This window comes from Pelobates fuscus, chromosome 6 (genome assembly GCF_036172605.1).
Source record: "Pelobates fuscus isolate aPelFus1 chromosome 6, aPelFus1.pri, whole genome shotgun sequence".
Taxonomy (NCBI): Eukaryota; Metazoa; Chordata; class Amphibia; order Anura; family Pelobatidae; genus Pelobates; species Pelobates fuscus.
Genome location: NC_086322.1, coordinates 49,830,033 through 49,974,211, shown reverse-complemented (window position 1 = coordinate 49,974,211; position 144,179 = coordinate 49,830,033). Strand labels below are relative to the sequence as shown.

The following is a 144,179-nucleotide window of genomic DNA, read 5'->3' as shown; positions in this document are numbered from 1 at the left end:
GATCCATATTATTGGATTATGAGTATATACAATACGGAAGGAATTCTGTGATTTGTTGAGATGGTGTAAAGTAAATAAATGTATATATTATAGGGGAATACATCTATTTATTACAAAGTGGATTTGTGGTTAAGTTGTAGGACTATTTATATGTATTCTTGTGGCTAGATATTGCAGAATACAGGTGGAATGCAGAAAAACGAAGGTGGAACGCATGCCATTTCCGGATATACAGAACTTCCGGGTTTGCGAGTACAGTTGGAACGCACAGCACTTCCGGTTTCCGGAACGCATGAAAACGCCGAAAATAACCGGAGAATCACAGAAATAATGAAGATCAACTGTGAATACTTGGGAATGTGATTTCCAACAGATGATAATCATCTACACAGGACCAATGAGGAAGGACAGAGAGGCACATGTGATCAATTACTCTTAGGGATTAGCCCTATTTAAAGGACTTGGGGGGAGGGATGTTTGGCTGCTTTTTTGATTGTATTGCACTGATTGTTATTTTAATATTGTGGTCCCTGAGGAAGTCCCATACTTCACAGAAGGGACGAAACGCGTAGGACCTCTATTTGTATTTATTTTATATACTTTTATCCAATTAAAGTCGCTTTTTTCATACCTTCACCCGGAGTCCTGCATTTTGAGTGGAAGTGTCCAGGGGATTCCCCAAACACCCCCATATCATCAGGGGTGGCACCATATCTGCCTGAACTGTCCAAGATCCTGTGAGTGCATTTCATATTGCGCAGTGTTAACATTGTAAAACTGTATTACACTATATTTCGTTTTATTTATCTTTATTTAGACTACCAGCCGGTTCCCTCGTTGTGTTTTTGTGTATAGTACTAACCTAATGTAAACATATCATCCCTGAAATTCTGGTGTGGTTGGCCCTTTAAATCCCACTTCTGCTAGTGCAATAGTGGTATGTAACACTGCACTAGTGGTATGTAACACTGCAATAGTGGTATGTAATACCTCAATAGTGATATGTACCACTGCAATAGTGGTATGTAACATCGCAATAGTAGTATGTAACACAACAGATACGTAATACTGCAGGAGTGGTGTGTAACATTGCACTAGTGGTATGTAACACCGCAATAGTAGTATGTAACACAACAGATATGTAACACTGCAGGAGTGGAATGTAACACTGAACTAGTGGTATGTAACCCTGCAGAGGTTTTATTTAGTAGATCCTCCATCCTTTTAGGAATTTTTAAAATTCCAGCTGCATTTATTTACCAGGTTGCTGACTACTCATGTTCAGTTTTTACTTTGTTGATGATCAGTTCAAGTTCACAAAACAAACCAACAAACAATTCTTCTGGCCTTCTTCTCACATTGAGGGACTCAGAGCCTCTTTAATGTTTTGTTTGGATGAAGAATTGTCTGCAGGTGACCAGAGTAACCTTCAAAGACCAGATAACTAAGTTATTCCTGTTCAATCACAGTCGGATAATTTAGAGATGCTCTGTTTTCCCTTAAACCATGTACCTCAAATTTCTTCCATCCACTTCACTTGTCATCAACCGTTAGTCAACCTGCTGAAACACCTCACTGCTCCCTTACTCTCTGTTTAGTTATGCCTGGGCCGGAGTGACGTCATATGCAGGCTCCCGGCATCACCGCTGGGTGCATGAGTGAACAGTGAGAAAGAGCAGGAAGATTAAAGCAGCCACATTGGACCCCAGGGACAGGACCCACACTAGCTCTCCAAAGGCAAGGGGCTGGGTGGACCTCAACTTTCCTTTTAAAAATACAATAAATGAAATTAATTTGTGAGTGTGTGTGAAATAATGTGCATGTGTCCGGGTAAGCAGGTGCCTCCTCTGCCTCCTGGGCCCCCCGTGAAAAGCAAAATGCAGAGTGCCCTATTGCACTTGTGCCCCTGTAGTTCTTTTCCCTTGCACAGTAAGGCATCCCTCTTACTCAAGGCCGGTCCATCCTTTGGCCCCATTGTGGCAATGGCTCCAGGCGGCACTGTGACAGGGGCGACCCGTGGTAACCCATGGTAACGCTCTCACGGCTCACGAGAGAATAATACCTGCTGCTGCTGGGGATTGTAAGAGTACTCTCAGGGCTCCCTTTTCACTGTCCTCCAGCTCCACTGGACCACAATGGAATCATGTATCACACCTCCCTGCCCACTGGTAAGAGGCAGGGAGGGAGGAATACGTGCAGGGAGGGGGGAATAAGTAAGTGCAGGGAGGGGGCAGGAGTGCAGGGAGGGGGGAATAAGTAAGTGCAGGAAGGTAGGAATAAGTAAGTGCAGGGGAGGGGGGAAAGTGCAAGGAGGGGGGGGAATAAGTGCAGGAAGGGGGGGAATAAATGCAGGGAGGGGGAATAAGTAAGTGCAGGGAGGGCGGAATAAGTAAGTGCAGGGAGGGGGGGGAAGTGCAGGGAGGGGGGAATAAGTAAGTGCAGGAAGGTAGGAATAAGTAAGTGCAGGGAGGGGGGAATAAGTGCAGGAAGGGGGGAATAAATGCAGGGAGGGGGGAATAAGTAAGTGCAGGGAAAATAAGTGCAGGGAGGGTGGAATAAGTAAGTGCAGGAAGGGGGGAATAAGTAAGTGCAGGGAGGAGGAATAAGTAAGCGCAGGGAGGGGGGGAATAAGTAAGTGCAGGGAGGGGGGAATAAGTAAGTGCGGGGAGGGGGGAATAAGTAAGTGCAGGGAGGGGGAATAAGTAATTGCTGAGAGGGGGAAATAAGTGCAGGGAGGGGACAATAATTTAAAAAATAAAATAAAATATAAAAAAACTGCTCACCCCCACAAATTTACTTATCACCATAAACACACACTGCATGCACTTCACTAACACAGTCACTGCATCCACTATGCACACACTGCATGCAGTACAAACACCCACACACTGCATTCACTACAAACACCCACACACTGCATTCACTATACACACACACACTACATCCACTACAAACACACACTACATCCACTATACACACTGCATCCACTATACACACACACACACTGCATCCACTATGCACACTGCATCCACTACACACACACACACTGCATCCACTATGCACACTGCATCCACTACACACACACACACTGCATCCACTATGCACACTGCATCCACTACACACACACACACACACACTGCATCCACTATACACACACTGCATCCACTATACACACACACTACATCCACTACAAACACACACTGCATCAATTACAAACACACACTGCATCCACTACACACACACACTGCATCCACTACACACACACACTGCATCCACTATACACACACACACACACTGCATCCACTATCCACACACGGCATCCATACACACTCTGTATTTACTATACACACAAACACCGTGCATCTATTATATACACATACACAATGCAATACACACACTTCCACTACACAAATACACACACTGTACACAATGCACACACTGAATCCACTACACACACTGCATAACATAATGGACGTGGGCGCGTTTGGGTTATTATTATTTATATAGCGCCAGCAAATTCCGTAGCACTGTACAATGGATGGACTAACAGAAACGTACTTGTAACCAGACAAATGGACGCACAGGAACAGAGGGGTTGAGGGCCCTGCTCAATGAGCTTACATACTAGAGGGAGTGGGGTATAATGAGACAAAGGGTATAAGTAGGGGTAATGAAATCGGTTGCTAGAAAAGCAATGCAATACACAGACACTGCATCCACTGCTTCCACTACACAAATACACACACACTGCACACAATACAAACACAGCATCCACTACAAACACTGCATAACATAATGGACGTGGGCGTGTTTTGGTTATTATTATTATTTTATTATTTATATAGCGCCAGCAAATTCCACAGCGCTGTACAATGGGTGGACTAACAGGCATGTTTTTGTTGGAGGGGGGCAGCATTTCATGCTTGGGCCCAGGCAGCACAATGCTTTGGGCCGGCCATGCTCTCACAATTCCTGAAGTTGGGGTATAAATAACACATTGCCTCAGGAGTGTGTAGGTTTAGCTTAGCTTTGCTGCTGCCTTGGAGTGCTTGGTGCTATCTGCATACCGGGTGATCAAGGAGTCATCATGGATGCTACATCATCTCCCGGACCCAACCCATCAACAATATCAGACAGCGAGCGTTGTATAGGAATATGCTGCCTGACACATTGCATCCAGTGCTTGGGATACATACTGTATATACTCGAGTATAAGCCGGCCCGAATATAAGCCGAGGTGCAGTGTGCAGTGTGTGTGTATGAATGCAGTGTGTGTATGAGTGCAGTGTGTGTGTGTATGAGTGCAGTGTGTATGAGTGAAGTGTGTGTGTGTGTATGAGTGCAGTGTGTATGGGTGCAGTGTGTGTATGAGTGCAGTGTGTGTATGAGTGCAGTGTGTGTATGAGTGCAGTGTGTGTGTATGAGTGCAGTGTGTGTATATGAGTGCAGTGTGGTTATGAATGCAGTGTGTGTGTATGAGTGCAGTGTATGAGTGCAGTGTGTGTGTATAAATGCAGTGTAAGTGTGTGTGATGCAGTGTGTGTTTGTGTATGTTTTGCAGAGCCTTGGTGGGGGGTGGGCATTTTTATTATTTTTTTTTAATTATTATTTTAAATTTTTTTGTTATATTATTTATTTATTTTATTATTATTTATTTTTTTCGTCCCCCCTCCCTGCTTGATACATGGCAGGGAGGGGGGCTCTCACTCCCTGGTGGTCCAGTGGCATTGGCAGTTCAGTGGAGGGGGGCTGGCAGAGCTGTTACTTACCTCTCCTGCAGCTCCTGTCAGCTCCCTCCTCCTCCGCGCCGGTCCGGTCAGCACCTCTGCAAGTCCCAGTGTAAGTCTCGCGGCCACACTATGACCCCGCGGCTCTCGCGAGACTTACACTGGGAGCTGACAGAGGTGCTTACCGGACCGGCGTGGAGGAGAAGGGAGCTGACAGGAGCTGCAGGAAAGGTAAGAGCTCTCTGCCAGCCCCCAGTCTGTATTATGGCAATGCAAATTGCCATAATACAGACATTGACTCGAGTATAAGCCGAGTTGGGGTTTTTCAGCACAAAAAATGTGCTGAAAAACTCGACTTATACTCGAGTATATACGGTAGTTTATATCAGATAAATTACTAAATACTATCAATCACTGATATATATTATATTCTTAGCTGATCTAATAGTGTTCATTGGATACATTTATACTTTTTGCTAATCTGTATTAGATTCAATTTCCAGTGATGCACAGTCAGCCTTTCGCCTGGCTGAGTATCATGTTAAATACAGTCTATGATGTCTATGGCAGCTTCGACATTGCATATACTAAGCTGCACTTGATCTGTCCTTTGAATAATAACCAGAGACTTCTCGTTGTGCCCCATACCCATTACACATCCCTGCCACAAGCATGGTACCATGATCCATAGGATATTGTGTCCCATGACCGATAGGATTGATTTTCTATGTCACGTGACCGATACGATGGACTCTTTATGTCACGACAGTGACCCCTTCACGCAGAGAGTAGTCCAGAAAGAGACGTATACCGGACCTTAGGGTGGCCGGGCTCCACGTCAAAGAGTAGTCAAAGAAATAGCCAAAGGTCAAGGGAGTACAGAAACAGAATACACGAGAATAAACAAGCCAATAATCGAGAATCCAGAGAGCAGAGGAGTCAGTAAGGAAAGCCAAGAGTCAAATACCAGAAAACAGTCAAGAATCGCAAGAGCACTAGAGGGAACACACAAGAATCACACTAGGGCGCTGAATAAATGACAGAGGCGCCCTTTTATAGTGAGTGTCTTTTACTTTAAAGCCACGCCCCCAAAAGGTCCGGGAGCGTGGCCACGTTTGAATTTCCGGGGCAATATTCTAATGGCGTCATAAGAAGAGGCGTGTTGCGAGCGGCCGGCGTCAGATAGACTGTGCCACCTTCCGGAAGCAGCAAGAGAGAACGCCGCGCTGCACGGGTCCGGTGGGAAAAGGTAAGGTATTGTTACACTTTAAACCTTTGCCCCTCTAATTTAAGACTATGTCCTCTTTTTGTGGTAGTTTTTCTTCTTTTAAATATAGTCTCCTCCTTTACTGTGTTGATTCCCTTTATGTATTTAAATGTTTCTATCATATTACCCGTCTCATCTTTCCTCTAAACTATACATGAACCATCAGATGGTACCTTGTGTCTTATAAACAGGGCTATACATAGGACACGAGGTCACACATTTAGGCTGGAAGAAAGGAGATTTCATCTAAGGCAAAGAAAATTTTTTTTTACAGTAAGAGCAATAAGGATATGGAATTCTCTGCCTGAAGAGGTGGGTTTGTCAGTCACCACAGAGGTTTAAACTGCAATTGGATAAATACTTACAAAAACATAACATACAGGGATATAATTTCTAATTAGTGGGGTAATAGCTGCTTGACCAAGGAGACATCTGACTGCTATTTTGGGGTCAAGAAGGAATTTTTTCCTAGTTTGTGGCAAAATTGGAAGTGCTTCAGACTAGTTTTTTTGCCTTCTTTTGGATCAACAGCAACAACATATGTGAAGAAGGCTGAACTTGATGGACGCAAGTCTCTTTTCAGCTATGTAACTATGTAACAGAAATGCAAATTCATAATTGGGCTCTGATTTTCACTGCCAAGCCCATGGAGGCTTTAATCCAGTGCTGTCAGCTTATAGAAGATTTGCTACGTTACCATTACACCCTATATTGATGGAAACACATTGTTCGGGACTACCTCTATTTGACCTTTCAATAGATAGCACACCTTTAGATTCCAAGAATATGCTTTAACAATAACGAACAGATACTATGAACATATTCCAGCCACTGATTTTCACAATGAAATCTCCACTGTCGACTCTCTGGTTAATAGCAGACCGGATATCGACCACATGAAGAATGAAATATGACGCTCTTTTACCTTACATTAGCCCTGGGTGAAGGTTAAGCGTCTAAGCTGAGAATTCACTGCATAATGGCAACTCTACAAGCAATGTGAAATATTGCCATTTCCATCCGGTTTATAATTAAAAATAACAGATGTTCTCTCTGCACATACAAAGCGTGCTTCATTATTTCAGCTAGGCAGTCGTTCATAAACCAGTCAATCTTCCCGCAGTCATTTCATGTAGCTATAGCAAATCTACTTAAGTGAATTCCAATGTACTATTCATCCAGACCCTTGTGAGTCATAATAAGAAAATAGAACAACATAGATCTGCACTCATAAAATCAGGAGGCAAACGTACAACCAATTCTTCAAGTGATAACATTCCATCGACTAAATGCCTATGAGAACATCGAAGGTAATACTTTAACTAAATATGTTAACTTAACTATAAAACTGTATATTATATTAATATTTTTTTTTGTTTTACTTTTTAATTTTGATGTATAATTTTGTAAAGGAGTAAGAAAAAGGAACTAAAACTATTTAATATATAAATTAAATTATATAATGTATATATGTGTTTGCTTAATGATTTGTTATAACTTTACTTGCTATTTATTGTTCCAGTGCCTTCATTCTCAGACGTCCGTATGTGTTGCACTACTGTAACACCAACCCACCAGTCCCATTTTCATCACACTCAGTACAGTATTTGGGCATGCTTGGGGACACATCCCTTGCCAGCATATTGGCATTTGATACAGTTGCTCTATTTGCATATTTCCTAGCAAGAACAAGAAGTGGTTTGCTAGTGGAATAGCTCTGTGACAGAGAGCAAGAGCCTGTAGGAGGTTCTCCGGCTTTTCTCGGTCACAAAATACGTGACATAAACTTGTATGCCTTTTAGCATGGAGACCTATGCCGAGGATTGTTTGACAGGTGGGTGTGAGGCCAAATTGTTAAAGAGGATTAAATTAAAATGTATACTTTTTAATATTATGCCTTTTACCAGAGTTGTGTGTACAAAGACAGGTATACTTAAAATGAACATTGTAGTTTGGAGGAGTTCCTCCCCCTATTTTTTATAATTAATTTGAAAGAAAATAAATATGCATACCTGGATTCCATGAATCTGGAAACGCCCGTGATACCCAAGCTTTATATTTCTCAGAATTGAGAAGTGGCTAAGAGTTTGGGCCAATCTCTTGACTAAGTGATCCATCAATGATAAACTGAACTACCGATATCAAATACATGTATTGGGTGTTTTCTCAAATTCAAACTCCTCCCTGGACTGTAGGGTAAGCCTTAGAGGATTATATGAGCATTCATAATAAAAAAAAAAAAAACCTGATGTGCACCAGACTGAAGACTTTGGGAATTAACAATTCATTAATGGATTAACCCCTGCAGGTAGGTTGATGCCTGGGACCTCCTGACACCATAACGATTTCATTCCGATGAAGCTATTATGGTGCCCAGAATGTTCCTTTTTAATGAGTGGCCTCCTTGCACAACCAGTCTGGATCACGCTGGTAGAGCATGTTTGGAGCCGTGAGCTTCTGCCTGTCCACCTGCACAGTGGCAAGATTTGGAGTTGATCCAACATGCATAGTATAGGTCATGATAGAAATGAATATAGCAGTGTAATCTCGTAAAATGGTGGCTATAGTGTGAGCCTTAGAATGGTCAGGCTTAACACAATTAAACACTTTAGAGAAATAAACGGCAACATAATGGTGAGACACACAGTAACAAAATTCTAGTCAGGGATCACCAAAAACCATGAGCAATGAGAAACAAGCTGGGTCTGATTCTACAAAACACAATTGGGATCAATATAATGCTCTAGAATAGGGGTGGGCAAATTGTAGACCCCCTGATGTTGTAGATCTGTAACTTACCATAATGCTTTGCTAGTCTACAGGCTGGGATAATGCATAATGACAGTTGTAGTTCTACAACATTTGGGGATCTACCACTTTCCCAGCCAGGCTCTAGTGTAGACAGTGATAAACCGTGCTGGGAAAACGAACAGCAGCAGGATTGAGCCTTTATCGTGCTCCATTCGACTGGGATTTTGTCATTATCTGGCTGTGCTGAGAATAAAGCCCATGGAGCAGCAAAGCTAGGTGGAATGGGCCCTGAAAGAGCTAGGAGGCAGGCATATAGAGAGGGGGGATTGTGAGTAGAGGATTTAAAAGAGGGGGCGGGACTTATGGGGGTTTAGCTGTAAATAATGGACATTTTAGGGGGGAATCCGTTTTAAATTTAAATTCTTACCTTCTTGTGGCTGTCCACCGTCCCTCCCTATTGGATTGGGGTTTAAGTGGAGTGTTTAGACTTGATCTCTCATTTTGGTCACGTGGCAGGGGATGGATAGGATAATTGGGGGGTAGATCAGCTTTGGTAGGTGGGATAGTTCAGGAGGAATACTTATTTTTGGATTTGGTGGTAGGTTCGAGCTCGTCGGTAGCTTCGAACCTGGGGGTGTAGGGGTGTCTTGGTATGCCCCTACAGTTGGACATGGATGCCCTTGGTGGCTGTGATAATGGTTTATGTTATTTATATCAATGTTATATTGTTGTATGGATGTATTACTGTTAATTATGATTGGGGGTATAGTCATGTTAAATGGTGGCTGGTGGTGATGTCATACTAAGTGTTTGTTGACAATGACCTTATTTAAGTTAATTTTATCTCAATAAAGCTGTGGAATCATTTTGCTAAAATTATTGTGTCTGTAGTTCTTTATATGGGTAATATCAAGCAATATGCCATGATTGACGACTATGTGCATGTCAAGCCTATTGGGCATTGCACTACATACAAACACACCCCTGCATTCAATTGCCAACACAATATACAAATACACTACTGCAATCAAATAGGTAACAAGGTAATAAGGCGAATGTTTCCAGGTGGGCTGCCCTGCTGCTGTCTAGGCTTGGTGTCAAGGGGGAGCGTGTGTGTGTGTGTGTGTGTGTTAAATTGCTGTATTTCTGTGTGTAAATAAAGTGTGACTTTATATAAAGTTGTGTGAGTTTGTGTTTAACCCCTTAAGGACACATGACATGTCTGACATGTCATGATTCCCTTTTATTCCAGAAGTTTGGTCCTTAAGGGGTTAAGTAACGGTGTGTGTTAGTGAGAGTGTGCAAGTGACACTGTGTTAGTGAGAGTGTGCAAGTGACACTGTGTGTGTTAAGGAGAGTGTGTAAGTGACACTGTGTGTGTTAGGGAGAGTGTGTAAGTGACACTGTGTTAATGAGAGTGTGTAAGTGACACTGTGTATATCAGTGAGTGTATGTGTGTTAGTGAGAGTTCGTATCTTTCTTTCCCTAAATGTGTGCTCACTATGTCTCTCTCGTCTCTGTTTCCTAAATATCTCAACAGTCTCTCTATCTTTTCCCTAAATGTCTCCCCAGGCGGTTTCCGTTCTTTCTCACTGTGCATCTGCTTACACTTAAAGGGAAACTATAGGCACCCAGACCACTTCAGCTGATTTAAGTGATCTGGATGCACTGTCTGTCAGGGTACCTGTGGTCTCTACCTCCGAAAGAGGTAGAGACTTAGCTGTTCCTCCATGCAGACGGTCTGATGGCTCCCTTCCCCGCGGTCTATCCGGTCATGCTAGGCCGGCCGCGAGGGAGTGACTGCCTTTTACAGCATCTAGGCAGGAAGTAGTCATCAGGACACTCCCCCGGAACGACCTGTCAGTCAATTGCTGCAGGACCAATCAGGACGCCTCGGAGGCGTGGTTACTGCTCTGAACAGGGTATTTAACAGAGCTTCTTTCATTAGCTCATTGCCCTGTCGTGGTTCTAGCTTGTTCTAGTCACTCAGTGCTTGTGTATTCTATTATCCCTTTTGGTTTTGACCCGGCTTGTTTACCTTACTCTGCTTATCTCTGTTACCCTTGATTCGGCTTGTCTCTTGCTTACCTGTCTTCTGTTACCCTCGACCTCGGCTTGTCTTTGACCATTCTATACTGTACTACTTACGTTAGTCCGGCCATTCTAAGGTCCGGTATACGTATCTGGCTACTGTTTGTACTCTGCGTGTTGGATCCCTGTCCCGATCCTGACATTACGACAGGGCCAATGGATCCTGCAAGTACAAACAGTCAGCTGGCTGCTCCTGATCCTAGGTTTGAAGCCATGGATCACAGAATGGATCAGATGGCGCTTGCGCTACAGGCTCTATTAGCTGGTGCCAATAACCCACCAGAGGAGATACGTAATACCCCTGTTTCTCCTGTCGGTTCAGGTCTAGAGGTAGCCACAGTGGGTGCTTCTTCTCACATTACCCCCCCAGTACGCTATGGTGGGGCTCCTGAGAAGTGTCGTGGTTTTTTAAACCAAATTAGTATCCACTTTGAATTGCAACCTCGCTCTTATCCTACAGATAGGGCAAAAGTAGGATTTATTATCACCCTACTCATTGAGAAAGCTCTGAGATGAGCCAACCCACTATGGGAGAACGATAATCCATTAGTTTATAACTATAACGCATTTGTAGCTGCTTTTAGAAGAACATTTGACCCTCCAGGTAGAAAGGTTAATGCAGCCAGATTACTGTTGCGCCTGAGACAGGAGAACCAAACACTGGTGGATTATGCACTAGAGTTCAGGTCTCTGGCGGCAGAAATCAAGTGGAATGAGCAGGCGTATATGGATGTATTTTTGAATGGCCTATCTGATGTAATCCTTGATGAGGTTGCTACCAGAGAACTCCCTGAGAATTTAGAGGATTTAATTTCGTTCATCTCTCGTATAGATGAACGTCTAAGAGAGAGACAGAACACTCGAGAGAAGAACCAGAGACCTTCTTTTAGGTTAGCTCCCGCTGTTCCAAGTCCTGACTCCACGATATCTTTGCTTACTGAACCTATGCAGATAGGGTATACCCGCCTCTCTGAGGAGGAAATACAGCACAGGAGAAGAGAGGGTTTGTGTATGTATTGTGGAGCCAAGGGTCATTTACTCTCGAACTGTTCTAACCGCCCGGGAAACGCTCGCACCTAAGTCTCTCTAGAGGACAGGCCTTGGATGTTTCTATTTTGTCCTCTACTCCTGATTATAAAGATCACAGGCTTCTGCTACCAGTTTCCTTAACTTGGGGGAAGGAAGTAGTAAGGGCTATGGCATTGATAGATTCCGGTGCTGCTGAGAATTTTATCGACCAAGCCTTTGCTAGTAAGAACAATTTCCCATCCCAGCTAAGGGAGACACCTTTGGCCGTTGAGGCCATAGATGGTAGACCACTACTAGACCCTGTTATCTTTCGTGAGACCATACCCATTAATTTAAATGTTGGTATCCTACACGTGGAGAATTTATCTCTTCTGCTCATTTCGTCTCCTTCCGTTCCCATAGTTCTGGGGTACCCATGGTTGAAAAAACATAACCCTATTATCGATTGGGAGTTAGGAGAGATACTCTCGTGGGGCCAGAGCTGCCAGGATCGGTGTTTGTGCAAGGTTTCTCCATTAGCTAATATTAACATACCGGAGAATCCTACTCAGTCCACAGAAAGACAAATACCAGACCTTTACCTAGACTTAAGGGCAGTGTTTGACAAGAAGAATGCCGATTCTTTGCCTCCACACAGGTCATTTGACTGTAAGATTAAGCTTCTACCCGGCACTATGCCTCCGAGGGGCCATGTATATCCTTTGTCTGTTCAGGAAAACTCGGTTCTAGAGGAGTATATTCGGGAGAATTTAGAAAAGGGATTCATCAGGAGGTCTTCTTCTCCGGCCGGGGCTGGGTTCTTTTTCATTAAGAAGAAGGATGGCACGCTGAGACCTTGTATCGATTACCGAGGCTTGAATAAAATAACTGTCAGAAATGCCTATCCTATCCCACTGATTACCGAGTTATTTGATCGTCTTAAGGGCTCCAAAATCTTCACCAAGTTAGATCTCAGAGGGGCTTACAATTTGGTGAGAATCCAGCAAGGTCACGAGTGGATGACGGCATTCAATACCCGGTATGGCCATTACGAATACACTGTGATGCCATTTGGACTATGCAATGCTCCTGCAGTATTTCAAGATTTGATTAATGAGGTACTTAGGGAGTTTCAGCATGATTGTGTTATCGTTTACCTGGACGACATACTAATACACTCTAAGGAGATTGAGACTCACCATAGACAGGTCAGAAAGGTATTACACAAGCTGCTGCAACATGGTCTATATTGCAAATTGGAGAAGTGCAGTTTTGATCAGTCTCAGGTAGACTTTCTTGGATACGTGATTTCTGGGGAAGGTTTTAAAATGGATCCTGTAAAACTTCAATCTATTTTAGACTGGCCCTTGCCCAAAGGACTCAAGGCTATCCAAAGGTTTATTGGTTTTTCCAACTACTATAGGCGCTTCATTAAAGGATACTCCTCTATCATTGCGCCTATTACCAATATGACCAAACAAGGGGCTGATACTAAGTTCTGGTCTAAGGAGGCTCTGGGTGCTTTCAAGACTCTCAAGGAACTTTTTGCCTCGGCTCCCATTCTAGTCCATCCTGATACGACTCTGCCTTTCTTGCTCGAGGTCGATGCCTCTGAGACAGCAGTTGGGGCTGTTCTGTCTCAAAGGTTAGGGGTGGATAAACCGTTACACCCTTGTGGTTTCTTCTCTAAGAAATTTTCTGGGCCTGAGAGCAGATATGACATCGGGGAAAGGGAACTGTTAGCAGTCATTAAAGCCTTAAAGGAGTGGAGACATTTGTTGGAGGGGACCCTACACCCTATTACGATTTTGACGGACCACAAAAACTTGTCCTATATTGGGGAGGCTAAGCGCTTATCCTCTAGACAAGCTCGTTGGTCCTTATTCCTGACTCACTTCAATTATGTACTGACTTACAGACCTGGTTCTAAAAACTCTAAAGCCGATGCATTATCTCGCCAATATGAACCTTCTACTGTACCTGAACCAGTTCTTTCTTCTATAGTTCCGAAATGCAATATCATTGCTAATACGAATCTCAGGATTCATTCTCCATTATTGGCCGAGATCATTAAGTTGTAACATCTAGCACCTAAACAGACTCCTGCGGGCCGTCATTTCGTTCCTCCTGCTCTTCAACTGGAACTTTTACAGTGTTTACATAATAGCAAGATGGCGGGACATCCTGGTATTCGCAAGACTTACGCGTTGATCTCTAAGGACTTCTGGTGGCCTGCTTTACGGAGGGATATTGAGGAGTTCATCGCTGCATGTGAAGTTTGTACTAAAACCAAACAACCCCATACGCTTCCATGTGGATTCCTGCAACCCTTGGAGGTTCCAGAAAGACCATGGTCCTGTTTGGCCATGGACTTTATTGTCGATCTACCTATCTCTAAAAGACAGACTGTTATCCTCACCGTGGTTGACAGGTTTACTAAGATGGCACACTTCATTCCCCTGCCTAAACTCCCGTCTTCTCCCGAATTGGCAGAGATATTCGCTAAGGAGATTTTTCGCCTACATGGGATACCCTCTCAAATTGTATCGGACAGAGGCTCCCAATTTGTTTCCCGCTTTTGGAGGTCCTTCTGCTCTCAACTTGGTATTAAATTAAACTTTTCTTCTGCCTATCATCCTCAGTCTAACGGAGCTGCTGAACGTACCAACCAGAAAATTGAACAATATTTACGATGCTTTGTTTCTGAACACCAGGATGATTGGGTCGGTTTGATTCCTTGGGCGGAGTTTGCACACAACAATCTCGTTTGCGATTCTACTCATTCAAGCCCCTTCTTCATGAATTATGGTTTTCATCCGTCTATTCTTCCTTCGGATTCTCCTTCCCAGGGGGTACCGTCGGTTGATGTTCATGTTGCCAATTTGAGGAAGTTGTGGGATCAAACTCGACAAATCCTTGTGCACAACTCTATGTTGGTCAAGAAACACGCTGATAAACGTAGAAGGGCGGCTCCGGTCTTTGTTCCTGGTGATAGGGTATGGCTGAGCACGAGGAACATCCGTTTAAAAGTGCCCTCCATGAAGTTCGCTCCTCGTTATATTGGACCCTACAGGGTGCTGACCCGTATCAATCCAGTTGCGTATCGTTTAGCTCTTCCTAATACCTTACGCATCCCGAACTCGTTTCACGTTTCATTGCTGAAACCACTCATATGTAACAGATTTTCCTCCACAATAGCCCCTCCTCGCTCCGTTCAGGTGGAGGGTCAGGAGGAGTATGAGGTTAACTCTATTATTGATTCTCGAATCTCCCGGGGGAGAGTACAATATCTGGTTGATTGGAAGGGATATGGTCCTGAGGAGAGGAGTTGGGTACCTCAGGAGGATGTTCATGCTCCCCGTCTCCGCAGGGCGTATCACTCTCGCTTCCCATCTCGTCCCGGTTCATTCCGCCCGGTGGGCGTATCTGAGAGGGGGGGTACTGTCAGGGTACCTGTGGTCTCTACCTCCGAAAGAGGTAGAGACTTAGCTGTTCCTCCATGCAGACGGTCTGATGGCTCCCTTCCCCGCGGTCTATCCGGTCATGCTAGGCCGGCCGCGAGGGAGTGACTGCCTTTTACAGCATCTAGGCAGGAAGTAGTCATCAGGACACTCCCCCGGAACGACCTGTCAGTCAATTGCTGCAGGACCAATCAGGACGCCTCGGAGGCGTGGTTACTGCTCTGAACAGGGTATTTAACAGAGCTTCTTTCATTAGCTCATTGCCCTGTCGTGGTTCTAGCTTGTTCTAGTCACTCAGTGCTTGTGTATTCTATTATCCCTTTTGGTTTTGACCCGGCTTGTTTACCTTACTCTGCTTATCTCTGTTACCCTTGATTCGGCTTGTCTCTCGCTTACCTGTCTTCTGTTACCCTCGACCTCGGCTTGTCTTTGACCATTCTATACTGTACTACTTACGTTAGTCCGGCCATTCTAAGGTCCGGTATACGTATCTGGCTACTGTTTGTACTCTGCGTGTTGGATCCCTGTCCCGATCCTGACATTACGACAGGGCCAATGGATCCTGCAAGTACAAACAGTCAGCTGGCTGCTCCTGATCCTAGGTTTGAAGCCATGGATCACAGAATGGATCAGATGGCGCTTGCGCTACAGGCTCTATTAGCTGGTGCCAATAACCCACCAGAGGAGATACGTAATACCCCTGTTTCTCCTGTCGGTTCAGGTCTAGAGGTAGCCACAGTGGGTGCTTCTTCTCACATTACCCCCCCAGTACGCTATGGTGGGGCTCCTGAGAAGTGTCGTGGTTTTTTAAACCAAATTAGTATCCACTTTGAATTGCAACCTCGCTCTTATCCTACAGATAGGGCAAAAGTAGGATTTATTATCACCCTACTCATTGAGAAAGCTCTGAGATGGGCCAACCCACTATGGGAGAACGATAATCCATTAGTTTATAACTATAACGCATTTGTAGCTGCTTTTAGAAGAACATTTGACCCTCCAGGTAGAAAGGTTAATGCAGCCAGATTACTGTTGCGCCTGAGACAGGAGAACCAAACACTGGTGGATTATGCACTAGAGTTCAGGTCTCTGGCGGCAGAAATCAAGTGGAATGAGCAGGCGTATATGGATGTATTTTTGAATGGCCTATCTGATGTAATCCTTGATGAGGTTGCTACCAGAGAACTCCCTGAGAATTTAGAGGATTTAATTTCGTTCATCTCTCGTATAGATGAACGTCTAAGAGAGAGACAGAACACTCGAGAGAAGAACCAGAGACCTTCTTTTAGGTTAGCTCCCGCTGTTCCAAGTCCTGACTCCACGATATCTTTGCTTACTGAACCTATGCAGATAGGGTATACCCGCCTCTCTGAGGAGGAAAGACAGCACAGGAGAAGAGAGGGTTTGTGTATGTATTGTGGAGCCAAGGGTCATTTACTCTCGAACTGTTCTAACCGCCCGGGAAACGCTCGCACCTAAGTCTCTCTAGAGGACAGGCCTTGGATGTTTCTATTTTGTCCTCTACTCCTGATTATAAAGATCACAGGCTTCTGCTACCAGTTTCCTTAACTTGGGGGAAGGAAGTAGTAAGGGCTATGGCATTGATAGATTCCGGTGCTGCTGAGAATTTTATCGACCAAGCCTTTGCTAGTAAGAACAATTTCCCATCCCAGCTAAGGGAGACACCTTTGGCCGTTGAGGCCATAGATGGTAGACCACTACTAGACCCTGTTATCTTTCGTGAGACCATACCCATTAATTTAAATGTTGGTATCCTACACGTGGAGAATTTATCTCTTCTGCTCATTTCGTCTCCTTCCGTTCCCATAGTTCTGGGGTACCCATGGTTGAAAAAACATAACCCTATTATCGATTGGGAGTTAGGAGAGATACTCTCGTGGGGCCAGAGCTGCCAGGATCGGTGTTTGTGCAAGGTTTCTCCATTAGCTAATATTAACATACCGGAGAATCCTACTCAGTCCACAGAAAGACAAATACCAGACCTTTACCTAGACTTAAGGGCAGTGTTTGACAAGAAGAATGCCGATTCTTTGCCTCCACACAGGTCATTTGACTGTAAGATTAAGCTTCTACCCGGCACTATGCCTCCGAGGGGCCATGTATATCCTTTGTCTGTTCAGGAAAACTCGGTTCTAGAGGAGTATATTCGGGAGAATTTAGAAAAGGGATTCATCAGGAGGTCTTCTTCTCCGGCCGGGGCTGGGTTCTTTTTCATTAAGAAGAAGGATGGCACGCTGAGACCTTGTATCGATTACCGAGGCTTGAATAAAATAACTGTCAGAAATGCCTATCCTATCCCACTGATTACCGAGTTATTTGATCGTCTTAAGGGCTCCAAAATCTTCACCAAGTTAGATCTCAGAGGGGCTTACAATTTGGTGAGAATCCAGCAAGGTCACGAGTGGATGACGGCATTCAATACCCGGTATGGCCATTACGAATACACTGTGATGCCATTTGGACTATGCAATGCTCCTGCAGTATTTCAAGATTTGATTAATGAGGTACTTAGGGAGTTTCAGCATGATTGTGTTATCGTTTACCTGGACGACATACTAATACACTCTAAGGAGATTGAGACTCACCATAGACAGGTCAGAAAGGTATTACACAAGCTGCTGCAACATGGTCTATATTGCAAATTGGAGAAGTGCAGTTTTGATCAGTCTCAGGTAGACTTTCTTGGATACGTGATTTCTGGGGAAGGTTTTAAAATGGATCCTGTAAAACTTCAATCTATTTTAGACTGGCCCTTGCCCAAAGGACTCAAGGCTATCCAAAGGTTTATTGGTTTTTCCAACTACTATAGGCGCTTCATTAAAGGATACTCCTCTATCATTGCGCCTATTACCAATATGACCAAACAAGGGGCTGATACTAAGTTCTGGTCTAAGGAGGCTCTGGGTGCTTTCAAGACTCTCAAGGAACTTTTTGCCTCGGCTCCCATTCTAGTCCATCCTGATACGACTCTGCCTTTCTTGCTCGAGGTCGATGCCTCTGAGACAGCAGTTGGGGCTGTTCTGTCTCAAAGGTTAGGGGTGGATAAACCGTTACACCCTTGTGGTTTCTTCTCTAAGAAATTTTCTGGGCCTGAGAGCAGATATGACATCGGGGAAAGGGAACTGTTAGCAGTCATTAAAGCCTTAAAGGAGTGGAGACATTTGTTGGAGGGGACCCTACACCCTATTACGATTTTGACGGACCACAAAAACTTGTCCTATATTGGGGAGGCTAAGCGCTTATCCTCTAGACAAGCTCGTTGGTCCTTATTCCTGACTCACTTCAATTATGTACTGACTTACAGACCTGGTTCTAAAAACTCTAAAGCCGATGCATTATCTCGCCAATATGAACCTTCTACTGTACCTGAACCAGTTCTTTCTTCTATAGTTCCGAAATGCAATATCATTGCTAATACGAATCTCAGGATTCATTCTCCATTATTGGCCGAGATCATTAAGTTGCAACATCTAGCACCTAAACAGACTCCTGCGGGCCGTCATTTCGTTCCTCCTGCTCTTCAACTGGAACTTTTACAGTGTTTACATAATAGCAAGATGGCGGGACATCCTGGTATTCGCAAGACTTACGCGTTGATCTCTAAGGACTTCTGGTGGCCTGCTTTACGGAGGGATATTGAGGAGTTCATCGCTGCATGTGAAGTTTGTACTAAAACCAAACAACCCCATACGCTTCCATGTGGATTCCTGCAACCCTTGGAGGTTCCAGAAAGACCATGGTCCTGTTTGGCCATGGACTTTATTGTCGATCTACCTATCTCTAAAAGACAGACTGTTATCCTCACCGTGGTTGACAGGTTTACTAAGATGGCACACTTCATTCCCCTGCCTAAACTCCCGTCTTCTCCCGAATTGGCAGAGATATTCGCTAAGGAGATTTTTCGCCTACATGGGATACCCTCTCAAATTGTATCGGACAGAGGCTCCCAATTTGTTTCCCGCTTTTGGAGGTCCTTCTGCTCTCAACTTGGTATTAAATTAAACTTTTCTTCTGCCTATCATCCTCAGTCTAACGGAGCTGCTGAACGTACCAACCAGAAAATTGAACAATATTTACGATGCTTTGTTTCTGAACACCAGGATGATTGGGTCGGTTTGATTCCTTGGGCGGAGTTTGCACACAACAATCTCGTTTGCGATTCTACTCATTCAAGCCCCTTCTTCATGAATTATGGTTTTCATCCGTCTATTCTTCCTTCGGATTCTCCTTCCCAGGGGGTACCGTCGGTTGATGTTCATGTTGCCAATTTGAGGAAGTTGTGGGATCAAACTCGACAAATCCTTGTGCACAACTCTATGTTGGTCAAGAAACACGCTGATAAACGTAGAAGGGCGGCTCCGGTCTTTGTTCCTGGTGATAGGGTATGGCTGAGCACGAGGAACATCCGTTTAAAAGTGCCCTCCATGAAGTTCGCTCCTCGTTATATTGGACCCTACAGGGTGCTGACCCGTATCAATCCAGTTGCGTATCGTTTAGCTCTTCCTAATACCTTACGCATCCCGAACTCGTTTCACGTTTCATTGCTGAAACCACTCATATGTAACAGATTTTCCTCCACAATAGCCCCTCCTCGCTCCGTTCAGGTGGAGGGTCAGGAGGAGTATGAGGTTAACTCTATTATTGATTCTCGAATCTCCCGGGGGAGAGTACAATATCTGGTTGATTGGAAGGGATATGGTCCTGAGGAGAGGAGTTGGGTACCTCAGGAGGATGTTCATGCTCCCCGTCTCCGCAGGGCGTATCACTCTCGCTTCCCATCTCGTCCCGGTTCATTCCGCCCGGTGGGCGTATCTGAGAGGGGGGGTACTGTCAGGGTACCTGTGGTCTCTACCTCCGAAAGAGGTAGAGACTTAGCTGTTCCTCCATGCAGACGGTCTGATGGCTCCCTTCCCCGCGGTCTATCCGGTCATGCTAGGCCGGCCGCGAGGGAGTGACTGCCTTTTACAGCATCTAGGCAGGAAGTAGTCATCAGGACACTCCCCCGGAACGACCTGTCAGTCAATTGCTGCAGGACCAATCAGGACGCCTCGGAGGCGTGGTTACTGCTCTGAACAGGGTATTTAACAGAGCTTCTTTCATTAGCTCATTGCCCTGTCGTGGTTCTAGCTTGTTCTAGTCACTCAGTGCTTGTGTATTCTATTATCCCTTTTGGTTTTGACCCGGCTTGTTTACCTTACTCTGCTTATCTCTGTTACCCTTGATTCGGCTTGTCTCTCGCTTACCTGTCTTCTGTTACCCTCGACCTCGGCTTGTCTTTGACCATTCTATACTGTACTACTTACGTTAGTCCGGCCATTCTAAGGTCCGGTATACGTATCTGGCTACTGTTTGTACTCTGCGTGTTGGATCCCTGTCCCGATCCTGACATTACGACAGGGCCAATGGATCCTGCAAGTACAAACAGTCAGCTGGCTGCTCCTGATCCTAGGTTTGAAGCCATGGATCACAGAATGGATCAGATGGCGCTTGCGCTACAGGCTCTATTAGCTGGTGCCAATAACCCACCAGAGGAGATACGTAATACCCCTGTTTCTCCTGTCGGTTCAGGTCTAGAGGTAGCCACAGTGGGTGCTTCTTCTCACATTACCCCCCCAGTACGCTATGGTGGGGCTCCTGAGAAGTGTCGTGGTTTTTTAAACCAAATTAGTATCCACTTTGAATTGCAACCTCGCTCTTATCCTACAGATAGGGCAAAAGTAGGATTTATTATCACCCTACTCATTGAGAAAGCTCTGAGATGGGCCAACCCACTATGGGAGAACGATAATCCATTAGTTTATAACTATAACGCATTTGTAGCTGCTTTTAGAAGAACATTTGACCCTCCAGGTAGAAAGGTTAATGCAGCCAGATTACTGTTGCGCCTGAGACAGGAGAACCAAACACTGGTGGATTATGCACTAGAGTTCAGGTCTCTGGCGGCAGAAATCAAGTGGAATGAGCAGGCGTATATGGATGTATTTTTGAATGGCCTATCTGATGTAATCCTTGATGAGGTTGCTACCAGAGAACTCCCTGAGAATTTAGAGGATTTAATTTCGTTCATCTCTCGTATAGATGAACGTCTAAGAGAGAGACAGAACACTCGAGAGAGGAACCAGAGACCTTCTTTTAGGTTAGCTCCCGCTGTTCCAAGTCCTGACTCCACGATATCTTTGCTTACTGAACCTATGCAGATAGGGTATACCCGCCTCTCTGAGGAGGAAAGACAGCACAGGAGAAGAGAGGGTTTGTGTATGTATTGTGGAGCCAAGGGTCATTTACTCTCGAACTGTTCTAACCGCCCGGGAAACGCTCGCACCTAAGTCTCTCTAGAGGACAGGCCTTGGGTGTTTCTATTTTGTCCTCTACTCCTGATTATAAAGATCATAGGCTTCTGCTACCAGTTTCCTTAACTTGGGGGAAGGAAGTAGTAAGGGCTATGGCATTGATAGATTCCGGTGCTGCTGAGAATTTTATCGACCAAGCCTTTGCTAGTAAGAACAATTTCCCATCCCAGCTAAGGGAGACACCTTTGGCCGTTGAGGCCATAGATGGTAGACCACTACTAGACCCTGTTATCTTTCGTGAGACCATACCCATTAATTTAAATGTTGGTATCCTACACGTGGAGAATTTATCTCTTCTGCTCATTTCGTCTCCTTCCGTTCCCATAGTTCTGGGGTACCCATGGTTGAAAAAACATAACCCTATTATCGATTGGGAGTTAGGAGAGATACTCTCGTGGGGCCAGAGCTGCCAGGATCGGTGTTTGTGCAAGGTTTCTCCATTAGCTAATATTAACATACCGGAGAATCCTACTCAGTCCACAGAAAGACAAATACCAGACCTTTACCTAGACTTAAGGGCAGTGTTTGACAAGAAGAATGCCGATTCTTTGCCTCCACACAGGTCATTTGACTGTAAGATTAAGCTTCTACCCGGCACTATGCCTCCGAGGGGCCATGTATATCCTTTGTCTGTTCAGGAAAACTCGGTTCTAGAGGAGTATATTCGGGAGAATTTAGAAAAGGGATTCATCAGGAGGTCTTCTTCTCCGGCCGGGGCTGGGTTCTTTTTCATTAAGAAGAAGGATGGCACGCTGAGACCTTGTATCGATTACCGAGGCTTGAATAAAATAACTGTCAGAAATGCCTATCCTATCCCACTGATTACCGAGTTATTTGATCGTCTTAAGGGCTCCAAAATCTTCACCAAGTTAGATCTCAGAGGGGCTTACAATTTGGTGAGAATCCAGCAAGGTCACGAGTGGATGACGGCATTCAATACCCGGTATGGCCATTACGAATACACTGTGATGCCATTTGGACTATGCAATGCTCCTGCAGTATTTCAAGATTTGATTAATGAGGTACTTAGGGAGTTTCAGCATGATTGTGTTATCGTTTACCTGGACGACATACTAATACACTCTAAGGAGATTGAGACTCACCATAGACAGGTCAGAAAGGTATTACACAAGCTGCTGCAACATGGTCTATATTGCAAATTGGAGAAGTGCAGTTTTGATCAGTCTCAGGTAGACTTTCTTGGATACGTGATTTCTGGGGAAGGTTTTAAAATGGATCCTGTAAAACTTCAATCTATTTTAGACTGGCCCTTGCCCAAAGGACTCAAGGCTATCCAAAGGTTTATTGGTTTTTCCAACTACTATAGGCGCTTCATTAAAGGATACTCCTCTATCATTGCGCCTATTACCAATATGACCAAACAAGGGGCTGATACTAAGTTCTGGTCTAAGGAGGCTCTGGGTGCTTTCAAGACTCTCAAGGAACTTTTTGCCTCGGCTCCCATTCTAGTCCATCCTGATACGACTCTGCCTTTCTTGCTCGAGGTCGATGCCTCTGAGACAGCAGTTGGGGCTGTTCTGTCTCAAAGGTTAGGGGTGGATAAACCGTTACACCCTTGTGGTTTCTTCTCTAAGAAATTTTCTGGGCCTGAGAGCAGATATGACATCGGGGAAAGGGAACTGTTAGCAGTCATTAAAGCCTTAAAGGAGTGGAGACATTTGTTGGAGGGGACCCTACACCCTATTACGATTTTGACGGACCACAAAAACTTGTCCTATATTGGGGAGGCTAAGCGCTTATCCTCTAGACAAGCTCGTTGGTCCTTATTCCTGACTCACTTCAATTATGTACTGACTTACAGACCTGGTTCTAAAAACTCTAAAGCCGATGCATTATCTCGCCAATATGAACCTTCTACTGTACCTGAACCAGTTCTTTCTTCTATAGTTCCGAAATGCAATATCATTGCTAATACGAATCTCAGGATTCATTCTCCATTATTGGCCGAGATCATTAAGTTGCAACATCTAGCACCTAAACAGACTCCTGCGGGCCGTCATTTCGTTCCTCCTGCTCTTCAACTGGAACTTTTACAGTGTTTACATAATAGCAAGATGGCGGGACATCCTGGTATTCGCAAGACTTACGCGTTGATCTCTAAGGACTTCTGGTGGCCTGCTTTACGGAGGGATATTGAGGAGTTCATCGCTGCATGTGAAGTTTGTACTAAAACCAAACAACCCCATACGCTTCCATGTGGATTCCTGCAACCCTTGGAGGTTCCAGAAAGACCATGGTCCTGTTTGGCCATGGACTTTATTGTCGATCTACCTATCTCTAAAAGACAGACTGTTATCCTCACCGTGGTTGACAGGTTTACTAAGATGGCACACTTCATTCCCCTGCCTAAACTCCCGTCTTCTCCCGAATTGGCAGAGATATTCGCTAAGGAGATTTTTCGCCTACATGGGATACCCTCTCAAATTGTATCGGACAGAGGCTCCCAATTTGTTTCCCGCTTTTGGAGGTCCTTCTGCTCTCAACTTGGTATTAAATTAAACTTTTCTTCTGCCTATCATCCTCAGTCTAACGGAGCTGCTGAACGTACCAACCAGAAAATTGAACAATATTTACGATGCTTTGTTTCTGAACACCAGGATGATTGGGTCGGTTTGATTCCTTGGGCGGAGTTTGCACACAACAATCTCGTTTGCGATTCTACTCATTCAAGCCCCTTCTTCATGAATTATGGTTTTCATCCGTCTATTCTTCCTTCGGATTCTCCTTCCCAGGGGGTACCGTCGGTTGATGTTCATGTTGCCAATTTGAGGAAGTTGTGGGATCAAACTCGACAAATCCTTGTGCACAACTCTATGTTGGTCAAGAAACACGCTAATAAACGTAGAAGGGCGGCTCCGGTCTTTGTTCCTGGTGATAGGGTATGGCTGAGCACGAGGAACATCCGTTTAAAAGTGCCCTCCATGAAGTTCGCTCCTCGTTATATTGGACCCTACAGGGTGCTGACCCGTATCAATCCAGTTGCGTATCGTTTAGCTCTTCCTAATACCTTACGCATCCCGAACTCGTTTCACGTTTCATTGCTGAAACCACTCATATGTAACAGATTTTCCTCCACAATAGCCCCTCCTCGCTCCGTTCAGGTGGAGGGTCAGGAGGAGTATGAGGTTAACTCTATTATTGATTCTCGAATCTCCCGGGGGAGAGTACAATATCTGGTTGATTGGAAGGGATATGGTCCTGAGGAGAGGAGTTGGGTACCTCAGGAGGATGTTCATGCTCCCCGTCTCCGCAGGGCGTATCACTCTCGCTTCCCATCTCGTCCCGGTTCATTCCGCCCGGTGGGCGTATCTGAGAGGGGGGGTACTGTCAGGGTACCTGTGGTCTCTACCTCCGAAAGAGGTAGAGACTTAGCTGTTCCTCCATGCAGACGGTCTGATGGCTCCCTTCCCCGCGGTCTATCCGGTCATGCTAGGCCGGCCGCGAGGGAGTGACTGCCTTTTACAGCATCTAGGCAGGAAGTAGTCATCAGGACACTCCCCCGGAACGACCTGTCAGTCAATTGCTGCAGGACCAATCAGGACGCCTCGGAGGCGTGGTTACTGCTCTGAACAGGGTATTTAACAGAGCTTCTTTCATTAGCTCATTGCCCTGTCGTGGTTCTAGCTTGTTCTAGTCACTCAGTGCTTGTGTATTCTATTATCCCTTTTGGTTTTGACCCGGCTTGTTTACCTTACTCTGCTTATCTCTGTTACCCTTGATTCGGCTTGTCTCTCGCTTACCTGTCTTCTGTTACCCTCGACCTCGGCTTGTCTTTGACCATTCTATACTGTACTACTTACGTTAGTCCGGCCATTCTAAGGTCCGGTATACGTATCTGGCTACTGTTTGTACTCTGCGTGTTGGATCCCTGTCCCGATCCTGACACTGTCCCAGGGCCCTTAATCCTGCAGAAGTAATTATTGTAGTTTTTAACAAACTGCAATAATTACCCTTCAGGGTTAACTCCACTTCTAGTGGCTATTCATGGGGACGTCCAGCGTCATGCAAAACCCCATAGGGAAGCATTGTATAATTATTTTCTATGAGGAAATCCTAATGCGGCCATTGAGGAGTGAAGGTGGACCCGAGCCAGCGCCGAAAGACATCAGCCTGGCACTGGGTAAGTGACGGGAGGTTTTTTTTTACCCCTTTTGCACCACGAGGTAGGGGCGCTTGACAGAGGGGGAAGCTATAGTGCCAGGAAAAGGAGTTTGTTTTCCTGGCACTATAGTTTCCCTTTAATGTCTACTCAGTGTGTCTCTTTTCCTAAAAGTCTCTTCAGTGCAATTCAGAGTTTAGTGAATAAACCTCTGAGAGAATGTAGTTGTATTCATGAGGGGGTGGCAAAATGGATTGTTGCCTAGGGTGGCAGGGATCTTTGCACTGGCTCTGCATACAGCAGGTCTTTGCCATGCGGGTTACAGGGCAGTAGGTTTATGCTTGCATTCTCCCCTCCGGTGCCGGTGTTGGTCTCACCGTAACAGCAGCCGCTTCCGCAGGCACCGCAGCCGAGAGCTGCCAAACTCGAACACGTGATCCGCCCGAGCCTAGTGCGTGCGCTGCCAGAGCAATCGATGTGAGCAGAGTGCTGGGAGCTTCATAGAGTGTAAAGGCACCTCAGTAACCAGGATCTAATTCTCTATATCAAAGGGCAGGTCCTGCAGGACTAATAAAGAGAACGGCGTTCCTGCTGTGTAAAAAGGACTCGAGCCCTGACTGTCACACAGTATAGTTCAGGACAAGCAAGGGGCCTCAGGACCAGGCCCATAGTGTGAAGGCAAAAGGCTAGCCTTCATGCTCCTCCAGGAACTACAAGGAAGGCAAGGGAGTACATGCCACAGTTTTAAAATGTTATTCCAAAATAGCACACAGCAGGTTAAAGGAGCTTGTTAACAAGCTGTTGACAAGCAATACTCGTCATACAAAGTTATAATAGTAGATTTCCTGAAGTCACATTATGAGTCAGAGAACCAAGAAATACCATTCACTCCTCGCTGAATCAGAGGGCATGACTAGAAAGTGCTGTCCTGAAAAAAAGTGGAGAATAGGATGAAGGGGCACACTCATAAGGCCACTTCTCCATGCTAATTCTTCTTGACTTCTCTGCCACCTTTGACACTCTTGATCGTATCCTTCTCCAAACTCTTGGAACCCCCTGTCTCTGTGACACTGTCCTCTGGTGAGTTTCCTCCTATCTCTCCCAATGTTCATTCAGTGTTATGCATTGGTGGATTAAGTAACCAATCAGAGAGTTATGAGTCAAATTACACAGCGTGGGAAAATTCCAAAGAACTTTCCCACGCTGTGTAAAATGACACAGAGCACACTGATTGGTGGATTTCAAACCAACCAATCAGAGTGCTGTGACAGGTAAATGTAGAGACTTACCTGTCAGTCTCTTCATTTACCTGTCAGAGCACTCTGATTGGATTGCTTAAACCCACCAATCAGAGTGCTCTGAGCCTAATTGCAGGGCGGGGCAAGGCTTTATAAGCCTTGCCCCACCCTGCAGAGCTCAGTCTGTGCGGAGCCCTCCATGGGTGAAGAAGGATTATTTTTTTTTCCGCTCGTTTTTTTTTTTTTAAATTGCGTTGGTTATTATGGTTTTTTATTTGCCCTTTTTTGGGGCTGAAAAAATAAGATTTTAGAAGAAAACATCGAATGGTAAGTTATTTTTTTTTTTACAGGTTCTTAGTTAAAGGTCCCCCCCATTATTTTTAGGGTGAGGGGGGTAGGTAGGGGGATTTTTTTTGGGGGGGAGGGGGTGACTAGGGGTTTGGGGACCCCTAGTCACCTGGGGGGGGCATCTTTTTTAGGGCCCCCACCCGCCTCTCAGGGGTGGGGGCCGGGGGGAGGACAATAGGTCCCCCCTATTGGTATTTAGGGCCCTCACCCGCCGCTCAGGGGTGGGGGCCAGGGGGGAGGACATTAGGTCCCCCCCTTTATTAGTATTTAGGGCCCCCACCCGCCGCTCAGGGGTGGGGGCCAGGGGGGAGGACCTTAGGTCCCCCCCTTTTTAATATTTAGGGCCACCACCCATCGCTCAGGGGTGGGGGCCAGGTGGGAGGACATTAGGTTCCCCCCTTATTAGTATTTAGGGCCCCCACCCACTGCTCAGGGGTGGGGGCCAGGGGGGAGGACATTAGGTCCCCCACCCTATTACTATTTAGGGCCACCACCCATCGCTCAGGGGTCGGGGCCAGGGAGGAGGACATTAGGTTCCCCCTTATTAGTATTTAGGGCCCCCACCCATCGCTCAGGGGTGGGGGCCAGGGGGGAGGACATTAGGTCCCCCACCCTATTACTATTTAGGGCCACCACCCATCGCTCAGCGGTGGGGGCCAGGGGGGAGGACATTAGGTCCCCCCCCTTATACCAATTTAGGGCCCCCACCCGCCGCTCATGGGTGGGGGCCAGGGGGAGGACATTAGGTCCCCCTCCCTCATTAGTATTTAGGGCCCCCACCCACCGCTCAGGGGTGGGGTCCAGGGGGGAGGACAATAGGTCCCCCCATCGTTTTACTTTAGGGCCCCCACCCGCCGGGGGGGCCTATTTTTATTTATTTTTTTTAAACAGTGAGCAGCCACAGGCTGCTCACTGTTTACTAGACCTGCCCCTACTCGCGGTATATCGAGTAGGGGCAAAATTTACTAATACTAAGTCATTTTTACTTAGTATTAGTAAATTTGTGCGAAAGACCAATTTAGGTCTTTCAGCCTTTTAGTAGATAGCTCCCTAATACCGTGGGAATTAGGGAGTTATCTACTAAGCGGCTGCAATAGAAGTGCCGAAGTCCCGAAATTCCGAAGTTCCGAAATGCCGAAGTTCCGAAGTGTCGAAGTGCTGAAGGGTCCGAAGTTCTGAATATGCCAAATTCCCGAAGTGCTGAAGTGCCGAAGTTCCGAAGTTGCCGAAGTTGCCGAAGTTCCGAAGTGTTGAAGTGCCAAATTGCCGAAGTCCCGAATTGAGAAAATTCTGAATTTCGGAATGCCGAACCGAAAATTTTCCCCATGCACATGTCTAATAATAACAATATTTAACCCTAACCTTTCGCTCACTAACCTGCCGCTGTGAAAAACGGGAACCAAATCCCCAAGGACATCTAACCCAGAGGGAGGGACAAATTCAGCCAAGTAAGCAAGTTAAAATTGAACTATATTAAAATGGCTGCCTATTTATACTAGCTCGGCCTCCACAAGCTAGCAAACTAAGGAAGACCTGTTTCAGAAAGTTTTTTATCATTAAAAAAGTAGTACCTATTTTTTTTATTCAGTGGTGCAAACGAAATAGCATATTAGCTCAAACAAAAATTTTTTTATGAAAACTGCTGTGCCACTTTGGATAGATACCTAATTTCTCCATTAAACTTGAGCATTCAGAAGATGAAAGGTGAAATGCAAAGGACAACAAAATAAATGAAGACTGAATTGCTTGCTGAATTAAATTTTGTTCAAATAATTCAATCATTCGTTTATTTCTTTAATTGCAAGAAGGGAGTTACCGGCTCCCTCCTTGTAATTTGATTACAAACCATAGGTGATGGATCCCCATTTTTTTTTGTTCTACGTGACATTTTAACTGTGAATGTCTGTTTGCTTTTACTGCAATAAAATAACACATATTTGTATTCAGCAATGTCTCACACGTAAAACAGTACCCACTATATACAGGTTTTATGGTGTTTTGGGAAGTTACAGGGTCAAATATAGCATTTACATTTTTACATTTTTCAGTTTTTTCAAATTGAAATTCTAAGGTATTGAAAATGGGGTATGTCCAGTCTATTTTAGTAGCCCATTGGTCACAAACACTAGCCAAAGTTAGCGTTATTATTTGTTTGTGTGTTAAAAATGCAAAAAACTAATTTAAACGCCAATTTTGGCCAGCGTTTGTGACTAAGTGGCTACTAAAAATGACTGGACATACCCCATTTGCAATACCTTGGGTTGTCTACTATTGCAAATGGTATGCCATCATGGGGGTAATTTTCATTCCTGGGCTACCATATGGTCTCAATCTGGCGAATTTCAATGTGAAAAAACTGAATAGCAAGCCTTATATTTGACTCTGTAAGTTTTGAAAACACCTTAAAACCTGTACATGAAGGGTACTGTTACACTCGAGAGACTTAACGGAACACAAATATTTGTGTTTCAAAACAGTAAAAAGTATCACAGCAATAATATCGTCAGTGTAAGTGCCGTTTGTGTGTGAAAAATGAAAACAACTTCACTTTCACTGACGATATCATCGTTCTAATAGATTTTACTGTTTTGAAACACTAATATTTGTGTTCAGCGAAGTCTCCCGAGTAAAACAGCACCCCCCATGTACAGGTTTTATGGTGTCTTGGAAAGTTATAGGGTTAAATATAGTGCTAGCAAATTATACTTTTGGCCTGGGTTGTCAGGCAGGTCCCACAAATTGAAATTAATAAAATGACCTAATTATGTAAAAATATTACATAAACATATACATAGAATTAATATATATATATATATATATATATATATATATATTTGTAGTCGGGGACATTAAGCCGTATGTGAATTGATGTGTTATGAACGTAAGTCGGTTGTGGTGTGCCTAAACCGACGATCGGGTAGGCCTGAAATAATGAGGGCAAAAAGGAATATAAACAGAACACTTTAATGCTTACAAGTTTATACATGAGTAGTTCTTTGAAAGCTTTCCCGAGTTCCTTCTCTGGCTGAGGGATGTATTTACCGTAGGCTGCTGATTTCCATCTGCCTAATTTTTTGATGATGTGTACAGGGACGTTTTTGCTGGATGCGGCTGAAGTGGCGTCAATCCTAAATGAGTGCCCTGTGATGGACATAGGGTCGTGGCCTAATATGACCACCAGGGTTCTTATGTAGTGTATGAATTTAGCCGTAGTCAGAGGTTTGTTGGAAATAGTGAGTAAAGGTGCGTAGCTTTGTTGGTCATTGAGTGATAGGCAAAAAGTATCCAGCACTGACACTGGACACCACTTATTATGGGTCGGAAAGTATGGGATCTCCGTCGGAGGGCCCATCTGATTTGTCTTGGACTGTCTGAGGAGCAGAACATAGTGGTCCCCTACTTTGTGTATATCCCTTATTCTGATGTAGCCAGTGTCACCGGATAGTCTGTTCACCGTGAATTTGTTGGGCCTTAAGAACCCGGAAAAAGCGATGTACATGGCTGCTTTGAGTACGTGATTAGTACTGGGTTCGAACGGGCTGGAATCTAACAAATCTGATAGACCCTTGAATTTGTTGCCGTCAATTGGTTGTCTTTTCGTAGTGGGCGGGCCGTCTGTGCGGAGTATGCCTTTAAGGCAGGGCCGGATTAACATAGGGGCTGATGGAGCTGCAGCTCCAGGCCCAGGCCCATGGAATAGGCCCATTTAAAAAAAAATATATATATTATTATTATTTTTTTATTTTTTTTACACACTACTCTTATGTTTGCCACCAGACTGGTATTGTACTGGCACAGACGGTATTTGAGGCTGCCTGGCCGTGCCGGTATTGCCGTAATACCGGCAATACAAATGCAGATATTTTTCTCAGAATAAATGTAGATTACTCTGCAATACCAGCACCGGCCAGTAGGGGTCACTGTGTGTGGAGAGAAGCAGCATATGCCTGCCTCTCTCTACTACTCACTGATCCTTGGGGGAGCAGCATCACAGCACAGTCTAGATAGCAGCTGTACAGCTCAGGTAAGTGAGGGATGGGGGAAAGGCAGCCGGGACACATGGGGACACTGAGACACTAGGGGACACTAGGGGACACAGATACTAGAGGACACTGAGACAGTAGGGGACATATGGGGACACTGAGACACTAGGGGACACAGACACTAGGGGACACATGGGGACACAGACACTTGGAGACCTGGAAACACTGAGACACTTGGGGACACTGGGACACATGGGGATACTGAGACACATGGGGACGCTGTGAGACATAGGGACATTGGAAGACACGGAGACACTATGTCCCCATTTCTCCCAGTGTCCCCATGTCCCCCATCCAGTGTCGCTAGTGTCTCAGTGTCCCTAAGTATCCCAGTGTCTGTGTCCCATGTCTCTCAGTGTGCCTAGTGTCCCCATGTGTTCCAGTGTCCCTATATGTCCCAGTGTCCCCATGTCTATGTCCACAACTGTCCCCATGTCTTCCAGTGTCCCCAAGTGTCTGTCTCTCAGCCAGTGTCCCCTAGTCTCCAAGTATCCCCAAGTGTCTGTCTCCCAGCCAGTGTCCCTAGTGTCTTAGTGTCCCCAAATGTTTCAGTGTCCCCATGTCTCCCAGTGTCTGTGTTCCTAGTGTCACAGTGTGCCTAGTGTCCCCATGTCTCCCAGTGTCCCTATATGTCCCAGTGTCCCCATGTCTATGTCCACTACTGTCCCCATATCTCCCAGTGTCCCCAAGTGTCTGTCTCCCAGCCAGTGTCCCCAGTGCCCCCTAGTCTCCCAGTGTCTGTGTTCCCATGTCTCTGTGTCCCTAGTGTCTTAGTGTCCCCAAATGTTTCAGTGTCACCATGTCTCCCAGTGTCTGTGTCCCTAGTGTCTCAGTGTCCCCATTTCTCCCAGTTTCCCTAAATGTCTCAGTGTCCCCATGTCTCCCACTGTCCCCATGTCTCTGTGTCCCCGTGTCTCTCAGTGCCCCCATGTCTCACTTTGTCCCCAGTATCCTAGTGACATGGGGACACACTGAGACATTGGGACACTGGGAGAAATGGGGACACTGAGACACTGGGAGACTAGGGGACTGGGCGACATGGGGACACTATGATACATAGGGACACTGAGACAAAGGGTGACTTGCAAGACTGAGACACTGGGAGCAATCCATCTATACAGCAGAATCAAACTGTGAGTAGTTTGTTGGTGATTTTACAGAATTGTCTCTGATGTCACTCCTTGTGATTATACAAATGATTAAGGCTGGTATTTTTTTACTAAGAAAGGTGGCAACCCTAACTACTCTTCACATACTCTTGCTTAAAGGAGCATTATAGGGTCAGGAACACAATCATGTATTTCTGACCCTATTGTGTTAAAACCACCACCCTGGCCTCTTCTTGCCTCCCTAAGTATAGTAAAATATAACTTGTATTCAAGTCTGCAGCTGCTGGCTCTGCCTCTGAACTGACTGTCTGCTGACATCATCAGAAGTGGTTGTCTGAGCAAATTACAATACTTCCCCACAGGAATGTTGTTCTGGTGACTATAGTGTCCCTTTAAGTTTGGAAGCTTAAGAGGGATGTATGGGAACAAAACTTGTGTGGATTGGCTGACAATAAAATTAGTTTAGGTAATGCAGATGTTGGTCTCTCTAACACTGTAGCATGTCCCCTTTCTTTTACACTTACTACATACACCTTTTCTCTTTCTCAGACAATATACCAGGAACTTCTGCCTGCTAGTAAGAAGGTAAGGAGACAAGTGGACCAGCGAGTGCTAGGGGACAGTCCTTAGAAAGCATGGAGTGAGCGCAACATTAGACGCATTTATGTCAAGCTCAGGGTACTGCCTGCATAGTATGCCCTTAGTTGGACGTATGTAGTGTTAAAGGCCTGTAATGTTGACGTTTCTGTTGGCCATGAGTCGCGGAGCCATTGGTTTTTGTATATGGCTGCGAACCCTGTGTGGGCTGCTGCATCGGTGTGTATGACTGGGGATTCGTCATCTAAAGGGGGTATGAACATTGACCTCCCGTTCCAGGAGGAGAGAAACCTACCCCACATCAGTAAATCTGCCTTGGCGTTATCGTTGATCCGTATGGGCGAATTGTCGTGAGGGGCTTCCGTTAGGAGGTGTAGTAAGCGTGAAACAAATGCGCGGCCCTGTGGTGTAATGCGGATTGCGAAGTTTAGAGAGCCGAGGAGAGATTGCAACTCTTTGCGGGAGCAACTGTTATTGTGCGTGAACCATGTGATTTCATTTGTGATGCGGTTAACTTTCTCTTCAGGTAGGCTAGCTATCATAGATGTGGAGTCGAGATGGATACCTAAGAAGGTTAGGGCTGTAGAAGGACCTACTGTTTTGTCCTTTGACAGGGGGGCTCCTAGTGTAGAGAAAAAAGCAGCAGTTTTGTCAATGCTGTGGGGAATACAATTAGGTTCCTCAACCGTGAGGAAGTCATCCAGGTAGTGTATTGCCACTGGGCAGCCACAAACGTTGAGCAGGAGCCAGCACAGTGTTTCGGCGAACGTGTCGAACAGTTTGGGACTGCGTTTGGCCCCAAACGTCAGACGTGTTGCAAAGTAGTACTGGCCCTTCCACTTGACACCATGCAGATGCCACAGAGACGGGTGTATGGGTAGCAACTTGAAAGCGTTAGCGATGTCTGTTTTCCCTAACCAGGTGCCACATCCTGCTTTCCAAATTGCTCCCATGGCGTTGTCCACTGTGGCATACTGTAGCGAAAATTCGCTGGATGTTATGAGAGAATTAATGCTAGGAACCAGTGATGAATGAGGTGCAGACAAGTCAATGATCATGCGTTTTTTATTGTTAAACTTCCCAGTTGCAATGCCAATTGGGTTGGTTCTGAAACTGGCGTAAGGGGGTTGTGTGAAGGGGCCTATCATGAACCCTTGATTGACTTCTGCTGTGAGCAGTGTGTCGGTGGTGTGGGGGTCTAGGATGGCTGACTGCAGGTTTCTGCATTCTAGATTGCCCCCCGGGAGTGCCACTAGCCCGATGTGAAATCCCTTAGTGAAACCTGTGGTGAGGAACTCGACCAAGTGAGGGGAGGGGTGGTTGGTGAGGTAATAGGTGAGATTGCTAATGTTAACTTCGGTGAGTCATTGTCTCGGGAAAAGCCGGTTAGAGCACATGGACTTTGCATGTGCCCTAAAGCAGAGGGAACAGACATGCAACAAACGACAAGCGCTGAAGCTACAACCTCCAGCATTGAAGTTGTTGCATACCTGTGTTTTGCCTAAAAAGACGATGGGTCTGCCCAGTTTGTCTTTTAGTACCCTTTCTGTTTTGCTGAGGGCGGCCTCTGCGTGGCTAGTGGAGGGTTGGCTCAGTTCGGAGGGGCACAAATTGGTGGAATGTGCGATTGATGCACAAATGGCACAAACGGAGGCTTGAGGCCGGCGAAGTGGCGGCAGAACAGTTCCGTGTCTAGTTGGCTCCAGTCTGAGCGTATGTTAAACTGAACCAGTGCTGCCGCCGCCTTCGCCCAAAATGACCTATGATAGTCATAGAAGGAGTAGCCTCCATACTTGTTACCTAGGTCAACCAATTTGAGGAGGTAGAGATCCAGCTCCTCTCTGCGTTGAGGGAAGACGGAACATATGACGTCCCTGAACAGGCCAAAAGCTATCATGAAGTCAGGGATGGCTAGCTTCTTGTTGAGTCTGGGGTCCCTAGCCTTGAGTACGACCGACACCTCCCCGTAGCAGTACGCCTTGTTTTCTAATAAATCTTGGGACGCTATGAGTAGGGATACCAGGTTGACGTCTTTCCCTGTCTTTTTTAATAGCTTGGGGTAATAAGTGGGCAGGAGTGATGATATGTGAAGGTGTAGGTGTTGGGTTAGTACTAGTGATGTTACCTGCTTGAGGTAAAGTTTGGGGTATAGTGGGAAGGATAGCTGCTGGGGTGATTATGGCCACTTGGTTTTCCAGTTTCTCCAGTCTCTCGTTGATGAGGTTAACTGACGAAAGAAGTGCAGACATTGTGGCCTGGATTCCAGGGGTGCTTCCATCAGCTGCCTGTGTGCTGGTGCCTGGTCTCGGGGTGTCGGGGTTGGCATTCAGGAGGCGGTATAGTTCCACTTTACGAGCCGTAGCTGGGTATGATATGCCACGTCTCCTGAGTTCGGCCGCTATCTTGGGTATGGTCCAGGAGCGTAGAGACCCTGGACTTGCTGTCTCTAAATTCTCGACAGGGGTACTTGGTCTGGTTGGGCTTGCGATTCTGGCTGGGTTGCTGGGTAGGGAGACTGTAACGGATCGACGGGCACCCTGACTGGGTACCTCCGTTAAAGGATGCTCCTAGCGTTTCCTGAGGACTCCAAGCACTCTGGCAGACACCACAATCACCGAACCGGAGAAACATATAAATCCTCTCAAGCATATGCATGCTGTATACAGCCGAATAGGACAAACCATGCGAATAGGTTTACACTCCTAGCAGTCCAACTGTAACAGCATACAATAAATCCTTCCCCAATAATGAGACGACACTTCACTTTGAGGGTTAAGCAAGAACTCTCTCATTTATTCACACAACCTCCTTTTAAGACATTCTCCCATGCAGGATTACACTTGCAGGGTTAAGAGTAGTGGGAGTTGGCACCCAGACCACTCCAATGAGCAGAAGTGGTCTGGGTGCCTGGAGTGTCCCTTTAATTTGGTGCCCTTAAATATGGTAATCCAACATAAGTTTACCAGTTTAGGGAGTTATCAGCTAAACAGTTGTAAGATGCAGGATGAGAATTTGATTAGTCTGAATTAAACTCTTATTGGAAAATATTGTCTGAATTTCATCCAAACCAAACAGTATAAAGGACGACAGTTGGTTCAGATGAAGAAAAAAAATTTTGTCCGCATACATTTGGAAGAATCTTAATTTTCTGTTGTGTCCAAGTCTATTGTCCATCCAGGAAAGATTTGGTGATTGGTGAATTAACCTCAAACTGTTGGTATGGAAAATTATCTGATGTGACTGTTTCCACAAATGATTTGTTTTATTTCTTTACCCTAATTTTTATAATTCAGTTTTTAATTTACTACAATTCTATGGCGGTTATATATAAAAACTGTCACATTGATTAACTGTTCTGCCTGTTTTGTGTGAATGCTCCATTTTCTCATGTATAAAACTGTAACTCCAACTTTATACATCGGGGAGATTATTGTCAATCTTGTCTTTAATGCCCCCAAATGGCAAATGAGCCACAAACGTGTCAAGAAAATAAATAATGCACCACTTTTTATACATCTCCCCCTTTGTTTCCAGAGAAGTATAATGCAATATTGTGGTGACCTACCTGTTAACTCAGTATCACATTGTTCAAAGTCTGGTAACCCTGCTCATTAAACCAGGTACAGCTGTGTGTGGGGAGGGGTCCTGACTATAAAGCTTATCACTAATGATACCGACCTTATACAGATATATCTGGAGACCTTTCCTGATCCACACAAGCCAGAGACCCCAAGAGGAAACAAGAAGGATCCCTGCTGAGAGTCTAGAGATTTGGGAGCTTGTTTTCTGATCTCTCTCTGATAATGGATACACCAGGTAAGTGATCCCTGTGTTTTGGAAGCTCATCCTGCAGGGCTGTATATACTGAGCATTCCTAGGGAGTATCTCACTTTATAGCTGATTACTTCTGTGATGGTCTTAGAAGTTTCTCACTGACTCTGTTACTGTTTGACAGAACTCCATCCGTGATATTAAAATGGACACTATAGTCACCAGAATCACTACAGCTTAAGGCTGTGGTTCTGGTTATACATACAGGCTTCTCAATAGAAATACAACGTATCTCTTTTTTACTCTCTAGTACCACCTCTAGGTGCTTTCTGTGTCTACCCTCAGTCTCAACACTCTGCCTGGTGATAGATGCATTTCTATGAGGACACATAGTGATAGAGGGGTTACTCTAGTACCCAAACACCTGGCTTTAAAACCTAATCTGTGCTGCTAACCTTGCACCCTGTTTCTCAATTATGGGCCAAATCCAAGTATAGGAAACCTAGAAATCAAATCAGTTTAACTAGATGCCAAATGTGCACAGGGAGTGCTACATTGACAAAGTGGAAACACTGTATTCTTGTTGGTGCTTCAAATAAACTATATATCTTTACGTAAATTTGGCATCTAGTTACTCTTCCTTGGTTTCTTTGCTTTCAATCTGAGGAGATACTAATTGATTCAGTGTTTGTGCAACGTGTCCACACTAGCCTCCTAAATGCTTTCCTATGGGGAGGCGTTGGATGGGTTGAGATCATCAAAACTGATCTCATCCACAGACTGGTATGGGAGAAAAGGTGAGTAAAATCACCTTGTTAGAGTGATCCAAGCAGGCATTAGAATCAGTAATCCATGTTTGTGTTCCTTTAAATATACTCTCTGGATTAAAAATGTCTAATTCAACATTTAAACTCCGCTGACCTGGTAAATCTTTCCTGTTTGGCTATAGACATTTAAAATTCTGACACTTCTCACTGTAGTGACTAATGCTGCTGGTAGGTTAGCACATTTAAAAACCCAGGACAGTGGGACAGAACCATAATACTGCATACCTCCCAAATGTCCCTACATTGCATAAATTGTTAGTAAGTCTCCTAAAACTTCTCACAACAGGTCAGCTCCTGGCCACACTGACACCCCTCAAATTAATGTGTCCCTCTTCGTCCATTTGAAATTTTTGAAGATCAAAATAACCCTGTAATGTAGACCATCAGAAATGGCTCCTGTTTGGAGCTCTGTGTTCTGGAAGGGTTGTTTCCTGTGCTGCTGTTTTTTTTTATTGAACAGTTTCAAATCTAACTTAAATCTTCAATATCTTGGCTTATGGCTTAAATACCTTCTAGTTGTACTTTCATATTGTGTTGTGGACTACCAATAGTGGCTATAACCTTTTCCTATTGACTTCCAGATACCCTCCTGTTTGCTGTGAAGGATTATGTTGCCAGAGCTGGATTACCACCCAAGAATCTTCTGGATAACTTTGATGCTAGATCTAGCATTGTAGGGAAGCTGAATAATGTCAGTAAGATTGCCTTTAACCCAGAAGGGGTGCTGTTTGCTGTGCGTGGTAAAGAACTCTTCATGGGAGCTATGCCTTCAGATCCAAACCTGGACTTTTTCTCGACTGCCAAGAGAGTGGGCAAAACTGACTGGGAAGGGTTTAAATTGATCTTCTTTGATCCAAATGGCCTTCTGTATGCTTCTACCAAGAATGGGGAGTTCTACAAGGGTCCAGCACCAAGCAATGAAAACATATCCTGGCTTTATGGCCAAGCCACCAAAATAGGAACCGCTGGCTGGAATGAATTTGATGCCCTTTTCTTTGACCCTAAAGGCATCCTGTATGCAGTGACAAGTGATGACAAGCTTGTGATGAGAAGCCCTCCAACCAAACCAGACGATAACTGGCTTTCCTCCAGCACAACCATTGGAAAAGGAAGCTGGCGCATCCTGACCCATTTCATGTCTTTCACCCTAGAGTCTGACCTCTGGTGTGTGGATTCCAAGAATGGCAACATCTATAAAGGACCAGCCCCGACCAATGCTGATGCCAATTACACTGCAAAGGCAGAGAAACTGGGCTGGGGTTACAATGTCTACCCCCTCCTTTCCTTCACCATTGATAAAACCATCCAGAGTATTGTGAGCTTTGAATTCCTTCCAGATTCAGGGAAAATCCTATCCCAAGGCACAGAGGTGGTGCAGACCCAGATCTATAACAACAAGAGCAGCACTCCATTAAAGCACACCTTCTCGTAAGTAATGGAAACCTCATGGAGTCTCATCCATTCAGGGATCACAATTTCAACTTGCCATTGGCGAGTGACCACTTCAGCCATGGCAAGCAGAAATTCACCCTCAGTGTACCATGGCTCCTTCAGGCATGCAGTGGTCCCCTTCCTTCTAGGCTTGACTAATGGCATAGGTCTTTAGCTCTGCAGGTACTTCTACCTATTGGCAAGATTACATGGAGTACACTATATTCAATACTATAAGGTTGGCTGTCTTACTGCATTAATGCCCTTCATAAGTTGCATGATTTCTATACTGACTGAATAGAGAATGCTCTGTTTACAATCCTAGGGCTACTTATTGGCAGACCATACTTTTATAATGCCTTTCGGTGCTTGTGACTTTTCTATGCAAAAAACCAAAGGTTTAGGCGGTCCAAGAAAGGAAAGTTTAATCGAACAATAATTAGTCTTTCTCTGAATCTGGGGAAGTTCACAGGATAGATTTAGGCATATAATTGCCACTAGATGTGTTCTGTTGGACAATTGTCTGTTCTGGGTTCTAGGTGGCCAAATGTTTTGAGGGACCTTCTCAACAGTGTTCATTAAAGCATTGCCAGCAGATTTCCCCCCTTCAAAATGATTGAAGCCTTTTTAAGACAAACATGATTTAATGATTTTCCAACTGTCTTTTTTGAAGGACACTGATAAGATCTGGAGTGCCCCTAGGAATGGGGGGGGAGGGGTTCAAAAATCCATTCACTAACTTAATAACTATTCTGGATTATGGTTCAGGCTATTCTCCTTCTCTCACTATATTAATGTGAAGGGTTTGTCTTTCTAGCTTCTCCAAGACCATAACTGAGAGCAGCACCTTCAGCCAGGAACATGGATTCACAGTGGCTGTTGGTTCAGAGATGTCCTTCAAAGCTGGAGTCCCATTCATAGGAGAAACGGAGACCAAGATTTCCATCAATGTGAGCACAACTCATACCTGGAATTTCGCCAAGACCAATGAAATCCAGGTAAGGGTGGAATAAATGGTGGTGGCAACATATCAATGTGTGTGTTCAGATCTGGTATATTGTTTAGAACATGCTTTGAGTTATTGGAGGGGAAGCAAATGGCATGGTATATTGTGTCCTGGCTCTTCATGTATTAAGTATTAGCTAGTGAGTTACAAGTCTCGGGTTCCTTGACTCTCATCTCGGACGAAAGGGATTGTTTGTAAATTGAAAGGGCTGCATTCCAAAACAGTCCGACTTTATTTTTACTCCTACATTAAATGCTATGGTAGCACACTATCACCATATAGTAACCTTTGCACATCTACGGACTTACAGCCAGATATCCTTTGTTATATTGGAGCAGCTGTAACAAGCCACCCATATAACAAGAACAGAGCTTAAGCCTTCCTGGCCAGTCTGTACACTATTGCCCAACCTTTACTTACAAGAGGTCTAACTATAGAAATAGCCTAAAACTGCATCATGCTTTTTGACCCTTCTCTCAACCAGTTAATTTGTACAATAAATGAATATTGTGTACAGGTAACATGCTTTTGACTATTAATGATATATTGCTCCTGCCAGTATCTAACCTTCTGACTTCTTCTGCAGACAACCTTCTCCTCCAGCACAGATGTGGAGGTACCAGGTGGTCATTCAATACGTATGGTGGCATCTGTGACCAAGGGAGAAATGGATGTACCGTTCCGTGCCAAGATCCGCACCTTGTTTGGCTATGAGACCATTATCCAGGGAATGTGGAAAGGGGTCAGTCACTATAACTTGATGGTCACCCAGGAAGACTACAAACCATGAGATGGACTGATCCTCTGTATGGAATATGATCTGTCCCATGGATACATGTTGACCAGACAAATCAAACTCTGCAGAGTTTGATAGTATAAACTACAGGAATTCATGTTCTGCCTTGGTTTAAAATAAAAACAAATTATACTCATGCATGTCTTACAATCACTTGTTCCAATGTCTGTAGATGTGTTTACGTTGACACAGGTAGTCTCAATTCTTGGTATATTTCCTTATCCATCCTGTATTATCCCTAAATCTATGGACATTAGTGGTATGTGTAGCTCCACACTATAACAATCCTGGCTAGTAGCCTAGAGGTTAGCCAAATGACTAGCCAACTGGCATTCCATGTTGGTGCAGAGATGTCCTTCAAAGCTTGAGTCCCGGTCACTAACTTAATAACCATTAAGGCTATTCTCATTTTCTCTCAATATATTAATGTGCCAAATATTTGACAAGAGGGCACATACACTTATATTTATTTTTTTGCACTTGAGTAAGGCTTGAATAGTCAAAACTACCAGTGAGTGCAAGGGACACTGTGTGTATGTGTCTCTCTCATAAATGTATCCCAGTCTCTATATCCTTTCCCTAAATGTCTCCCCAGGCTTTCCATTCTTTCTCATTGTGCATCTGCTTGCACTTAAATGGACACTATAGGCACCCAGGCCACTCCAGCTGATTTGATCTGGATGCACTGTCCTATTGCCCTTAATCCTGCAGAAGTAATTATTGTAGGGGTTTTTAACAAACGGCAATGATTACCGTTCAGGGTTAACTCCACCTCTAGTGGCTATTCATGGAAGTGTCCAGCGTCATGCAAAACCTAATGCCGCCATTGAGGAGTGAAGGTGGAACCAAGCCAGTGCCGAGGGACATCAGCCTGGTCTGGGGTAAGTGACGGAAGGTTTTTTTAAAACCCCTTTTTTGCACCGTGAGGTAGGGGTGCTTGACAGAGGGGGAAGCTATAGTGCCAGGAAAAGGAGTTTGTTTTCCTGGCACCATAGTTTCCCTCTAATGTCTACTCAGTGTGTCTTTTCCTAAATGTCTCTTCGATGCAATTCAGAGTTTAGTGAATAAACTGCTGAGAGAATGTAGTTGCATTCATGAGGGGGCTTCAAAATGGATTGCTGCCTAGGGTGGCAGGAATCCTTGCACCAGCTCTACATACAGCAGGCCGTTGTCTTGCGGGTTACAGGGCAGCAGTAGGTTCATGCTTGCATTCTTCCCCTCTGTTGGTCTTACCGTAATAGCAGCCGATTCTGCAGGCACCGCAGCAGAGCTGTTGAACCCGAACACATGATCTGCCTGAGTCTAGTGTGTGTGTGTGCTGCCAGAGCAATTGATGTGAGCTGGGAGCTCCATAGAGGGTAATGGGACCTCAGTAACCAGGGTCTAATTCTCTATCAAAGGGCAGGTCCTGCAGGACTACTAATGGGAACAGCATTCCTGCTGTGGAAAAAGGACTCGAGCCCTGACTGTCACACAGTATAGTTCAGGACAAGCAAGGGGCCTCAGGACCAGGCCCATAGTGTACATGCAGAAGGCTAGCCTTCATGCTACTACAAGGAAGGCAAGGGAGTACATGCCACAGTTTTTAAATCTGTTATTCGAAAATATCACACAGCAGATTGAAGGAGCTTGTTAACAAGCAATACTCGTCATACAAAGTTATGATAGATTTCCTGAAGTCACATTATGAGTCAGAACCAAGAAATACCATTCACTCCTCGCTGAATCAGAGGGCATGACTAGAAAGTGCTGTCCTGAAAAAAAGTGGAGAATAGGATGAAGGGGCACACTCATAAGGTCACTTCTCTATGCTAATTCTTCTTGACTTCTCCGCCACCTTTGACACTGTTGATTGTATCCTTCTCCAAACTCTTGGAACCCCCTGTCTCTGTGACACTGTCCTCTGGTAAGTTTCCTCAAATCTCTCCCAATGTTCATTCAGTGTCTACTTTTCCAATGACACTTCCTCCCCTCATCCTGTCTCGGTTGGAGTCCCCAAGGCTCTGTTCTTGGTCCCCTTCTGTTGTCACTTCATACTGCCTCTCTCGGCAAACTCATTATTTCCTATGGATTCTGCTACCAGTTGTCATTAGGCGGCCATCAGTCATTTGAATATGCAGAGGTTTATCCTTGTTATGCATGACAGACGCATCATCGTCATATGGGCATGTGACACTCCCCCTTCCCCCCTCCATCATATCTAACCCAATAAGACCAGTACACTAGGTATATGCCCACAGCTTTTATTAATAACCATAACAACACTTATAAATAACATACATTATTTAACCCTAACCTGCCGCTGTGAAAAAACAGGAACCAAATCCCCAGGGACATCTAACCCAGAGGGAGGGACAAATTCAGCCAGGTAAGCAAGTTAAAATTGAACACAATATTAAAATGGCTGCCTATTTATACTAGCTCGACCTCCACAAACGAAGGAAGACATGTTTCAGAAACTCCACCTCTCTGACTGTGGAAGTTTTTTTTGTCATTAAAAACAAGTAGTAACTATTTTTTTTATTCATTGGTGCAAATGAAATAGTATATTAGCTCAAACAAAATTTTTTTTATGAAAACTGCTGTGCCACTGTTGATAGATACCTAATTTCTCCATTACACTTGAGCATTCAAAAGATGAAAGGTGAAATGCAAAGCGCAACAAAATAAATGAAGACTGAATTGCTTGCTGAATTAAATTTTGTTCAAATAATTCAATCATTTGTTTATTTCTTTAATTGCAAGAAGGGAGTTACCGGCTTCCTCCTTGTAATTTGATTACAAACGCCATAGGTGATGGATCCCCATTTACTAAAAAGGGAGATTGAAATCCTTCTTCATGCCCCCATCCACCATCCCACAGATAGAGGCACGTCTACTCAAAGAATGGGACTTCCTCATGCCCCCAGCCGCCATCCCACAGATAGAGGCACGTCTACTCAAAGAATGGGACTTCCTCATGCCCCCAGCTGCCATCCCACAGATAGAGGCACGTCTACTCAAAGAATGGGACTTCCTCATGCCCCCATCCACCATCCCACAGATAGATGCACGTCTACTCAAAGAATGGGACTTCCTCATGCCCCCAGCCGCCATCCCACAGATAGAGGCACGTCAACTCAAAGAATGGGACTTCCTCATGCCCCCAGCCGCCATCCCACAGATAGAGGCACATCTACTCAAAGAATGGGACTTCCTTGTGCACCCAGCCGCCATCCCACAGATAGAGGCATGTCTGTCTCAAAAGCGGGTATCTGGCAGAGGACCTGGCGGCATGTGTGGGTTAGTAATTAAATATACAAAAATAGTGGCCTGGTGCCAAAGGGTGGGGGCTTTCGGAGACAATAGGTCTCTCTTGTTATTATATTTAGAGCCTCACCTGCCATCAAGAGGTGAGGACTGGGGTGGGCAAAGGGTCTCTCCTCCATATATTATTTAGAACCTACCACACGCCGGCAGTGCATGGGGGATGAAGTGGACAACAGATCCCTCCCTGTTATTACATTTAGACCAATCACACTCTGCCAGTGGGTGGGATTTGTGTGTTGACAATAGGTTCCTCCTCCTGTTGTTATTTAAACCACCACCAGGCCTGGTCTGGCCATCAGGCAAACCAGGCAAATGCCTGTTGGCAGCGATGGCTATGGGCTGAGGCTGACAGGGGAGATCAGAAGATCTTCACTGCTGGCCCATGCAGGGCCTGCTCTATCAAAGCTCTGGCTTTGGTGTGTGCCATGACAGGCCAGTGGGGATATCAAAGACTCCTTCTTACTGGGACACTTTTATAGAAAAATTATTTAACTTAGGTGCCCCACCCGCAGCCATAGCTGCCCAATTGCTAGTCACTTTTTTGGGAGTGAGCAGCCACTGTCTGTTTGTTGTTTTGTTTAGTAGACAACACACGCTCCTACCTGCTGCATGGTTTATTGGAGCATGAGAGAGGATTTAAATCTACATTATATAATTCTACAACTGAAGCAACAACTGATAGACCAAAATGAAGGAATACACTTTTCTTAATTTTCAGTTGCTTAGTAGATAGCGCCTGAACCCCTTATGGACTGAGCCAAATGTACACGTTGTGATCAAAACAAAATGTAAACAAAACCTGGCATTTGCGCTATATGTCTGTCCAACCGTAATTCACCTCTTTCGTATTAAATGCACCTACATTTATTATATATAATTTTATTCAGGGGAAACAGGGCTTTCATTTAACATCAAATATTTAGCTATGAAACATAATTTAATATGAATAAGATATAAAAAAAAAGGGAGAAAATAAGATTTAAAAAAATGTAATTCTACTTGACATTTTAACTGTGAATGTCATAATACGGCTTGCTTTTACTGCAATAAAATACAAATTTTTGTATTCAGCGATGTATCACATGTAAAACAGTACCCCCTATGTACAGGTTTTTTATGGTGTTTTGGGAAGTTACAGGGTCAAATATAGCATGATACATTTTTCTTTTTTTTCACATTGAAATTCGCCAGATTGGTTACGTTGCCTTTGAGACCGTATGGTAGCCCAGGAATGAGAATTACCCCCATGATGGCATACCATTTACAATAGTAGACAACCCAAGGTATTGTCCAGTCTTTTTTAGTAGCCACTTGGTCACAAACACCAGCCAAAGTTAGCGTTAATATTTGTTTGAGTGTGAAAAATGCCAAAAACTAGTTTGATCGTCACTCTACGTGTATGTTGATATCAATATATATATATATATATATATATATACACATATATATAAACGCCCCTCACAGTGCCGGGCGCTGGATTGACGCATGCGCGAGGCGCATTGATGTCATCCACACGCGACCGGCGTTTTCGGCGTGGCAATTGACCGGGCGGCTTGTGGAGACTTGCACCCAGCCAGGTGTGGTAAGTACACTGCTTGATTAGGGGTTATTGGTGTGGTATATATGTGGAATCTTGTTGTTTGCTGACCTTGTCCTGATGAAAGTCTGATTGGTCAGACTGAAACGTCGACTGAAACGTCGATTTTTTAACTTGGAGCATTAAAAGTTAATTTTTATTTCTACTACTTGAGTCCGTGGAGTGCTATCTATCTTTTTCTTTATACATATATATATATATATATATATATATATTAATATCACAATACAGTTAGAACTAAATAACACAGATATATATTTTTAAAAATAATTAATTTTTAATTATTTTTTATTTTAATTTTTTTACGTATTTACATTTTTTATATTATTTATAATTATATATATTTAAGCAATATCATTCTACGAGTATTTTGATATTAATATATATAATTATATATATATTAATATTGAAATACACTTACACAGTGTTTGTGTAAATGCGTATTATATATATGATCTAAGTATATATTATTTAATTTTTAACGGTTTTAAACTTTTATTTTACATTTTACAGCCAGCAGGGGGACTACCTGTCATTTCAGGCAGTCCCCCTGCTGGCAATGCTGTGGACGGCTATGCCGTCCATGTGATCGTGAGGACCTCGCGATCACATGGCCCAGGCGGGCCGGATCGGAAGCAGAGGACTCCCTGGGATGCCAGGTGAGTCCCCCCACCGCGATCGCCGGCATGCGACCGGGTAAATATTAAAGGGACACTCCAGGCACCCAGACCACTTCTGCTCATTGGAGTGGTCTGGGTGCCAACTCCCACTACCCTTAACCCTGCAAGTGTAATTATTGCAGTTTTTTATAAACTGCAATAATTACCTTGCAGGGTTAAGTCCTCCCCTACTGGCTGTCTACTAGACAGCCACTAGAGGGAACTTCCTGGTCCCTAGCACAGATTATCTGTACTAGAGCATCGCTGGACGTCCTCACGCTGTGTGAGGACCTCCAGTGTCGCTCTATTCCCAATAGGGAAGCATTGAAATTTATTTTCAATGCTTTCCTATGGGGTGCGCCAATGCGCATAGGGACTCCTCGGCCGGTGGGCGGGATCAGTCTCGCCCACCGGCCAACGGAGGAAGAAGGAGGAGCGGCGGGGGAGGAGCAGGCAGCGACGTGGGACATGTCACTGCCTGAGGTAAGTGACTGAAGGGGTTTTCACCCCTTCAGTAACCGGGGATTGGGGGGTGGGAGGGAGAGGGGCCCTCCAGTGCCAGGAAAACGGATCGTTTTCCTGGCACTGGAGTTTCCCTTTAAGGACGCCGGGGACGTTATATGCCGCCCACCGGCTTTTAGGACCAGGTCCTTAAGGACGGCATAGAACGCCCGCCGTCCTTAAGGGGTTAATAGTGTTGGTCTCCTTATGTGAGATTTGCATAAGAATAATAAATAAGGGAGCTATTTACTAAAGATCTCCTTAATTTGGTTCCCTTAAATATGGCAACCCAACATTTGTATACCAGTTTAGGGAGTTATCAGCTAAACAGTTGTAAGATGCAGGATGGGACACAGAATTTCATTAGTCTTAATTAAAGGGAATCCGTTTTCCTGGCACTGCAGGTTCCCTCTCCCTCCCACCCCCCAATCCCCGGTTGCTGAAGGGGTGAAAACCCCTTCAGTAACTTACCTGAGGCAGCGACGATGTCCCATGTCGCTCCTCCTTCTGACTGCGTCAGCCGGTGGGTGAAACTGATCCCGCCCACCGGCCGGGGAGACCTAATGCGCATGCGCGGCAATGCCGCGCATGCGCATTAGCGCTCCCCATAGGAACGCATTGAAAATGCATTTTAATGCTTTCCTATGGGGAAATGAGCGACGCTGGAGGTCCTCACACAGCGTGAGGACGTCCAGCGACGCTCTAGCACACGTTTTCCTGTGCTAGGAACCAGGAAGTGCCCTCTAGTGGCTGTCTAGCCACAGCCACTAGAGGTCGAGTTAAACCTGCAAGGTAAATATTGCAGTTTATAAAAAAGTGTCCAAGTCTATTGTCCATCCAGGAAAGATTTGGTGATTGGTGAATTAACCTCAAACTGTTGGTATGGAAAATTATCTGATGTGACTGTTTCCACAAATGATTTGTTTTATTTCTTCACCCTAATTTTTATAATTCAGTTTTTAATTTACTACAATTCTATGGCGGTTATTTTCAAAAACTGTCACATTGATTAACTGTTCTGCCTGTTTTGTGTGAATGTTCCATTTTCTCATGTATAAAACTGTAACTCCAACTTTACACATCGGGGAGATTATTGTCAATCTTGTCTTTAATGCCCCCAAATGGCAAATGAGCCACAAACGTGTCAAGAAAATAAATAATGCACCACTTTTTATACATCTCCCCCTTTGTTTCCAGAGAAGTATAATGCAATATTGTGGTGACCTACCTGTTAACTCAGTATCACATTGTTCAAAGTCTGGTAACCCTGCTCATTAAACCAGGTACAGCTGTGTGTGGGGAGGGGTCCTGACTATAAAGCTAATCACTAATGATACCGACCTTATACAGATATATCTGGAGACCTTTCCTGATCCACACAAGCCAGAGACCCCAAGAGGAAACAAGAAGGATCCCTGCTGAGCAGGGCCGGTGCTAGGATTTTTAGTTACACAGGCGAAGATGCATTTTGGCGCCCCCAACCCTCATTAAAAAAAAAAAAATGCATCTTCACCTGTGTGTCTTTCCTCCCAAGCCACAGGCACACAGGCATCATTTTTCAGTCACACAGTCAAAGTCATACAGGTACACTGTCATACAAAGACAGAAATAATCATACAGAGACATACAGACACATACAGTCAGAGACATACAAGCAGAGATAGACATGCAGGCATATAAAGACATACATGCATACAGAGGCATACCGTCATACAGACACATACATACAGACAGGCATACAGAAACATACATACAAAGACATTCAGGCACATACATACAGACATACAGGCATAAAGAAACATACATACAGAGACATACAGGCATGCAGACACATACATACATACATACATACATACAGAGGCATACCGTCATACAGACACATACAGAGGCATACCGTCATACAGACACATACATACATACAGAAACATGCATACAAAGACATACAGGCATACAGAGACACACACATACGTACATACAGAGACATAAAGGCATACAGTTACATACATGCATACAGAGACATATATACAGACATTCAGAGACAAACATACATCCAGTTACATACATACATGCATACAGAGACATACAGAAACATACGTACAAGACATACAGACACATACATACATACAGAGGCATACCGTCATACAGATACATACATACATACAGACAGGCTTACAGAAAAATACATACTCACACACACACACAAACTCACAGACACATACTCGAACACACACACACACTGACAGACAGACACACACACACACTGACAGACACACACACACACACACTGACAGACACACACACTCACTGACAGACACACACACTCACTGACAGACACACACACACACACTCACTGACAGACACACACACACACTCACTCACACACACTGACAGACACACTCACACTCACATGCACACACACATACACACACAGTAATTAATTATCTAAATTAAAATAAAAAATTCCCACCCAGCCTCCCTACCTGGAGTGCTGGCGTGGGTCTTTCATTGGTGGTCCAGTGGGGCTGCTGGGAGGCGTGCGGCTGCAGTTGATTAGGAGGAGGCGGCGAGGGAGCGCTCTGATCTCTCTGACCGGCTCCCTCGCAGGCTGTTTTCTGATGCCGCGGGAGCCGGAATATGACGTCATATTCCGGCTCCCGCGGCATCAGCAAAAGGCGCGCGAGGGAGCCGGTCAGAGAGATCAGAGAGCTCCCTCGCCGCCTCCTCCTAATCAACTGCAGCCGCACGCCTCCCAGCAGCTCCAGGGATCCAGGAGGTGACCAGGCAGGAGGGAGCACTTCCCTCCTGCCGGTCACTGGAATTTTGCGCCCCCAGAGCCGGTGCGCCCTAAGGCGGCCGCCTGTGCCGCCTTATGGACGCGCCGGCCCTGCTGCTGAGAGTCTAGAGATTTGGGAGCTTGTTTTCTGATCTCTCTCTGATAATGGATACACCAGGTAAGTGATCCCTGTGTATTGTGTTTTGGAAGCTCATCCTGCAGGGCTGTATATACTGAGCATTCCTAGGGAGTATCTCACTTCATAGCTGATTACTTCTGTGATGGTCTTAGAAGTTTCTCACTGACTGTTACTGTTTGACAGAACTCCATCCGTGATATTAAAATGGACACTATAGTCACCAGAATCACTACAGCTTAAGGCAGTGGTTCTGGTTATACATACAGGCTTCTCAATAGAAATACAACGTATCTCTTTTTTACTCTCTAGTACCACCTCTAGGTGCTTTCTGTGTCTACCCTCAGTCTCAACACTCTGCCTGGTGATAGATGCATTTCTATGAGGACACATAGTGATAGAGGGGTTACTCTAGTACCCAAACACCTGGCTTTAAAACCTAATCTGTGCTGCTAACCTTGCACCCTGTTTCTCAATTACGGGCCAAATCCAAGTATAGAAAACCTAGAAATCAAATCAGTTTAACTAGATGCCAAATGTGCACAGGGAGTGCTACATTGACAAAGTTGAAACACTGTATTCTTGTTGGTGCTTCAAATAAACTATATATCTTTACGTAAATTTGGCATCTAGTTACTCTTCCTTGGTTTCTTTGCTTTCAATCTGAGGAGATACTAATTGATTCAGTGTTTGTGCAACGTGTCCACACTAGCCTCCTAAATGCTTTCCTATGGGGAGGCGTTGGATGGGTTGAGGTCATCAAAACTGATCTCATCCACAGACTGGTATGGGAGAAAAGGTGAGTAAAATCACCTTGTTAGAGTGATCCAAGCAGGCATTAGAATCAGTAATCCATGTTTGTGTTCCTTTAAATATACTCTCTGGATTAAAAATGTCTAATTCAACATTTAAACTCCGCTGACCTGGTAAATCTTTCCTGTTTGGCTATAGACATTTAAAATTCTGACACTTCTCACTGTAGTGACTAATGCTGCTGGTAGGTTAGCACATTTAAAAACCCAGGACAGTGGGACAGAACCATAATACTGCATACCTCCCAAATGTCCCTACATTGCATAAATTGTTAGTAAGTCTCCTAAAACTTCTCACAACAGGTCAGCTCCTGGCCACACTGACACCCCTCAAATTAATGTGTCCCTCTTCGTCCATTTGAAATTTTTGAAGATCAAAATAACCCTGTAATGTAGACCATCAGAAATGGCTCCTGTTTGGAGCTCTGTGTTCTGGAAGGGTTTTCCTGTGCTGCTGTTTTTTTTATTTATTTTGTTTAATCTAACTTAAATCTTCAATATCTTGGCTTATGGCTTAAATCCCTTTTAGTTGTACTTTCATATTGTGTTGTGGACTACCAATAGTGGCTATAACCTTTTCCTATTGACTTCCAGATACCCTCCTGTTTGCTGTGAAGGATTATGTTGCCAGAGCTGGATTACCACCCAAGAATCTTCTGGATAACTTTGATGCTAGATCTAGCATTGTAGGGAAGCTGAATAATGTCAGTAAGATTGCCTTTAACCCAGAAGGGGTGCTGTTTGCTGTGCGTGGTAAAGAACTCTTCATGGGAGCTATGCCTTCAGATCCAAACCTGGACTTTTTCTCGACTGCCAAGAGAGTGGGCAAAACCGACTGGGAAGGGTTTAAATTGATCTTCTTTGATCCAAATGGCCTTCTGTATGCTTCTACCAAGAATGGGGAGTTCTACAAGGGTCCAGCACCAAGCAATGAAAACGTATCCTGGCTTTATGGCCAAGCCACCAAAATAGGAACCGCTGGCTGGAATGAATTTGATGCCCTTTTCTTTGACCCTAAAGGCATCCTGTATGCAGTGACAAGTGACGACAAGCTTGTGATGAGAAGCCCTCCAACCAAACCAGACGATAACTGGCTTGCCTCCAGCACAACCATTGGAAAAGGAAGCTGGCGCATCCTGACCCATTTCATGGCTTTCACCCTAGAGTCTGACCTGTGGTGTGTGGATTCCAAGAATGGCAACATCTATAAAGGACCAGCCCCGACCAATGCTGATGCCAATTACACTGCAAAGGCAGAGAAACTGGGCTGGGGTTACAATGTCTACCCCCTCCTTTCCTTCACCATTGATAAAACCATCCAGAGTATTGTGAGCTTTGAATTCCTTCCAGATTCAGGGAAAATCCTATCCCAAGGCACAGAGGTGGTGCAGACCCAGATCTATAACAACAAGAGCAGCACTCCATTAAAGCACACCTTCTCGTAAGTAATGGAAACCTCATGGAGTCTCATCCATTCAGGGATCACAATTTCAACTTGCCATTGGCGAGTGACCACTTCAGCCATGGCAAGCGGAAATTCACCCTCAGTGTTCCATGGATCCTTCAGGCTTGCAGTCGTCACTCTCTTCTAGGCTTGACTGATGGCATAGGACTTTAGCTCTGCAGGTACTTCTACCTATTGGCAAGATTACATAGAGTACAGGATGGTGCACTATATACAATACTCTGAATGTTAAAAGGTTGGCTGTCTTACTACATTAATGTCCTTCATAAGTTACATGATTTTTATACTCTCTGAATAGAGAATGGTGTCTGTTTACCAATGTTGAGGAAAGCCTTGTTTACAATCCTAGGGCTACTTATTGGCAGACAATAATTTTATAATGCCTTTTGGTGCTTGTGACTTTTCTATGCCAAAAAAACCAAAGGTTTAGGCGGTCCAAGAAAGGCAAGATTAATGGAACCAGATGACAAGCTGCAACATTTGACCTTTAAGGTCTTTCTCTGAATCTGGGGAAGTTCACAGGATAGATTTAGGCATATAAATGCCATTAGATGTGTTCTGAGGTTATTCTGTTGGACAACTGTCTGTTCTGGATATACTGCTTACATTGGTCAGTAATGAGTGAGCTTCACAAATGTGATGTTTTTAATTGCACTGATTGATGTTGTGACTGCTTCTAAAATGATGTGTATCCCAGAGCACCGAGTGGCTGCATGGGGACTGAGTGCAGTTCCTACCTACATTTCTAGCCTCAAACCTGGCAAATCCAGAGATTCTTGTAATTCTGTGTTGGGAGCTAGTTGCAGCCCAGAAATGTTCCATGCTACCAATGTCCATGCTGTGCATATTTTGTATCTGTGCACACTGGCAAGAGTTGGGATCCTATGCAACCTTGCAGGCAGAGTTCCTGCAAGGATAAGATCACAATATCCTCCCCACACACATTATGCTCCCTCCCTTTCTGCAGTTTCCAGAATACACTCTAGAAAGCTGGTGGTTGGTCTGCACGCAGCACCTGTGATATCACAGGGGGTGTAGTAGTCAGCGCAGTGCTGGGTTCTAGGTGGCCAAATGTTTTGAGGGACCTTCTCAACAGTGTTCATTAGGGCATTTACACCAGATTGCCCCCCTTCAAAAGGATTGGAGAACCCTTTTTAAAGCAAACATGACTTAATAATTTTCCAACTGTCCTTTTTGAAGGACACTGATAAGATCTGGAGTACCCTGGGAATGGGTGGTGAAAAATCCATTCACTGACTTAATAACTATTCTGGATTATGGTTCAGGCTATTCTCCTTCTCTCACTATATTAATGTGAAGGGTTTGTCTTTCTAGCTTCTCCAAGACCATAACTGAGAGCAGCACCTTCAGCCAGGAACATGGATTCACAGTGGCTGTTGGTTCAGAGATGTCCTTCAAAGCTGGAGTCCCATTCATAGGAGAAACGGAGACCAAGATTTCCATCAATGTGAGCACAACTCATACCTGGAATTTCGCCAAGACCAATGAAATCCAGGTAAGGGTGGAATAAATGGTGGTGGCAACATATCAATGTGTGTGTGTTCAGATCTGGTATATTGTTTAGAACATGCTTTGAGTTATTGGAGGGGAAGCAAATGGCATGGTATATTGTGTCCTGGCTCTTCATGTATTAAGTATTAGCTAGTGAGTTACAAGTCTCGGGTTCCTTGACTCTCATCTCGGACGAAAGGGATTGTTTGTAAATTGAAAAAGGGCTGCATTCCAAAACAGTCCGACTTTATTTTTACTCCTACATTAAATGCTATGGTAGCACACTATCACCATATAGTAACCTTTGCACATCTACGGACTTACAGCCAGATATCCTTTGTTATATTGGAGCAGCTGTAACAAGCCACCCATATAACAAGAACAGAGCTTAAGCCTTCCTGGCCAGTCTGTACACTATTGCCCAACCTTTACTTACAAGAGGTCTAACTATAGAAATAGCCTAAAACTGCATCATGCTTTTTGACCCTTCTCTCAACCAGTTAATTTGTACAATAAATGAATATTGTGTACAGGTAACATGCTTTTGACTATTAATGATATATTGCTCCTGCCAGTATCTAACCTTCTGACTTCTTCTGCAGACAACCTTCTCCTCCAGCACAGATGTGGAGGTACCAGGTGGTCATTCAATACGTATGGTGGCATCTGTGACCAAGGGAGAAATGGATGTACCGTTCCGTGCCAAGATCCGCACCTTGTTTGGCTATGAGACCATTATCCAGGGAATGTGGAAAGGGGTCAGTCACTATAACTTGATGGTCACCCAGGAAGACTACAAACCATGAGATGGACTGATCCTCTGTATGGCATATGATCTGTCCCATGGATACATGTTGACCAGACAAATCAAACTCTGCAGAGTTTGATAGTATAAACTACAGGAATTCATGTTCTGCCTTGGTTTAAAATAAAAACAAATTATACTCATGCATGTCTTACAATCACTTGTTCCAATGTCTGTAGATGTGTTTACGTTGACACAGGTAGTCTCAATTCTTGGTATATTTCCTTATCCATCCTGTATTATCCCTAAATCTATGGACATTAGTGGTATGTGTAGCTCCACACTATAACAATCCTGGCTAGTAGCCTAGAGGTCAGCCAAATGACTAGCCAACTGGCATTCCATGTTGGTGCAGAGATGTCCTTCAAAGCTTGAGTCCCCGTCACTAACTTAATAACCATTAAGGCTATTCTCATTTTCTCTCAATATATTAATGTGCCAAATATTTGACAAGAGGGCACATACACTTATATTTATTTTTTTGCACTTGAGTAAGGCTTGAATAGTCAAAACTACCAGTGAGTGCAAGGGACACTGTGTGTATGTGTCTCTCTCATAAATGTATCCCAGTCTCTATATCCTTTCCCTAAATGTCTCCCCAGGCTTTCCATTCTTTCTCATTGTGCATCTGCTTGCACTTAAATGGACACTATAGGCACCCAGGCCACTCCAGCTGATTTGATCTGGATGCACTGTCCTATTGCTCTTAATCCTGCAGAAGTAATTATTGTAGGGGTTTTTAACAAACGGCAATGATTACCGTTCAGGGTTAACTCCACCTCTAGTGGCTATTCATGGAAGTGTCCAGCGTCATGCAAAACCTAATGCCGCCATTGAGGAGTGAAGGTGGAACCAAGCCAGTGCCGAGGGACATCAGCCTGGTCCGGGGTAAGTGACAGAAGGTTTTTTTAAAACCCCTTTTGCACCGTGAGGTAGGGGTGCTTGACAGAGGGGGAAGCTATAGTGCCAGGAAAAGGAGTTTGTTTTCCTGGCACCATAGTTTCCCTCTAATGTCTACTCAGTGTGTCTCTTTTCCTAAATGTCTCTTCGATGCAATTCAGAGTTTAGTGAATAAACTGCTGAGAGAATGTAGTTGCATTCATGAGGGGGCTTCAAAATGGATTGCTGACTAGGGTGGCAGGAATCCTTGCACCGGCTCTACATACAGCAGGCCGTTGTCTTGCGGGTTACAGGGCAGCAGTAGGTTCATGCTTGCATTCTTCCCCTCTGTTGGTCTTACCGTAATAGCAGCCGATTCTGCAGGCACCGCAGCAGAGCTGTTGAACCCGAACACATGATCTGCCTGAGCCTAGTGTGTGTGTGTGTGCTGCCAGAGCAATTGATGTGAGCTGGGAGCTCCATAGAGGGTAATGGGACCTCAGTAACCAGGGTCTAATTCTCTATCAAAGGGCAGGTCCTGCAGGACTACTAATGGGAACAGCATTCCTGCTGTGGAAAAAGGACTCGAGCCCTGACTGTCACACAGTATAGTTCAGGACAAGCAAGGGGACTCAGGACCAGGCCCATAGTGTTTATGCAGAAGGCTAGCCTTCATGCTACTACAAGGAAGGCAAGGGAGTACATGCCACAGTTTTAAAATCTGTTATTCGAAAATATCACACAGCAGATTGAAGGAGCTTGTTAACAAGCAATACTCGTCATACAAAGTTATGATAGTAGATTTCCTGAAGTCACATGAGTCAGAACCAAGAAATACCATTCACTCCTCGCTGAATCAGAGGGCATGACTAGAAAGTGCTGTCCTGAAAAAAAGTGGAGAATAGGATGAAGGGGCACACTCATAAGGTCACTTCTCCATGCTAATTCTTCTTGACTTCTCTGCCACCTTTGACACTGTTGATTGTAACCTTCTCCAAACTCTTGGAACCCCCTGTCTCTGTGACACTGTCCTCTAAGTTTCCTCATATCCAGGGCCGGCCTTAGGCATTTAGACGCCCTGGGCGAAAAATCTTCACAGTGCCCCCCCCCTCGTCATCCATGTATGCTGTAATGTTTGTGTTGTCTGTGTATGTGATAGTAGGTGTGATGACTGTGTGTGATATGTATGCTATGTGTGATATTTGTAATGGGTGTATTAACAGTGTGTGATATGCGTGTATTGGTTGTATGTGACACACACACACACACACACACACAGTCAGACGGCCATACACACACACAGGAAGACATGCACACACACACACACACACACAGGCAGACAGTCATACACACACACACACACACAGACACACAAAGGCAGACAGCTTCACACACACAGACAGACACAGGCAGACAGTCAGTCATACACACAGACACAGACAGTAATACACACAGACACACACAGTCATACACACAGACACACACACACGCAGACAGTCATACACACAGACACACGCAGACAGTCATACACACAGACACACACAGGAAGACAGTCATACACACACACAGACAGTAATACACACACACACAGGCAGACAGTCATACATACAGACACACAGAGGCAGACAGTCATACACACAGAGGCAGACAGTCATACACACAGAGGCAGACAGTCATACACACACACACAGACAGTAATACACACACACAGGCAGACAGTCATACACACAGACACACAGAGGCAGGCAGTCATATACACACATACACAGACCGTAATACACACACACAGGCAGACAGTCATACACACAGACACACACAGTCATACACACAGACACACACAGAGGCAGACAGTCATACACACACACACACACACACGCAGACAGTCATGCACACACACAGACAGTAATACACACAAACACACACACACAGGCAGACAGTCACACATACAGACACACAGAGGCAGACAGTCATACACACAGAGGCAGACAGTCATACACACACACAGACAGTAATACACACACACAGGCAGACAGTCATACACACAGACACACAGAGGCAGACCGTCATATACACAGACACACAGAGGCAGACAGTCACACACACACACAGACAGTAATACACACACACAGGCAGACAGTCATACACACAGACACACAGAGGCAGGCAGTCATATACACACATACACAGACAGTAATACACACACACAGGCAGACAGTCATACACACAGACACACACAGGCAGACAGTGATACACACAGACAGTAATACACACAGGCAGAGAGTCATATACACACACACACAGACAGTAATACACACAGACACACAGAGGCAGACAGTCATACACACACAGACAGTAATACACACAGACACACAGAGGCAGACAGTCATACACACACACAGACAGTAATACACACAGGCAGAGAGTCACACTCACATGACAAGCACACAGTTACCTGTGGAGTATATTGTGGAGGCAGTGCAGCTCCTGGTGACTGTTTGGTGGGGAAGCAGGGACTCCTTCCTGCTTCCCCTGCAGCAGTTTTCCGGCGCTTTTAGCTCCGCCCCCGCCGCACGGTAAGCTCCGCCCCCGCTGCAAATTTTTTTTTTAAAATCCCGGCCGGCTGTGCGGCCGCACGGCGCCCCCTGCTCCATGGCGCCCTGTGCGGCCGCACAGCTCGCACACCCCTAAGGCCGGCCCTGCTCATATCTCTCCCAATGTTCATTCAGTGTCTACTTTTCCAATGACACTTCCTCCCCTCATCCTGTCTCGGTTGGAGTCCCGAAGGCTCTGTTCTTGGTCCCCTTCTGTTGTCACTTCATACAGCCTCTCTCGGCAAACTCATTATTTCCTATGGATTCTGCTACCAGTTGTCATTAGGCGGCCATCAGTCATTTGAATATGCAGAGGTTTATCCTTGTTATGCATGACAGGCGCATCATCGTCATATGGGCATGTGACACTCCCCCTTCCCCCCTCCATCATATCTAACCCAATAAGACCAGTACACTAGGTATATGGATCAATATGCCCACAGCTTTTATTAATAACCATAACAACACTTATAAATAACATACATTATTTAACCCTAACCTGCCGCTGTGAAAAAACAGGAACCAAATCCCCAGGGACATCTAACCCAGAGGGAGGGACAAATTCAGCCAGGTAAGCAAGTTAAAATTGAACACAATATTAAAATGGCTGCCTATTTATACTAGCTTGACCTCCACAAACGAAGGAAGACCTGTTTCAGAAACTCCACCTCTCTGACTGTGGAAGTTTTTTTTTGTCATTAAAAACAAGTAGTACCTATTTTGTATTCATTGGTGCAAATGAAATAGTATATTAGCTCAAACAAAAAAATTGTTACGAAAACTGCTGTGCCACTGTTGATAGATACCTCATTTCTCCATTAAACTTGAGCATTCAAAAGATGAAAGGTGAAATGCAAAGCGCAACAAAATAAATGAAGACTGAATTGCTTGCTGAATTAAATTTTGTTCAAATAATTCAATCATTTGTTTATTACTTTAATTGCAAGAAGGGAGTTACCGGCTTCCTCCTTGTAATTTGATTACAAACGCCATAGGTGATGGATCCCCATTTACTAAAAAGGGAGATTGAAATCCTTCTTCATGCCCCCATCCACCATCCCACAGACAGAGGCATGTCTACTCAAAGAATGGGACTTCATCATGCCCCCAGCCGCCATCCCACAGATAGAGGCACGTCTACTCAAAGAATGGGACTTCCTTGTGCCCCCAGCCGCCATCCCACAGATAGAGGCACGTCTACTCAAAGAATGGGACTTCCTCATGCCCCCAGCCGCCATCCCACAGATAGAGGCACGTCTACTCAAAGAATGGGACTTCCTCATGCCCCCAGCCGCCATCCCACAGATAGAGGCACGTCTACTCAAAGAATGGGACTTCCTCATGCCCCCAGCCGCCATCCCACAGATAGAGGCACGTCTACTCAAAGAATGGGACTTCCTCATGCCCCCAGCCGCCATCCCACAGATAGAGGCGCGTCTACTCAAAGAATGGGACTTCCTTGTGCCCCCAGCCGCCATCCCACAGATAGAGGCATGTCTGTCTCAAAAGCAGGTATCTGGCAGAGGACCTGGCGGCAGGTGTGGGTTAGTAATTAAATATACAAAAATAGTGGCCTGGTGCCAAAGGGTGGGGGCTTTGGGAGACAATAGGTCCTCTCTTGTTATTATATTTAGAGCCTCACCTGCCATCAAGAGGTGAGGACTGGGGTGGGCAAAGGGTCTCTCCTCCATATATTATTTAGAACCTACCACACGCCGGCAGTGCATGGGGGATGAAGTGGACAACAGATCCCTCCCTGTTATTACATTTAGACCAATCACACTCTGCCAGTGGGTGGGATTTGTGTGTTGACAATAGGTTCCTCCTACTGTTGTTATTTAAACCACCACCAGGCCTGGTCTGGCCATCAGGCAAACCAGGCAAATGCCTGTTGGCAGCGATGGCTATGGGCTGAGGCTGACAGGGGAGATCAGAAGATCTTCACTGCTGGCCCATGCAGGGCCTGCTCTATCAAAGCTCTGGCTTTGGTGTGTGCCATGACAGGCCAGTGGGGATATCAAAGACTTCTTACTGGCCCACTTTTATAGAAAAATTATTTAACTTAGGTGCCCCACCCGCAGCCATAGCTGCCCAATTGCTAGTCACTTTTTTGGGAGTGAGCAGCCACTGTCTGTTTGTTGTTTTGTTTAGTAGACAACACACGCTCCTACCTGCTGCATGGTTTATTGGAGCATGAGAGAGGATTTAAATCTCCATTATATAATTCTACTCATTAATAGCAACAACTAATAGCAACAACCAAAATGAAGGAATACACTTTTCTTAATTTTCAGTTGCTTAGTAGATAGCTCCTTAACCCCTTATGGACTGAGCCAAATGTACACGTTGTGATCAAAACAAAACGTAAACAAAACCTGGCATTTGCGCTAAATGTCTGTCCAACTGTAATTCACCTCTTTCGTATTAAATGCACCTACATTTATTATATATCATTTTATTCAGGGGAAACAGGGCTTTCATTTAACATCAAATATTTAGCTATGAAACATAATTTAATATGAATAAGATATAAAAAAAAAAGGGAGAAAATAAGATTTAAAAAAAATGTAATTCTACTTGACATTTTAACTGTGAATGTCATAATACGGCTTGCTTTTACTGCAATAAAATACACATTTTTGTATTCAGCGATGTATCACATGTAAAACAGTACCCCCTATGTACAGGTTTTTTTATGGTGTTTTGGGAAGTTACAGGGTCAAATATAGCATGTTACATTTTTCATTTTTTTCACATTGAAATTCGCCAGATTGGTTACGTTGCCTTTGAGACTGTATGGTAGCCCAGGAATGAGAATTACCCCCATGATGGCATACCATTTACAATAGTAGACAACCCAAGGTATTGTCCAGTCTTTTTTAGTAGCCACTTGGTCACAAACACCAGCCAAAGTTAGCGTTAATATTTGTTTGTGTGTGAAAAATGCCAAAAACTAGTTGTATCGCCACTCTACGTGTATGTTGATAGCAATATATATATATATATATATATATTAATTACTATCACAATACAGTTAGAACTAAATAACACAGATATACATTTTTTAAATTATTTATTTTTTATTATTTTTTATTTTAATTTTTTTACGTATTTAAATTTTTTACATTATATATAATTATAATTATATATATATATTTAAGCAATATCATTCTACGTGTATTTTGATATTAATATATATAATTATATATATTAATATTGAAATACACTTACACAGTGTTTGTGTAAATGCGTATATATATATGATCTAAGTATATATTATTTAATTTTTAACTGTTTTAAACTTTTATTTTACATTTTACAGCCAGCAGGGGGACTACCTGTCATTCCAGGCAGTCCCCCTGCTGGCAATGCTGTGGACGGCTATGCCGTCCATGTGATCGTGAGGACCTCGCGATCACATGGCCCAGGCGGGCCGGATCGGAAGCGGGGGACTCCCTGGGATGCCAGGTGAGTCCCCCCAACGCGATCGCCGGCATGCGACCGGGTAAATATTAAGGACGCCGGGGACGTTATATGCTGCCCACCGGCTTTTAGGACCAGGTCCCCAAGTATGGCATAGAACGCCCGCCGTCCTTATGGGGATAATAGTGTTGGTCTCCTTATGTGAGATTTGCATAAGAATAATAAATAATGGAGCTATTTACTAAAGATCTCCTTAATTTGGTGCCCTTAAATATGGCAACCCAACATTTATATACCAGTTTAGGGAGTTATCAGCTAAACAGTTGTAAGATGCAGGATGGGACACAGAATTTCATTAGTCTTAATTAAAGGGAATCTGTTTTCCTGGCACTGCAGGTTCCCTCTCCCTCCCACCCCCCAATCCCCGGTTGCTGAAGGGGTGAAAACCCCTTCAGTAACTTACCTGAGGCAGCGACGATGTCCCACGTCGCTCCTCCTTCTGACTGCGTCGGCCGGTGGGTGAGACTGATCCCGCCCACCGGCCAGGGAGACCTAATGCGCATTAGCGCTCCCCATAGGAAAGCATTGAAAATGCATTTTAATGCTTTCCTATGGGGAAATGAGCGACGCTGGAGGTCCTCACACAGCGTGAGGACGTCCAGCGACGCTCTAGCACACGTTTTCCTGTGCTAGGAACCAGGAAGTGCCCTCTAGTGGCTGTCTAGCCACAGCCACTAGAGGTCGAGTTAAACCTGCAAGGTAAATATTGCAGTTTATAAAAAAGTGTCCAAGTCTATTGTCCATCCAGGAAAGATTTGGTGATTGGTGAATTAACCTCAAACTGTTGGTATGGAAAATTATCTGATGTGACTGTTTTCACAAATGATTTGTTTTATTTCTTTACCCTAATTTTTATAATTCAGTTTTTAATTTACTACAATTCTATGGCGGTTATTTTCAAAAACTGTCACATTGATTAACTGTTCTGCCTGTTTTGTGTGAATGTTCCATTTTCTCATGTATAAAACTGTAACTCCAACTTTATACATCGGGGAGATTATTGTCAATCTTGTCTTTAATGCCCCCAAATGGCAAATGAGCCACAAACGTGTCAAGAAAATAAATAATGCACCACTTTTTATACATCTCCCCCTTTGTTTCCAGAGAAGTATAATGCAATATTGTGGTGACCTACCTGTTAACTCAGTATCACATTGTTCAAAGTCTGGTAACCCTGCTCATTAAACCAGGTACAGCTGTGTGTGGGGAGGGGTCCTGACTATAAAGCTAATCACTAATGATACCGACCTTATACAGATATATCTGGAGACCTTTCCTGATCCACACAAGCCAGAGACCCCAAGAGGAAAGAAGAAGGATCCCTGCTGAGAGTCTAGAGATTTGGGAGCTTGTTTTCTGATCTCTCTCTGATAATGGATACACCAGGTAAGTGATCCCTGTGTATTGTGTTTTGGAAGCTCATCCTGCAGGGCTGTATATACTGAGCATTACTAGGGAGTATCTCACTTTATAGCTGATTACTTCTGTGATGGTCTTAGAAGTTTCTCACTGACTGTTACTGTTTGACAGAACTCCATCCGTGATATTAAAATGGACACTATAGTCACCAGAATCACTACAGCTTAAGGCTGTGGTTCTGGTTATACATACAGGCTTCTCAATAGAAATACAACGTATCTCTTTTTTACTCTCTCTAGTACCACCTCTAGGTGCTTTCTGTGTCTACCCTCAGTCTCAACACTCTGCCTGGTGATAGATGCATTTCTATGAGGACACATAGTGATAGAGGGGTTACTCTAGTACCCAAACACCTGGCTTTAAAACCTAATCTGTGCTGCTAACCTTGCACCCTGTTTCTCAATTACGGGCCAAATCCAAGTATAGAAAACCTAGAAATCAAATCAGTTTAACTAGATGCCAAATGTGCACAGGGAGTGCTACATTGACAAAGTGGAAACACTGTATTCTTGTTGGTGCTTCAAATAAACTATATATCTTTACGTAAATTTGGCATCTAGTTACTCTTCCTTGGTTTCTTTGCTTTCAATCTGAGGAGATACTAATTGATTCAGTGTTTGTGCAACGTGTCCACACTAGCCTCCTAAATGCTTTCCTATGGGGAGGCGTTGGATGGGTTGAGATCATCAAAACTGATCTCATCCACAGACTGGTATGGGAGAAAAGGTGAGTAAAATCACCTTGTTAGAGTGATCCAAGCAGGCATTAGAATCAGTAATCCATGTTTGTGTTCCTTTAAATATACTCTCTGGATTAAAAATGTCTAATTCAACATTTAAACTCCGCTGACCTGGTAAATCTTTCCTGTTTGGCTATAGACATTTAAAATTCTGACACTTCTCACTGTAGTGACTAATGCTGCTGGTAGGTTAGCACATTTAAAAACCCAGGACAGTGGGACAGAACCATAATACTGCATACCTCCCAAATGTCCCTACATTGCATAAATTGTTAGTAAGTCTCCTAAAACTTCTCACAACAGGTCAGCTCCTGGCCACACTGACACCCCTCAAATTAAAGTGTCCCTCTTTGTCCATTTGAAATATCTGAAGACAAAAATAACCCTGTAATGTAGACCATCAGAAATGGCTCCTGTTTGGAGCTCTGTGTTCTGGAAGGGTTGTTTCCTGTGCTGCTGTTTTTTATTGAACAGTTTCAAATCTAACTTAAATCTTCAATATCTTGGCTTATGGCTTAAATACCTTCTAGTTGTACTTTCATATTGTGTTGTGGACTACCAATAGTGGCTATAACCTTTTCCTATTGACTTCCAGATACCCTCCTGTTTGCTGTGAAGGATTATGTTGCCAGAGCTGGATTACCACCCAAGAATCTTCTGGATAACTTTGATGCTAGATCTAGCATTGTAGGGAAGCTGAATAATGTCAGTAAGATTGCCTTTAACCCAGAAGGGGTGCTGTTTGCTGTGCGTGGTAAAGAACTCTTCATGGGAGCTATGCCTTCAGATCCAAACCTGGACTTTTTCTCGACTGCCAAGAGAGTGGGCAAAACTGACTGGGAAGGGTTTAAATTGATCTTCTTTGATCCAAATGGCCTTCTGTATGCTTCTACCAAGAATGGGGAGTTCTACAAGGGTCCAGCACCAAGCAATGAAAACGTATCCTGGCTTTATGGCCAAGCCACCAAAATAGGAACCGCTGGCTGGAATGAATTTGATGCCCTTTTCTTTGACCCTAAAGGCATCCTGTATGCAGTGACAAGTGACGACAAGCTTGTGATGAGAAGCCCTCCAACCAAACCAGACGATAACTGGCTTTCCTCCAGCACAACCATTGGAAAAGGAAGCTGGCGCATCCTGACCCATTTCATGGCTTTCACCCTAGAGTCTGACCTGTGGTGTGTGGATTCCAAGAATGGCAACATCTATAAAGGATCAGCCCCGACCAATGCTGATGCCAATTACACTGCAAAGGCAGAGAAACTGGGCTGGGGTTACAATGTCTACCCCCTCCTTTCCTTCACCATTGATAAAACCATCCAGAGTATTGTGAGCTTTGAATTCCTTCCAGATTCAGGGAAAATCCTATCCCAAGGCACAGAGGTGGTGCAGACCCAGATCTATAACAACAAGAGCAGCACTCCATTAAAGCACACCTTCTCGTAAGTAATGGAAACCTCATGGAGTCTCATCCATTCAGGGATCACAATTTCAACTTGCCATTGGCGAGTGACCACTTCAGCCATGGCAAGCAGAAATTCACCCTCAGTGTTCCATGGCTCCTTCAGGCTTGCAGTGGTCCCTCACTTCTAGGCTTGACTAATGGCATAGGTCTTTAGCTCTGCAGGTACTTCTACCTACTGGCAAGATTACATGGAGTACACTATATACAATACTATAAGGTTGGCTGTCTTACTGCATTAATGCCCTTCATAAGTTGCATGATTTCTATACTGACTGAATAGAGAATGCTCTGTTTACAATCCTAGGGCTACTTATTGGCAGACCATACTTTTATAATGCCTTTTGGTGCTTGTGACTTTTCTATGCAAAAAACCAAAGGTTTAGGTGGTCCAAGAAAGGAAAGTTTAGTCGAACAATAATTAGTCTTTCTCTGAATCTGGGGAAGTTCACAGGATAGATTTAGGCATATAATTGCCACTAGATGTGTTCTGTTGGACAATTGTCTGTTCTGGATATACTGCTTACATTGGTCACTAATGAGTGAGCTTCACATATGTGATGGGTTATTTTTTTTTTTTTTTTTATTGCACTGATTGATGTGGTATAGCCCAGAGCGCCGAGTGCAGTTCCTACCTACATTTCTAGCTTCAAACATGGCAAATCCAGAGATCCTTGTAATCCTTGTGTTGGCAGCTAGTTGCAGCCCAGAAATGGTCCATGCTGTACATATATTTGTATCTGCACACTGGCAAGAGGTGGGATCCTATGCAACCTTGCAGGCAGTTCCTGCAAGGATAAGATCACAATATCCTCCCCACACACATTATGCTCCCTCCCATTACACTGTCCTCCCTTTCTGCAGGTTCCAGAATAGTCTGGAAAGCTGGTGGTTGGTCTGCACGCAGCACCTGTAATATAACAGGGGGTGTAGTAGTCAGCACTGTGAGCCTTGCACAGTGCTGGGTTCTAGGTGGCCAAATGTTTTGAGGGACCTTCTCAACAGTGTTCATTAAAGCATTGCCAGCAGATTTCCCCCCTTCAAAATGATTGAAGCCTTTTTAAGACAAACATGATTTAATGATTTTCCAACTGTCTTTTTTGAAGGACACTGATAAGATCTGGAGTGCCCCTAGGAATGTGGGGGGGGGGAGGGGTTCAAAAATCCATTCACTAACTTAATAACTATTCTGGATTATGGTTCAGGCTATTCTCCTTCTCTCACTATATTAATGTGAAGGTTTTGTCTTTCTAGCTTCTCCAAGACCATAACTGAGAGCAGCACCTTCAGCCAGGAACATGGATTCACAGTGGCTGTTGGTGCGGAGATGTCCTTCAAAGCTGGCGTCCCATTCATAGGAGAAACGGAGACCAAGATTTCCATCAATGTGAGCACAACTCATACCTGGAATTTCGCCAAGACCAATGAAATCCAGGTAAGGGTGGAATAAATGGTGGTGGCAACATATCAATGTGTGTGTTCAGATCTGGTATATTGTTTAGAACATGCTTTGAGTTATTGGAGGGGAAGCAAATGGCATGGTATATTGTGTCCTGGCTCTTCATGTATTAAGTATTAGCTAGTGAGTTACAAGTCTCGGGTTCCTTGACTCTCATCTCGGACGAAAGGGATTGTTTGTAAATTGAAAAAGGGCTGCATTCCAAAACAGTCCGACTTTATTTTTACTCCTACATTAAATGCTATGGTAGCACACTATCACCATATAGTAACCTTTGCACATTTACGGACTTACAGCCAGATATCCTTTGTTATATTGGAGCAGCTGTAACAAGCCACCCATATATAACAAGAACAGAGCTTAAGCCTTCCTGGCCAGTCTGTACACTATTGCCCAACCTTTACTTACAAGGGGTCTAACTATAGAAATAGCCTAAAACTGCATCATGCTTTTTGACCCTTCTCTCAACCAGTTAATTTGTACAATAAATGAATATTGTGTACAGGTAACATGCTTTTGACTATTAATGATATATTGCTCCTGCCAGTATCTAACCTTCTGACTTCTTCTGCAGACAACCTTCTCCTCCAGCACAGATGTGGAGGTACCAGGTGGTCATTCAATACGTATGGTGGCATCTGTGACCAAGGGAGAAATGGATGTACCGTTCCGTGCCAAGATCCGCACCTTGTTTGGCTATGAGACCATTATCCAGGGAATGTGGAAAGGGGTCAGTCACTATAACTTGATGGTCACCCAGGAAGACTACAAACCATGAGATGGACTGATCCTCTGTATGGCATATGATCTGTCCTATGGATACATGTTGACCAGACAAATCAAACTCTGCAGAGTTTGATAGTATAAACTACAGGAATTCATGTTCTGCCTTGGTTTAAAATAAAAACAAATTATACTCATGCATGTCTTACAATCACTTGTTCCAATGTCTGTAGATGTGTTTACGTTGACACAGGTAGTCTCAATTCTTGGTATCTTTCCTTATCCATCCTGTATTATCCCTAAATCTATGGACATTAGTGGTATGTGTAGCTCCACACTATAACAATCCTGGCTAGTAGCCTAGAGGTCAGCCAAATGACTAGCCAACTGGCATTCCATGTTGGTGCAGAGATGTCCTTCAAAGCTTGAGTCCCGGTCACTAACTTAATAACCATTAAGGCTATTCTCATTTTCTCTCAATATATTAATGTGCCAAATATTTGACAAGAGGGCACATACACTTATATTTATTTTTTTGCACTTGAGTAAGGCTTGAATAGTCAAAACTACCAGTGAGTGCAAGGGACACTGTGTGTATGTGTCTCTCTCATAAATGTATCCCAGTCTCTATATCCTTTCCCTAAATGTCTCCCCAGGCTTTCCATTCTTTCTCATTGTGCATCTGCTTGCACTTAAATGGACACTATAGGCACCCAGGCCACTCCAGCTGATTTGATCTGGATGCACTGTCCTATTGCCCTTAATCCTGCAGAAGTAATTATTGTAGGGGTTTTTAACAAACGGCAATGATTACCGTTCAGGGTTAACTCCACCTCTAGTGGCTATTCATGGAAGTGTCCAGCGTCATGCAAAACCTAATGCCGCCATTGAGGAGTGAAGGTGGAACCAAGCCAGTGCCGAGGGACATCAGCCTGGTCCGGGGTAAGTGACGGAAGGTTTTTTAAAACCCCTTTTTTGCACCGTGAGGTAGGGGTGCTTGACAGAGGGGGAAGCTATAGTGCCAGGAAAAGGAGTTTGTTTTCCTGGCACCATAGTTTCCCTCTAATGTCTACTCAGTGTGTCTTTTCCTAAATGTCTCTTCGATGCAATTCAGAGTTTAGTGAATAAACTGCTGAGAGAATGTAGTTGCATTCATGAGGGGGCTTCAAAATGGATTGCTGCCTAGGGTGGCAGGAATCCTTGCACCAGCTCTACATACAGCAGGCCGTTGTCTTGCGGGTTACAGGGCAGCAGTAGGTTCATGCTTGCATTCTTCCCCTCTGTTGTTCTTACCGTAATAGCAGCCGATTCTGCAGGCACCGCAGCAGAGCTGTTGAACCCGAACACATGATCTGCCTGAGCCTAGTGTGTGTGTGTGTGCTGCCAGAGCAATTGATGTGAGCTGGGAGCTCCATAGAGGGTAATGGGACCTCAGTAACCAGGGTCTAATTCTCTATCAAAGGGCAGGTCCTGCAGGACTACTAATGGGAACAGCATTCCTGCTGTGGAAAAAGGACTCGAGCCCTGACTGTCACACAGTATAGTTCAGGACAAGCAAGGGGCCTCAGGACCAGGCCCATAGTGTACATGCAGAAGGCTAGCCTTCATGCTACTACAAGGAAGGCAAGGGAGTACATGCCACAGTTTTAAAATCTGTTATTCGAAAATATCACACAGCAGATTGAAGGAGCTTGTTAACAAGCAATACTCGTCATACAAAGTTATGATAGATTTCCTGAAGTCACATTATGAGTCAGAACCAAGAAATACCATTCACTCCTCGCTGAATCAGAGGGCATGACTAGAAAGTGCTGTCCTGAAAAAAAGTGGAGAATAGGATGAAGGGGCACACTCATAAGGTCACTTCTCTATGCTAATTCTTCTTGACTTCTCCGCCACCTTTGACACTGTTGATTGTATCCTTCTCCAAACTCTTGGAACCCCCTGTCTCTGTGACACTGTCCTCTGGTAAGTTTCCTCAAATCTCTCCCAATGTTCATTCAGTGTCTACTTTTCCAATGACACTTCCTCCCCTCATCCTGTCTCGGTTGGAGTCCCCAAGGCTCTGTTCTTGGTCCCCTTCTGTTGTCACTTCATACTGCCTCTCTCGGCAAACTCATTATTTCCTATGGATTCTGCTACCAGTTGTCATTAGGCGGCCATCAGTCATTTGAATATGCAGAGGTTTATCCTTGTTATGCATGACAGACGCATCATCGTCATATGGGCATGTGACACTCCCCCTTCCCCCCTCCATCATATCTAACCCAATAAGACCAGTACACTAGGTATATGCCCACAGCTTTTATTAATAACCATAACAACACTTATAAATAACATACATTATTTAACCCTAACCTGCCGCTGTGAAAAAACAGGAACCAAATCCCCAGGGACATCTAACCCAGAGGGAGGGACAAATTCAGCCAGGTAAGCAAGTTAAAATTGAACACAATATTAAAATGGCTGCCTATTTATACTAGCTCGACCTCCACAAACGAAGGAAGACATGTTTCAGAAACTCCACCTCTCTGACTGTGGAAGTTTTTTTTGTCATTAAAAACAAGTAGTAACTATTTTTTTTATTCATTGGTGCAAATGAAATAGTATATTAGCTCAAACAAAACATTTTTTATGAAAACTGCTGTGCCACTGTTGATAGATACCTAATTTCTCCATTACACTTGAGCATTCAAAAGATGAAAGGTGAAATGCAAAGCGCAACAAAATAAATGAAGACTGAATTGCTTGCTGAATTAAATTTTGTTCAAATAATTCAATCATTTGTTTATTTCTTTAATTGCAAGAAGGGAGTTACCGGCTTCCTCCTTGTAATTTGATTACAAACGCCATAGGTGATGGATCCCCATTTACTAAAAAGGGAGATTGAAATCCTTCTTCATGCCCCCATCCACCATCCCACAGATAGAGGCACGTCTACTCAAAGAATGGGACTTCCTCATGCCCCCAGCCGCCATCCCACAGATAGAGGCACGTCTACTCAAAGAATGGGACTTCCTCATGCCCCCAGCTGCCATCCCACAGATAGAGGCACGTCTACTCAAAGAATGGGACTTCCTCATGCCCCCATCCACTATCCCACAGATAGATGCACGTCTACTCAAAGAATGGGACTTCCTCATGCCCCCAGCCGCCATCCCACAGATAGAGGCACGTCAACTCAAAGAATGGGACTTCCTCATGCCCCCAGCCGCCATCCCACAGATAGAGGCACATCTACTCAAAGAATGGGACTTCCTTGTGCACCCAGCCGCCATCCCACAGATAGAGGCATGTCTGTCTCAAAAGCGGGTATCTGGCAGAGGACCTGGCGGCATGTGTGGGTTAGTAATTAAATATACAAAAATAGTGGCCTGGTGCCAAAGGGTGGGGGCTTTCGGAGACAATAGGTCTCTCTTGTTATTATATTTAGAGCCTCACCTGCCATCAAGAGGTGAGGACTGGGGTGGGCAAAGGGTCTCTCCTCCATATATTATTTAGAACCTACCACACGCCGGCAGTGCATGGGGGATGAAGTGGACAACAGATCCCTCCCTGTTATTACATTTAGACCAATCACACTCTGCCAGTGGGTGGGATTTGTGTGTTGACAATAGGTTCCTCCTCCTGTTGTTATTTAAACCACCACCAGGCCTGGTCTGGCCATCAGGCAAACCAGGCAAATGCCTGTTGGCAGCGATGGCTATGGGCTGAGGCTGACAGGGGAGATCAGAAGATCTTCACTGCTGGCCCATGCAGGGCCTGCTCTATCAAAGCTCTGGCTTTGGTGTGTGCCATGACAGGCCAGTGGGGATATCAAAGACTCCTTCTTACTGGGACACTTTTATAGAAAAATTATTTAACTTAGGTGCCCCACCCGCAGCCATAGCTGCCCAATTGCTAGTCACTTTTTTGGGAGTGAGCAGCCACTGTCTGTTTGTTGTTTTGTTTAGTAGACAACACACGCTCCTACCTGCTGCATGGTTTATTGGAGCATGAGAGAGGATTTAAATCTCCATTATATAATTCTACAACTGAAGCAACAACTGATAGACCAAAATGAAGGAATACACTTTTCTTAATTTTCAGTTGCTTAGTAGATAGCGCCTGAACCCCTTATGGACTGAGCCAAATGTACACGTTGTGATCAAAACAAAATGTAAACAAAACCTGGCATTTGCGCTATATGTCTGTCCAACCGTAATTCACCTCTTTCGTATTAAATGCACCTACATTTATTATATATAATTTTATTCAGGGGAAACAGGGCTTTCATTTAACATCAAATATTTAGCTATGAAACATAATTTAATATGAATAAGATATAAAAAAAAGGGAGAAAATAAGATTTTAAAAAATGTAATTCTACTTGACATTTTAACTGTGAATGTCATAATACGGCTTGCTTTTACTGCAATAAAATACAAATTTTTGTATTCAGCGATGTATCACATGTAAAACAGTACCCCTATGTACAGGTTTTTTATGGTGTTTTGGGAAGTTACAGGGTCAAATATAGCATGATACATTTTTCTTTTTTTTCACGTTGAAATTCGCCAGATTGGTTACGTTGCCTTTGAGACCGTATGGTAGCCCAGGAATGAGAATTACCCCCATGATGGCATACCATTTACAATAGTAGACAACCCAAGGTATTGTCCAGTCTTTTTTAGTAGCCACTTGGTCACAAACACCAGCCAAAGTTAGCGTTAATATTTGTTTGAGTGTGAAAAATGCCAAAAACTAGTTTGATCGTCACTCTACGTGTATGTTGATATCAATATATATATATATATATATATACACATATATATATAAACGCCCCTCACAGTGCCGGGCGCTGGATTGACGCATGCGCGAGGCGCATTGATGTCATCCACACGCGACCGGCGTTTTCGGCGTGGCAATTGACCGGGCGGCTTGTGGAGACTTGCACCCAGCCAGGTGTGGTAAGTACACTGCTTGATTAGGGGTTATTGGTGTGGTATATATGTGGAATCTTGTTGTTTGCTGACTTTGTCCTGATGAAAGTCTGATTGGTCAGACTGAAACGTCGACTGAAACGTCGATTTTTTAACTTGGAGCATTAAAAGTTAATTTTTATTTCTACTACTTGAGTCCGTGGAGTGCTATCTATCTTTTTCTTTATACATATATATATATATATATATATATATATATTAATATCACAATACAGTTAGAACTAAATAACACAGATATATATTTTTAAAAATAATTAATTTTTAATTATTTTTTATTTTAATTTTTTTACGTATTTACATTTTTTATATTATTTATAATTATATATATTTAAGCAATATCATTCTACGAGTATTTTGATATTAATATATATAATTATATATATTAATATTGAAATACACTTACACAGTGTTTGTGTAAATGCGTATTATATATATGATCTAAGTATATATTATTTAATTTTTAACGGTTTTAAACTTTTATTTTACATTTTACAGCCAGCAGGGGGACTACCTGTCATTTCAGGCAGTCCCCCTGCTGGCAATGCTGTGGACGGCTATGCCGTCCATGTGATCGTGAGGACCTCGCGATCACATGGCCCAGGCGGGCCGGATCGGAAGCAGAGGACTCCCTGGGATGCCAGGTGAGTCCCCCCACCACGATCGCCGGCATGCGACCGGGTAAATATTAAAGGGACACTCCAGGCACCCAGACCACTTCTGCTCATTGGAGTGGTCTGGGTGCCAACTCCCACTACCCTTAACCCTGCAAGTGTAATTATTGCAGTTTTTTATAAACTGCAATAATTACCTTGCAGGGTTAAGTCCTCCCCTACTGGCTGTCTACTAGACAGCCACTAGAGGGAACTTCCTGGTCCCTAGCACAGATTATCTGTACTAGAGCATCGCTGGACGTCCTCACGCTGTGTGAGGACCTCCAGCGTCGCTCTATTCCCAATAGGGAAGCATTGAAATGTATTTTCAATGCTTTCCTATGGGGTGCGCCAATGCGCATGCGCGGCATTGCCGCGCATGCGCATAGGGACTCCTCGGCCGGTGGGCGGGATCAGTCTCGCCCACCGGCCAACGGAGGAAGAAGGAGGAGCGGCGGGGGAGGAGCAGGCAGCGACGTGGGACATGTCACTGCCTGAGGTAAGTGACTGAAGGGGTTTTCACATCACATGTTTAAGATCATTCACTATATGCTCGTTCAGGCTGTAGATTCTGGGCACATTGTTGTCACGATGGTGCATCTTTCTATGATATCACATTGTTTAAGACCTTTCACTATATTCTTGCTCAGCCTGCAGATTTCGGACACAGAATGTTGCTTAGCAACTGTAGATACAAGGCACGTCACAGCACGTATCACGTGCACGTACAGTGGGAGGAGTCTTAGCGGGTGTGCGCGCGCATACCCGGAAGGGCTATTGTACACGGCTGACACGTTTTCACTGCACCTGGGTGAGTTTTACCAATTAGATTTACCTATATATTGTCGGTATTTTGTAATTGTATTTATTGTTTTGTTACCCTGAGGAAAGTCCCGAGCTGGGACTGAAACGTTGGTCTCTCTTTTAATTCTTTTTCAATAAAATTTTGGACTTTTACAAGACCGGTGAGCGGCAGTTTTTTGCAATAATATTTCGATTGGAGTTCATGCCAGGCACCCGGCGAATTGGATACATAACAAAGCGTGAGTGCGGGGGATTTTCAAGTATTTTGTATTTTGTATTGTATAGAGGGAATGTACTCTACCTCTTACCCTCTTTGCACCAGCAGTGAGTGAAAATTTATTTTTACGATTTATTTTCACGATTTTTTATATGGGTTTTGTTTTAAGTGCATACTGACCATATTCAGTTTTTTTGATTGGTATCTATTTTCGGGTTTTTGTTTTTAAACATGGATGATTTCTTGATACAAGCAGGAGCTTATAGTGAACATGCTGAAACCCTCCAATTTTCATCAGAGGAGGCAGCAGATATACTATGGGACGAAACCAGCCAGGGTTTTCCTAGTAATGTTACCCCTAAAGATGTCTACTTTAAGCTACTCCGGCTACACAAAAAAAGCACAGATTTAGACCTACATGGCATTTTTTTGTCTGATTACTACAAGGCCAAGATGATCCCTCGAGGATTCAGACTGCTTAATATACCCACCATAGGGAGGCTCAAGGCCACTGTATGCAGGGACTGGACCCATGTACTCAACAGGGCCTCACTGGATCTTATGCTTATAGCTATCAAAGACGTGAAATCTGATTTGGTGGATGTTAAGCGTAATATAGCAGAGTTGGAAATAGAACACTCAGTATTACTAGCCTCCAGTGAGGGCGTCAAGATCCAGCAGCAGCTCAAAACAGAAGTACTCAAATATAAAACTGAGTTGGTGAAATTTAAGAAACAAAAGTTTGAGAGAGTACAGCAAGATTATCACGATCATCGTGTATATCGATGGCTTGCAGGTGATCGCCCTCCTAGACCTAGAAGGTTTAGGAAGAGAATGGTGCGCCCCAACATCCCCACGGTGGATATCACATCAGGGGAGTCAGCATCTGAGAGTGACGTACAATCAGAACCCACTCCTTTTTTAGGAAAGGTGGGCACGGGGACTATGACCAGAAGCAGAAACCGAGGAGACGAAGACATAGGATCAGGAGAGGCCATAAGACTAAATCCGGCGCCCAAGGGGAAACCACCGCTCAGGAGGTAAATCCCATCTTCAATCTCTCCCGGAGACCCCTCAGCTCTATTGAAATAAGCACTTTAAGCAAGGGGCTGTCGTTTATACCTACTTGTGGCCCTAACATATTCAAATGGAGTACTGAATTATTTCAATTCGGGAGACAAATGAGACTGAAGGAGTTTTTTCAAAATACTTCAATACAGGAGTCATCAATGGCTGAGACGGGAACCGGTAGATTCAAGACCAGGTCTACATTCGATCCGCACAGTACCAAACATACGATCAAAACTTTTTTATCTTCTACTGCTAAGATGTCCCAGGACATTTTTTCTCGCAGATTCAAACCACAGCACAACATAACCAAACAAGAGCGATTTTTACTTAAAGAACTGTCTAACGACTCCACAATAGTTATCCGCCCAGCGGATAAGGGAGGCGGCATCGTCCTTATGGACTATGGATACTATTCCGATGATTTGAAAAGACAGCTGATGGACAGTGACACGTATTTCCAATTAAAGGGAGATCCCACAGCAGAAATACAGAAGAAACTTGTAGACATATTGGATATGTCTTTAAGGGCCGGATACATAGATATAGAATTATATCATTTTTTGAACAAAACCCATCCCCGCACTCCGGTGATATACAGTATCCCTAAAATACACAAAAATGCTCAGAGACCACCCATCGTCTCAGCCATTGATGGCATACTTGAACCTATTGCACAGTGGCTAGATTTTATCTTCAAAAAACCAGTTGAAGCCCTATATACTTGTGTCAAAGACACACAGTCTCTATTACAACACCTTAAAGCCTTGGAGTTTGAAGACACGATACCGATTTTTATTACTATGGATGTATCCAATCTATATACAGTCATCCCCCATACAGAAGGGGTAGAGGCGATGCGGCAAGTATTATGTAACACATCACTATATCAAGGCCCCCCTATAGAAGCTGCACTGGAGTTATTATTGTTTATTTTGAGTAACAACTATTTTAGATTTGAAGACAAATGGTACCTACAGACAGCGGGAACCTCTATGGGTTCGGCAGTAGCACCAAGATATGCGAACGCATACATGTATATGTATGAAATACAACATATACTAACCCCATATGCAAGATCAATAATGGGGTACTATCGCTACATTGATGATCTCCTTATAATCTGGAACGGCACGGCAGAACAAGCTCAGAATATGGTGGATACACTGAATCAGTTACCTACACCGATCAGGTTTACTTCTAATATTAGTGAACATGCAGTCCAATACTTGGATTTGGAACTGTCCTATGGAACTAATGGAGTTGAGTATACCTTGTTTTCAAAACCAACTGACAGAAACACCCTTTTGCACGCTCAGAGTGCACACCCGTGGGCTTTGAAAAAATCTATACCCAAGGCGCAATATCAGAGGGTTATACGGAATAACTCAAATACTGAGACAGCAGAGATACAATTGAAATCAATGACCCAGAAGTTCGTGAACAGAGGCTATGAAGATAGAGTGCTGCAAGAAGCACTCATCCAAGCCAGACTAGCCCCAAGTAAGGACAAGGCTCACTCTTCACAACGCATGGTGTTCCCATTGACCTTCCATAACTCTGAAGACAAGGTTACAGCACTAATCAAGGACAACTGGAAGATGGTATCCACGGATGATTCTTTGCCAAAGATTTTTAAGGAACCGCCAATGATCTGTTACAGAAGAAATCAAAACTTACGTGACATGTTGGTACATACAGATCCTGTGGACAGTTACACGAAGACACTGAAGTCCAACATACGCGGTTGTGTACGTTGCCTGGGGTGTGTTACTTGCGGGCACATGATCCCATCTAAGAAGTTTTGCCATCCTCACACCAATAAAACGTATGACATCAGGTACACCATTACCTGCAAGACACCCTATGTCATCTATAAGCTCATGTGCCCATGTGGGCTTTATTATGTGGGTAAGACGGAAACCCCCATCTGTGAACGTATACGTGGCCACCGGTCAAGTATCAGGCTGGCCTATCGAGATGGCCAATCTGACAAACCGGTGGCCAAACATTTCTTGGAGAAAGCACATCCATTATCCTCACTCAAATTTGTGAGTATAGACCATGTACCTTGCCCTAAAAGGGGTGGTAACAGGGGTCGGATGCTGCTCCAAAAAGAAGCGTTTTGGATTTATCAGTTGGGAACTATGGCTCCGAAAGGGTTAAATGAAAATATCCCATATTATGCATTTATTTAACTCCTATAGCTTGTATCAATTTTTATAGTGTATTATTTATCATTAAGTTATGTATTGTGATTTATAGCATACTCGGGTACTTGCTTTTATCACATAGAGAGACATGTATTATGAGGTATTATTAAATTCACTCATTATATTCACTTTTTATATTTTGTTTCGCTATTCAGTACATACACTTGTATTGCAGATAATGTGGCTGCGTACCCCACACTGCAACAGGTGTCATTCGCACGGGTGGTATTTTTACAAAGGCATATTTATATTCATATGTTTATTGATTATGTTTGCAATTATGTACTGCATCACAGCGGAACATACACTATCGACACTGCTCTTGGGGCATATACATAACTCTAGACTTTCATGGCTATCTATCACATCTACATTTAACTTCTGCAATACAGCGGAACATACACTGTTGATTGGATTATGTAAAAAATATTTTTTATAACATCACATGTTTAAGATCATTCACTATATGCTCGTTCAGGCTGTAGATTCCGGGCACATTGTTGTCACGATGGTGCATCTTTCTATGATATCACATTGTTTAAGACCTTTCACTATATTCTTGCTCAGCCTGCAGATTTCGGACACAGAATGTTGCTTAGCAACTGTAGATATAAGGCACGTCACAGCACGTATCACGTGCACGTACAGTGGGAGGAGCCTCAGCGGGTGTGCGCGCGCATACCCGGAAGGGCTATTGTACACGGCTGACACGTTTTCACTGCACCTGGGTGAGTTTTACCAATTAGATTTACCTATATATTGTCGGTATTTTGTAATTGTATTTATTGTTTTGTTACCCTGAGGAAAGTCCCGAGCTGGGACTGAAACGTTGGTCTTTCTTTTAATTCTTTTTCAATAAAATTTTGGACTTTTACAAGACCGGTGAGCGGCAGTTTTTTGCAATAATATTTCGATTGGAGTTCATGCCAGGCACCTGGCGAATTGGATACATAACAAAGCGTGAGTGCGGGGGATTTTCAAGTATATTATATATATATACATATATATATAAACGCCCCTCACAGTGCCGGGCGCTGGATTGACGCATGCGCGAGGCGCATTGATGTCATCCACACGCGACCGGCGTTTTCGGCGTGGCAATTGACCGGGCGGCTTGTGGAGACTTGCACCCAGCCAGGTGTGGTAAGTACACTGCTTGATTAGGGGTTATTGGTGTGGTATATATGTGGAATCTTGTTGTTTGCTGACCTTGTCCTGATGAAAGTCTGATTGGTCAGACTGAAACGTCGACTGAAACGTCGATTTTTTAACTTGGAGCATTAAAAGTTAATTTTTATTTCTACTACTTGAGTCCGTGGAGTGCTATCTATCTTTTTCTTTATACATATATACACTGTGTGCAGAATTATTAGGCAAATGAGTATTTTGACCACATCATCCTCTTTATGCATGTTGTCTTACTCCAAGATGTATAGGCTCGAAAGCCTACTACCAATTAAGCATATTAGGTGATGTGCATCTCTGTAATGAGAAGGGGTGTGGTCTAATGACATCAACACCCTATATCAGGTGTGCATAATTATTAGGCAACTTCCTTTCCTTTGGCAAAATGGGTCAAAAGAAGGACTTGACAGGCTCAGAAAAGTCAAAAATAGTGAGATATCTTGCAGAGGGATGCAGCACTCTTAAAATTGCAAAGCTTCTGAAGCGTGATCATCGAACAATCAGGCGTTTCATTCAAAATAGTCAACAGGGTCGCAAGAAGCGTGTGGAGAAACCAAGGTGCAAAATAACTGCCCTCGAACTGAGAAAAGTCAAGCGTGCAGCTGCCAAGATGCCACTTGCCACCAGTTTAGCCATATTTCAGAGCTGCAACATCACTGGAGTGCCCGAAAGCACAAGGTGTGCAATACTCAGAGACATGGCCAGGGTAAGAAAGGCTGAAAGACGACCACCACTGAACAAGACACACAAGCTGAAACGTCAAGACTGGGCCAAGAAATATCTCAAGACTGATTTTTCTAAGGTTTTATGGACTGATGAAATGAGAGTGAGTCTTGATGGGCCAGATGGATGGATTGGTAAAGGGCAGAGAGCTCCAATCCGACTCAGACGCCAGCAAGGTGGAGGTGGAGTACTGGTTTGGGCTGGTATCATCAAAGATGAGCTTGTGGGGCCTTTTCGGGTTGAGGATGGAGTCAAGCTCAACTCCCAGTTTCTGGAAGACACCTTCTTCAAGCAGTGGTACAGGAAGAAGTCTGCATCCTTCAAGAAAAACATGATTTTCATGCAGGACAATGCTCCATCACACGTGTCCAAGTACTCCACAGTGTGGCTGGCAAGAAAGGGTATAAAATAAGAAAATCTAATGACATGGCCTCCTTGTTCACCTGATCTGAACCCCATTGAGAACCTGTGGTCCATCATCAAATGTGAGATTTACAAGGAGGGAAAACAGTACACCTCTCTGAACAGTGTCTGGGAGGCTGTGGTTGCTGCTGCACGCAATGTTGATGGTGAACAGATCAAAACACTGACAGAATCCATGGATGGCAGGCTTTTGAGTGTCCTTGCAAAGAAAGGTGGCTATATTGGTCACTGATTTGTTTTTGTTTTGTTTTTGAATGTCAGAAATGTATATTTGTGAATGTTGAGATGTTATATTGGTTTCACTGGTAAAAATAAATAATTGAAATGGGTATATATTTGTTTTTTGTTAAGTTGCCTAATAATTATGCACAGTAATAGTCACCTGCACACACAGATATCCCCCTAAAATAGCTATAACTAAAAACAAACTAAAAACTACTTCCAAAAATATTCAGCTTTGATATTAATGAGTTTTTTGGGTTCATTGAGAACATGGTTGTTGTTCAATAATAAAATTAATCCTCAAAAATACAACTTGCCTAATAATTCTGCACTCCCTGTATATATATATATATATACATATATATATATATATATATATATTAATATCACAATACAGTTAGAACTAAATAACACAGATATATATTTTTAAAAATAATTAATTTTTAATTATTTTTTATTTTAATTTTTTTACGTATTTAAATTTTTTATATTATTTATAATTATATATATTTAAGCAATATCATTCTACGAGTATTTTGATATTAATATATATAATTATATATATTAATATTGAAATACACTTACACAGTGTTTGTGTAAATGCGTATTATATATATGATCTAAGTATATATTATTTAATTTTTAACGGTTTTAAACTTTTATTTTACATTTTACAGCCAGCAGGGGGACTACCTGTCATTTCAGGCAGTCCCCCTGCTGGCAATGCTGTGGACGGCTATGCCGTCCATGTGATCGTGAGGACCTCGCGATCACATGGCCCAGGCGGGCCGGATCGGAAGCAGAGGACTCCCTGGGATGCCAGGTGAGTCCCCCCACCGCGATCGCCGGCATGCGACCGGGTAAATATTAAAGGGACACTCCAGGCACCCAGACCACTTCTGCTCATTGGAGTGGTCTGGGTGCCAACTCCCACTACCCTTAACCCTGCAAGTGTAATTATTGCAGTTTTTTATAAACTGCAATAATTACCTTGCAGGGTTAAGTCCTCCCCTACTGGCTGTCTACTAGACAGCCACTAGAGGGAACTTCCTGGTCCCTAGCACAGATTATCTGTACTAGAGCATCGCTGGACGTCCTCACGCTGTGTGAGGACCTCCAGCGTCGCTCTATTCCCAATAGGGAAGCATTGAAATTTATTTTCAATGCTTTCCTATGGGGAGCGCCAATGCGCATAGGGACTCCTCGGCCGGTGGGCGGGATCAGTCTCGCCCACCGGCCAACGGAGGAAGAAGGAGGAGCGGCGGGGGAGGAGCAGGCAGCGACGTGGGACATGTCACTGCCTGAGGTAAGTGACTGAAGGGGTTTTCACCCCTTCAGTAACCGGGGATTGGGGGGTGGGAGGGAGAGGGACCCTCCAGTGCCAGGAAAACGGATCGTTTTCCTGGCACTGGAGTTTCCCTTTAAGGACGCCGGGGACGTTATATGCCACCCACCGGCTTTTAGGACCAGGTCCTTAAGGACGGCATAGAACGCCCGCCGTCCTTAAGGGGTTAATAGTGTTGGTCTCCTTATGTGAGATTTGCATAAGAATAATAAATAAGGGAGCTATTTACTAAAGATCTCCTTAATTTGGTTCCCTTAAATATGGCAACCCAACATTTGTATACCAGTTTAGGGAGTTATCAGCTAAACAGTTGTAAGATGCAGGATGGGACACAGAATTTCATTAGTCTTAATTAAAGGGAATCCGTTTTCCTGGCACTGCAGGTTCCCTCTCCCTCCCACCCCCCAATCCCCGGTTGCTGAAGGGGTGAAAACCCCTTCAGTAACTTACCTGAGGCAGCGACGATGTCCCATGTCGCTCCTCCTTCTGACTGCGTCAGCCGGTGGGTGAAACTGATCCCGCCCACCGGCCGGGGAGACCTAATGCGCATGCGCGGCAATGCCGCGCATGCGCATTAGCGCTCCCCATAGGAACGCATTGAAAATGCATTTTAATGCTTTCCTATGGGGAAATGAGCGACGCTGGAGGTCCTCACACAGCGTGAGGACGTCCAGCGACGCTCTAGCACACGTTTTCCTGTGCTAGGAACCAGGAAGTGCCCTCTAGTGGCTGTCTAGCCACAGCCACTAGAGGTCGAGTTAAACCTGCAAGGTAAATATTGCAGTTTATAAAAAAGTGTCCAAGTCTATTGTCCATCCAGGAAAGATTTGGTGATTGGTGAATTAACCTCAAACTGTTGGTATGGAAAATTATCTGATGTGACTGTTTCCACAAATGATTTGTTTTATTTCTTTACCCTAATTTTTATAATTCAGTTTTTAATTTACTACAATTCTATGGCGGTTATTTTCAAAAACTGTCACATTGATTAACTGTTCTGCCTGTTTTGTGTGAATGTTCCATTTTCTCATGTATAAAACTGTAACTCCAACTTTACACATCGGGGAGATTATTGTCAATCTTGTCTTTAATGCCCCCAAATGGCAAATGAGCCACAAACGTGTCAAGAAAATAAATAATGCACCACTTTTTATACATCTCCCCCTTTGTTTCCAGAGAAGTATAATGCAATATTGTGGTGACCTACCTGTTAACTCAGTATCACATTGTTCAAAGTCTGGTAACCCTGCTCATTAAACCAGGTACAGCTGTGTGTGGGGAGGGGTCCTGACTATAAAGCTAATCACTAATGATACCGACCTTATACAGATATATCTGGAGACCTTTCCTGAGCCACACAAGCCAGAGACCCCAAGAGGAAACAAGAAGGATCCCTGCTGAGAGTCTAGAGATTTGGGAGCTTGTTTTCTGATCTCTCTCTGATAATGGATACACCAGGTAAGTGATCCCTGTGTTTTGGAAGCTCATCCTGCAGGGCTGTATATACTGAGCATTCCTAGGGAGTATCTCACTTTATAGCTGATTACTTCTGTGATGGTCTTAGAAGTTTCTCACTGACTCTGTTACTGTTTGACAGAACTCCATCCGTGATATTAAAATGGACACTATAGTCACCAGAATCACTACAGCTTAAGGCTGTGGTTCTGGTTATACATACAGGCTTCTCAATAGAAATACAATGTATCTCTTTTTTACTCTCTAGTACCACCTCTAGGTGCTTTCTGTGTCTACCCTCAGTCTCAACACTCTGCCTGGTGATAGATGCATTTCTATGAGGACACATAGTGATAGAGGGGTTACTCTAGTACCCAAACACCTGGCTTTAAAACCTAATCTGTGCTGCTAACCTTGCACCCTGTTTCTCAATTATGGGCCAAATCCAAGTATAGGAAACCTAGAAATCAAATCAGTTTAACTAGATGCCAAATGTGCACAGGGAGTGCTACATTGACAAAGTGGAAACACTGTATTCTTGTTGGTGCTTCAAATAAACTATATATCTTTACGTAAATTTGGCATCTAGTTACTCTTCCTTGGTTTCTTTGCTTTCAATCTGAGGAGATACTAATTGATTCAGTGTTTGTGCAACGTGTCCACACTAGCCTCCTAAATGCTTTCCTATGGGGAGGCGTTGGATGGGTTGAGATCATCAAAACTGATCTCATCCACAGACTGGTATGGGAGAAAAGGTGAGTAAAATCACCTTGTTAGAGTGATCCAAGCAGGCATTAGAATCAGTAATCCATGTTTGTGTTCCTTTAAATATACTCTCTGGATTAAAAATGTCTAATTCAACATTAAACTCCGCTGACCTGGTAAATCTTTCCTGTTTGGCTATAGACATTTAAAATTCTGACACTTCTCACTGTAGTGACTAATGCTGCTGGTAGGTTAGCACATTTAAAAACCCAGGACAGTGGGACAGAACCATAATACTGCATACCTCCCAAATGTCCCTACATTGCATAAATTGTTAGTAAGTCTCCTAAAACTTCTCACAACAGGTCAGCTCCTGGCCACACTGACACCCCTCAAATTAAAGTGTCCCTCTTTGTCCATTTGAAATATCTGAAGACAAAAATAACCCTGTAATGTAGACCATCAGAAATGGCTCCTGTTTGGAGCTCTGTGTTCTGGAAGGGTTGTTTCCTGTGCTGCTGTTTTTTATTGAACAGTTTCAAATCTAACTTAAATCTTCAATATCTTGGCTTATGGCTTAAATACCTTCTAGTTGTACTTTCATATTGTGTTGTGGACTACCAATAGTGGCTATAACCTTTTCCTATTGACTTCCAGATACCCTCCTGTTTGCTGTGAAGGATTATGTTGCCAGAGCTGGATTACCACCCAAGAATCTTCTGGATAACTTTGATGCTAGATCTAGCATTGTAGGGAAGCTGAATAATGTCAGTAAGATTGCCTTTAACCCAGAAGGGGTGCTGTTTGCTGTGCGTGGTAAAGAACTCTTCATGGGAGCTATGCCTTCAGATCCAAACCTGGACTTTTTCTCGACTGCCAAGAGAGTGGGCAAAACCGACTGGGAAGGGTTTAAATTGATCTTCTTTGATCCAAATGGCCTTCTGTATGCTTCTACCAAGAATGGGGAGTTCTACAAGGGTCCAGCACCAAGCAATGAAAACGTATCCTGGCTTTATGGCCAAGCCACCAAAATAGGAACCGCTGGCTGGAATGAATTTGATGCCCTTTTCTTTGACCCTAAAGGCATCCTGTATGCAGTGACAAGTGACGACAAGCTTGTGATGAGAAGCCCTCCAACCAAACCAGACGATAACTGGCTTGCCTCCAGCACAACCATTGGAAAAGGAAGCTGGCGCATCCTGACCCATTTCATGGCTTTCACCCTAGAGTCTGACCTGTGGTGTGTGGATTCCAAGAATGGCAACATCTATAAAGGACCAGCCCCGACCAATGCTGATGCCAATTACACTGCAAAGGCAGAGAAACTGGGCTGGGGTTACAATGTCTACCCCCTCCTTTCCTTCACCATTGATAAAACCATCCAGAGTATTGTGAGCTTTGAATTCCTGCCAGATTCAGGGAAAATCCTATCCCAAGGCACAGAGGTGGTGCAGACCCAGATCTATAACAACAAGAGCAGCACTCCATTAAAGCACACCTTCTCGTAAGTAATGGAAACCTCATGGAGTCTCATCCATTCAGGGATCACAATTTCAACTTGCCATTGGCGAGTGACCACTTCAGCCATGGCAAGCGGAAATTCACCCTCAGTGTTCCATGGATCCTTCAGGCTTGCAGTCGTCACTCTCTTCTAGGCTTGACTGATGGCATAGGACTTTAGCTCTGCAGGTACTTCTACCTATTGGCAAGATTACATAGAGTACAGGATGGTGCACTATATACAATACTCTGAATGTTAAAAGGTTGGCTGTCTTACTACATTAATGTCCTTCATAAGTTACATGATTTTTATACTCTCTGAATAGAGAATGGTGTCTGTTTACCAATGTTGAGGAAAGCCTTGTTTACAATCCTAGGGCTACTTATTGGCAGACAATAATTTTATAATGCCTTTTGGTGCTTGTGACTTTTCTATGCCAAAAAAACCAAAGGTTTAGGCGGTCCAAGAAAGGCAAGATTAATGGAACCAGATGACAAGCTGCAACATTTGACCTTTAAGGTCTTTCTCTGAATCTGGGGAAGTTCACAGGATAGATTTAGGCATATAAATGCCATTAGATGTGTTCTGAGGTTATTCTGTTGGACAACTGTCTGTTCTGGATATACTGCTTACATTGGTCAGTAATGAGTGAGCTTCACAAATGTGATGTTTTTAATTGCACTGATTGATGTTGTGACTGCTTCTAAAATGATGTGTATCCCAGAGCACCGAGTGGCTGCATGGGGACTGAGTGCAGTTCCTACCTACATTTCTAGCCTCAAACCTGGCAAATCCAGAGATTCTTGTAATTCTGTGTTGGGAGCTAGTTGCAGCCCAGAAATGTTCCATGCTACCAATGTCCATGCTGTGCATATTTTGTATCTGTGCACACTGGCAAGAGTTGGGATCCTATGCAACCTTGCAGGCAGAGTTCCTGCAAGGATAAGATCACAATATCCTCCCCACACACATTATGCTCCCTCCCTTTCTGCAGTTTCCAGAATACACTCTAGAAAGCTGGTGGTTGGTCTGCACGCAGCACCTGTGATATCACAGGGGGTGTAGTAGTCAGCGCAGTGCTGGGTTCTAGGTGGCCAAATGTTTTGAGGGACCTTCTCAACAGTGTTCATTAGGGCATTTACACCAGATTGCCCCCCTTCAAAAGGATTGGAGAACCCTTTTTTAAAGCAAACATGACTTAATAATTTTCCAACGGTCCTTTTTGAAGGACACTGATAAGATCTGGAGTACCCTGGGAATGGGTGGTGAAAAATCCATTCACTGACTTAATAACTATTCTGGATTATGGTTCAGGCTATTCTCCTTCTCTCACTATATTAATGTGAAGGGTTTGTCTTTCTAGCTTCTCCAAGACCATAACTGAGAGCAGCACCTTCAGCCAGGAACATGGATTCACAGTGGCTGTTGGTTCAGAGATGTCCTTCAAAGCTGGAGTCCCATTCATAGGAGAAACGGAGACCAAGATTTCCATCAATGTGAGCACAACTCATACCTGGAATTTCGCCAAGACCAATGAAATCCAGGTAAGGGTGGAATAAATGGTGGTGGCAACATATCAATGTGTGTGTGTGTTCAGATCTGGTATATTGTTTAGAACATGCTTTGAGTTATTGGAGGGGAAGCAAATGGCATGGTATATTGTGTCCTGGCTCTTCATGTATTAAGTATTAGCTAGTGAGTTACAAGTCTCGGGTTCCTTGACTCTCATCTCGGACGAAAGGGATTGTTTGTAAATTGAAAAAGGGCTGCATTCCAAAACAGTCCGACTTTATTTTTACTCCTACATTAAATGCTATGGTAGCACACTATCACCATATAGTAACCTTTGCACATCTACGGACTTACAGCCAGATATCCTTTGTTATATTGGAGCAGCTGTAACAAGCCACCCATATAACAAGAACAGAGCTTAAGCCTTCCTGGCCAGTCTGTACACTATTGCCCAACCTTTACTTACAAGAGGTCTAACTATAGAAATAGCCTAAAACTGCATCATGCTTTTTGACCCTTCTCTCAACCAGTTAATTTGTACAATAAATGAATATTGTGTACAGGTAACATGCTTTTGACTATTAATGATATATTGCTCCTGCCAGTATCTAACCTTCTGACTTCTTCTGCAGACAACCTTCTCCTCCAGCACAGATGTGGAGGTACCAGGTGGTCATTCAATACGTATGGTGGCATCTGTGACCAAGGGAGAAATGGATGTACCGTTCCGTGCCAAGATCCGCACCTTGTTTGGCTATGAGACCATTATCCAGGGAATGTGGAAAGGGGTCAGTCACTATAACTTGATGGTCACCCAGGAAGACTACAAACCATGAGATGGACTGATCCTCTGTATGGCATATGATCTGTCCCATGGATACATGTTGACCAGACAAATCAAACTCTGCAGAGTTTGATAGTATAAACTACAGGAATTCATGTTCTGCCTTGGTTTAAAATAAAAACAAATTATACTCATGCATGTCTTACAATCACTTGTTCCAATGTCTGTAGATGTGTTTACGTTGACACAGGTAGTCTCAATTCTTGGTATATTTCCTTATCCATCCTGTATTATCCCTAAATCTATGGACATTAGTGGTATGTGTAGCTCCACACTATAACAATCCTGGCTAGTAGCCTAGAGGTCAGCCAAATGACTAGCCAACTGGCATTCCATGTTGGTGCAGAGATGTCCTTCAAAGCTTGAGTCCCCGTCACTAACTTAATAACCATTAAGGCTATTCTCATTTTCTCTCAATATATTAATGTGCCAAATATTTGACAAGAGGGCACATACACTTATATTTATTTTTTTGCACTTGAGTAAGGCTTGAATAGTCAAAACTACCAGTGAGTGCAAGGGACACTGTGTGTATGTGTCTCTCTCATAAATGTATCCCAGTCTCTATATCCTTTCCCTAAATGTCTCCCCAGGCTTTCCATTCTTTCTCATTGTGCATCTGCTTGCACTTAAATGGACACTATAGGCACCCAGGCCACTCCAGCTGATTTGATCTGGATGCACTGTCCTATTGCTCTTAATCCTGCAGAAGTAATTATTGTAGGGGTTTTTAACAAACGGCAATGATTACCGTTCAGGGTTAACTCCACCTCTAGTGGCTATTCATGGAAGTGTCCAGCGTCATGCAAAACCTAATGCCGCCATTGAGGAGTGAAGGTGGAACCAAGCCAGTGCCGAGGGACATCAGCCTGGTCCGGGGTAAGTGACAGAAGGTTTTTTTAAAACCCCTTTTGCACCGTGAGGTAGGGGTGCTTGACAGAGGGGGAAGCTATAGTGCCAGGAAAAGGAGTTTGTTTTCCTGGCACCATAGTTTCCCTCTAATGTCTACTCAGTGTGTCTCTTTTCCTAAATGTCTCTTCGATGCAATTCAGAGTTTAGTGAATAAACTGCTGAGAGAATGTAGTTGCATTCATGAGGGGGCTTCAAAATGGATTGCTGACTAGGGTGGCAGGAATCCTTGCACCGGCTCTACATACAGCAGGCCGTTGTCTTGCGGGTTACAGGGCAGCAGTAGGTTCATGCTTGCATTCTTCCCCTCTGTTGGTCTTACCGTAATAGCAGCCGATTCTGCAGGCACCGCAGCAGAGCTGTTGAACCCGAACACATGATCTGCCTGAGCCTAGTGTGTGTGTGTGTGTGCTGCCAGAGCAATTGATGTGAGCTGGGAGCTCCATAGAGGGTAATGGGACCTCAGTAACCAGGGTTTAATTCTCTATCAAAGGGCAGGTCCTGCAGGACTACTAATGGGAACAGCATTCCTGCTGTGGAAAAAGGACTCGAGCCCTGACTGTCACACAGTATAGTTCAGGACAAGCAAGGGGACTCAGGACCAGGCCCATAGTGTTTATGCAGAAGGCTAGCCTTCATGCTACTACAAGGAAGGCAAGGGAGTACATGCCACAGTTTTAAAATCTGTTATTCGAAAATATCACACAGCAGATTGAAGGAGCTTGTTAACAAGCAATACTCGTCATACAAAGTTATGATAGTAGATTTCCTGAAGTCACATGAGTCAGAACCAAGAAATACCATTCACTCCTCGCTGAATCAGAGGGCATGACTAGAAAGTGCTGTCCTGAAAAAAAGTGGAGAATAGGATGAAGGGGCACACTTATAAGGTCACTTCTCCATGCTAATTCTTCTTGACTTCTCTGCCACCTTTGACACTGTTGATTGTAACCTTCTCCAAACTCTTGGAACCCCCTGTCTCTGTGACACTGTCCTCTAAGTTTCCTCATATCCAGGGCCGGCCTTAGGCATTTAGACGCCCTGGGCGAAAAATCTTCACAGTGCCCCCCCCCTCGTCATCCATGTATGCTGTAATGTTTGTGTTGTCTGTGTATGTGATAGTAGGTGTGATGACTGTGTGTGATATGTATGCTATGTGTGATATTTGTAATGGGTGTATTAACAGTGTGTGATATGCGTGTATTGGTTGTATGTGACACACACACACACACACACACACACACACACACAGTCAGACGGCCATACACACACACAGGAAGACATCCACACACACACACACACACACACAGGCAGACAGTCATACACACACACACACACACACACACAAAGGCAGACAGCTTCACACACACAGACAGACACAGGCAGACAGTCAGTCATACACACAGACACAGACAGTAATACACACAGACACACACAGAGGCAGACAGTAATACACACAGACACACACAGTCATACACACAGACACACACACACGCAGACAGTCATACACACAGACACACGCAGACAGTCATACACACAGACACACACAGGAAGACAGTCATACACACACACAGACAGTAATACACACACACACAGGCAGACAGTCATACATACAGACACACAGAGGCAGACAGTCATACACACAGAGGCAGACAGTCATACACACAGAGGCAGACAGTCATACACACACACACAGACAGTAATACACACACACAGGCAGACAGTCATACACACAGACACACAGAGGCAGGCAGTCATATACACACATACACAGACCGTAATACACACACACAGGCAGACAGTCATACACACAGACACACACAGTCATACACACAGACACACACAGAGGCAGACAGTCATACACACACACACACACACACACGCAGACAGTCATGCACACACACAGACAGTAATACACACAAACACACACACACAGGCAGACAGTCACACATACAGACACACAGAGGCAGACAGTCATACACACAGAGGCAGACAGTCATACACACACACAGACAGTAATACACACACACAGGCAGACAGTCATACACACAGACACACAGAGGCAGACCGTCATATACACAGACACACAGAGGCAGACAGTCACACACACACACAGACAGTAATACACACACACAGGCAGACAGTCATACACACAGACACACAGAGGCAGGCAGTCATATACACACATACACAGACAGTAATACACACACACAGGCAGACAGTCATACACACAGACACACACAGGCAGACAGTGATACACACAGACAGTAATACACACAGGCAGAGAGTCATATACACACACACACAGACAGTAATACACACAGACACACAGAGGCAGACAGTCATACACACACAGACAGTAATACACACAGACACACAGAGGCAGACAGTCATACACACACACAGACAGTAATACACACAGGCAGAGAGTCACACTCACATGACAAGCACACAGTTACCTGTGGAGTATATTGTGGAGGCAGTGCAGCTCCTGGTGACTGTTTGGTGGGGAAGCAGGGACTCCTTCCTGCTTCCCCTGCAGCAGTTTTCCGGCGCTTTTAGCTCCGCCCCCGCCGCACGGTAAGCTCCGCCCCCGCTGCAAATTTTTTTTTTTAAATCCCGGCCGGCTGTGCGGCCGCACGGCGCCCCCTGCTCCATGGCGCCCTGTGCGGCCGCACAGCTCGCACACCCCTAAGGCCGGCCCTGCTCATATCTCTCCCAATGTTCATTCAGTGTCTACTTTTCCAATGACACTTCCTCCCCTCATCCTGTCTCGGTTGGAGTCCCGAAGGCTCTGTTCTTGGTCCCCTTCTGTTGTCACTTCATACAGCCTCTCTCGGCAAACTCATTATTTCCTATGGATTCTGCTACCAGTTGTCATTAGGCGGCCATCAGTCATTTGAATATGCAGAGGTTTATCCTTGTTATGCATGACAGGCGCATCATCGTCATATGGGCATGTGACACTCCCCCTTCCCCCCTCCATCATATCTAACCCAATAAGACCAGTACACTAGGTATATGGATCAATATGCCCACAGCTTTTATTAATAACCATAACAACACTTATAAATAACATACATTATTTAACCCTAACCTGCCGCTGTGAAAAAACAGGAACCAAATCCCCAGGGACATCTAACCCAGAGGGAGGGACAAATTCAGCCAGGTAAGCAAGTTAAAATTGAACACAATATTAAAATGGCTGCCTATTTATACTAGCTTGACCTCCACAAACGAAGGAAGACCTGTTTCAGAAACTCCACCTCTCTGACTGTGGAAGTTTTTTTTTGTCATTAAAAACAAGTAGTACCTATTTTGTATTCATTGGTGCAAATGAAATAGTATATTAGCTCAAACAAAAAAATTGTTACGAAAACTGCTGTGCCACTGTTGATAGATACCTCATTTCTCCATTAAACTTGAGCATTCAAAAGATGAAAGGTGAAATGCAAAGCGCAACAAAATAAATGAAGACTGAATTGCTTGCTGAATTAAATTTTGTTCAAATAATTCAATCATTTGTTTATTACTTTAATTGCAAGAAGGGAGTTACCGGCTTCCTCCTTGTAATTTGATTACAAACGCCATAGGTGATGGATCCCCATTTACTAAAAAGGGAGATTGAAATCCTTCTTCATGCCCCCATCCACCATCCCACAGACAGAGGCATGTCTACTCAAAGAATGGGACTTCATCATGCCCCCAGCCGCCATCCCACAGATAGAGGCACGTCTACTCAAAGAATGGGACTTCCTTGTGCCCCCAGCCGCCATCCCAGAGATAGAGGCATGTCTACTCAAAGAATGGGACTTCCTCATGCCCCCAGCCGCCATCCCACAGATAGAGGCACGTCTACTCAAAGAATGGGACTTCCTCATGCCCCCAGCCGCCATCCCACAGATAGAGGCACGTCTACTCAAAGAATGGGACTTCCTCATGCCCCCAGCCGCCATCCCACAGATAGAGGCACGTCTACTCAAAGAATGGGACTTCCTCATGCCCCCAGCCGCCATCCCACAGATAGAGGCACGTCTACTCAAAGAATGGGACTTCCTCATGCCCCCAGCCGCCATCCCACAGATAGAGGCGCGTCTACTCAAAGAATGGGACTTCCTTGTGCCCCCAGCCGCCATCCCACAGATAGAGGCATGTCTGTCTCAAAAGCAGGTATCTGGCAGAGGACCTGGCGGCAGGTGTGGGTTAGTAATTAAATATACAAAAATAGTGGCCTGGTGCCAAAGGGTGGGGGCTTTGGGAGACAATAGGTCCTCTCTTGTTATTATATTTAGAGCCTCACCTGCCATCAAGAGGTGAGGACTGGGGTGGGCAAAGGGTCTCTCCTCCATATATTATTTAGAACCTACCACACGCCGGCAGTGCATGGGGGATGAAGTGGACAACAGATCCCTCCCTGTTATTACATTTAGACCAATCACACTCTGCCAGTGGGTGGGATTTGTGTGTTGACAATAGGTTCCTCCTACTGTTGTTATTTAAACCACCACCAGGCCTGGTCTGGCCATCAGGCAAACCAGGCAAATGCCTGTTGGCAGCGATGGCTATGGGCTGAGGCTGACAGGGGAGATCAGAAGATCTTCACTGCTGGCCCATGCAGGGCCTGCTCTATCAAAGCTCTGGCTTTGGTGTGTGCCATGACAGGCCAGTGGGGATATCAAAGACTTCTTACTGGCCCACTTTTATAGAAAAATTATTTAACTTAGGTGCCCCACCCGCAGCCATAGCTGCCCAATTGCTAGTCACTTTTTTGGGAGTGAGCAGCCACTGTCTGTTTGTTGTTTTGTTTAGTAGACAACACACGCTCCTACCTGCTGCATGGTTTATTGGAGCATGAGAGAGGATTTAAATCTCCATTATATAATTCTACTCATTAATAGCAACAACTAATAGCAACAACCAAAATGAAGGAATACACTTTTCTTAATTTTCAGTTGCTTAGTAGATAGCTCCTTAACCCCTTATGGACTGAGCCAAATGTACACGTTGTGATCAAAACAAAACGTAAACAAAACCTGGCATTTGCGCTATATGTCTGTCCAACTGTAATTCACCTCTTTCGTATTAAATGCACCTACATTTATTATATATCATTTTATTCAGGGGAAACAGGGCTTTCATTTAACATCAAATATTTAGCTATGAAACATAATTTAATATGAATAAGATATAAAAAAAAAGGGAGAAAATAAGATTTAAAAAAAATTTAATTCTACTTGACATTTTAACTGTGAATGTCATAATACGGCTTGCTTTTACTGCAATAAAATACACATTTTTGTATTCAGCGATGTATCACATGTAAAACAGTACCCCCTATGTACAGGTTTTTTTATGGTGTTTTGGGAAGTTACAGGGTCAAATATAGCATGTTACATTTTTCATTTTTTTCACATTGAAATTCGCCAGATTGGTTACGTTGCCTTTGAGACTGTATGGTAGCCCAGGAATGAGAATTACCCCCATGATGGCATACCATTTACAATAGTAGACAACCCAAGGTATTGTCCAGTCTTTTTTAGTAGCCACTTGGTCACAAACACCAGCCAAAGTTAGCGTTAATATTTGTTTGTGTGTGAAAAATGCCAAAAACTAGTTGTATCGCCACTCTACGTGTATGTTGATAGCAATATATATATATATATATATATATATATTAATTACTATCACAATACAGTTAGAACTAAATAACACAGATATACATTTTTTAAATTATTTATTTTTTATTATTTTTTATTTTAATTTTTTTACGTATTTAAATTTTTTACATTATATATAATTATAATTATATATATATATTTAAGCAATATCATTCTACGTGTATTTTGATATTAATATATATAATTATATATATTAATATTGAAATACACTTACACAGTGTTTGTGTAAATGCGTATATATATATGATCTAAGTATATATTATTTAATTTTTAACTGTTTTAAACTTTTATTTTACATTTTACAGCCAGCAGGGGGACTACCTGTCATTCCAGGCAGTCCCCCTGCTGGCAATGCTGTGGACGGCTATGCCGTCCATGTGAGTCCCCCCAACGCGATCGCCGGCATGCGACCGGGTAAATATTAAGGACGCCGGGGACGTTATATGCCGCCCACCGGCTTTTAGGACCAGGTCCCCAAGTACGGCATAGAACGCCCGCCGTCCTTATGGGGATAATAGTGTTGGTCTCCTTATGTGAGATTTGCATAAGAATAATAAATAATGGAGCTATTTACTAAAGATCTCCTTAATTTGGTGCCCTTAAATATGGCAACCCAACATTTATATACCAGTTTAGGGAGTTATCAGCTAAACAGTTGTAAGATGCAGGATGGGACACAGAATTTCATTAGTCTTAATTAAAGGGAATCTGTTTTCCTGGCACTGCAGGTTCCCTCTCCCTCCCACCCCCCAATCCCCGGTTGCTGAAGGGGTGAAAACCCCTTCAGTAACTTACCTGAGGCAGCGACGATGTCCCACGTCGCTCCTCCTTCTGACTGCGTCGGCCGGTGGGTGAGACTGATCCCGCCCACCGGCCAGGGAGACCTAATGCGCATTAGCGCTCCCCATAGGAAAGCATTGAAAATGCATTTTAATGCTTTCCTATGGGGAAATGAGCGACGCTGGAGGTCCTCACACAGCGTGAGGACGTCCAGCGACGCTCTAGCACACGTTTTCCTGTGCTAGGAACCAGGAAGTGCCCTCTAGTGGCTGTCTAGCCACAGCCACTAGAGGTCGAGTTAAACCTGCAAGGTAAATATTGCAGTTTATAAAAAAGTGTCCAAGTCTATTGTCCATCCAGGAAAGATTTGGTGATTGGTGAATTAACCTCAAACTGTTGGTATGGAAAATTATCTGATGTGACTGTTTTCACAAATGATTTGTTTTATTTCTTTACCCTAATTTTTATAATTCAGTTTTTAATTTACTACAATTCTATGGCGGTTATTTTCAAAAACTGTCACATTGATTAACTGTTCTGCCTGTTTTGTGTGAATGTTCCATTTTCTCATGTATAAAACTGTAACTCCAACTTTATACATCGGGGAGATTATTGTCAATCTTGTCTTTAATGCCCCCAAATGGCAAATGAGCCACAAACGTGTCAAGAAAATAAATAATGCACCACTTTTTATACATCTCCCCCTTTGTTTCCAGAGAAGTATAATGCAATATTGTGGTGACCTACCTGTTAACTCAGTATCACATTGTTCAAAGTCTGGTAACCCTGCTCATTAAACCAGGTACAGCTGTGTGTGGGGAGGGGTCCTGACTATAAAGCTAATCACTAATGATACCGACCTTATACAGATATATCTGGAGACCTTTCCTGATCCACACAAGCCAGAGACCCCAAGAGGAAAGAAGAAGGATCCCTGCTGAGAGTCTAGAGATTTGGGAGCTTGTTTTCTGATCTCTCTCTGATAATGGATACACCAGGTAAGTGATCCCTGTGTTTTGGAAGCTCATCCTGCAGGGCTGTATATACTGAGCATTACTAGGGAGTATCTCACTTTATAGCTGATTACTTCTGTGATGGTCTTAGAAGTTTCTCACTGACTGTTACTGTTTGACAGAACTCCATCCGTGATATTAAAATGGACACTATAGTCACCAGAATCACTACAGCTTAAGGCAGTGGTTCTGGTTATACATACAGGCTTCTCAATAGAAATACAACGTATCTCTTTTTTACTCTCTAGTACCACCTCTAGGTGCTTTCTGTGTCTACCCTCAGTCTCAACACTCTGCCTGGTGATAGATGCATTTCTATGAGGACACATAGTGATAGAGGGGTTACTCTAGTACCCAAACACCTGGCTTTAAAACCTAATCTGTGCTGCTAACCTTGCACCCTGTTTCTCAATTACGGGCCAAATCCAAGTATAGAAAACCTAGAAATCAAATCAGTTTAACTAGATGCCAAATGTGCACAGGGAGTGCTACATTGACAAAGTGGAAACACTGTATTCTTGTTGGTGCTTCAAATAAACTATATATCTTTACGTAAATTTGGCATCTAGTTACTCTTCCTTGGTTTCTTTGCTTTCAATCTGAGGAGATACTAATTGATTCAGTGTTTGTGCAACGTGTCCACACTAGCCTCCTAAATGCTTTCCTATGGGGAGGCGTTGGATGGGTTGAGATCATCAAAACTGATCTCATCCACAGACTGGTATGGGAGAAAAGGTGAGTAAAATCACCTTGTTAGAGTGATCCAAGCAGGCATTAGAATCAGTAATCCATGTTTGTGTTCCTTTAAATATACTCTCTGGATTAAAAATGTCTAATTCAACATTAAACTCCGCTGACCTGGTAAATCTTTCCTGTTTGGCTATAGACATTTAAAATTCTGACACTTCTCACTGTAGTGACTAATGCTGCTGGTAGGTTAGCACATTTAAAAACCCAGGACAGTGGGACAGAACCATAATACTGCATACCTCCCAAATGTCCCTACATTGCATAAATTGTTAGTAAGTCTCCTAAAACTTCTCACAACAGGTCAGCTCCTGGTCACACTGACACCCCTCAAATTAAAGTGTCCCTCTTTGTCCATTTGAAATATCTGAAGACAAAAATAACCCTGTAATGTAGACCATCAGAAATGGCTCCTGTTTGGAGCTCTGTGTTCTGGAAGGGTTGTTTCCTGTGCTGCTGTTTTTTATTGAACAGTTTCAAATCTAACTTAAATCTTCAATATCTTGGCTTATGGCTTAAATACCTTCTAGTTGTACTTTCATATTGTGTTGTGGACTACCAATAGTGGCTATAACCTTTTCCTATTGACTTCCAGATACCCTCCTGTTTGCTGTGAAGGATTATGTTGCCAGAGCTGGATTACCACCCAAGAATCTTCTGGATAACTTTGATGCTAGATCTAGCATTGTAGGGAAGCTGAATAATGTCAGTAAGATTGCCTTTAACCCAGAAGGGGTGCTGTTTGCTGTGCGTGGTAAAGAACTCTTCATGGGAGCTATGCCTTCAGATCCAAACCTGGACTTTTTCTCGACTGCCAAGAGAGTGGGCAAAACCGACTGGGAAGGGTTTAAATTGATCTTCTTTGATCCAAATGGCCTTCTGTATGCTTCTACCAAGAATGGGGAGTTCTACAAGGGTCCAGCACCAAGCAATGAAAACGTATCCTGGCTTTATGGCCAAGCCACCAAAATAGGAACCGCTGGCTGGAATGAATTTGATGCCCTTTTCTTTGACCCTAAAGGCATCCTGTATGCAGTGACAAGTGACGACAAGCTTGTGATGAGAAGCCCTCCAACCAAACCAGACGATAACTGGCTTGCCTCCAGCACAACCATTGGAAAAGGAAGCTGGCGCATCCTGACCCATTTCATGGCTTTCACCCTAGAGTCTGACCTGTGGTGTGTGGATTCCAAGAATGGCAACATCTATAAAGGACCAGCCCCGACCAATGCTGATGCCAATTACACTGCAAAGGCAGAGAAACTGGGCTGGGGTTACAATGTCTACCCCCTCCTTTCCTTCACCATTGATAAAACCATCCAGAGTATTGTGAGCTTTGAATTCCTGCCAGATTCAGGGAAAATCCTATCCCAAGGCACAGAGGTGGTGCAGACCCAGATCTATAACAACAAGAGCAGCACTCCATTAAAGCACACCTTCTCGTAAGTAATGGAAACCTCATGGAGTCTCATCCATTCAGGGATCACAATTTCAACTTGCCATTGGCGAGTGACCACTTCAGCCATGGCAAGCGGAAATTCACCCTCAGTGTTCCATGGATCCTTCAGGCTTGCAGTCGTCACTCTCTTCTAGGCTTGACTGATGGCATAGGACTTTAGCTCTGCAGGTACTTCTACCTATTGGCAAGATTACATAGAGTACAGGATGGTGCACTATATACAATACTCTGAATGTTAAAAGGTTGGCTGTCTTACTACATTAATGTCCTTCATAAGTTACATGATTTTTATACTCTCTGAATAGAGAATGGTGTCTGTTTACCAATGTTGAGGAAAGCCTTGTTTACAATCCTAGGGCTACTTATTGGCAGACAATAATTTTATAATGCCTTTTGGTGCTTGTGACTTTTCTATGCCAAAAAAACCAAAGGTTTAGGCGGTCCAAGAAAGGCAAGATTAATGGAACCAGATGACAAGCTGCAACATTTGACCTTTAAGGTCTTTCTCTGAATCTGGGGAAGTTCACAGGATAGATTTAGGCATATAAATGCCATTAGATGTGTTCTGAGGTTATTCTGTTGGACAACTGTCTGTTCTGGATATACTGCTTACATTGGTCAGTAATGAGTGAGCTTCACAAATGTGATGTTTTTAATTGCACTGATTGATGTTGTGACTGCTTCTAAAATGATGTGTATCCCAGAGCACCGAGTGGCTGCATGGGGACTGAGTGCAGTTCCTACCTACATTTCTAGCCTCAAACCTGGCAAATCCAGAGATTCTTGTAATTCTGTGTTGGGAGCTAGTTGCAGCCCAGAAATGTTCCATGCTACCAATGTCCATGCTGTGCATATTTTGTATCTGTGCACACTGGCAAGAGTTGGGATCCTATGCAACCTTGCAGGCAGAGTTCCTGCAAGGATAAGATCACAATATCCTCCCCACACACATTATGCTCCCTCCCTTTCTGCAGTTTCCAGAATACACTCTAGAAAGCTGGTGGTTGGTCTGCACGCAGCACCTGTGATATCACAGGGGGTGTAGTAGTCAGCGCAGTGCTGGGTTCTAGGTGGCCAAATGTTTTGAGGGACCTTCTCAACAGTGTTCATTAGGGCATTTACACCAGATTGCCCCCCTTCAAAAGGATTGGAGAACCCTTTTTTAAAGCAAACATGACTTAATAATTTTCCAACGGTCCTTTTTGAAGGACACTGATAAGATCTGGAGTACCCTGGGAATGGGTGGTGAAAAATCCATTCACTGACTTAATAACTATTCTGGATTATGGTTCAGGCTATTCTCCTTCTCTCACTATATTAATGTGAAGGGTTTGTCTTTCTAGCTTCTCCAAGACCATAACTGAGAGCAGCACCTTCAGCCAGGAACATGGATTCACAGTGGCTGTTGGTTCAGAGATGTCCTTCAAAGCTGGAGTCCCATTCATAGGAGAAACGGAGACCAAGATTTCCATCAATGTGAGCACAACTCATACCTGGAATTTCGCCAAGACCAATGAAATCCAGGTAAGGGTGGAATAAATGGTGGTGGCAACATATCAATGTGTGTGTGTGTTCAGATCTGGTATATTGTTTAGAACATGCTTTGAGTTATTGGAGGGGAAGCAAATGGCATGGTATATTGTGTCCTGGCTCTTCATGTATTAAGTATTAGCTAGTGAGTTACAAGTCTCGGGTTCCTTGACTCTCATCTCGGACGAAAGGGATTGTTTGTAAATTGAAAAAGGGCTGCATTCCAAAACAGTCCGACTTTATTTTTACTCCTACATTAAATGCTATGGTAGCACACTATCACCATATAGTAACCTTTGCACATCTACGGACTTACAGCCAGATATCCTTTGTTATATTGGAGCAGCTGTAACAAGCCACCCATATAACAAGAACAGAGCTTAAGCCTTCCTGGCCAGTCTGTACACTATTGCCCAACCTTTACTTACAAGAGGTCTAACTATAGAAATAGCCTAAAACTGCATCATGCTTTTTGACCCTTCTCTCAACCAGTTAATTTGTACAATAAATGAATATTGTGTACAGGTAACATGCTTTTGACTATTAATGATATATTGCTCCTGCCAGTATCTAACCTTCTGACTTCTTCTGCAGACAACCTTCTCCTCCAGCACAGATGTGGAGGTACCAGGTGGTCATTCAATACGTATGGTGGCATCTGTGACCAAGGGAGAAATGGATGTACCGTTCCGTGCCAAGATCCGCACCTTGTTTGGCTATGAGACCATTATCCAGGGAATGTGGAAAGGGGTCAGTCACTATAACTTGATGGTCACCCAGGAAGACTACAAACCATGAGATGGACTGATCCTCTGTATGGCATATGATCTGTCCCATGGATACATGTTGACCAGACAAATCAAACTCTGCAGAGTTTGATAGTATAAACTACAGGAATTCATGTTCTGCCTTGGTTTAAAATAAAAACAAATTATACTCATGCATGTCTTACAATCACTTGTTCCAATGTCTGTAGATGTGTTTACGTTGACACAGGTAGTCTCAATTCTTGGTATATTTCCTTATCCATCCTGTATTATCCCTAAATCTATGGACATTAGTGGTATGTGTAGCTCCACACTATAACAATCCTGGCTAGTAGCCTAGAGGTCAGCCAAATGACTAGCCAACTGGCATTCCATGTTGGTGCAGAGATGTCCTTCAAAGCTTGAGTCCCCGTCACTAACTTAATAACCATTAAGGCTATTCTCATTTTCTCTCAATATATTAATGTGCCAAATATTTGACAAGAGGGCACATACACTTATATTTATTTTTTTGCACTTGAGTAAGGCTTGAATAGTCAAAACTACCAGTGAGTGCAAGGGACACTGTGTGTATGTGTCTCTCTCATAAATGTATCCCAGTCTCTATATCCTTTCCCTAAATGTCTCCCCAGGCTTTCCATTCTTTCTCATTGTGCATCTGCTTGCACTTAAATGGACACTATAGGCACCCAGGCCACTCCAGCTGATTTGATCTGGATGCACTGTCCTATTGCTCTTAATCCTGCAGAAGTAATTATTGTAGGGGTTTTTAACAAACGGCAATGATTACCGTTCAGGGTTAACTCCACCTCTAGTGGCTATTCATGGAAGTGTCCAGCGTCATGCAAAACCTAATGCCGCCATTGAGGAGTGAAGGTGGAACCAAGCCAGTGCCGAGGGACATCAGCCTGGTCCGGGGTAAGTGACAGAAGGTTTTTTTAAAACCCCTTTTGCACCGTGAGGTAGGGGTGCTTGACAGAGGGGGAAGCTATAGTGCCAGGAAAAGGAGTTTGTTTTCCTGGCACCATAGTTTCCCTCTAATGTCTACTCAGTGTGTCTCTTTTCCTAAATGTCTCTTCGATGCAATTCAGAGTTTAGTGAATAAACTGCTGAGAGAATGTAGTTGCATTCATGAGGGGGCTTCAAAATGGATTGCTGACTAGGGTGGCAGGAATCCTTGCACCGGCTCTACATACAGCAGGCCGTTGTCTTGCGGGTTACAGGGCAGCAGTAGGTTCATGCTTGCATTCTTCCCCTCTGTTGGTCTTACCGTAATAGCAGCCGATTCTGCAGGCACCGCAGCAGAGCTGTTGAACCCGAACACATGATCTGCCTGAGCCTAGTGTGTGTGTGTGTGTGCTGCCAGAGCAATTGATGTGAGCTGGGAGCTCCATAGAGGGTAATGGGACCTCAGTAACCAGGGTTTAATTCTCTATCAAAGGGCAGGTCCTGCAGGACTACTAATGGGAACAGCATTCCTGCTGTGGAAAAAGGACTCGAGCCCTGACTGTCACACAGTATAGTTCAGGACAAGCAAGGGGACTCAGGACCAGGCCCATAGTGTTTATGCAGAAGGCTAGCCTTCATGCTACTACAAGGAAGGCAAGGGAGTACATGCCACAGTTTTAAAATCTGTTATTCGAAAATATCACACAGCAGATTGAAGGAGCTTGTTAACAAGCAATACTCGTCATACAAAGTTATGATAGTAGATTTCCTGAAGTCACATGAGTCAGAACCAAGAAATACCATTCACTCCTCGCTGAATCAGAGGGCATGACTAGAAAGTGCTGTCCTGAAAAAAAGTGGAGAATAGGATGAAGGGGCACACTTATAAGGTCACTTCTCCATGCTAATTCTTCTTGACTTCTCTGCCACCTTTGACACTGTTGATTGTAACCTTCTCCAAACTCTTGGAACCCCCTGTCTCTGTGACACTGTCCTCTAAGTTTCCTCATATCCAGGGCCGGCCTTAGGCATTTAGACGCCCTGGGCGAAAAATCTTCACAGTGCCCCCCCCCTCGTCATCCATGTATGCTGTAATGTTTGTGTTGTCTGTGTATGTGATAGTAGGTGTGATGACTGTGTGTGATATGTATGCTATGTGTGATATTTGTAATGGGTGTATTAACAGTGTGTGATATGCGTGTATTGGTTGTATGTGACACACACACACACACACACACACACACACACACACACAGTCAGACGGCCATACACACACACAGGAAGACATCCACACACACACACACACACACACACACAGGCAGACAGTCATACACACACACACACACACACACACAAAGGCAGACAGCTTCACACACACAGACAGACACAGGCAGACAGTCAGTCATACACACAGACACAGACAGTAATACACACAGACACACACAGAGGCAGACAGTAATACACACAGACACACACAGTCATACACACAGACACACACACACGCAGACAGTCATACACACAGACACACGCAGACAGTCATACACACAGACACACACAGGAAGACAGTCATACACACACACAGACAGTAATACACACACACACAGGCAGACAGTCATACATACAGACACACAGAGGCAGACAGTCATACACACAGAGGCAGACAGTCATACACACAGAGGCAGACAGTCATACACACACACACAGACAGTAATACACACACACAGGCAGACAGTCATACACACAGACACACAGAGGCAGGCAGTCATATACACACATACACAGACCGTAATACACACACACAGGCAGACAGTCATACACACAGACACACACAGTCATACACACAGACACACACAGAGGCAGACAGTCATACACACACACACACACACACACGCAGACAGTCATGCACACACACAGACAGTAATACACACAAACACACACACACAGGCAGACAGTCACACATACAGACACACAGAGGCAGACAGTCATACACACAGAGGCAGACAGTCATACACACACACAGACAGTAATACACACACACAGGCAGACAGTCATACACACAGACACACAGAGGCAGACCGTCATATACACAGACACACAGAGGCAGACAGTCACACACACACACAGACAGTAATACACACACACAGGCAGACAGTCATACACACAGACACACAGAGGCAGGCAGTCATATACACACATACACAGACAGTAATACACACACACAGGCAGACAGTCATACACACAGACACACACAGGCAGACAGTGATACACACAGACAGTAATACACACAGGCAGAGAGTCATATACACACACACACAGACAGTAATACACACAGACACACAGAGGCAGACAGTCATACACACACAGACAGTAATACACACAGACACACAGAGGCAGACAGTCATACACACACACAGACAGTAATACACACAGGCAGAGAGTCACACTCACATGACAAGCACACAGTTACCTGTGGAGTATATTGTGGAGGCAGTGCAGCTCCTGGTGACTGTTTGGTGGGGAAGCAGGGACTCCTTCCTGCTTCCCCTGCAGCAGTTTTCCGGCGCTTTTAGCTCCGCCCCCGCCGCACGGTAAGCTCCGCCCCCGCTGCAAATTTTTTTTTTTAAATCCCGGCCGGCTGTGCGGCCGCACGGCGCCCCCTGCTCCATGGCGCCCTGTGCGGCCGCACAGCTCGCACACCCCTAAGGCCGGCCCTGCTCATATCTCTCCCAATGTTCATTCAGTGTCTACTTTTCCAATGACACTTCCTCCCCTCATCCTGTCTCGGTTGGAGTCCCGAAGGCTCTGTTCTTGGTCCCCTTCTGTTGTCACTTCATACAGCCTCTCTCGGCAAACTCATTATTTCCTATGGATTCTGCTACCAGTTGTCATTAGGCGGCCATCAGTCATTTGAATATGCAGAGGTTTATCCTTGTTATGCATGACAGGCGCATCATCGTCATATGGGCATGTGACACTCCCCCTTCCCCCCTCCATCATATCTAACCCAATAAGACCAGTACACTAGGTATATGGATCAATATGCCCACAGCTTTTATTAATAACCATAACAACACTTATAAATAACATACATTATTTAACCCTAACCTGCCGCTGTGAAAAAACAGGAACCAAATCCCCAGGGACATCTAACCCAGAGGGAGGGACAAATTCAGCCAGGTAAGCAAGTTAAAATTGAACACAATATTAAAATGGCTGCCTATTTATACTAGCTTGACCTCCACAAACGAAGGAAGACCTGTTTCAGAAACTCCACCTCTCTGACTGTGGAAGTTTTTTTTTGTCATTAAAAACAAGTAGTACCTATTTTGTATTCATTGGTGCAAATGAAATAGTATATTAGCTCAAACAAAAAAATTGTTACGAAAACTGCTGTGCCACTGTTGATAGATACCTCATTTCTCCATTAAACTTGAGCATTCAAAAGATGAAAGGTGAAATGCAAAGCGCAACAAAATAAATGAAGACTGAATTGCTTGCTGAATTAAATTTTGTTCAAATAATTCAATCATTTGTTTATTACTTTAATTGCAAGAAGGGAGTTACCGGCTTCCTCCTTGTAATTTGATTACAAACGCCATAGGTGATGGATCCCCATTTACTAAAAAGGGAGATTGAAATCCTTCTTCATGCCCCCATCCACCATCCCACAGACAGAGGCATGTCTACTCAAAGAATGGGACTTCATCATGCCCCCAGCCGCCATCCCACAGATAGAGGCACGTCTACTCAAAGAATGGGACTTCCTCATGCCCCCAGCCGCCATCCCACAGATAGAGGCACGTCTACTCAAAGAATGGGACTTCCTCATGCCCCCAGCCGCCATCCCACAGATAGAGGCACGTCTACTCAAAGAATGGGACTTCCTCATGCCCCCAGCCGCCATCCCACAGATAGAGGCACGTCTACTCAAAGAATGGGACTTCCTCATGCCCCCAGCCGCCATCCCACAGATAGAGGCACGTCTACTCAAAGAATGGGACTTCCTCATGCCCCCAGCCGCCATCCCACAGATAGAGGCACGTCTACTCAAAGAATGGGACTTCCTCATGCCCCCAGCCGCCATCCCACAGATAGAGGCGCGTCTACTCAAAGAATGGGACTTCCTTGTGCCCCCAGCCGCCATCCCACAGATAGAGGCATGTCTGTCTCAAAAGCAGGTATCTGGCAGAGGACCTGGCGGCAGGTGTGGGTTAGTAATTAAATATACAAAAATAGTGGCCTGGTGCCAAAGGGTGGGGGCTTTGGGAGACAATAGGTCCTCTCTTGTTATTATATTTAGAGCCTCACCTGCCATCAAGAGGTGAGGACTGGGGTGGGCAAAGGGTCTCTCCTCCATATATTATTTAGAACCTACCACACGCCGGCAGTGCATGGGGGATGAAGTGGACAACAGATCCCTCCCTGTTATTACATTTAGACCAATCACACTCTGCCAGTGGGTGGGATTTGTGTGTTGACAATAGGTTCCTCCTACTGTTGTTATTTAAACCACCACCAGGCCTGGTCTGGCCATCAGGCAAACCAGGCAAATGCCTGTTGGCAGCGATGGCTATGGGCTGAGGCTGACAGGGGAGATCAGAAGATCTTCACTGCTGGCCCATGCAGGGCCTGCTCTATCAAAGCTCTGGCTTTGGTGTGTGCCATGACAGGCCAGTGGGGATATCAAAGACTTCTTACTGGCCCACTTTTATAGAAAAATTATTTAACTTAGGTGCCCCACCCGCAGCCATAGCTGCCCAATTGCTAGTCACTTTTTTGGGAGTGAGCAGCCACTGTCTGTTTGTTGTTTTGTTTAGTAGACAACACACGCTCCTACCTGCTGCATGGTTTATTGGAGCATGAGAGAGGATTTAAATCTCCATTATATAATTCTACTCATTAATAGCAACAACTAATAGCAACAACCAAAATGAAGGAATACACTTTTCTTAATTTTCAGTTGCTTAGTAGATAGCTCCTTAATCCCTTATGGACTGAGCCAAATGTACACGTTGTGATCAAAACAAAACGTAAACAAAACCTGGCATTTGCGCTATATGTCTGTCCAACTGTAATTCACCTCTTTCGTATTAAATGCACCTACATTTATTATATATCATTTTATTCAGGGGAAACAGGGCTTTCATTTAACATCAAATATTTAGCTATGAAACATAATTTAATATGAATAAGATATAAAAAAAAAAGGGAGAAAATAAGATTTAAAAAAAATGTAATTCTACTTGACATTTTAACTGTGAATGTCATAATACGGCTTGCTTTTACTGCAATAAAATACACATTTTTGTATTCAGCGATGTATCACATGTAAAACAGTACCCCCTATGTACAGGTTTTTTTATGGTGTTTTGGGAAGTTACAGGGTCAAATATAGCATGTTACATTTTTCATTTTTTTCACATTGAAATTCGCCAGATTGGTTACGTTGCCTTTGAGACTGTATGGTAGCCCAGGAATGAGAATTACCCCCATGATGGCATACCATTTACAATAGTAGACAACCCAAGGTATTGTCCAGTCTTTTTTAGTAGCCACTTGGTCACAAACACCAGCCAAAGTTAGCGTTAATATTTGTTTGTGTGTGAAAAATGCCAAAAACTAGTTGTATCGCCACTCTACGTGTATGTTGATAGCAATATATATATATATATATATATATATATATATATATATATTAATTACTATCACAATACAGTTAGAACTAAATAACACAGATATACATTTTTTAAATTATTTATTTTTTATTATTTTTTATTTTAATTTTTTTACGTATTTAAATTTTTTACATTATATATAATTATAATTATATATATATTTAAGCAATATCATTCTACGTGTATTTTGATATTAATATATATAATTATATATATTAATATTGAAATACACTTACACAGTGTTTGTGTAAATGCGTATATATATATATATATATATACATATATATATATATATATACTTAGATCATATATATAACATCTATATTATATATATGATCTAAGTATATATTATTTAATTTTTAACTGTTTTAAACTTTTATTTTACATTTTACAGCCAGCAGGGGGACTACCTGTCATTCCAGGCAGTCCCCCTGCTGGCAATGCTGTGGACGGCTATGCCGTCCATGTGATCGTGAGGACCTCGCGATCACATGGCCCAGGCGGGCCAGATCGGAAGCGGGGGACTCCCTGGGATGCCAGGTGAGTCGCCCCAACGCGATCGCCGGCATGCGACCGGGTAAATATTAAGGACGCCGGGGACGTTATATGCCGCCCACCGGCTTTTAGGACCAGGTCCCCAAGGACGGCATAGAACGCCCGCCGTCCTTAAGGGGATAATAGTGTTGGTCTCATTATGTGAGATTTGCATAAGAATAATAAATAAGGGAGCTATTTACTAAAGATCTCCTTAATTTGGTTCCCTTAAATATGGCAACCCAACATTTGTATACCAGTTTAGGGAGTTATCAGCTAAACAGTTGTAAGATGCAGGATGGGACACAGAATTTCATTAGTCTTAATTAAAGGGAATCTGTTTTCCTGGCACTGCAGGTTCCCTCTCCCTCCCACCCCCCAATCCCCGGTTGCTGAAGGGGTGAAAACCCCTTCAGTAACTTACCTGAGGCAGCGACGATGTCCCACGTTGCTCCTCCTTCTGACTGCGTCGGCCGGTGGGTGAGACTGATCCCGCCCACCGGCCGGGGAGACCTAATGCGCATGCGCATTAGCGCTCCCCATAGGAAAGTATTGAAAATGCATTTTAATGCTTTCCTATGGGGAAATGAGCGACGCTGGAGGTCCTCACACAGCGTGAGGACGTCCAGCGACGCTCTAGCACACGTTTTCCTGTGCTAGGAACCAGGAAGTGCCCTCTAGTGGCTGTCTAGCCACAGCCACTAGAGGTCGAGTTAAACCTGCAAGGTAAATATTGCAGTTTATAAAAAAGTGTCCAAGTCTATTGTCCATCCAGGAAAGATTTGGTGATTGGTGAATTAACCTCAAACTGTTGGTATGGAAAATTATCTGATGTGACTGTTTTCACAAATGATTTGTTTTATTTCTTTACCCTAATTTTTATAATTCAGTTTTCAATTTACTACAATTCTATGGCGGTTATTTTCAAAAACTTTCACATTGATTAACTTTTCTGCCTGTTTTGTGTGAATGTTCCATTTTCTCATGTATAAAACTGTAACTCCAACTTTATACATCGGGGAGATTATTGTCAATCTTGTCTTTAATGCCCCCAAATGGCAAATGAGCCACAAACGTGTCAAGAAAATAAATAATGCACCACTTTTTATACATCTCCCCCTTTGTTTCCAGAGAAGTATAATGCAATATTGTGGTGACCTACCTGTTAACTCAGTATCACATTGTTCAAAGTCTGGTAACCCTGCTCATTAAACCAGGTACAGCTGTGTGTGGGGAGGGGTCCTGACTATAAAGCTAATCACTAATGATACCGACCTTATACAGATATATCTGGAGACCTTTCCTGAGCCACACAAGCCAGAGACCCCAAGAGGAAACAAGAAGGATCCCTGCTGAGAGTCTAGAGATTTGGGAGCTTGTTTTCTGATCTCTCTCTGATAATGGATACACCAGGTAAGTGATCCCTGTGTATTGTGTTTTGGAAGCTCATCCTGCAGGGTTGTATATACTGAGCATTCCTAGGGAGTATCTCACTTTATAGCTGATTACTTCTGTGATGGTCTTAGAAGTTTCTCACTGACTGTTACTGTTTGACAGAACTCCATCCGTGATATTAAAATGGACACTATAGTCACCAGAATCACTACAGCTTAAGGCAGTGGTTCTGGTTATACATACAGGCTTCTCAATAGAAATACAATGTATCTCTTTTTTACTCTCTAGTACCACCTCTAGGTGCTTTCTGTGTCTACCCTCAGTCTCAACACTCTGCCTGGTGATAGATGCATTTCTATGAGGACACATAGTGATAGAGGGGTTACTCTAGTACCCGAACACCTGGCTTTAAAACCTAATCTGTGCTGCTAACCTTGCACCCTGTTTCTCAATTACGGGCCAAATCCAAGTATAGAAAACCTAGAAATCAAATCAGTTTAACTAGATGCCAAACGTGCACAGGGAGTGCTACATTGACAAAGTGGAAACACTGTATTCTTGTTGGTGCTTCAAATAAACTATATATCTTTACGTAAATTTGGCATCTAGTTACTCTTCCTTGGTTTCTTTGCTTTCAATCTGAGGAGATACTAATTGATTCAGTGTTTGTGCAACGTGTCCACACTAGCCTCCTAAATGCTTTCCTATGGGGAGGCGTTGGATGGGTTGAGCTCATCAAAACTGATCTCATCCACAGACTGGTATGGGAGAAAAGGTGAGTAAAATCACCTTGTTAGAGTGATCCAAGCAGGCATTAGAATCAGTAATCCATGTTTGTGTTCCTTTAAATATACTCTCTGGATTAAAAATGTCTAATTCAACATTTAAACTCCGCTGACCTGGTAAATCTTTCCTGTTTGGCTATAGACATTTAAAATTCTGGCACTTCTCACTGTAGTGACTAATGCTGCTGGTAGGTTAGCACATTTAAAAACCCAGGACAGTGGGACAGAACCATAATACTGCATACCTCCCAAATGTCCCTACATTGCATAAATTGTTAGTAAGTCTCCTAAAACTTCTCACAACAGGTCAGCTCCTGGCCACACTGACACCCCTCAAATTAATGTGTCCCTCTTAGTCCATTTGAAATTTTTGAAGATCAAAAGAACCCTGTAATGTAGACCATCAGAAATGGCTCCTGTTTGGAGCTCTGTGTTCTGGAAGGGTTTTCCTGTGCTGCTGGTTTTTATTGAATTTTGCATTTATTTTTTTTTTATCTAACGTAAATCTTCAATATCTTGGTTTATGGCTTAAATCCCTTATAGTTGTACTTTCATATTGTGTTGTGGACTACCAATCGTGGCTGTAACCTTTTCCTATTGACTTCCAGATACCCTCCTGTTTGCTGTGAAGGATTATGTTGCCAGAGCTGGATTACCACCCAAGAATCTTCTGGATAACTTTGATGCTAGATCTAGCATTGTAGGGAAGCTGAATAATGTCAGTAAGATTGCCTTTAACCCAGAAGGGGTGCTGTTTGCTGTGCGTGGTAAAGAACTCTTCATGGGAGCTATGCCTTCAGATCCAAACCTGGACTTTTTCTCGACTGCCAAGAGAGTGGGCAAAACCGACTGGGAAGGGTTTAAATTGATCTTCTTTGATCCAAATGGCCTTCTGTATGCTTCTACCAAGAATGGGGAGTTCTACAAGGGTCCAGCACCAAGCAATGAAAACATATCCTGGCTTTATGGCCAAGCCACCAAAATAGGAACCGCTGGCTGGAATGAATTTGATGCCCTTTTCTTTGACCCTAAAGGCATCCTGTATGCAGTGACAAGTGACGACAAGCTTGTGATGAGAAGCCCTCCAACCAAACCAGACGATAACTGGCTTTCCTCCAGCACAACCATTGGAAAAGGAAGCTGGCGCATCCTGACCCATTTCATGGCTTTCACCCTAGAGTCTGACCTGTGGTGTGTGGATTCCAAGAATGGCAACATCTATAAAGGACCAGCCCCGACCAATGCTGATGCCAATTACACTGCAAAGGCAGAGAAACTGGGCTGGGGTTACAATGTCTACCCCCTCCTTTCCTTCACCATTGATAAAACCATCCAGAGTATTGTGAGCTTTGAATTCCTTCCAGATTCAGGGAAAATCCTATCCCAAGGTGGTGCAGACCCAGATCTATAACAACAAGAGCAGCACTCCATTAAAGCACACCTTCTCGTAAGTAATGGAAACCTCATGGAGTCTCATCCATTCAGGGATCACAATTTCAACTTGCCATTGGCGAGTGACCACTTCAGCCATGGCAAGCAGAAATTCACCCTCAGTGTTCCATGGCTCTTTCAGGCATGCAGTGGTCCCTCACTTCTAGGCTTGACTAATGGCATAGGTCTTTAGCTCTGCAGGTACTTCTACCTATTGGCAAGATTACATGGAGTACACTATATACAATACTATAAGGTTGGCTGTCTTACTGCATTAATGCCCTTCATAAGTTGCATGATTTCTATACTGACTGAATAGAGAATGGTCTGTTTACAATCCTAGGGCTACTTATTGGCAGACCATACTTTTATAATGCCTTTTGGTGCTTGTGACTTTTCTATGCAAAAAACCAAAGGTTTAGGCGGTCCAAGAAAGGAAAGTTTAATCGAACAATAATTAGTCTTTCTCTGAATCTGGGGAAGTTCACAGGATAGATTTAGGCATATAATTGCCACTAGATGTGTTCTGTTGGACAATTGTCTGTTCTGGGTTCTAGGTGGGTTCTAGGTGGCCAAATGTTTTGAGGGACCTTCTCAACAGTGTTCATTAAAGCATTGCCAGCAGATTTCCCCCCTTCAAAATGATTGAAGCCTTTTTAAGACAAACATGATTTAATGATTTTCCAACTGTCTTTTTTGAAGGACACTGATAAGATCTGGAGTGCCCCTAGGAATGGGGGATGGGGTTCAAAAATCCATTCACTAACTTAATAACTATTCTGGATTATGGTTCAGGCTATTCTCCTTCTCTCACTATATTAATGTGAAGGGTTTGTCTTTCTAGCTTCTCCAAGACCATAACTGAGAGCAGCACCTTCAGCCAGGAACATGGATTCACAGTGGCTGTTGGTTCAGAGATGTCCTTCAAAGCTGGAGTCCCATTCATAGGAGAAACGGAGACCAAGATTTCCATCAATGTGAGCACAACTCATACCTGGAATTTCGCCAAGACCAATGAAATCCAGGTAAGGGTGGAATAAATGGTGGTGGCAACATATCAATGTGTGTGTGTGTTCAGATCTGGTATATTGTTTAGAACATGCTTTGAGTTATTGGAGGGGAAGCAAATGGCATGGTATATTGTGTCCTGGCTCTTCATGTATTAAGTATTAGCTAGTGAGTTACAAGTCTCTGGTTCCTTGACTCTCATCTCGGACGAAAGGGATTGTTTGTAAATTGAAAAAGGGCTGCATTCCAAAACAGTCCGACTTTATTTTTACTCCTACATTAAATGCTATGGTAGCACACTATCACCATATAGTAACCTTTGCACATCTACGGACTTACAGCCAGATATCCTTTGTTATATTGGAGCAGCTGTAACAAGCCACCCATATAACAAGAACAGAGCTTAAGCCTTCCTGGCCAGTCTGTACACTATTGCCCAACCTTTACTTACAAGAGGTCTAACTATAGAAATAGCCTAAAACTGCATCATGCTTTTTGACCCTTCTCTCAACCAGTTAATTTGTACAATAAATGAATATTGTGTACAGGTAACATGCTTTTGACTATTAATGATATATTGCTCCTGCCAGTATCTAACCTTCTGACTTCTTCTGCAGACAACCTTCTCCTCCAGCACAGATGTGGAGGTACCAGGTGGTCATTCAATACGTATGGTGGCATCTGTGACCAAGGGAGAAATGGATGTACCATTCCGTGCCAAGATCCGCACCTTGTTTGGCTATGAGACCATTATCCAGGGAATGTGGAAAGGGGTCAGTCACTATAACTTGATGGTCACCCAGGAAGACTACAAACCATGAGATGGACTGATCCTCTGTATGGCATATGATCTGTCCCATGGATACATGTTGACCAGACAAATCAAACTCTGCAGAGTTTGATAGTATGAACTACAGGAATTCATGTTCTGCCTTGGTTTAAAATAAAAACAAATTATACTCATGCATGTCTTACAATCACTTGTTCCAATGTCTGTAGATGTGTTTACGTTGACACAGGTAGTCTCAATTCTTGGTATCTTTCCTTATCCATCCTGTATTATCCCTAAATCTATGGACATTAGTGGTATGTGTAGCTCCACACTATAACAATCCTGGCTAGTAGCCTAGAGGTTAGCCAACTGGCATTCCATGTTGGTGCAGAGATGTCCTTCAAAGCTTGAGTCCCCGTCACTAACTTAATAACCATTAAGGCTATTCTCATTTTCTCTCAATATATTAATGTGCCAAATATTTGACCAGAGGGCACATACACTTATATTTATTTTTTTGCACTTGAGTAAGGCTTGAATAGTCAAAACTACCAGTGAGTGCAAGGGACATTGTATGTGTCTCTCTCATAAATGTATCCCAGTCTCTATATCCTTATTGCCCTTAATCCTGCAGAAGTAATTATTGTAGGGTTTTTTAACAAACGGCAATGATTACCGTTCAGGGTTAACTCCACCTCTAGTGGCTATTCATGGAAGTGTCCAGCGTCATGCAAAACCTAATGCCGCCATTGAGGAGTGAAGGTGGAACCAAGCCAGTGCCGAGGGACATCAGCCTGGTCCGGGGTAAGTGACGGAAGGTTTTTTAAAACCCCTTTTTGCACCGTGAGGTAGGGGTGCTTGACAGAGGGGGAAGCTATAGTGCCAGGAAAAGGAGTTTGTTTTCCTGGCACCATAGTTTCCCTCTAATGTCTACTCAGTGTGTCTCTTTTCCTAAATGTCTCTTCGATGCAATTCAGAGTTTAGTGAATAAACTGCTGAGAGAATGTAGTTGCATTCATGAGGGGGCTTCAAAATGGATTGCTGCCTAGGGTGGCAGGAATCCTTGCACCAGCTCTACATACAGCAGGCCGTTGTCTTGCGGGTTACAGGGCAGCAGTAGGTTCATGCTTGCATTCTTCCCCTCTGTTGTTGGTCTTACCGTAATAGCAGCCGATTCTGCAGGCACCGCAGCAGAGCTGTTGAACCCGAACACATGATCTGCCTGAGCCTAGTGTGTGTGTGCTGCCAGAGCAATTGATGTGAGCTGGGAGCTCCATAGAGGGTAATGGGACCTCAGTAACCAGGGTCTAATTCTCTATCAAAGGGCAGGTCCTGCAGGACTACTAATGGGAACAGCATTCCTGCTGTGGAAAAAGGACTCGAGCCCTGACTGTCACAAAGTATAGTTCAGGACAAGCAAGGGGCCTCAGGACCAGGCCCATAGTGTATATGCAGAAGGCTAGCCTTCATGCTACTACAAGGAAGGCAAGGGAGTACATGCCACAGTTTTAAAATCTGTTATTCGAAAATATCTGTCACGTCTAAACATTTGTTATGAAGGAACACAACTGCAGATTTCTTATAGTTTGAATATTTATTATAAAAAGAAAAAGGTATTGACGTTAAGTCCAATTACAGGTACTGTAGCTTTAATTAGTAAACGATAACTGAAGTCCACAATTACAGGCACTGTAGCTTTAAGTAGTAAACGATAACTGAAGTCCACAATTATAGGCACTGTAGCTTTAAGTAGTAAACGGTAGTAATTAGCAGACACTGAATCAGAAAGAGTCTCTTAGTAGTATTAATGAATTAGGTGATAAGAAGTTACAATAGCTGTTCCATAGACTTTAACTGAAGCAAGACAGATGCAGCTAACTGAGAAAGTATGAGTTGAAGTTAGCTGTAACGGGTTTGTTTCATCGAAGGACTTTGGAGACAGGAAATAACAGCTTTGAGATGCAACGCTTATCACAGAGGTTTTACTTAGCTTCCGGCACATAGAACACTGGTTCCCGAGATCTCCTCAGAGGCGGTTATCCTGGATGGAGAGAGATCAGCTTTAGTCGTGGATGAGGAGAGGTGAAGGGAACTTGAAGTCTTCCAGTCCGGTCCGGTAACAGAGGGCTTTCACAACGATGTTGTAGCCGGTTCGTGAGTACGGAACGTAGTTCAATAATCCAGCGTCGATCAGCTGGTGCGGTCGGATTAAATAGGGAGACCGTGTCATAAAGAGGTGTGGCTAAGCTCCGTGGAACCAGGAAGTAAGAGGATACCATAGTTAAGGCATGACAGTATCCCCTCCTTAATGAGCAACCTCTGGGTGCTATTGACTTGGTTTAGAAGGGTAACGCTTGTGAAATTTGGAAATCAATTTGTCAGCATGAACGACAGAGGAGTTTTCTCATGTATCTTCATCAATTCCATATCCTTTCCATCTGATGAGGTATTGTAAAGAGCCACGATGGATCCTTGAATCCAGTATACTTTGAATTTCGTATTCTTCTTCACCCTGGACCAATATGGGATCAGGAGAAGTAGTGACATTTCTTTGGAAAGGGTCAGGACGATGAGGCTTCAGCAAGGACACATGAAAAACAGGATGTAGCTTCAAAGTAGGTGGAAGTTTCAATTTAACAACATTACGGTTGATAACCGATATTATTGGAAAAGGACCAAGAAAAAGGGAACTTAACTTCTTTGATGGACGGTTTGTAGAGATGTTCTTTGAGGAAAGCCAGACAAGATCACCGATTTTATTAGAGGGTGAAGGTTGTCTTTTTGTATCAAAAAACTTCTTTTGATTGGAGGAGGCCAATTCTAGATTTTCATGCAATTTCTTGAATAAAGAGGACATATGAGAGATTTGATTCGAATCGGAGAGATTAGATGAAGAAACTGTCTGAGCAGGAAATGAGGAAGGATGAAATCCATAAGTGGATAGAAATGGAGTCATTTTGCTGCTGGTATGAAAAGAGTTATTGTATGCGAATTCTGCCATGGGTAACCATGTCATCCAATCGTCTTGTAAGTGAGAGCAATAACATCGTAGATATTGCTCTAAGCATTGGTTGACTCTTTCAGTTTGTCCATCTGTTTGAGGATGATATGCAGACGATAGTTTACGTTGGATATAAAGAGTAGCACATAATGCATTCCAGAATTTGGAGGTAAATTGAGTTCCTCGGTCTGAGATGATTTCGTCTGGTAGTCCTGAAGTTTAACTATGTTGTCAAGAAATATTTTCGAAAGTTCAGAGGATGAGGGTAACTTCTTTAAAGGAATGAAATGAGACATTTTCGTGAAGCGGTCTACTACCACTAAAATGGTGGTATGATGATGAGAAGGAGGTAATTCCACCAAGAAGTCCATAGAAATGGATTGCCAAGGTCGTTCAGGAATCGGTAAATTCAATAATTGACCGAATGGTTGATGATGGACATGTTTGGATCTTTGGCATACAGAACAAGATTTGACATAAGATTCAATAGTTTGGTCTTGACGAGGCCACCAATAGTATCTTTTAGATAATTCAAGGGTCTTTTTTATACCTGGATGACCTGCCAGAGGAGAATCATGAATAAATTCGAGTACTTTAATTCTGAAAGAGGGAGGTACATAAATCCGGTCTTTAAAATAGTAGAGACCGTTTTTCTTGGATAATTTAATTGATTTAGGAAGTTCAAGAGCATCTTCACTGAGATCTTTAATGTCGTCAATAAGAGAAGATAAGATTCCAATGACTGTAGGCGAAGGAGGTTCAATTTTAGTGTCTTTATGGATCCTGGAAAGGGCATCAGCCTTTTTGTTTCTAGACCCAGGTCTAAAGACGATTTGGAAGTTGAACCGGGAAAAAAAGAGATTCCATCTTACTTGTCGAGCAGACAGTGTTTTATTGGAGTAAAGATATTCGAGATTTTTATGGTCAGTATATACGATTAAAGAGTTCTGAGCACCTTCAAGAAGGTGTCTCCAGGTTTCTAAAGCCACTTTGATACTTAATAATTATTTTTCCCCTGTAGGATAATTCTTTTCGGCAGGAGATAATGATCGTGAGAAGAAGGCGACAGGATGAAGAGGTTCGTGAGGAGTTTTGTGTTGAGAAAGGATAGCTCCAATTGCAATTTCCGAAGCATCCGTTTCAAGGACATAAAGATATGAAGGATTTGGAAGTTGAAGAACAGGAGCTGTTGTAAACTTTCTCTTTAATTCATTGAAGGCAGTTTGAGCCTTCTCGTTCCAATTGAAGGGATGTTTTTTTACTGTTAAGTTGATTGAGTGGGTGAGCTATCTCAGAATAGTTTTAATAAATTTTCTGTAGAAGTTGGCGAACCCTAGGAATCGCTGTAATTCTTTTACTGTAGAGGGAACAGGCCAGTTGATGATACAATCGACTTTTGATTTATCCATACTTATTGAATGAGGGGAAATAACATTACCTAAGAAGGTTATTTCTTTGACGTGAAAAATACATTTTTCGGGTTTAGCGAATAGTTTGTGAGTTCTGAGTCTGGATAACACCCATCTGACATGTTTTCTATGTTCATCAGGAGTGTTGGAGTATATGAGAATATCATCTAAATAAATGATGACACAGACGTCCAATAGGTCTCTAAAGATATCATTTATGAAATGTTGAAAAGTTGCAGGGGCGTTGCAGAGGCCAAAAGGCATCACCAGATATTCAAAGAGGCCATATCTTGTTCGGAAAGCAGTTTTCCATTCATCATTAGCCTTTATCCTGATGAGATTATATGCCCCGCGAAGGTCAAGCTTAGTGTAGATGGTAGCAGTTTTCAATCGTTCAACCAGTTCATTGATGAGGGGAAGAGGATAACGATTTTTAACTGTTATTTTGTTTAAGGATCTGTAATCAATGATAGGACGTATAGTCTGGTCTTTGTTTCTCACAAAAAAACATACTTGAGGCAGCAGGTGAACTAGAGGGTCTAATGAACCCTTTCCGTAGGTTTTCATCCAGATATTCTTTGAGAATTTGCAATTCAGCCTCAGAGAGAGGGTAGATGTGCCCAAAAGGTACTGGGGCACCAGGTATTAGGTCTATAGGACAATCGTAGGAACGATGAGGTGGGAGCGTTTCAGCTTCTTTTTTACTGAATACGTCTGAAAAGTCTGAATAACAAGAAGGTATAGTTGGTTCTTTGGAGATCTGAAGAATAGGAATTTGCTGTAAACATGTTTCTTTACAATAATGTGAGTTAAAGGTGAGAGAGAAAGGAGAAATTTGAGGGTTGTGGTTCCTTAACCAGTTGATCCCTATTATAACGGGATAGAGAGGTGATGGAATAACATCAAATACTAGAAATTCAGTATGAATATGATTGGTGGTTACCTTTAGAGGGATGGTTTCATGAAGAATCGGTCCCGAGGAGATAAGGGAGCCGTCAATCACTTTAATAGGAACAGAAATGGTTTTTCGAACACAAGGAATTTTATTCTTTGTTACAAAGGTTGAATCGATGAATACTCCATTTGCACCAGAATCGATGATAGCTTCAGTCACAATTCTCACCTTGTCCCACTGTAGTACGAGAGATATAGGAGTGAACTGAGTGGTTGGTGTAGAAGGGAGTGCACTGAAGATCGCAGAGGTATAGGCTTGCCTACCGGCCTTTGTCCGTTTTAATAAGGGACAATCAGAAACCAAATGATCTTGAGAGGCACAATACATGCATAGGTTTAATTGACGTCTTCGGTTCTTCTCTTCAGGAGTGAGAGGACTTCTTATTACCCCTATTTCCATAGGTTCACTTGGTAAGGAAGTCTTTTCAGGAGCTTTTGAGGGAGTGAAAGGTTTGCGGTCTTTAGAATGTAAGAGGGCTTTTTCGGCCTTTCTTTCTCTTAATCTTCTGTCAATGCTGATTGATAAGTGAATTAGAGCGTTCAAAGTAGTAGGGAGTTCTGTTCTAGATAGTTCATCTTTTACAGCTTCAGATAAACCAATTCGAAATTGGTTGTGCAATGTGATGTCATTCCATTGCGTTTCTACTGCCCATCTTTTAAATTCAGCAATGTAATCTTCAACGGGTCTATTTCTTTGCTGGAGAGTTCTGATTGTTAAATCAGCTGTAGCTTGTTTGTTAGGATCTTCATAGAGAAGAGACATGGCTTCAAAAAATTCATCCAGTGAGTCTAAGATGGGGTCATCGTTTTCCAGAAAGGAATGGGCCCATGACATAGGTTCACCTCTTAGAAAGGAAATAACCGAACAAACTTTAGTTCTTTCTGTAGGATAAGATCTAGGTTTCAAAGCAATTAATAGTTTGCAAGAGTTGAGGAACTCCCTGTATTTAGAACGATCTCCAGAGAACTTTTCAGGGTTACATACAGCAGGATCGCTAGCCGAGTGCAGAATGGTATGAGGAGTATGAGTTTGTAGATCTCTGACATAAGTGAGAATTCTTTCGTTAGTAACTTGCAGGTCTTGCACACCTTGGGCTAGTGTATCAACTCTTTGATTCAGCGTAGTTATCGTAGAATCGAAATCTGCTGAATCCATTACAATGGCTGGATTATTCTGTCACGTCTAAACATTTGTTATGAAGGAACACAACTGCAGATTTCTTATAGTTTGAATATTTATTATAAAAAGTAAAAGGTATTGACGTTAAGTCCAATTACAGGTACTGTAGCTTTAATTAGTAAACGATAACTGAAGTCCACAATTACAGGCACTGTAGCTTTAAGTAGTAAACGATAACTGAAGTCCACAATTACAGGCACTGTAGCTTTAAGTAGTAAACGATAACTAAAGTCCACAATTACAGGCACTGTAGCTTTAAGTATTAAACGATAACTGAAGTCCACAATTATAGGCACTGTAGCTTTAAGTAGTAAACGATAACTGAAGTCCACAATTACAGGCACTGTAGCTTTAAGTATTAAACGATAACTGAAGTCCACAATTATAGGCACTGTAGCTTTAAGTAGTAAACGGTAGTAATTCGCAGACACTGAATCAGAAAGAGTCTCTTAGTAGTATTAATGAATTAGGTGATAAGAAGTTACAATAGCTGTTCCATAGACTTTAACTGAAGCAAGACAGATGCAGCTAACTGAGATAAAGTATGAGTTGAAGTTAGCTGTAACGGGTTTGTTTCATCGAAGGACTTTGGAGACAGGAAATAACAGCTTTGAGATGCAACGCTTATCACAGAGGTTTTACTTAGCTTCCGGCACATAGAACACTGGTTCCCGAGATCTCCTCAGAGGCGGTTATCCTGGATGGAGAGAGATCATCTTTAGTCTTGGATGAGGAGAGGTGAAGGGAACTTGAAGTCTTCCAGTCCGGTCCGGTAACAGAGGGCTTTCACAACGATGTTGTAGCCGGTTCGTGAGTACGGAACGTAGTTCAATAATCCAGCGTCGATCAGCTGGTGCGGTCGGATTAAATAGGGAGACCGTGTCATAAAGAGGTGTGGCTAAGCTCCGTGGAACCAGGAAGTAAGAGGATACCATAGTTAAGGCATGACAATATCACACAGCAGATTGAAGGAGCTTGTTAACAAGCAATACTCGTCATACAAAGTTATGATAGATTTCCTGAAGTCACATTATGAGTCAGAACCAAGAAATACCATTCACTCCTCGCTGAATCAGAGGGCATGACTAGAAAGTGCTGTCCTGAAAAAAAGTGGCGAATAGGATGAAGGGGCACACTCATAAGGTCACTTCTCCATGCTAATTCTTCTTGACTTCTCTGCCACCTTTGACACTGTTGATTGTATCCTTCTCCAAACTCTTGGAACCCCCTGTCTCTGTGACACTGTCCTCTGGTAAGTTTCCTCAAATCTCTCCCAATGTTCATTCAGTGTCTACTTTTCCAATGACACTTCCTCCCCTCATCCTGTCTCGGTTGGAGTACCCAAGGCTCTGTTCTTGGTCCCCTTCTGTTGTCACTTCATACTGCCTCTCTCGGCAAACTCATTATTTCCTATGGATTCTGCTACCAGTTGTCATTAGGCGGCCATCAGTCATTTGAATATGCAGAGGTTTATCCTTGTTATGCATGACAGACGCATCATCGTCATATGGGCATGTGACACTCCCCCTTCCCCCCTCCATCATATCTAACCCAATAAGACCAGTACACTAGGTATATGCCCACAGCTTTTATTAATAACCATAACAACACTTATAAATAACATACATTATTTAACCCTAACCTGCCGCTGTGAAAAAACAGGAACCAAATCCCCAGGGACATCTAACCCAGAGGGAGGGACAAATTCAGCCAGGTAAGCAAGTTAAAATTGAACACAATATTAAAATGGCTGCCTATTTATACTAGCTCGACCTCCACAAACAAAGGAAGACATGTTTCAGAAACTCTACCTCTCTGACTGTGGAAGTTTTTTTGTCATTAAAAACAAGTAGTACCTATTTTTTTATTCATTGGTGCAAATGAAATAGTATATTAGCTCAAACAAAAAAATTGTTATGAAAACTGCTGTGCCACTGTTGATAGATACCTCATTTCTCCATTACACTTGAGCATTCAAAAGATGAAAGGTGAAATGCAAAGCGCAACAAAATAAATGAAGACTGAATTGCTTGCTGAATTAAATTTTGTTCAAATAATTCAATCATTTGTTTATTTCTTTAATTGCAAGAAGGGAGTTACCGGCTTCCTCCTTGTAATTTGATTACAAACGCCATAGGTGATGGATCCCCATTTACTAAAAAGGGAGATTGAAATCCTTCTTCATGCCCCCATCCACCATCCCACAGATAGAGGCACGTCTACTCAAAGAATGGGACTTCCTCATGCCCCCAGCTGCCATCCCACAGATAGAGGCACGTCTACTCAAAGAATGGGACTTCCTCATGCCCCCATCCACCATCCCACAGATAGATGCACGTCTACTCAAAGAATGGGACTTCCTCATGCCCCCAGCCGCCATCCCACAGATAGAGGCACGTCTACTCAAAGAATGGGACTTCCTTGTGCCCCCAGCCGCCATCCCACAGATAGAGGCATGTCTGTCTCAAAAGCGGGTATCTGGCAGAGGACCTGGCGGCATGTGTGGGTTAGTAATTAAATATACAAAAATAGTGGCCTGGTGCCAAAGGGTGGGGGCTTTCGGAGACAATAGGTCCTCTCTTGTTATTATATTTAGAGCCTCACCTGCCATCAAGAGGTGAGGACTGGGGTGGGCAAAGGGTCTCTCCTCCATATATTATTTAGAACCTACCGCACGCCGGCAGTGCATGGGGGATGAAGTGGACAACAGATCCCTCCCTGTTATTACATTTAGACCAATCACACTCTGCCAGTGGGTGGGATTTGTGTGTTGACAATAGGTTCCTCCTCCTGTTGTTATTTAAACCACCACCAGGCCTGGTCTGGCCATCAGGCAAACCAGGCAAATGCCTGTTGGCAGCGATGGCTATGGGCTGAGGCTGACAGGGGAGATCAGAAGATCTTCACTGCTGGCCCATGCAGGGCCTGCTCTATTAAAGCTCTGGCTTTGGTGTGTGCCATGACAGGCCAGTGGGGATATCAAAGACTCCTTCTTACTGGGCCACTTTTATAGAAAAATTATTTAACTTAGGTGCAACACCCGCAGCCATAGCTGCCCAATTGCTAGTCACTTTTTTGGGAGTGAGCAGCCACTGTCTGTTTGTTGTTTTGTTTAGTAGACAACACACGCTCCTACCTGCTGCATGGTTTATTGGAGCATGAGAGAGGATTTAAATCTCCATTATATAATTCTACAACTGAAGCAACAACTGATAGACCAAAATGAAGGAATACACTTTTCTTAATTTTCAGTTGCTTAGTAGATAGCGCCTGAACCCCTTATGGACTGAGCCAAATGTACACGTTGTGATCAAAACAAAATGTAAACAAAACCTGGCATTTGCGCTATATGTCTGTGCAACCGTAATTCACCTCTTTCGTATTAAATGCACCTACATTTATTATATATAATTTTATTCAGGGGAAACAGGGCTTTCATTTAACATCAAATATTTAGCTATGAAACATAATTTAATATGAATAAGATATAAAAAAAGGGAGAAAATAAGATTTAAAAAAATGTAATTCTACTTGACATTTTAACTGTGAATGTCATAATACGGCTTGCTTTTACTGCAATAAAATACAAATTTTTGTATTCAGCGATGTATCACATGTAAAACAGTACCCCCTATGTACAGTTTTTTTATGGTGTTTTGGGAAGTTACAGGGTCAAATATAGCATGTTACATTTTTCTTTTTTTTCACATTGAAATTCGCCAGATTGGTTACGTTGCCTTTGAGACCGTATGGTAGCCCAGGAATGAGAATTACCCCCATGATGGCATACCATTTACAATAGTAGACAACCCAAGGTATTGTCCAGTCTTTTTTAGTAGCCACTTGGTCACAAACACCAGCCAAAGTTAGCGTTAATATTTGTTTGAGTGTGAAAAATGCCAAAAACTAGTTTGATCGTCACTCTACGTGTATGTTGATATCAATATATATATATATATATATACATATATATAAACGCCCCTCAAAGTGCCGGGCGCTGGATTGACGCATGCGCGAGGCGCATTGATGTCATCCACACGCGACCGGCGTTTTCGGCGTGGCAATTGACCGGGCGGCTTGTGGAGACTTGCACCCAGCCAGGTGTGGTAAGTACACTGCTTGATTAGGGGTTATTGGTGTGGTATATATGTGGAATCTTGTTGTTTGCTGACCTTGTCCTGATGAAAGTCTGATTGGTCAGACTGAAACGTCGACTGAAACGTCGATTTTTTAACTTGGAGCATTAAAAGTTAATTTTTATTTCTACTACTTGAGTCCGTGGAGTGCTATCTATCTTTTTCTTTATACATATATACATATATATACATATATATATATATATATATATATATATATATATTAATATCACAATACAGTTAGAACTAAATAACACAGATATATATTTTTAAAAATAATTAATTTTTAATTATTTTTTATTTTAATTTTTTTACGTATTTACATTTTTTATATTATATATAATTATAATTATATATATTTAAGCAATATCATTCTACGAGTATTTTGATATTAATATATATAATTATATATATTAATATTGAAATACACTTACACAGTGTTTGTGTAAATGCGTATTATATATATGATCTAAGTATATATTATTTAATTTTTAACGGTTTTAAACTTTTATTTTACATTTTACAGCCAGCAGGGGGACTACCTGTCATTTCAGGCAGTCCCCCTGCTGGCAATGCTGTGGACGGCTATGCCGTCCATGTGATCGTGAGGACCTCGCGATCACATGGCCCAGGCGGGCCGGATCGGAAGCAGAGGACTCCCTGGGATGCCAGGTGAGTCCCCCCACCGCGATCGCCGGCATGCGACCGGGTAAATATTAAAGGGACACTCCAGGCACCCAGACCACTTCTGCTCATTGGAGTGGTCTGGGTGCCAACTCCCACTACCCTTAACCCTGCAAGTGTAATTATTGCAGTTTTTTATAAACTGCAATAATTACCTTGCAGGGTTAAGTCCTCCCCTACTGGCTGTCTACTAGACAGCCACTAGAGGGAACTTCCTGGTCCCTAGCACAGATTATCTGTACTAGAGCATCGCTGGACGTCCTCACGCTGTGTGAGGACCTCCAGCGTCGCTCTATTCCCAATAGGGAAGCATTGAAATGTATTTTCAATGCTTTCCTATGGGGTGCGCCAATGCGCATGCGCGGCATTGCCGCGCATGCGCATAGGGACTCCTCGGCCGGTGGGCGGGATCAGTCTCGCCCACCGGCCAACGGAGGAAGAAGGAGGAGCGGCGGGGAGGAGCAGGCAGCGACGTGGGACATGTCACTGCCTGAGGTAAGTGACTGAAGGGGTTTTCACATCACATGTTTAAGATCATTCACTATATGCTCGTTCAGGCTGTAGATTCTGGGCACATTGTTGTCACGATGGTGCATCTTTCTATGATATCACATTGTTTAAGACCTTTCACTATATTCTTGCTCAGCCTGCAGATTTCGGACACAGAATGTTGCTTAGCAACTGTAGATACAAGGCACGTCACAGCACGTATCACGTGCACGTACAGTGGGAGGAGTCTTAGCGGGTGTGCGCGCGCATACCCGGAAGGGCTATTGTACACGGCTGACACGTTTTCACTGCACCTGGGTGAGTTTTACCAATTAGATTTACCTATATATTGTCGGTATTTTGTAATTGTATTTATTGTTTTGTTACCCTGAGGAAAGTCCCGAGCTGGGACTGAAACGTTGGTCTCTCTTTTAATTCTTTTTCAATAAAATTTTGGACTTTTACAAGACCGGTGAGCGGCAGTTTTTTGCAATAATATTTCGATTGGAGTTCATGCCAGGCACCCGGCGAATTGGATACATAACAAAGCGTGAGTGCGGGGGATTTTCAAGTATTTTGTATTGTATAGAGGGAATGTACTCTACCTCTTACCCTCTTTGCACCAGCAGTGAGTGAAAATTTATTTTTACGATTTATTTTCACGATTTTTTATATGGGTTTTGTTTTAAGTGCATACTGACCATATTCAGTTTTTTTGATTGGTATCTATTTTCGGGTTTTTGTTTTTAAACATGGATGATTTCTTGATACAAGCAGGAGCTTATAGTGAACATGCTGAAACCCTCCAATTTTCATCAGAGGAGGCAGCAGATATACTATGGGACGAAACCAGCCAGGGTTTTCCTAGTAATGTTACCCCTAAAGATGTCTACTTTAAGCTACTCCGGCTACACAAAAAAAGCACAGATTTAGACCTACATGGCATTTTTTTGTCTGATTACTACAAGGCCAAGATGATCCCTCGAGGATTCAGACTGCTTAATATACCCACCATAGGGAGGCTCAAGGCCACTGTATGCAGGGACTGGACCCATGTACTCAACAGGGCCTCACTGGATCTTATGCTTATAGCTATCAAAGACGTGAAATCTGATTTGGTGGATGTTAAGCGTAATATAGCAGAGTTGGAAATAGAACACTCAGTATTACTAGCCTCCAGTGAGGGCGTCAAGATCCAGCAACAGCTCAAAACAGAAGTACTCAAATATAAAACTGAGTTGGTGAAATTTAAGAAACAAAAGTTTGAGAGAGTACAGCAAGATTATCACGATCATCGTGTATATCGATGGCTTGCAGGTGATCGCCCTCCTAGACCTAGAAGGTTTAGGAAGAGAATGGTGCGCCCCAACATCCCCACGGTGGATATCACATCAGGGGAGTCAGCATCTGAGAGTGACGTACAATCAGAACCCACTCCTTTTTTAGGAAAGGTGGGCACGGGGACTATGACCAGAAGCAGAAACCGAGGAGACGAAGACATAGGATCAGGAGAGGCCATAAGACTAAATCCGGCGCCCAAGGGGAAACCACCGCTCAGGAGGTAAATCCCATCTTCAATCTCTCCCGGAGACCCCTCAGCTCTATTGAAATAAGCACTTTAAGCAAGGGGCTGTCGTTTATACCTACTTGTGGCCCTAACATATTCAAATGGAGTACTGAATTATTTCAATTCGGGAGACAAATGAGACTGAAGGAGTTTTTTCAAAATACTTCAATACAGGAGTCATCAATAGCTGAGACGGGAACCGGTAGATTCAAGACCAGGTCTACATTCGATCCGCACAGTACCAAACATACGATCAAAACTTTTTTATCTTCTACTGCTAAGATGTCCCAGGACATTTTTTCTCGCAGATTCAAACCACAGCACAACATAACCAAACAAGAGCGATTTTTACTTAAAGAACTGTCTAACGACTCCACAATAGTTATCCGCCCAGCGGATAAGGGAGGCGGCATCGTCCTTATGGACTATGGATACTATTCCGATGATTTGAAAAGACAGCTGATGGACAGTGACACGTATTTCCAATTAAAGGGAGATCCCACAGCAGAAATACAGAAGAAACTTGTAGACATATTGGATATGTCTTTAAGGGCCGGATACATAGATATAGAATTATATCATTTTTTGAACAAAACCCATCCCTGCACTCCGGTGATATACAGTATCCCTAAAATACACAAAAATGCTCAGAGACCACCCATCGTCTCAGCCATTGATGGCATACTTGAACCTATTGCACAGTGGCTAGATTTTATCTTCAAAAAACCAGTTGAAGCCCTATATACTTGTGTCAAAGACACACAGTCTCTATTACAACACCTTAAAGCCTTGGAGTTTGAAGACACGATACCGATTTTTATTACTATGGATGTATCCAATCTATATACAGTCATCCCCCATACAGAAGGGGTAGAGGCGATGCGGCAAGTATTATGTAACACATCACTATATCAAGGCCCCCCTATAGAAGCTGCACTGGAGTTATTATTGTTTATTTTGAGTAACAACTATTTTAGATTTGAAGACAAATGGTACCTACAGACAGCGGGAACCTCTATGGGTTCGGCAGTAGCACCAAGATATGCGAACGCATACATGTATATGTATGAAATACAACATATACTAACCCCATATGCAAGATCAATAATGGGGTACTATCGCTACATTGATGATCTCCTTATAATCTGGAACGGCACGGCAGAACAAGCTCAGAATATGGTGGATACACTGAATCAGTTACCTACACCGATCAGGTTTACTTCTAATATTAGTGAACATGCAGTCCAATACTTGGATTTGGAACTGTCCTATGGAACTAATGGAGTTGAGTATACCTTGTTTTCAAAACCAACTGACAGAAACACCCTTTTGCACGCTCAGAGTGCACACCCGTGGGCTTTGAAAAAATCTATACCCAAGGCGCAATATCAGAGGGTTATACGGAATAACTCAAATACTGAGACAGCAGAGATACAATTGAAATCAATGACCCAGAAGTTCGTGAACAGAGGCTATGAAGATAGAGTGCTGCAAGAAGCACTCATCCAAGCCAGACTAGCCCCAAGTAAGGACAAGGCTCACTCTTCACAACGCATGGTGTTCCCATTGACCTTCCATAACTCTGCAGACAAGGTTACAGCACTAATCAAGGACAACTGGAAGATGGTATCCACGGATGATTCTTTGCCAAAGATTTTTAAGGAACCGCCAATGATCTGTTACAGAAGAAATCAAAACTTACGTGACATGTTGGTACATACAGATCCTGTGGACAGTTACACAAAGACACTGAAGTCCAACATACGCGGTTGTGTACGTTGCCTGGGGTGTGTTACTTGCGGGCACATGATCCCATCTAAGAAGTTTTGCCATCCTCACACCAATAAAACGTATGACATCAGGTACACCATTACCTGCAAGACACCCTATGTCATCTATAAGCTCATGTGCCCATGTGGGCTTTATTATGTGGGTAAGACGGAAACCCCCATCTGTGAACGTATACGTGGCCACCGGTCAAGTATCAGGCTGGCCTATCGAGATGGCCAATCTGACAAACCGGTGGCCAAACATTTCTTGGAGAAAGCACATCCATTATCCTCACTCAAATTTGTGAGTATAGACCATGTACCTTGCCCTAAAAGGGGTGGTAACAGGGGTCGGATGCTGCTCCAAAAAGAAGCGTTTTGGATTTATCAGTTGGGAACTATGGCTCCGAAAGGGTTAAATGAAAATATCCCATATTATGCATTTATTTAACTCCTATAGCTTGTATCAATTTTTATAGTGTATTATTTATCATTAAGTTATGTATTGTGATTTATAGCATACTCGGGTACTTGCTTTTATCACATAGAGAGACATGTATTATGAAGTATTATTAAATTCACTCATTATATTCACTTTTTATATTTTGTTTCGCTATTCAGTACATACACTTGTATTGCAGATAATGTGGCTGCGTACCCCACACTGCAACAGGTGTCATTCGCACGGGTGGTATTTTTACAAAGGCATATTTATATTCATATGTTTATTGATTATGTTTGCAATTATGTACTGCATCACAGCGGAACATACACTATCGACACTGCTCTTGGGGCATATACATAACTCTAGACTTTCATGGCTATCTATCACATCTACATTTAACTTCTGCAATACAGCGGAACATACACTGTTGATTGGATTATGTAAAAAATATTTTTTATAACATCACATGTTTAAGATCATTCACTATATGCTCGTTCAGGCTGTAGATTCCGGGCACATTGTTGTCACGATGGTGCATCTTTCTATGATATCACATTGTTTAAGACCTTTCACTATATTCTTGCTCAGCCTGCAGATTTCGGACACAGAATGTTGCTTAGCAACTGTAGATATAAGGCACGTCACAGCACGTATCACGTGCACGTACAGTGGGAGGAGTCTTAGCGGGTGTGCGCGCGCATACCCGGAAGGGCTATTGTACACGGCTGACACGTTTTCACTGCACCTGGGTGAGTTTTACCAATTAGATTTACCTATATATTGTCGGTATTTTGTAATTGTATTTATTGTTTTGTTACCCTGAGGAAAGTCCCGAGCTGGGACTGAAACGTTGGTCTTTCTTTTAATTCTTTTTCAATAAAATTTTGGACTTTTACAAGACCGGTGAGCGGCAGTTTTTTGCAATAATATTTCGATTGGAGTTCATGCCAGGCACCCGGCGAATTGGATACATAACAAAGCGTGAGTGTGGGGGATTTTCAAGTATATTATATATATACATATATATATAAACGCCCCTCACAGTGCCGGGCGCTGGATTGACGCATGCGCGAGGCGCATTGATGTCATCCACACGCGACCGGCGTTTTCGGCGTGGCAATTGACCGGGCGGCTTGTGGAGACTTGCACCCAGCCAGGTGTGGTAAGTACACTGCTTGATTAGGGGTTATTGGTGTGGTATATATGTGGAATCTTGTTGTTTGCTGACCTTGTCCTGATGAAAGTCTGATTGGTCAGACTGAAACGTCGACTGAAACGTCGATTTTTTAACTTGGAGCATTAAAAGTTAATTTGTATTTCTACTACTTGAGTCCGTGGAGTGCTATCTATCTTTTTCTTTATACATATATATATATATATATATATATATATATATATATATATATATAAATTAATATCACAATACAGTTAGAACTAAATAACACAGATATATATTTTTAAAAATAATTAATTTTTAATTATTTTTTATTTTAATTTTTTTACGTATTTACATTTTTTATATTATTTATAATTATATATATTTAAGCAATATCATTCTACGAGTATTTTGATATTAATATATATAATTATATATATTAATATTGAAATACACTTACACAGTGTTTGTGTAAATGCGTATTATATATATGATCTAAGTATATATTATTTAATTTTTAACGGTTTTAAACTTTTATTTTACATTTTACAGCCAGCAGGGGGACTACCTGTCATTTCAGGCAGTCCCCCTGCTGGCAATGCTGTGGACGGCTATGCCGTCCATGTGATCGTGAGGACCTCGCGATCACATGGCCCAGGCGGGCCGGATCGGAAGCAGAGGACTCCCTGGGATGCCAGGTGAGTCCCCCCACCGCGATCGCCGGCATGCGACCGGGTAAATATTAAAGGGACACTCCAGGCACCCAGACCACTTCTGCTCATTGGAGTGGTCTGGGTGCCAACTCCCACTACCCTTAACCCTGCAAGTGTAATTATTGCAGTTTTTTATAAACTGCAATAATTACCTTGCAGGGTTAAGTCCTCCCCTACTGGCTGTCTACTAGACAGCCACTAGAGGGAACTTCCTGGTCCCTAGCACAGATTATCTGTACTAGAGCATCGCTGGACGTCCTCACGCTGTGTGAGGACCTCCAGCGTCGCTCTATTCCCAATAGGGAAGCATTGAAATTTATTTTCAATGCTTTCCTATGGGGAGCGCCAATGCGCATAGGGACTCCTCGGCCGGTGGGCGGGATCAGTCTCGCCCACCGGCCAACGGAGGAAGAAGGAGGAGCGGCGGGGGAGGAGCAGGCAGCGACGTGGGACATGTCACTGCCTGAGGTAAGTGACTGAAGGGGTTTTCACCCCTTCAGTAACCGGGGATTGGGGGGTGGGAGGGAGAGGGACCCTCCAGTGCCAGGAAAACGGATCGTTTTCCTGGCACTGGAGTTTCCCTTTAAGGACGCCGGGGACGTTATATGCCGCCCACCGGCTTTTAGGACCAGGTCCTTAAGGACGGCATAGAACGCCCGCCGTCCTTAAGGGGTTAATAGCGTTGGTCTCCTTATGTGAGATTTGCATAAGAATAATAAATAAGGGAGCTATTTACTAAAGATCTCCTTAATTTGGTTCCCTTAAATATGGCAACCCAACATTTATATACCAGTTTAGGGAGTTATCAGCTAAACAGTTGTAAGATGCAGGATGGGACACAGAATTTCATTAGTCTTAATTAAAGGGAATCCGTTTTCCTGGCACTGCAGGTTCCCTCTCCCTCCCACCCCCCAATCCCCGGTTGCTGAAGGGGTGAAAACCCCTTCAGTAACTTACCTGAGGCAGCGACGATGTCCCATGTCGCTCCTCCTTCTGACTGCGTCAGCCGGTGGGTGAAACTGATCCCGTCCACCGGCCGGGGAGACCTAATGCGCATGCGCGGCAATGCCGCGCATGCGCATTAGCGCTCCCCATAGGAACGCATTGAAAATGCATTTTAATGCTTTCCTATGGGGAAATGAGCGACGCTGGAGGTCCTCACACAGCGTGAGGACGTCCAGCGACGCTCTAGCACACGTTTTCCTGTGCTAGGAACCAGGAAGTGCCCTCTAGTGGCTGTCTAGCCACAGCCACTAGAGGTCGAGTTAAACCTGCAAGGTAAATATTGCAGTTTATAAAAAAGTGTCCAAGTCTATTGTCCATCCAGGAAAGATTTGGTGATTGGTGAATTAACCTCAAACTGTTGGTATGGAAAATTATCTGATGTGACTGTTTTCACAAATGATTTGTTTTATTTCTTTACCCTAATTTTTATAATTCAGTTTTCAATTTACTACAATTCTATGGCGGTTATTTTCAAAAACTGTCACATTGATTAACTGTTCTGCCTGTTTTGTGTGAATGTTCCATTTTCTCATGTATAAAACTGTAACTCCAACTTTACACATCGGGGAGATTATTGTCAATCTTGTCTTTAATGCCCCCAAATGGCAAATGAGCCACAAACGTGTCAAGAAAATAAATAATGCACCACTTTTTATACATCTCCCCCTTTGTTTCCAGAGAAGTATAATGCAATATTGTGGTGACCTACCTGTTAACTCAGTATCACATTGTTCAAAGTCTGGTAACCCTGCTCATTAAACCAGGTACAGCTGTGTGTGGGGAGGGGTCCTGACTATAAAGCTAATCACTAATGATACCGACCTTATACAGATATATCTGGAGACCTTTCCTGATCCACACAAGCCAGAGACCCCAAGAGGAAACAAGAAGGATCCCTGCTGAGAGTCTAGAGATTTGGGAGCTTGTTTTCTGATCTCTCTCTGATAATGGATACACCAGGTAAGTGATCCCTGTGTATTGTGTTTTGGAAGCTCATCCTGCAGGGTTGTATATACTGAGCATTCCTAGGGAGTATCTCACTTTATAGCTGATTACTTCTGTGATGGTCTTAGAAGTTTCTCACTGACTCTGTTACTGTTTGACAGAACTCCATCCGTGATATTAAAATGGACACTATAGTCACCAGAATCACTACAGCTTAAGGCTGTGGTTCTGGTTATACATACAGGCTTCTCAATAGAAATACAATGTATCTCTTTTTTACTCTCTAGTACCACCTCTAGGTGCTTTCTGTGTCTACCCTCAGTCTCAACACTCTGCCTGGTGATAGATGCATTTCTATGAGGACACATAGTGATAGAGGGGTTACTCTAGTACCCAAACACCTGGCTTTAAAACCTAATCTGTGCTGCTAACCTTGCACCCTGTTTCTCAATTATGGGCCAAATCCAAGTATAGGAAACCTAGAAATCAAATCCGTTTAACTAGATGCCAAATGTGCACAGGGAGTGCTACATTGACAAAGTGGAAACACTGTATTCTTGTTGGTGCTTCAAATAAACTATATATCTTTACGTAAATTTGGCATCTAGTTACTCTTCCTTGGTTTCTTTGCTTTCAATCTGAGGAGATACTAATTGATTCAGTGTTTGTGCAATGTGTCCACACTAGCCTCCTAAATGCTTTCCTATGGGGAGGCGTTGGATGGGTTGAGATCATCAAAACTGATCTCATCCACAGACTGGTATGGGAGAAAAGGTGAGTAAAATCACCTTGTTAGAGTGATCCAAGCAGGCATTAGAATCAGTAATCCATGTTTGTGTTCCTTTAAATATACTCTCTGGATTAAAAATGTCTAATTCAACATTTAAACTCCGCTGACCTGGTAAATCTTTCCTGTTTGGCTATAGACATTTAAAATTCTGACACTTCTCACTGTAGTGACTAATGCTGCTGGTAGGTTAGCACATTTAAAAACCCAGGACAGTGGGACAGAACCATAATACTGCATACCTCCCAAATGTCCCTACATTGCATAAATTGTTAGTAAGTCTCCTAAAACTTCTCACAACAGGTCAGCTCCTGGCCACACTGACACCCCTCAAATTAAAGTGTCCCTCTTTGTCCATTTGAAATATCTGAAGACAAAAATAACCCTGTAATGTAGACCATCAGAAATGGCTCCTGTTTGGAGCTCTGTGTTCTGGAAGGGTTGTTTCCTGTGCTGCTGGTTTTTATTGAACAGTTTCAAATCTAACTTAAATCTTCAATATCTTGGCTTATGGCTTAAATACCTTCTAGTTGTACTTTTCATTGTGTTGTGGACTACCAATCGTGGCTGTAACCTTTTCCTATTGACTTCCAGATACCCTCCTGTTTGCTGTGAAGGATTATGTTGCCAGAGCTGGATTACCACCCAAGAATCTTCTGGATAACTTTGATGCTAGATCTAGCATTGTAGGGAAGCTGAATAATGTCAGTAAGATTGCCTTTAACCCAGAAGGGGTGCTGTTTGCTGTGCGTGGTAAAGAACTCTTCATGGGAGCTATGCCTTCAGATCCAAACCTGGACTTTTTCTCGACTGCCAAGAGAGTGGGCAAAACCGACTGGGAAGGGTTTAAATTGATCTTCTTTGATCCAAATGGCCTTCTGTATGCTTCTACCAAGAATGGGGAGTTCTACAAGGGTCCAGCACCAAGCAATGAAAACGTATCCTGGCTTTATGGCCAAGCCACCAAAATAGGAACCGCTGGCTGGAATGAATTTGATGCCCTTTTCTTTGACCCTAAAGGCATCCTGTATGCAGTGACAAGTGACGACAAGCTTGTGATGAGAAGCCCTCCAACCAAACCAGACGATAACTGGCTTTCCTCCAGCACAACCATTGGAAAAGGAAGCTGGCGCATCCTGACCCATTTCATGGCTTTCACCCTAGAGTCTGACCTGTGGTGTGTGGATTCCAAGAATGGCAACATCTATAAAGGACCAGCCCCGACCAATGCTGATGCCAATTACACTGCAAAGGCAGAGAAACTGGGCTGGGGTTACAATGTCTACCCCCTCCTTTCCTTCACCATTGATAAAACCATCCAGAGTATTGTGAGATTTGAATTCCTTCCAGATTCAGGGAAAATCCTATCCCAAGGCACAGAGGTGGTGCAGACCCAGATCTATAACAACAAGAGCAGCACTCCATTAAAGCACACCTTCTCGTAAGTAATGGAAACCTCATGGAGTCTCATCCATTCAGGGATCACAATTTCAACTTACCATTGGCGAGTGACCACTTCAGCCATGGCAAGCAGAAATTCACCCTCAGTGTTCCATGGCTCCTTCAGGCATGCAGTGGTCCCTCACTTCTAGGCTTGACTAACGGCATAGGTCTTTAGCTCTGCAGGTACTTCTACCTATTGGCAAGATTACATGGAGTACACTATATACAATACTATAAGGTTGGCTGTCTTACTGCATTAATGCCCTTCATAAGTTGCATGATTTCTATACTGACTGAATAGAGAATGGTCTGTTTACAATCCTAGGGCTACTTATTGGCAGACCATACTTTTATAATGCCTTTTGGTGCTTGTGACTTTTCTATGCAAAAAACCAAAGGTTTAGGCGGTCCAAGAAAGGAAAGTTTAATCGAACAATAATTAGTCTTTCTCTGAATCTGGGGAAGTTCACAGGATAGATTTAGGCATATAATTGCCACTAGATGTGTTCTGTTGGACAATTGTCTGTTCTGGATATACTGCTTACATTGGTCACTAATGAGTGAGCTTCACATATGTGATTTTTTTTTTTTTATTGCACTGATTGATGTGGTATATCCCAGCGCGCCGAGTGCAGTTCCTACCTACATTTCTAGCTTCAAAATGGCAAATCCAGAGATCCTTGTAACTCCTTGTAATCCTTGTGTTGGCAGCTAGATGCAGCCCAGAAATGGTCCATGCTGTACATATATTTGTATCTGCACACTGGCAAGAGGTGGGATCCTATGCAACCTTGCAGGCAGTTCCTGCAAGGATAAGATCACAATATCCTCCCCACACACATTATGCTCCCTCCCATTACACTGTCCTCCCTTTCTGCAGCTTCCAGAATAGTCTGGAAAGCTGGTGGTTGGTCTGCACGCAGCACCTGTGATATCACAGGGGGTGTAGTAGTCAGCACTGTCAGCCTTGCACAGTGCTGGGTTCTAGGTGGCCAAATGTTTTGAGGGACCTTCTCAACAGTGTTCATTAAAGCATTGCCAGCAGATTTCCCCCCTTCAAAATGATTGAAGCCTTTTTAAGACAAACATGATTTAATGATTTTCCAACTGTCTTTTTTTGAAGGACACTGATAAGATCTGGAGTGCCCCTAGGAATGGGGGGATGGGGTTCAAAAATCCATTCACTAACTTAATAACTATTCTGGATTATGGTTCAGTCTATTCTCCTTCTCTCACTATATTAATGTGAAGGGTTTGTCTTTCTAGCTTCTCCAAGACCATAACTGAGAGCAGCACCTTCAGCCAGGAACATGGATTCACAGTGGCTGTTGGTGCGGAGATGTCCTTCAAAGCTGGAGTCCCATTCATAGGAGAAACGGAGACCAAGATTTCCATCAATGTGAGCACAACTCATACCTGGAATTTCGCCAAGACCAATGAAATCCAGGTAAGGGTGGAATAAATGGTGGTGGCAACATATCAATGTGTGTGTTCAGATCTGGTATATTGTTTAGAACATGCTTTGAGTTATTGGAGGGGAAGCAAATGGCATGGTATATTGTGTCCTGGCTCTTCATGTATTAGCTAGTGAGTTACAAGTCTCGGGTTCCTTGACTCTCATCTCGGACGAAAGGGATTGTTTGTAAATTGAAAAAGGGCTGCATTCCAAAACAGTCCGACTTTATTTTTACTCCTACATTAAATGCTATGGTAGCACACTATCACCATATAGTAACCTTTGCACATTTACGGACTTACAGCCAGATATCCTTTGTTATATTGGAGCAGCTGTAACAAGCCACCCATATAACAAGAACAGAGCTTAAGCCTTCCTGGCCAGTCTGTACACTATTGCCCAACCTTTACTTACAAGAGGTCTAACTATAGAAATAGCCTAAAACTGCATCATGCTTTTTGACCCTTCTCTCAACCAGTTAATTTGTACAATAAATGAATATTGTGTACAGGTAACATGCTTTTGACTATTAATGATATATTGCTCCTGCCAGTATCTAACCTTCTGACTTCTTCTGCAGACAACCTTCTCCTCCAGCACAGATGTGGAGGTACCAGGTGGTCATTCAATACGTATGGTGGCATCTGTGACCAAGGGAGAAATGGATGTACCGTTCCGTGCCAAGATCCGCACCTTGTTTGGCTATGAGACCATTATCCAGGGAATGTGGAAAGGGATCAGTCACTATAACTTGATGGTCACCCAGGAAGACTACAAACCATGAGATGGACTGATCCTCTGTATGGAATATGATCTGTCCCATGGATACATGTTGACCAGACAAATCAAACTCTGCAGAGTTTGATAGTATGAACTACAGGAATTCATGTTCTGCCTTGGTTTAAAATAAAAACAAATTATACTCATGCATGTCTTACAATCACTTGTTCCAATGTCTGTAGATGTGTTTACGTTGACACAGGTAGTCTCAATTCTTGGTATATTTCCTTATCCATCCTGTATTATCCCTAAATCTATGGACATTAGTGGTATGTGTAGCTCCACACTATAACAATCCTGGCTAGTAGACTAGAGGTCAGCCTCTTTAAATCTGAGGTCACGTCATACAGTAATGTATTTTAGAATTGCACTAAACCCCCATTTGGCGGCGAGGACGAAGGACTCAGTCAACCTGTGAAGCTCATCAATTACTCTACACAAGGTATAAATAAAGGATATTTGATGAGAGGGCACATACTTTTTTTTTTTTTGGCATGGAGTAAGGCTTTAATAGTCAAAACGCGTTTGCCCAATTGAAAAGACTATTTTATCTGCATGCAGTATTGTATACTAATCTAAGACCTGCTTTTTTTATAGTCCTTGTAACGGATCCCCCTATACTCCGCCTGAGTGTATCCACTGAAGAGTCCCTAGTCCTGCAGAGTGGATGTGATATAGCTCTAGTATCCCCAAGCATCAGCCAAAACTTGATGAGTAAATCTGTCTGACTTATTCAGGCAAAAGGTATTGGATGGGGTCTCTATTTATTCAGTCCGAAGCCCGCCCAAGCATCTGTCTGGAGATAATGGAGTTGATAACCGGTAAACTATCTCCTGGACACAGAAGGGGCTACACACAAGTAACCAGAAAACATGGTATCCCCACAAGTCATATATTTCTCTCTGAAAGAGGTGTATGTTAGTGAGTTTTTTTTTCCTCTCTAAATGTGTGCTTACTGTGGCTCTCTCCTAAATGTATCCCAGTCTGTTTCCTAAATATCTCAATAGTCTCTATATCATTTATTTAAATGTCTCCCCAGGCTTTGTTTCTCACTGTGCATCTGCTTTCACTTAAAAGGACACTATAGGCACCCAGACCATTTCAGTTGATTGAAGTGATCTCGATGCACTGTACCAGGGTCCTTAATCCTGCAGAAGTAATTATTGTAGTTTTTGCAATTACCATTCAGGGTTAACTCCACCTAGTGGCTATTCATGGGGACGTCCAACGTCATGCAAAAGCAAAACCCCATAGGAAAGCATTGTATAATACTTTCCTATGGGGAAATCCTAATGTGGCCATTGAGGAGTGAAGGTGGAACCAAGCCAGGCCTGGCACTGGGCAGCCTGGTACTGGGTAAGTGACTTTTTTTTTTTGCGCCACTTTTGCACCATGAGGTAGGGGTGCTTGACAGAGGGGGAGGCTACAGTGCCAGGAAAACAAGTTTGTTTTCCTGGTACTATAGTTTCCCTTTAATGTCTACTCAGTGTGTCTCTTTTCCCAAATGTCTTCACTGCAACTCAGTTTAGTGAATAAACCTCTGAAAGAATGTAGTTGCATTCATGAGGGGGCAGCAAAATGGATTGTTGCCCAGGGGGGCAGGAATCCTTGCACCGGCTCTGCACACTTAACAAACTGTCTGTATCTGTGTGTGCATTTATGTGCCTGTGTGTATCTATCTGTTCCTGTCTCTGATCGTTTGTGTCTCGGTTCCTGTATATGCCTGTCTGTGTAAATGTGTGGCATGGTAAGGGGTGTTAGAGGTGGATTTTGCAGAGGGACTAGAGATGAGATTTTTAAAAGTGGGTCACCAAATTAATTTGGGCTCAAGCCCGGACTTTTTTTTATTTATTTTTTTGGATCCTAGCACCGCACCTGATGAAAAGTGATTGCTTTCCTTTGAGGACATACAGGTGCCCATAGATGGTAGCGTGTTAGAGATGGAAACGGAAGGGTTTTGCTGCAGGCCTCACAACACTACAAATTCCAGGCTCCTGTCTCAATGTCTTGATTTTTGTCCTTGGGCAGCACAGCACGAGTACATAATTAGACGTGACAGATGAGCTTACACTTAAATGACCATTTGGAGTGAAAAAAAAAAAACAAACTCCAGTTATTTAAATGTGCATAAGGATTGGGGATAGTACGCAAGTAACTTTTTTTTCTTTGATTTTTATTGTATGTATTGGGCTGTGTGCTATGGTCATTGCTTCCGCCCAGGAGTAGTGGGAGTCTTACTTTTGCGTGTTTGTGCTGTAAAGGGGTACAAGGACCAAACAGAGCACTCTGTGCATTGTCCTGTACGTTGAGGGCCGGCCAGACAGGCTGTCGGTCAACCTGGCATGCTTGAACTCACTGGCAACAACCCTCTCAGGGCCTGCCCACCTAGCCTAATTTCATACCTCCCAATTTAAAGAGGTATGCTTCTGTCATATATAGACCACCTCCATCTCACACAGTATCTCTTGATGGGCACCTTTTTACCACCAGGGCAAGAGTAGAAAATTGAGAGCTTTTTATATCAGACTAATTTGCTAAACAGTAAGGAATTCACACATTTATTGGGCAGAAAAAGCCAAATTATAAAAAAAAAATGTAATGCATTGGAAAATTATTTCTACTTCAACTAGTTTGCCCTCTGTTTTACAATTCTTTATCAATTTTACACAATTCTGTAATTAGTTTCTTCTCTTCTGAAATCCAGTGTTTGCATTCTCAATGCGCTATGTCTTATTAAATCATTGTGTTTATATTTACATAATTCTCACACATTGCACATCCAGACGAACGTTTGCACAATAGCCGGTAAACATATAAAGGTTTGTAATGGAATTTGAAAAGGATTCAATGTCGTTTAAATGTGCTAACTGATCAGCGAAGACTTTGATTTTCTCCTAAATCTTTTAATCGGCTTTATGTAGATTTGCATGTTGCTAGACGATACGAGTTGATTACAATCCTCTTAACACAGCATGCCATCTTAAAGAATTTGATTCCACAACAGTAAAACAACCGTAATCTACTTGTAATTGTCATCTGACTAAATCAGGTGACCTTCAATGGTTTCCTTTAACCACATGAAAGGCCATTCTCAGTCGCACTGTCGAAAACTGGCATCGAGAAAGATTTCTCATTAATGTCTCACAGTTCAACCAAAATTCCTCAAACCTAAGGATTTAAAATGAGATCATGCTTGTCTCCTCCACCAAAAAATCCATTTGACTATTTATTAATCTAATTCCTACTCTGAATCAACTGGATACAATCTAATAATTATTTAAATGGTTTAATAAAATAAAAGTTAAAATGACACTGTAGGTGCCATAACCGTTTCATCCCATTGGATTTCTCATGACCCGGTCCCTCCATCTAATGTTGAACCATTTTCAAACAGTTTAACACTAAGGGTCCCATGACAAGCCCAATCTAGCCCCTACTGGAGGCACTTGCATATATACCGCGGTCGCAGGGGTCGCAGCTGCGACCAAGCCAGTCACTCCAGGGGGCCTGGCCGCCCAGCGGACCACCACGACCGACTACCAGCTGCCACGTTTTGAGGCCCCGGCCCCTGCCCGCGCGGCAAACCGCTGGGGCCGCCGTCCAAGGGGTCACAGCATGGGCCACCCGATGGATATGGATTGTCAGGGGTACAATCTAGGGAGGTGAAGCGCTATATGTAACAGAAATGGAGAATATAAGAGGGAATACCTTGAATGCCCGTATAGTCTATACACATGTAATGGAATATGGGTCTTATAAAACATAAGGGACAAACATACCAAACATAGTGCAGACTGTCAAGTGAGTTTAATCAAAATAAAAAACAAGGGCAAAATTCCCACTCACAATATATGGAGCTAAAATGTATAGCTCAATGGTTGCGTTCTTGGGGTCCGTAGAGGCGACCCTCACCCTTCTTTTGAATGGATGTTTCTTGTTTCCTAAAAGGATGAGGAGAACAGATCTGGTGCAGTACCTTCAATCTTCAATTATAATAAACTTCAAAATGGGGTACTTACAAAATTAGAGCCGTCCAGGTAGGCTCTATACCATACACTTGTGCAGTTGAGGACTACTCGCCTTCTTTGAAAATAGCAGGGAAAATGCCAATATAGTATAAATAAAAATTATATTTATTGTACCAATAAAATAAAATATATATATAAAAAATTAATGTTTAAATAAAATAACAATATAAAATTGGCATAGAGTCCATAAAGTCCCAAATATGTCTCACAAAGTTTCCAGTACGCGTTTCGCCGGGCTGGCTTCCTCAGCTGGATGCAGTGGTGTAAGTTGATCTCATGGAGGTTCCCTGCTATATATACCCCACTAAGGGGTAGATTATTGATGTTCTGGCTTGTATTTTCGCGGGCAATCACCATGGTTACGGTGATGCCACGCGTTCCAAGCCTCTTTTCCATACCATTTCCGGGTTTCGTTGTTCCGTCGCGTCATTTCCGGTTTGTTCGTGGCTGCCGATACATCATTTGCGTTCCACTATGCGTTCCATCATGCGGTTCACGTATTCATACCGTGGTATATCCGGACCGGCATTTTTTTGAATGAAAAATAATAGCACATATTGAAAGTCCTTATCCAAAACCAACGAAAAACATCTATTAAAACCTCTATTATTTACACACTAGCTGTTATCTTGATTTATATATATAAGAGCATGGTGCTTTAACCCTTTGGCTGCATAGCATATGTAAACAATATAAGCAAGATAAAAAAGTGAAAAGGGAAATTTAAACAGGAAGAGATAATTTAAAAAGACCCCTTGGTGCAAAAAGAGAATAATTACATATTGTACTTAAAATAAGAAAAGGCATATATCTTGTAAATCAACTCTGCTGTAATAAAATCAGGAATAGCCATAAGAATTACTTTAAAAAGTGGCACATTTCGAAGTCCGCATTTAACCCATTGGGTATCAGAGTATTTAATTTAAAAATCCACTCCATTTCAATTTTGCTCATTTTGCTATCGAAGTTCCCTCCTCTCCAATCTTTGTCTACTTTTATAATTCCTGCAAAAGTTGTATCTTTCATATCACAGTGGTGGGTCGTTTTATAATGAAGGGATACGCTTTGTTTTTCAAAGCCTTTTAAAATGTTGCGGCTATGCTCCTCAATTCTAATATGTAGCTTTCTCGTAGTTTTGCCTATGTAGCTCAAGCCGCAAGGGCAAGTGATGAGGTAGATTACATTTTGTGAGTGGCAACTAATAAAATCTTTAACCCCTTAAGGACACATGACATGTGTGACATGTCATGATTCCCTTTTATTCCAGAAGTTTGGTCCTTAAGGGGTTAATTTGATATTCTCTTCCGTCTTTATTTCTAAAGTGCTTAATATGGCGTTTCTTGTTATTTGTTCTTCTACATGCCAAGCATTGGCCACAGCCAAAAAAACCTTTCTCTGAATTTAAAAAAGTACTTTTCGTTTTTTTATGTTTTATGAAACTTGAAGTAAGAGAATAGCGTAGGTTGTTAACTCCTCTATGAATAAATCTAGGTCTTTCTGGGAGGAAGGTTTTTGCAAGAGGATCTTGTAGCAGGATGGGCCAGAACTTAGAGATTATCTTTCTCACTTTATAATTATCTGTGCTATAATTGCAAATAAACGGAACTTCTATGACTTTACTTTCTTTTTTTCCCCTATATTTCAGGAGCTTCTTTCTTTCAATGATTTTTACTTCTTCCCTTGCTCTCTCTAGTTTGGATTCCTCATACCCTTTATCTAAAAAATCTTGTTTGATCCTGGTTGATTGGATTTCGAAACTAGTTAAATCTGTGCAATTACGCCTGATACGTAAAAACTGACCTTTTGGGGCATTTTCTAGCCAAGGTGAATAATGGCAGCTTTCGCTCTCTATGTAGCTATTTGCTTCTACAGTCTTAAAATAATTCTTAGTTTTAATTTTATTCTCTTCTATATATATCTGTAAATCTAGAAAAATAACTTCCTTTTTACTCCAGTTGCTTGTTAATTTAATGCCCCAAGTATTTTCATTGAGATAATTTAAAAATTGAATAAGATCTTCCTCCCTTCCATTCCATATAAAGAAAATGTCGTCTATATAACGGCCATAGGTAACTAAGCTCTCCCTCCAGCTATGTGGGCCGAAAATAAACGTATTCTCCCAATCGGCCATAAAAAGATTCGCATAGCTGGGGGCAAACTTAGTCCCCATGGCCGTTCCATTAATCTGTAGATAAAATTCTTCTCCATACCAAAAAGAATTATTAGTTAAAATTAATTCAATCCCTTCTAAAATATATTTGATTTGGATTTCTGTAAAATTTGAGGATTCATTTAAAAAATGTTTGACTGCATTACAGCCGTATTCATGAGGGATACTGCTATAAAGTGCTGTGACGTCGCTTGTGACTAGGAGATAGTTGGTATTCCAAGAACAATTCTCTAAAAGGTTTAAAACCATAATTGTATCTTTAATATACGAAGTAGTGTTTCTCACCAGTGGTTGTAACTGAATATCTACATAGTGGGACAACCTACTTGATATGGAATCGATCCCCGCCACTATTGGTCTTCCTGGGGGATTATCTGCGTTTTTATGGACCTTTGGAAGGAAGTAAAAAACCGGGGTCTTAGGGTATTTGATGTTCAAATAGTTGTACTCTTTTTCATTTAATATTTCTAATTCCTTTCCCTTTTTAAAAAAGTTTTCGAATGTTTGGTTCATTTCATTACTAGGGTTATAATTTAATTTTCTGTACGTTGATTCATCATTCAGAATTCTTTCTGCCTCTTTACAATAAAACTCTTTGGACATTAAAACAATCCCCCCCCCCCCCCCCCCCTTGTCTGCTGGTTTAATAATCAGATTCGAATCTGTTTTTAAATCTTTAAGTGCTTTCCTTTCTTGTGTAGTTAAATTATAATCACATTTTTCCTTTTGTTCTAACTTATTAATCTCTGTCATCACCATGGTTTCAAAGGTTACCATTTTTTCTGAGACCATATGTTTTGGATAAAATAGTGATTTCTCTCTTAAATTAGTATACTTATGGTTTTCCTCTTCGTTCATTTGGAGTTCTATTGGATTTTTTGCAAAAAAAATTTTTAGACAAATATTTCTTTTAAATTTATTCAAGTCTATGTAAAATTCGAATTGGCTCAGGGGTTTATTTGGTGCAAATTTAAGCCCTTTCTTCAATATCTTTATATGATGTTCTGTTAGGCTCTTTTGGCTTAGATTGTAAATACCTTTTATTGGGCTTAATTCCTTTGTAATCTCTCTCGTCTGTCTTTTTTTGACATGTTTTTTTAAAGTAATTCTTATGGTCCCACTTTTTAAAGTAATTCTTATGGCTATTCCTGATTTTATTACAGCAGAGTTGATTTACAAGATATATGCCTTTTCTTATTTTAAGTACAATATGTAATTATTCTCTTTTTGCACCAAGGGGTCTTTTTAAATTATCTCTTCCTGTTTAAATTTCCCTTTTCACTTTTTTATCTTGCTTATATTGTTTACATATGCTATGCAGCCAAAGGGTTAAAGCACCATGCTCTTATATATATAAATCAAGATAACAGCTAGTGTGTAAATAATAGAGGTTTTAATAGATGTTTTTCGTTGGTTTTGGATAAGGACTTTCAATATGTGCTATTATTTTTCATTCAAAAAAATGCCGGTCCGGATATACCACGGTATGAATACGT

General features: G+C 43.2%; 7 protein-coding genes across 7 annotated transcripts; all 7 read left to right on the top strand.

Annotated features, from left to right (window-relative positions):
• Positions 1–36,821: 36,821 nt before the first annotated feature.
• LOC134615339 (tachylectin-2-like) lies at positions 36,822–41,019 on the top strand. Its single transcript, XM_063459843.1, has 4 exons — positions 36,822–36,947; positions 38,311–39,157; positions 39,978–40,158; positions 40,753–41,019. The coding sequence occupies exons 1-4, from the start codon at positions 36,935–36,937 to the stop codon at positions 40,954–40,956; spliced, it is 1,245 nt and encodes a 414-aa protein (XP_063315913.1). The 5' UTR covers positions 36,822–36,934; the 3' UTR covers positions 40,957–41,019.
• Positions 41,020–49,915: 8,896 nt separating this feature from the next.
• On the top strand, positions 49,916–54,532 carry LOC134615338 (tachylectin-2-like). Its single transcript, XM_063459842.1, has 4 exons — positions 49,916–49,979; positions 51,344–52,190; positions 53,550–53,730; positions 54,329–54,532. The coding sequence occupies exons 1-4, from the start codon at positions 49,967–49,969 to the stop codon at positions 54,530–54,532; spliced, it is 1,245 nt and encodes a 414-aa protein (XP_063315912.1). The 5' UTR covers positions 49,916–49,966.
• Positions 54,533–62,759: 8,227 nt separating this feature from the next.
• On the top strand, positions 62,760–67,341 carry LOC134615337 (tachylectin-2-like). The gene is made up of 4 exons (XM_063459841.1): positions 62,760–62,870; positions 64,238–65,084; positions 66,359–66,539; positions 67,138–67,341. Exons 1-4 carry the CDS (start codon positions 62,858–62,860, stop codon positions 67,339–67,341), a joined length of 1,245 nt encoding a protein of 414 aa, XP_063315911.1. The 5' UTR covers positions 62,760–62,857.
• A 15,117-nt stretch (positions 67,342–82,458) lies between these two features.
• Positions 82,459–87,127, top strand: LOC134615335 (tachylectin-2-like). Its single transcript, XM_063459840.1, has 4 exons — positions 82,459–82,576; positions 83,936–84,782; positions 86,143–86,323; positions 86,924–87,127. The coding sequence occupies exons 1-4, from the start codon at positions 82,564–82,566 to the stop codon at positions 87,125–87,127; spliced, it is 1,245 nt and encodes a 414-aa protein (XP_063315910.1). The 5' UTR covers positions 82,459–82,563.
• Positions 87,128–95,406: 8,279 nt separating this feature from the next.
• Positions 95,407–100,049, top strand: LOC134615334 (tachylectin-2-like). Its single transcript, XM_063459839.1, has 4 exons — positions 95,407–95,500; positions 96,858–97,704; positions 99,065–99,245; positions 99,846–100,049. Exons 1-4 carry the CDS (start codon positions 95,488–95,490, stop codon positions 100,047–100,049), a joined length of 1,245 nt encoding a protein of 414 aa, XP_063315909.1. The 5' UTR covers positions 95,407–95,487.
• An 8,421-nt stretch (positions 100,050–108,470) lies between these two features.
• Positions 108,471–110,766, top strand: LOC134566047 (tachylectin-2-like). The gene is made up of 2 exons (XM_063425759.1): positions 108,471–108,588; positions 109,964–110,766. The coding sequence occupies exons 1-2, from the start codon at positions 108,576–108,578 to the stop codon at positions 110,764–110,766; spliced, it is 816 nt and encodes a 271-aa protein (XP_063281829.1). The 5' UTR covers positions 108,471–108,575.
• A 21,142-nt stretch (positions 110,767–131,908) lies between these two features.
• Positions 131,909–136,555, top strand: LOC134615333 (tachylectin-2-like). The gene is made up of 4 exons (XM_063459838.1): positions 131,909–132,034; positions 133,401–134,247; positions 135,516–135,696; positions 136,286–136,555. The coding sequence occupies exons 1-4, from the start codon at positions 132,022–132,024 to the stop codon at positions 136,487–136,489; spliced, it is 1,245 nt and encodes a 414-aa protein (XP_063315908.1). The 5' UTR covers positions 131,909–132,021; the 3' UTR covers positions 136,490–136,555.
• Positions 136,556–144,179: the final 7,624 nt, after the last annotated feature.

Bases quoted from the DNA above. Each gene is read 5' to 3' on its own strand.
- LOC134615338 (XM_063459842.1), top strand. The intron at 52,191-53,549 runs GTAAGTAATGGA...TTGTCTTTCTAG, and splicing joins CCATTAAAGCACACCTTCTC to CTTCTCCAAGACCATAACTG. The intron at 53,731-54,328 runs GTAAGGGTGGAA...CTTCTTCTGCAG, and splicing joins CCAAGACCAATGAAATCCAG to ACAACCTTCTCCTCCAGCAC.
- LOC134615333 (XM_063459838.1), top strand. The intron at 134,248-135,515 runs GTAAGTAATGGA...TTGTCTTTCTAG, and splicing joins CCATTAAAGCACACCTTCTC to CTTCTCCAAGACCATAACTG. The intron at 135,697-136,285 runs GTAAGGGTGGAA...CTTCTTCTGCAG, and splicing joins CCAAGACCAATGAAATCCAG to ACAACCTTCTCCTCCAGCAC.
- LOC134615339 (XM_063459843.1), top strand. The intron at 39,158-39,977 runs GTAAGTAATGGA...TTGTCTTTCTAG, and splicing joins CCATTAAAGCACACCTTCTC to CTTCTCCAAGACCATAACTG. The intron at 40,159-40,752 runs GTAAGGGTGGAA...CTTCTTCTGCAG, and splicing joins CCAAGACCAATGAAATCCAG to ACAACCTTCTCCTCCAGCAC.
- LOC134615335 (XM_063459840.1), top strand. The intron at 84,783-86,142 runs GTAAGTAATGGA...TTGTCTTTCTAG, and splicing joins CCATTAAAGCACACCTTCTC to CTTCTCCAAGACCATAACTG. The intron at 86,324-86,923 runs GTAAGGGTGGAA...CTTCTTCTGCAG, and splicing joins CCAAGACCAATGAAATCCAG to ACAACCTTCTCCTCCAGCAC.
- LOC134615334 (XM_063459839.1), top strand. The intron at 97,705-99,064 runs GTAAGTAATGGA...TTGTCTTTCTAG, and splicing joins CCATTAAAGCACACCTTCTC to CTTCTCCAAGACCATAACTG. The intron at 99,246-99,845 runs GTAAGGGTGGAA...CTTCTTCTGCAG, and splicing joins CCAAGACCAATGAAATCCAG to ACAACCTTCTCCTCCAGCAC.
- LOC134615337 (XM_063459841.1), top strand. The intron at 65,085-66,358 runs GTAAGTAATGGA...TTGTCTTTCTAG, and splicing joins CCATTAAAGCACACCTTCTC to CTTCTCCAAGACCATAACTG. The intron at 66,540-67,137 runs GTAAGGGTGGAA...CTTCTTCTGCAG, and splicing joins CCAAGACCAATGAAATCCAG to ACAACCTTCTCCTCCAGCAC.